This window comes from Eulemur rufifrons, chromosome 30, assembly GCF_041146395.1.
Source record: "Eulemur rufifrons isolate Redbay chromosome 30, OSU_ERuf_1, whole genome shotgun sequence".
Lineage (NCBI taxonomy): Eukaryota > Metazoa > Chordata > Mammalia > Primates > Lemuridae > Eulemur > Eulemur rufifrons.
Genome location: NC_091012.1, coordinates 40035260 through 40179438, shown reverse-complemented (window position 1 = coordinate 40179438; position 144179 = coordinate 40035260). Strand labels below are relative to the sequence as shown.

General features: G+C 42.4%; 1 protein-coding gene across 1 annotated transcript; it reads right to left on the bottom strand.

Annotated features, from left to right (window-relative positions):
• Positions 1–43238: 43238 nt before the first annotated feature.
• GPC4 (glypican 4) lies at positions 43239–143620 on the bottom strand. Its single transcript, XM_069464387.1, has 9 exons — positions 142948–143620; positions 75859–76017; positions 62697–63088; positions 51451–51616; positions 45738–45868; positions 45499–45645; positions 44380–44516; positions 43553–43728; positions 43239–43456 (listed from the first exon to the last, which is right to left on the bottom strand). Exons 1-9 carry the CDS (start codon positions 143105–143107, stop codon positions 43254–43256), a joined length of 1671 nt encoding a protein of 556 aa, XP_069320488.1. The 5' UTR covers positions 143108–143620; the 3' UTR covers positions 43239–43253.
• Between the last annotated feature and the right edge of the window lie 559 nt (positions 143621–144179).

Sequence of the window (144179 nt, the reverse complement as noted above, 5' to 3'; positions counted from 1 at the left end):
GGAAGACGAAGGACACTAAAAGAGCCAGGAGAGGTTGTTAGCTATCCTTACAGGCCAATGAAAATACTAAAAGCCCGAATTTTGGCATGCAAGCTGTGGATGGCCCATGCCTACTCTAGAGAAATGATGGTGGCACGGAAGATTAATTTGACTTCAGGGAAAATGGAGTAGAAGGAGAGGAAGGGCCACTGTGCACATGATGGCACCCGGTCATTCCTGGTAATCCAAGTCCCCAGGGCCCCAGAACACCCTTCATTTAGCCTGAGCCACAGGCACAGCACAGGATCGGGGCGGTTTGGCCTTGAGTTCACCGAGCCATGGCTACCAGTCCATCAGCAGAGCAACACTTCATGCTTTGACGGAGGCAGCACAAGCTCACCAGGGAAAAGGAAGTCTCTAGGTGGACACAGATTTTCTTTTAAGTAAGTAGGAAAAGAGTGAAAGCTTTGCAGGAGTCCCAGTGGATGGATATCATTTTGAGCAAGTTCCATAGGCCAAAATCCACATTTGTGGGTCCAGAAAATAAGATGGAATAGTGGATGCTAGATGGATGGATGGACCCATGGAAATGTGATAAAACAAGTATGGGCAGACACTGGTGGCAAAATCTAGGTGACAGGTACATGGATGTTCACTGTAAGAATATTTCAACTTTATTGTACATTTAAATTTTTTTATAAAGGCCAGGTGTGGTGGCTCATGCCTGTAATCCCAGCACTTTGGAAGGCAGAGACAGGAGAACCACTTTAGGCCAGGAGTTCAAGACCAGCCAGGACAATACAGTGACACCCTGTCTCTACAAAAAAATAGAAAAATCAGCAGGGCGTGGTGGTGCACACCTGTAGTCCCAGCTACTCGGGAGGCTGAGGCGGGAGGGACACTGGAGCCCAGGAGTTTGAGGCTACAGTGAGCTATGATCGTACCACTGCACTCCAGCCTGGGCAACAGAGCAAGAACCTATCTCTAAAACAATATAATAACATTCATAATAGAATGTTGGTGGGGGGAGGCAAGGAGATTCTCCTTCAGAAAAAAAAATCCACATTTGTAAAACTGATGTTTTAGGGCATGGTAATTCCTATAGAAAAGGATTTTCCTGATTAATTTTTAAACAAGTCCATCACTTCTGAGTACAGTACACTAATGAAGTGGATTTTTCATCCTTGCTGAAATTGTATTTGTGGACTCTTTATTTCCAGGGAAAAGGGGAACATGAAAGATATAGAGATGTCTAAAATTTCAGGGAAAAATGTAACCAGGTTATAATGGTTTTTAACACAATTTCCCAAAAACCCTCAAGAAAGAAAATATTCCCTCAGTTTTAAATGCCTGTTAAATTCTGCTTAAATGTCTCTCTCTCTCTCTCTCTCTCTCTCTCTCTTTGTGTGTGTGTGTGTGTGTGTGTTTTAAATTCTGTTCTGTGGACATTAACATGATTTCTTTAACAACAAGCGGGCTGTTACAAATCTGTTGAACAGAGATGTTGTGTGCAGATTTTCCTTTCATGAAGGAACAAGAGTCAGGGATCAAAAACAAACCCCCCAAAAATTATATGAAGAGACACCTTCTAAATATGGGCTGAGAGTGTGGTCGTTTAGGTTCACACTGCTAGGATCAGCCTGCATATTGCACTGCCTTGTTCTTGCTGATCTGGGGGAAAGTCAGGAGACAAGAGAAGTACAGTCTGGGTTCTCCCTCTCTTGCTTGGAATAATGACACTGTGGTGTGGCTTGTCCTAGAAAGCACTTTCCCATTTGGTTTGCTCCTGCATACAACCCTGAGAAGTTGGGTGCCTGTGATAATTCCCATTTCACAGATGGACACTCCGAGGCTCAAGAAGAGTCAGAGAGGTCACCCAGCCAGGAAAGGGTAGGGCTGAGAAACAGACTCGCATTGCCTGGCACCTGCTCACCGTCTCTATGGAGGCTGAACCTGAATGTGTTGGTGACTTATTTCAAGTACTCTGACTAGGCATAAGATTTTGAGCTGTTCCAACATAAGTTTCAGTTATGCCAAGACGGCATTCCTTTCAAAGTACTGACTTTTCTGTCTGACTCTTATTCCTAAAAATGACACCTGGAAGGCACTGCTTCCCATTACTCTAAGTGGCAACAACATTGCCTCTAGTAACTGCCTCTAGTAACCTGTCGCCTGTCTGGCAGGGGCAGGGCCGTGGTATTGCTACAGGCTGGGATCTTTGTGTGTTTTAGGACCGTCAACCACCAAAAGGCTAGAAGTGGCCCTTAAAGAGGCCTTGCTCTAATAATCAGTACCTGGTGGGTCAAGAATGTCTTTGTGTGACAGGGTTTTGATTTTTCCTACAGGATTTATTAAGCAAAGCAGAGGATACAGTATTGTCAGACAAGATCTAGTCATCGACCTGTGGCTAGGTCACCTGCTCCCTAGGTTTTCATACTTGGCATCATGGGAAAGATACTCGCTCATCTTTCTAGCCCTGAACACAGGGAGACAAACATGTTGGGAATGTCCAAATGGCAGGGAAGGTCCTGCCTTCTAATCCAAAGGGATGTTTGGAGAAGGGTGACCAGAGTCCCTTTTGTCCTCCCACCTTCCCCACTCCCACGGTCTTGGCTTTCATAAAAGCAAAAGAGGGAGGAGGAAGAGTCTGTCAGGATTTCTCAAATGAAAAACACGTCCACACTGACAGAAATAGACTGCTTTCTATTAAGGAATCTGGTCATGGTGACAATTATATATATATATATATATATTTTTTTTTTTTTTTTGAGACAGAGTCTCGCTTTGTTGCCCGGGCTAGAGTGAGTGCCGTGGCATCAGCCTAGCTCACAGCAACCTCAAACTCCTGGGCTTAAGCGATCCTACCGCCTCAGCCTCCCGAGTAGCTGGGACTACAGGCATGCGCCACCATGCCCGGCTAATTTTTTTTTTTCTATATATATTTTAGTTGGCCATATAATTTCTTTCTATTTTTAGTAGAGACGGGGTCTCGCTCTTGCTCAGGCTGGTCTTGAACTCCTGACCTTGAGCGATCCACCTGCCTCGGCCTCCCAGAGTGCTAGGATTACAGGCGTGAGCCACCGCGCCCGGCCGACAATTATATTTTTGAATTTAACATCATGTTTATGAGATGATACTCCAGGAAAGATTATAAAGGGAGATTTTGCGAACTAATCCCTGCAGCCCAGTTCTCTTTGTAAACGCCTCAATAAGCAGCATTAGCCATGTTTTCTGTTGACCTTTGACAGGGAGATTTTACAATTGCTGCAAATGAGCGGAGCGGGTCATCCTCTATGTTCCAATTTGTGATATTAGTGTTTTCTGTTTATTAAGTTCTCCATGCCACCTAGTGTTTGTCTGAAGAAATACCAGATTCTTAGGAAGTCCCCCAATCCTGTTCAGGACTTCAAGTTCATGCAGTGACTCAGTTAGATATGCTGTGGGTGACATCCCAATTGCATGAAAAGTTTGTGGTACTCTTCATCACTTCACAATTAAATGCTCACACATATGACTAAATTCTTCTCCCTGAAGAAAACATCGACTCCTTTCTTCTATAGAACACACTGGCATCAAAGAAGTCTGGAGTTGTCATGGCAGAAGGGACTTTCCAGACCTTTAGTCAACACCCCAACCCACTGTTGCGCCAGGAAGCCCTTGTCTACAATGCGGTGTTTCACAAGAGCCCCCCTGGAACATCAGCTTCGCTCTTTATTTGTTCTTTGAAACCATCTAAAGCACACGGCAAGAAATCCAGGAGGGGCCTGAAAGCCGCTCGGAATCTCTGTTTACCTCTGTGCGGCTGCAACGCGGACCGAAAAGCAGTAGACAGAGAAAGCGCAGCAAGGAAAGGGCCTGCTTTGTCTCTGGCGTTCTTGCAGCTCGCAGAGTTCTAGCTGGAAGGGCCTGATTGAATTCCTCCTCCTCCTTCCCATCTGCCTCCAACAACAACAAACCCTGACAAACAATGCCCGTGATGTTAGCAAGAACAGAGCTGTCCTTTTCAAAATCTGTCTTCTGTCATCTGCCTTCAGTAATTACCGAGGCCTTCTAAGTGCTACCAAAAGCTGAGTGAGGACTGGAGAGGGCATAGGGGGGTGGGGACCAGAGCTGTAGGAACGAAGTCCAGGTTTCCAAAGGGACCCTGGCAATCCTGCTGTGGCCCTTCTCTGGGTTTACAGAAAGTAGTGGTTGTCATAATTCTGGCAAACACATGCCCCATATTTTATACACCAGTTCCAGTTTCAAATACTTTCCCTAGCCTTTCATGGATGCACGCTTGGCCTGGTCACATCATGGGTCCTGAGTTTTTATTTGGCGGGGGTGGGGGGGGCGCTTGGAAAATATGCTCACTGTCTCATCAGGGGTGGGGTCTCATTAGGTGGAATCCTGCTCCTGCCACCCTTTGGCAAACTTACCTGTTCCCTGCTGTCACGTCCTGCACGTCCTGAAGGGCCACAGGTTGCTGACAGGGTAGGGGCTTGGGAAGTCATCTGGAGGCACGAAGAGCTGGCAACCTTGATCTACACATCTGGTGTCTATAAAGCACATTCATTTGGCCTAGTAAACATAGAGTGGATCTTATTTTATTTTATTTTATTTTATTTTTGTTTCCGTGTATGCCGATCTGGGCAATCTACAAATCTTACTGCAATAGACAAAATACCATTAGCATGACCTTATTGAAACCCATCTGTAGCGAGACAGGGAGCCAGTTGTCAGAAGTGTCTCCACGCAGAGCCCCAGAGTTATTACCAGGAGGTGAGAGCTACATTTGACAAATTGCACAGGCTCTGGATTGCCCGTCAGCTCTGCAGAGAAAGGCCGACCTTCCTGCTGACCACACAACGTACTCGATGTCTTTAACTGGAACTCTGTCGACTGAACATGGAGACTTCAGGTCCTCCCTAGCCCTCCGTTTTGCTGGAGTCATTAGAAATGAGGGACCTCAGACCTGCAGGAGGGGAGGTGGTGTTGGCAAAGTGGGGAGAAACGACAAAGAAAAAGAGCAAAGAAGAGGAGGAAGAGGGGAGGGAGCCAGGTGGGCAGAGGAAGGGCAGGCAGGGCACCAGAGCAAGAGGTCAGGGCTGAGAGAAACCTCCCACCGAGCCTCAGGGTCCGGGCAGGCCCAAGCAAGACAGGGAAGGAGGCCAGTATCTGGCAGGCCTCCCAGGGCTTCTAGCCACACCCCCAATCTAGTCTGCCCAGCACAATCTAAGGAAGAAGATAAATGAGTATGATCTTACTTCATTCTGATTTCTTTGAGCTGCATCGCCACCAACTTCTATCTCACACTCTCTTTCTCTCTTTGTGAATCTCTTTCTTGCCCTTCCTCCTGCTCTATCCTTCCATTGACATGCCACCTCCACGCATCTAGTCATTTCCTTTTTTCTTTCTTTTTTTCATCTGGCCGCTGCACAAGCACTTTCCGATCCATGGAGTTTTCAGTAGCCACTCCCTTACTGCCCTGTGACCAGCTGTGCCGGGGCCCCTGACACTCACAGCTGCTTCTTTTTGGACTGCCCACTTCCCTCCCCGTGGCTGCCCCTTTCCCGTGGTCACCCTGCCCCAGACAGCAGGGCCTCCCCTAGAGAGAGCTTGCTGTGGTGAGCTCAGGTGGCTTCGGCAGGACCCAATCTTCTGAGTCACGGTGCCGTCTGGGGAGTCCGGGCCTCCCACTTTGGCAAGAGCAAGTCTTGCAGCTCCACAACCCAAGGACCTTTGGCAATGTCACAGTGGAGGCTCCATGGCCATGTGGAATGCGGGTCCTGCTCGGGCCCCCACCACTAACTGCCTGCTCTGGACTAAGTGACATCAAAATAAAGAACAGAACATTCCAAACTTCTGTTTTTTTTTTTTAATATTGCAATAATTAAAAACCTCTAAAAAAATACCATTTCCCAACTTCTACTCCTTGTTCTTCCCTTCGAGGGCTGTGGAGGAGGTTCTAGATCCCTTTAGTGTCTCTGCTCCATTATGTTGGCAAAATGGTTCATCTAATGTTACCTTAGATTCATCCGGAGAGGAGAAAGTAGATTTGACTCCGCAGCCATCTCTTATTACAACACAACATTCACGGGAAATTTTCTCGCAGGTGAATTTTTCATACCTTTGGGAGCAAATGATTGAAATTTTGCAAACTTTGAATCAGAGTCGCTGATTTATTCTGTGGGATTTTGCCCAGAATCAAGGCTGGTTCTCTGAAGCCCAGAGCAAAGGAAAGGGAGCAACTGGATGAGGGGCTCGCTTGGGTCCAAGGGTTTGGCTGACTGCACCGGCAACGCTAAGGGGTGGGAAAGAGCCACTGACTAGAGCCCAGCTCTGTGGCCCATTCAGTCCTGTCTGCAGTGAGTGGGAAGGGGTGGGGGACGTCCCAACAGCTGCACTTTGCAATTTGGTAATAAAACTCTGAGGCTTTGATCTTTAATTCGTGTTCCTTCATATTTAATCTCCTGTTTCTAATTTCCTTCTTCACTGCATATTTGACAAACCCAACTACTTCTGAATCTACGGAATCTTGTAAATAATATACCGTGTTTCCTCTTCCAAACCCAAGAGGCTTGGGCCCATTTGACCTCTGTGGTTTGCACAAAATCACCATGGGCCCGAGAGGAAGATCTACATTTGCAGAAGTCATATGATCATTGATGTTCACGCTGAAAGGCGCAGTTGAGATCCTCTAGTCCAGCCTCATCATTTTACAGATGAAACTGCTGCCCAGAGAAGTGGGGAGGCATGTGAAATGTCACAGGCTGAGACCCAAGGCTTCCAGCTCCCAATCCCAAGTTATTTAATGGCACTATACTCAAGGTTAAGTGGTTTGAACCCATGCCTGATTGTGGGTGTGTTTAAGGGCCACAGTCATGCAGTGTACACACACACACACACACACACACAAATATGTAACCTCTACTTAGGATCAAAAGAGAAAACATCAGAACTCCCTGCCTTATTAGTGACTCATGGATACCCAACCAAATCCCCGTGGGTACTGTGACTTGCTTACATAAGACCTTGAGAAGTGAGAAGTTTCATCTCTGGTCAAAAGCTGCTGCTGTCACCCTTCTGGGAGTAAAGCCACAAGATATTCTCCAGGCCACCCAAATCCCACAGCCATCCTGTGTTTCCTGCCAAAAAGGCAACAGTGCTACCAGGGACAGTGTCTCTGACTCTGACGTCAGCTCTGTCTCCACTGGTCCCCCAGCTCTCCTACCTTCCTGACAGTGCTCTTCTCTCTCTCTCCCTCCCAGTGAGGGAGGAGGGGGAGGCTTAATGGGGGCTTTGGCACCCTTGTCAGCCTAAGACAGAGAGAGGAAGCTCACACTGTGGTCTCCAGCGGTGGCCCTGTTCTGAGAAGTTCTGGCGACACCCCAGCTCCTCACTTTTTCTTGTACCCTTCAACTCACCTGTCCTCCTCAGTTCAAACGTCCCCGCAGGTACACATCCTATAATTGCCTATACCAGGTGGTGGGGAGCAGGTGATTTTATCCACACTAAGCTCATGGCACCTCATTGCTCAAACCCTCCCCTTAGCAGAAGGGCATCTGCCTGTGAACTTCAAAGCCTCCAGTTACACAACAGCAAAAATGCTGGTCTTTAAAGTTGACTCAAGTAGCCTCCTTCTTGAGGTAGAGCAGTATCTAACTTTGAGACATCTGATCTTACCCACCCCGTGTCCTATACTTAGAGGGCAGTTACCCTTCTACAGACAGCTGCAGCCATAAAGAGCTATATACACTATGGAATCATAAACATATGTTCATACCACAAGTAAAGTGGTGGGAACCACTTTACTGCTTATATTTATTCATTCTGTCAATATTTTATTGACTCATTCATTCATTCAACAAACATTTATTTGTTTATTTTGCATTTGTATAAATTTATGGGGTACAAGCGTAGTTTTTTTACATGGATAGATGGCATAATGGTGAGGTCAGGACTTTTAGGGCAGCAGTCACCAAGCTTTTTGGCACAAGGGACCGGTTTCATGGAAGACAATTTTTCCACGGATGGGGGTGGTGGAGGGGAGAGTGGTGAAGCTCTGCAGCGCGGTTCCTAACAGGCCACAGACTGGTACCGGTCCATGGCCCAGGGGTTGGGGACTACAGTTTTAGGGTATTCATCACCCAAATAACATACATTGTACCCATTAACTGATTCCCCATCATCCACCCCCTCCTACCCCCCACACTTCTGAGTTTCCATTGTTTACCATTCCACACTCCATGTCCATGAGTACATATTATTTAGCTCCCACTTATGAGAACATGCAATATTTGCCTTTCTGTGTCTATGTTTTTTTCACTTAAAATAAGATAATGGCCTCCAGTTTTATCCATGTTGCTGCAAAGGACATGATTTTATTTTGAGGAGGTGAATAGTATTCCACTGTGTATGTGGCATATACACCACATTTTCTTTATCCAATCATCCATTGATGAATACTTAGGTTGATTTCAAATCTTTGCTATTGTGAGTAGTGCTGTGATAAACATTCGAATACAGATATCTTTCTGATATAATGACTTATTTTCCTTTGGGTAGATACCCAGTAGAGGGATTGCTAGATCGAATGGTAGATCTACTTTTAGTTCTTTGAGAAATCCCCATACTGTTTTCCACAGAGGTTGTACTGATTTACATTCCCACCAACAGTGTATGAGCATTCCCTTTTATTTGCATCCTCACCATCTGTTATTTTTTGTCTTTTTAATAATAGCCACTTTGATTGGTGTAAGATGATATCCCATGGTGGTTTTGATTTGCATTTCTCAGATGATTAGTGATGTTGAGCATTTTTTCATATGCCTGTTGGCCATTTGTATGTCTTCTTTTGAAAAAATGTCTATTCATGTCCTTTGCCCACTTTTTAATGGCAATTATTTGGTTTTTTGTTGAGTTGAGTTCCTTGTAAGTTCTGGATATTAGTCCCCTGCTGGATGCATATTTGTGAATACTTTCTCCCATTCTACAGGTTATCTTTTCACTCTTGATTATTTCTTTTCCTGTACAGAAGCGTTTTAGTTTGATATAGTCCCATGTATCTATTTTTGTTTTTGTTGCCTGTGCTTTTAAGGTCTTAGTCATGAATTGTTTGCCTCGACCAATGTCCAGAAGAGTTTTCCTAGATTTTCTTCTAGTATTTTTTGTAGTTTCAGGTCTAACATTTAAGTCTTAATCCATCTTGAGTTGATTTTTGTATATGGTGAGAAATAGGAGTCCAGTTTCATTCTTCTGTATATGGCAATCCAATTTTCCCAGCACCATTTGTTGAAAAGTTTGTAATTTCCCCAATGTAAGTTTTTGTCAACTTCATCAAAGATCAGTTGGCTGTAAATTTGTGGCTTTATTTATGGGTTCTCTATTGTGTTCCATTGGTCTATATGTCTTTTTTTATACCAGTACTATACTGTTTTGGTTTAGTAATTTGAGCTTTTTTTTTTTTTTGGTACCATATGAATTTTAGGATTGTTTTTTCCAATTTTGTGAAAAAAATATTATTGGTATTTTGATAGAGATTACATTGAATCTGTGGATTGATTTGGACAGTATGGTCATTTTAACAGTATTAATTCTTCTGACCCATGACCATTGGATATTTTTCTATTTGTTTGTGACACCTACAATTTCTTTCATAAATGTAGTTTTCTTTGCAGAGATCTTTCACCACTTTTGTCAAATATATTCCTAGGTATTTTATTTTTTTGGTAGCTATTGTAAATGGATTGTCTTCCACAACAAACATTTACACGTCACATTGATGGTCCCTTGAAGACTCAGCTCAAATGCCACCACTTCAGAGGGGCTGTCCCTAACCACCTAAAGAACCCACAAACCTCCAGACCTGCCATCATGTGACCTTTCTGTTTCCTTCAGAGCATTTACCATAATCAGAAATTATCTTAGGATCAAGTTACTTTCTCCTCCAGCTAGAATGTAAACTCCCTGAAGGCAGAGACCTTTCCTGTCTTACTCATGGCTATATCCCAGCACCCATGTTTTCCCTTCTGAAACCTAGAGGTTAGCACAGTGCCTGGGATAGAGAAAACAAGAAATATTGATTAAAGACTTTGCAGCAGCCTAAAAGAATGGGGGGAAGGTGCTCAACATGTACCACCATGGAAAGCTCTCTAAGCTAGACTGTTGCATGACAAAAGCATAAAAATCTACCTGGTCTGATATCTTAGGCTTTAAGAAAACACTCTAAACCAAATTACAGATCTATGTGCATACATATACCTCTGTAAACGCATCAGTAGGATCTGGATAAAGAGGAGGAAACACATCCAAACTCATGCTAGGAAGTCAGCCAGCATTACTCTGATACCAAAGCCAGTCACAGACAAGAAAACTACAAACCTGTGTCCCTGAGAATGATTTTAAAAACTCAATAAAAGACTAGCAAAGTGAAATTGACAGCACATTAAAAGGATTATACTTCATGAGCAAATTGGATTTATACCTAGAATGCAAGGATGATTCAACATCCAAAAATCAATCAGTGTAATACACCACATTAACAACATTAGGAACAAAAACTACACGGTCATCTCAATTGATGCAGAAAAAGCAATTGACAAAATTCAACACTCTGTCATGATAAAAATACTCAACAAACTAGGAATAGAAAGAAATATAGGCCATAGGTGAAAAGCCCACAACTAACATCATACTTGATAGTGAAAGACTGAAAGCTTTTCCTCTAAGATCAGGAATAAGAAAATGATGCCCACTCTTGGCCACTTCTATTCAACATAATACAGGATGTCCTATCCAGAGCAATTAGGCAAAAAAAGCAAATAAAAGACATCTGAATTGGAAAAGGAGAAGTAAAATTATCTGTGTTTGCAGATGACTGATCTTATATGAAAAAACTCCTAAAGATTCCACAAAAAAACTATTAACTAATAAATGATTTCAGCAAAATTGCCGGATACAAAATCAACATGCAAAACTTGGTTGTATTTCTTCCTGTCTTTCTTCTTCTTCTTTTTTTTTTTTTTTTTTGTTTGAGACAGGTTCTCACTCTTTCACCCAGGCTGGAGTGCAGTGGTGTGATCATAGCTCACTGCAACTTCAAACTCCTGGGCTCAAGTGATCCTCCTGTCTCACCCTCCCGAGTAGCTAGGAATACTATGCCCAGCTGATTTTTCTAGTTTTTGTAGAAAGAGGGGTCTCACTCTTGCCCAGGCTGGTCTAACTCCTGGCCTCAATCAATCCCTCGCCTCAGCCTCCCAATGTGCTAGGATGATAGGCATGAGCCACCGTACAAATTGAATATACTTAACACTACTCCACTGCACACTTAAAAAGGTTAAGATGGCAAATTTAATGTTGTGTGTTTGTAACCACAATGAAATATGAAATCAAAATTAAAAACAAAACAAAAAGACCTAGACAGGTAGGGAGGGAACTGGAATAAGGGAGGCAAAGAAAATGTTGTTTTTTCTCTTTTATTTTCCACATTGAAACTGTTCTCAGGTATTACTTGTGTGACTGTAATCATTGTTAGAAGTTTTAGGAAAAAATCAGAAAGGGCCCCGTCCTGGAGGTGCTAAGAGTCTAGGGAAGGACAGACATGTACACGAGGTGTGCCTGGGTGTGTGTGGGGGGGGGTTCTGTGACAGAGCCTGCACCAGGTGCAGTGGGCATGGGGGAGGGGCAGCCTGTTCCTGGGGGCCATTAGGAACAGGATTCATAGGAGGGTGGCCACTGGGCAGCAAACTCCAGAGCCAGGCAGGTGTCCGTCTGGGGGAAGTCCAGTCTAGGCCCTGGAGACCACATCATTCCAAAGCTTCCACTTTATTTTCAGGGGCTCAGCTGCAATATATTCAAAACACAGCCCAAATAATACCCTGAAATATGAGGGAGGAAGAAGTCTTTTAAAGACCCCCTTTGAAAATAGTTGATAAAATAACTAAACATCAAGGAATGCTAAAGCCCTAGAGCTTATGATATGCATACACAAAGTGATCTAAAGCAGAGTGGGCTGTGCCAGACCCCACAAGCAGGTTCCAAGGAGGTTCTTTTCAGAGAGTCATTAGCTTTAGCCTAACAAAATGACTGCATGGAACTCCCTAGAGGATCCGCTGAATGAGGAAGAATAATTTTTTTTTATCAGCATATTATTTTTTATGTCAGTTTATACGTCTGCAGTGCTTTAGTGGGGGTTGAGAAATTTGTTCTCTTTCATTATTCCAGGCATTTGGGTTTACACTATTAATTTGCTCAGCAAACCATTTATTCACAGCTAGAGCAAAAGAAGCTTTAACTCGGCCCTGTCTGAAATTCATATGGGTGGGGTGTAAGTGAGAGGGTCCCCCATACAGTCAAGATATTTATCCAGTCAATTCTTAGTTAACCCCCTAAATGGGGGAGAGGTGTTCACAGAGAGTGCCAGAAGCACTGTGGTTCCTTTCAGGGATACCATCAGTGAAGTTTTGTTCACATCCTCCCACTTGCCTTTCCTGTTTTGTTTTCTTTAGGTGAAACAAGAAAAGCAATTTGCAGTCCAGAGTTCCCCGGGGCCAGAAATAGCAGATGAAAATAGTCAACATTTTCATTTTCCCTAACATTCCCAAGGGACCACATTGCAGCTACAGTCACTCACAGGAACCCTGTGCGCTCCTTACTGCCTGCCACGTCTCCAGGGCTGGCAAGGGAATGCACTCTAACCCTAACCTCAACCCTAACCCCAACCCTAAACCTAACTGCTAACCCTAACCCCCCCCAACCCTAACCCTAAACCCAGCCCTAACCCTAACCCTTAACCCTAACCCAACAACAACCCATACCCTAAGCCTAACCCTACGTCTCACACACCCTGTGCTACACACGCAAACCACACACTTCGCACACCATGTGCTACAGGTGCCTACCCCGCGCTCCACGTGGCATGTGCTACAGGCGCCTATCGCATGCTCTGTGCCGCACGTGCCATACCCGCTTACCGCGTGCTCCACACACCACGTGCCACAAGTGCCCTCTGCACGCTCCGAGCGCCACGTGCTACACGTGCCTACCACGTGCTCCGCCCACCAGTTGCTACATGCGCATCCCGAGTGCTCCGTGCACCAACTGCTACATGCACCTACCGCGCGCTCCACACGCCACGTGATACACTTGCCTACAGCGGGCTCATGTGCCACGTATTATACACGCCTACCCTATGCTAAGCGTGCCATGTGCTACACATGCATCAGTCGTGCTTCACGCACCACATGTTACACACGCCTACCGCGCTCTGCCCACCAGGTGCTACACGCGCATCCCACGCGCTCCTCACAGCATGTGCTACACGCGCCTACCTAGCACTCCGAACGCCACGTGCTACACGTGCCTACCGCGCCCTCCGCGCACCACGTGTTACACTCTCCTACAGCGTGCTCCGCATACCATGTGCTACAAGCGCCTACTGCGTGCTCCGCACACCACGTGATACTCGCGCTTACCACGCACTCTACACAAGGCTACAGCACAAGGTCATTTCCGAGAACAAGTTGTTCAGAGACTCTGAAGTCAGCGCCAGCAGCTTCACTTTAGTCTGGAGCTCTGTCAACTGAGGTGTCAGCATCTTCATTTAGGAAGTGGTGTAACACTGTGGTCACAAGCATGGTCTTTGAAGCCAGTCAGCCTGGATTTGGATCCCAGCTCTGCCACTTGCCAGTTGCGTGACCTTGGACAAGTCACTTAACTTCTCTGTGCCTCAGTTTTCTCATCTGTAAAATGAGCATAATGATAGTCATAATTAAATGAGTTTACATGTGTAAAATGCATAGGTTAATTTCAAAGCTCACTATGTATGTTAGCTCTTTTATTGGTTCTTCCTTTCACTGGGCCAGCATAACACCTCCAGGCCTCCCCAAGGGCGTCAAGGGACTTCAACCTTCTGGCAGCTATGCAGCCATGGGCCATGGGGACATTTGTCACATGATACTGTCAATCTGTTGTATTGTTGATCTATCTGCCTTCCTCCAAAGATTGTGTGCATCTTGAGGGCAGAGCCAAATCATTCATGGTTAGAGCCCTACCATCTGGTACAGTTCTTGGCAAAAAATAGCAACTCAGTGAAAATCTTTAAATTAAGCTCCTTTGAGTTTCCCTTAATTCTGAGCTCAGCTGTGTCCCAGTCAGGGGCCCCAAATGGCTGATTTCTGAAATCAGTGTCAGGGTCCTCTGTGATTGGTAGGTGACGGTCATGGAGAGTACCACTACTGGCCCAAAGGATGTCTCCACCAGAGTTCCACCGAGTACCTACAGTTCCAGGAAGAAAACCTAAGCAGTTACAGCTGACGGATACCCATTTTTTCTGTAAGGCACTTGAGAAATGAGTGGTTTAAAGAAGCGTAGCACGGTAGGGTGAATGATACTCCCACAAAGGTACCCACGCCCTGATCCCCAGAACCTGTTACTTCACATGGCAAGAGGGACTTTGTAGATGTGATGAAATTAAAGACCCTGACTTGGGGAGATGATCCTAGGTTATCGGGTGGGCCCAATGTCATCACAGAAGTCCTTACAAGAGGGAGGCAGGAAAATCAGAGTCAGAGAAGGAGATGTGACGATGGAAGCAGAGGTCAGCGGGAGAGAGAGAGAGAGATTTGAAGATGGTCCGCTGCTGGCTTTGAAGGTGGAGGAAGGGACCTTTGACCAAGGCATGCAGGTGGCCTCTAGAAGCTGGAAAAGGGAAGGAAACAGATTCTCTGTGCAACTTCCAGAAGGGTCACCCGACGTTTTGATTTTAGTACTTGTGACTTCTAGAATTGTAAGATCATAAATCTGTGCTGCTTTAAGCCACTAACTTTGTAGTAATTTTTTACAGCAACAATAGGAAACTAATAAAGTAGGTATTGTTCAGGAGTAAATAGGAATGCCCTCTAACGGACCTTGTTCATTCCTTTAAAAAAAAAAAAAAAGTTAATAGATCACTTCCATGAATTTTCTCCTCCAAATTGGAATCTCAGAGGTGGTGGCTCCGAAGCACATATTGCATTTCATAGGAAATAGCTGATGTCTCTCACCCAGTATAGAACTCAGGACCATTTTTCAGCATTCCCAAAGAGGTTGCCTTCCTGTACTCTTTCTTAAAGAGCATGGCACATCACATCATTCTCTCATTGTCCTTCTCAAAGTCATTCAATGGTCCAATTGCCTACAGGATAAACATTAAACTCCATAGTATTCCATTGAAGCATCTGGTGCTAATTGCCTTACTATACTCACCTTTCACTGATTCAAGCCTCCCCACACCTTATGTTCCCATCACACGGGGCTCTGTGCTCCTGCCGGATCATGCTCTCTGTGATCACATCCCCCTCCGTGGCTGCTTAGGCTGTTCCCAAGGGGGAGGCTTCCCTCCCTCCCCTTCCTGCATTAACCTGGGGCACTGGATCCCCCAGTGGATTGCAAACACCTCCCTGAAGCCCTTTTAACATTCTGTTTCATTAGATGAGCCACACTTGTGTATTACCCTAGAATGTAAACACAATGAGGGCAGGAACAATATTGTAAATTTCTTGCAGATCTCTTTCGTTTCTCACCACCACCACCCCCTACACACACACACACACACACACAGACATACACACACAGACATACACATACAAATCACTCAATAAATGCTGAAAGAATTAATGTGTATTGGGGTGACAGAGCTGCAAGGGGACCAGTGTCCACGTTTCAAGATTGCTCTTTCCATTCTGCTGAGGAGAAAAAGTGTCAGGAGGCAGGATTAGGAGCGGGAGAGGTCTGGGTTCAATTACATGCTCTGACACACACTAGCTGTGTGACGTTAGGCAGGTACCGAATATCCCTGTGCTGCAGTTTCCTCCCTTATAAAAAAATGGGAATAATAATATCTTCTTTCATGACCTTGGTTAGTGCAATGAGATGATCTGTTCAAAGCCCTTAGCACAGAAAACTGGCACCAAGTGAGCATTATCCGTGTCAGCTATTACTATTAACATTATTTTGACTCTATAAGCCTTGTCAGCACGGGAAGTCCCTTCCCCTCTCGCTGGCTTTGGTTTTCTCTCCTCACTGTCATAACAACCCCAAATCCTCAAGATTATCTCCAACGTTACATTTTATTTTAAAGTGTCAAAAAAATGACTACTTAAAAATGTTTATCAACGATAAAGTATTAGGCAAATGTTTGGCGTTCCCAGTTCAGTTCCAGTTTGACCTTGCCACATATGCCTCCCACCAGCACACACCCTGCCCCGTCACCAGAATGGGATCTTCAGAAGTTAATGAAAATTAATAATCTCTAAATAAAAACACTAATCTTCTAAATCACGGTCATTTCTAAACCTTTTCCTTACACTCTGCATCACAGTGGGCTTCTCCTTTAACGGTGCCCGTTCTCCGAAGGGCCCAAGGGATTTGTTGTTGCTGCTGTTGTTTTACATCAGATTTGACATCAGACTCAAAATTGAGACAGGGTGGGAACTTTGTCAAGTTCAAGTCATCTCTGCAGCACCGCTGCTTTCCCGTGCTTTTAATGAGCTGGCGTCCTCCTTTTGAGACAGACTGAAGTGAACTTGGATCAGACCCTTAGTCCTGAAACAATGCGCCCTACCTTTGTTGAAGCCCAAAGAGCTTTTCTGTGCAAAGGCCAGTGTGTCTTAACAAATGGCATTCCGCACATTTTCTGCACGGAGGCTCCGGCCTCAGCGGGATTCCACTGCATTCTTGGCAGTCGGGCTCCTTTCCTCTGGCAGGGGGTCAGGCTGGGGCCACTGGGGTCAAGGAACCTCCACGGGCTGCCCCTGCCTCCAAGGCAGACAATGCGAGCCCCCAGCGCAGCGCTTCCTGCTTCATTGGCCTGGGCGTGTGTGCGTGTGTGTGTGTGTGTGTGTGTGCGCGTGTGTGTGTGTGTGTGTGTGTGTGAACACGCTGGCAACTACCCAGAGGGAGGGGCTCCCGGCCTGCAGAGGGGGGGACGGCCCAGGCTGCACTGGAGGTACCAAGAAGGAAGCAGAGTGGGACAGAGTCTCATTTTATTTCGTGTTTTTAAGGAGGGGGTTCCTGCGGGAAGGGGCCGGGCGGGTCACCCGTCCTTAGGAAGCTCCCGTAAGCAGCCGTGCTGCGGGACACGCACGGTGCGGCCCTGCGGTCCCAACCACAGCCGGTCCTCCTTGCAAGTATGTGACGGCCACGAAAAGGCCCGCAGCAGGAAGGAAATAGTATGAACGGCGCTCGTGTTTGGGCAGACACATTATGGGTGACTTTCTTTTTCATCCTTATATTTCCTATGTTTTCTCATTTCTCATCGCTCGTGTAATACCTTTTCGCAACCTCACCCTTAAAGGGTGCTTCTCATTGCCGCGGTCTTTGCGTAAAATTCCCCGCAGTCAAGAGCTGGGAAGGCCTCTTAAAATGCACAGATGTGTGTGGAGCGAGCTGGGGTGCAGACTGACAAGTGAGGGGAGGTTTCGTGCAGAGCCCATTGGCGCCCATGGGTCTCTGACCAGGACGCGTCGGTCTGGTGTGTCAGTCTGGGAGCCTGGGCCCTGGTGCGACAGCCCCAGGGGAGAGCACTCGGTTTGTGTGGGGCTGGGAGAGTGGCTCTGCAGAGGATGCGGCAGGAAAAATGCAAAGGGTACGAGCCAGTACTGTGTGCGCGTGCGCGTCTGCCTGGCTGCCTCTCAAAGCAGGGGAATGCTCACACCAGAAAGGAACGAAAGAGTAAAGGCCCGGGAGAAGAGTATGAAGTTCAGTGGGGGAAAGCTTGGGCAGGCAGACCAGAAACTGTAACCTCGGGACATGACCTGATCTCATTCGCAAAATGAGCCCATGCGGCCAGCACTGTCCAGTATAGTTGCCACCGGGCACTTGTGGCTACTGAGCACTCGCCATGTGGCCCGTCTGAATTGAGATGTGTGATGAGTGCAAAACACACGCTGGATTTCAGAGACTTAGTACCCACAACAAAACATTTTTAAATAGCTCATTAATAACTGTTAAGATATTGATTACATGTTGAAATTATAATATTTTGGATCTATTGGATTAAAGAAAACATATTACTAAAATTAAGTTCACCTGTTCCTTTTTTCCCTTTTTTTAATCTGGCTACTAGAAAATTTAAATTACACATGTGGCATGCATTGTGTTTCTATTGGACAGCACTTGGGTTGTACAATCATCTTAGAGCTTCTTGAATTTCCCCATTGAAATAGCACTGAAAGCTTATACAATTACCACTGAAGGGGGTGAGGGAGGCTGGTTCGGGACATGATCTGAAGCAGCCTGCCATAAGCATGACGTTTCTTTGAAATCTCATGTTTTCAGTTTTAAAATGCATATGTGCTTGTTTTAATATAAAAATAACAGGAAAAAAAAAAAAAAAACCAAACACACAGTTCTCTCCCTGCCTTCATTCTCCAACCAAAATCTTTAAGTAAAGAGCCGTTATGTTTCTCCTGTGATTCCAAGCCCCAGCCCAGCACACCATCTTGGAGTCCTGGGGCTCTGCGGACCCCAGTTTGGGAAGCCCAGGTGGTGATCTCTAAAAGGGCCCCTCCATTCTGCAGTTTCTATAGGAGGCTCCTGAGTGCCTAATTGCCACATGTCCCCTTTTGTTCTGAGGTTCTCACCTTTGCTCCCTCCTACCCCTTAAAGTTCCCAAGGCCCTGGGAGTGGAGTGGGCCAAGCAAAAAAGGACCGAGACAGCCTTTCTCTCTCTTTTGTAGCCCCACAGAGCTATGCACACAGGTGCCCCATAAATACTTGTCGTATTGAATAGTTCAGTAGCCAGAACTGGGGGCTCGGCCCTCCTCCTGCAGCCAGGCCGCCTCCTGCTGCTGCCAGCAGCGTGAAAAGGTCTTTCAAAATGGCCCTGCTTTGAAAATTAACTAGGGACGAAAGCTGCCTCCGATCCTCTGGGGGCAATGGATGGACAGGGTTGAAACTAAATGATGAATAGGCAAATGAGGTAAGAATTCAATTTGGAACCAGCACAATTCAGAAAATAATGTGACAGTCCATGATCAAGACTAGAGGGTGGCCCTTATTGAAGCACCCTAACCCGTGGGTCAGTCAGGATCAACCACTTGCTGAGCAAATTTCACATTCTCACCCCCGCTAATCCTGTATGAGCTTCCCAGTGAATTTGGCCAACTCATGTTGACACCTTTTCCCACTTTAAGATTCCTTTTTAGACTAACAACTAACCCCCCCGACTCTCAAAGATGCCAACAGCATCTAGCTCTGGGCCACTCGCCAGGCTGCAGCCACCCCAAGCCTTGGTGCAGAGCGACGCCACAGCACATTCTCGGACAGAACCCTTAGAGGTTACAAACATTTTTTTCTGGGTCACTTGATGATTGACTTTGACTAAACCTCCACATGGGGTGAGGTTAAACCACCATTACCAGTGTGTGGCCCTGCTCCCTGAAGGAGTCTGCTCAGGCTGCTGTGCCCTCCTCCTCTAGCTCCCAGCCCATGAAAAATCACGAGCTGGGAGGGGGTGCCCTGCTGGTGGGGTGGGATTGGGGACTTGGAGTTATTTATGCAAATGGCAAAAACAGGCCGCTGTGGTCCTTACTCTTCTTTGGGAATTCCTCTGATAGAGGGCCCAGGGGGCTGCTTCTGGGTACAGAGTCGGACTTACCTTGAGGTTTGGAAGCCATGAGCGTGCTCCCTGGGTCAGAATGAACCTGCTCAGCTGTGCAGCAGTTCAGGAAACTCGGAAGGGCTGCCCTTTGGTTTAATGAACTTCAGCCAGTAAACCTGGCACCCTGGCGGGTGGGAGTTCAATAGATACTCAGCCGGCTCCCTGGGGGGAAACAAACCGAAAAGCTTCTAGGTCAGCATTGCCCCTTTCCTGCTAACAGAAAGCAAACTTGAAATTCACAAGAAAACCCAAGTCCTATCGGTGCAGAACGACTGGACAAAGCCAGATGTCCTTCTCCTATGGCCAAGGGCGGGTGTTTAATGGTGTAACACAGGAAGTGTCATGGTGTTCGTGTTACTGCAATAATTCCCACGGAGCTGGGTGCAGTGGGCGTGACTATAGTCCCAGCTACTCGGGAGGCAGAGGCGGGAGGATCCTCTGAAACCAGGAGTTCAAGTCTAACCTGGCCAACACAGTGAGACCCCCATCTCCTAATAATAATAATGATAATTCCCATGGATCAATCTAGGTTTAAGCTTGGTCAAATTTCTGGACTATCAAGTGCTGCACTTTTCTAATCACAGAATATGCAAACTGGAAAGGGTTTTTGCTATTTTTGCTAGCATCAGGTCCAGACCATTCATTGACTATGTGAAGAAATGGAAGCCCAGAGACAGAGCAATCATTTGCCTGTCTCACAGCAAATTGGTGGCACAGAGTGAGAATCCAGCTCTCCCAGCTAAGCAAATATTTTGGAACATTTCCTTTGTGCCTCACACTGTTCCTTGGCACTGGGGATACAATAGCGAATAAGGCAGACATGGTGTCTGCTCTCTGGAAGCTTCCCGTCTATTTTTTGCAGCTTTAAAATGGAGCGTACGCTAGTTCTAATCAAGGCTGGCAGAATGTTTGGAGCCCAATTTCTACTAATAGGTGGGGACTAAAATTAGCCCCACTGTCCTGTGGCGTGGGCCAGTCCCTGAGCACACGCATGCTTGCCAAGCTGCACCCTTATTCAACTTCCTACATTCATTCATCAGCAAATATTTCTTAATATAAGCTCCTACTCTGTGTCAGGTATTGTTCTAGGCACTGGGGCCATAATGGTGAACTGGACAGATGTGGGCCCCTCCTTTAGTGCAGTTTGTGATCCGGGGCTCTCTCCTCTACGCACTCTCCTACTCTGCCTCTTAAACAGGCGCCATAGCACCCGATGCCAGCGTGTGGCCATCCATATGCAGAGCTCATCGCATAAGCCGAGAATGCCACTGTCACGGAGTTTTCCACGGGCCTGTCTCATCACGCTCCCCTGGCCCTGAAGGTTCACCTTTTGTAACATCCTCTCTCTCTCGGCTAATCTACCCTGGATGATCACTTTAAGCAGATTTTATGGAGGGAATTATTCAACAAGAGAAACCTACACAGTGTAATTTCCTCCCCTCTTCTGGATCTCCCAGGAATCAACTGTGTCACCAATATCTGTCCCACTCAAGCAACTAGACGATTGGGCTGTTTCTCCAATGCTTTGGCCCAGGCGGTCCTGACCAGTTCCCAGTCCCAGAGCCTGCACCGTTCCCAGAGACAATGGAGCCCTGCTGTAGACCTGTTGGAGCCCTGAGGCAGGGAGCAGTTGCGCTGAGGGGCAAAAACCGAAGCTGCAGGTAGTAAGACCCTCGGCACACCCAAAAGGCATTGACTAACTGCCACCCAGCAGACATTAGGAGAGGAGCTGTTCCTCTCTAGTACGCCTGACTTGGGCCCCAGCCACAGCTGAAATGAAATAGGTCAAAGAGGTTGCTGACTACAGTGAACAGGTGATGTTCTAATTATTTATTTTGGGTCCCCTGCATGCTTAGAACTTCACTGCAAGGTCAAAGCAACAGCCCACACGAAAGTTGGCTAAACATGTAAGAGATGGAAAATGTTGATGGTGGCAACTAAATATAAACGCGAATATGGGTGGATTCCGGAAACCGCAAAGCAGTGTGCCCGACACTGAGCCCCAGTAAAATTTGGACATGTTATCAGACAAGTGGCTTTTGCACATTTAGAAAAGAATGTGGAGCCCACACACTTTGGGCCTTGAAAAGGTTAAAGAGGAAACCTCTGAGCAGCTCCAGGCAAGGAGAGATGTTTGATGATGAGAAGCAGGAAGGGCAATAGTGTTCCTGCTTCTGTTACAGCACCTGGAGGAGGTTCTAAATTCAGAACATCATAAAGGCAATGAAAGCTCCAAGAATGACTGGACCTACAGCATGAATTATAGTTTGCAACAGCAAACTTGAACAAAAATGCAAAGGAGAGCCGGGCACAGTGGCTCACAACTAAAATCCCAGCTACTTAGGAGGCTGAGGAGGGAGGATCACCTGAGGCCAGGAGTTCAAGACCAGCCTGGGCAGCAAAGTGGGACCCCATCGCAAAAAAAAAAAAAAAAAAAATGCAAATGACAATCTAGAATACTTTACAGTAGGTTGCTGATACAGACCTCTGTTAAAGAAAATTAAAGTGGATACCAGGCCTGAAGAATCCCTGAGCAGACAAAGCCAGTTTGGCCTCAGAAGTGACTTTAACTTTGCTTAAATTGCAAACATAAATATATTAAAGAAAAACAGAATGTGTGATCAACCAGTCAGAAGCAGTCAACAAACTCATCATTATATAACTAGGACTTTTCAACAAGGCTGATCAAATAAGGCAACTGTATGACTGCAACCAATCGCATTTTTTCCTTGCTTTGCTTCTGTCACTGTCCTGTAAATGCCTTCCCCTAGCAATCCCTTGGTGGAGCTCCTGAACCACTTCTGGTTTGGAGCTGCCTGACTTATGAATTGTTTGCCCAAATAAATTCTTTAAAGTTTTATTGTGCCTCAGTTTATTTTTTAACATCTCTAATTCCTTCCTCATTTACAAAGCAGTGAAGCTCCTTCTCCAGATTGTCTGGTTCAAATAAGTACACTTCTTTTCTTGCATGTTCTAAGTTCTGCTTATCTTCTGTATGTTCTACATTGTGTTGTCTTTGATGGTACTTTCATAAACAACATGATGAAGCCTGGCTGGATGATAATGTTTCGGGAGATTTGCACCTGGCAGAGCAGCACTGTACCCGGGGAATTTATTAATGGCAACCTCCTCAGGCTGCAGCAAAGGGTGGAACACTCCAGAACTTCAGCTCCGTACTGACGAACATTCACAGTCAAGGAAAGATGCAAAGAATCTCTTGTTAAAATTTGCTCATGAGCCAAGTGGAGAGGGCTAGCTTGTCCAAACGTAAACACGTAAATACACACCAACTCCTAACCCAAAGCCTGAACCTGAGACATTGGGATATCAGGACCTGGAAGAATTGACCTGCTCGCATTCCTGCTCCGAAGGGGAGTCCTTGCTGGTGAAGATCCCTGGCTCTTATCTGCTTGATCTCTACTCCAAAGAAAGAGAGGAGCACGCACTTCTATAGCCCCTCTGTTCTCACGCCAGGTCAGCTCTGGGAGAAAACAATACCGTATAGGTATCCATTTCATTCGAAGATCCTGGGAAAGTGAAATTCTTCATAGAGCTCACTTCACGTTAAAGCTCTACATACCAGACTCACTTTGGGTCTAAAGGAAATCAATGTAACGAAATACAATTTGAACACAAATCTTAACATTCTTACTTTAATTATTTGTTCAATGACGAGGCGTTGCACTCAGGAGATTGTTTAGGTCAATCCTGCCATTGACCAACCGTGAACCTGCAATGCTGCCTTCTCTAAAATGGCTTCACCTTCAGCTGCCTTCCAGCCCAAATGCCCTAGGTTTGTAAAATTTGGATATAACATCTCTCCTTGGTTTTAGAAGCTACTCCAATGACTTGGATAAATTTTCTTGAAGTTGTGGCGTGCTCAGCACTTTTTAAAGAACATTCAAGCAACTCATTCACTTTGCTTTTGGAAAACAGTTCCTGAAGGATGCCCATCCAAACCAAGAAGCATTGCCCAATGCTGGGTTGCAAGCTCTTGCTAAGAAAGCAGCAAACTTTATGAATAATATATTCATAAATATACAGGACCGACCCACTTCTCCCTTAGTAACTTAGGTCATTTGGTCTAGGAAAGTCCTTGGGTTGAGGACACATGGGTACACACGTTCTCTCTTTTTCTCTCTGTCTGACTGACTCTGGCTCACCCTCTCCCTCTCTCTTTCTCTCCCTCTCTTTTTCCTGAAATTCCTTATTGAACAAGTGGTCATAGTTTTACTTCTACATCTTATCAGCAACTTGTTTCCCATGGCACAAGGAAGGCATTTGTTACATTTTTGTACATACTGACCAGTTACGGGGACAGTCATGTCTTAAAATACTCTGCCTGGAAAATACTTTCTATGTCCAGGAAGACAAGGTTGGCCTCAGTTTAAATTCTAACTTACAATTGGGAGGGAAAACCCACTTTATCCTGTTCTGAAATCAGAAAACCTACTAAACTTGTTAAATGCCCAACTTCATTTCTCTATTCAAAGTCTCAGGAAAAAAAAAACATTGAGACACATGCACTGTGCCTGTACCTGCTATTCTGCTACCCTTCCCTTTTACTTTTCCTTTCTCCAAGTTTTCACCTACAAATATGATAAATTTCTCCTGGATTTAAAATTTATTGGCTAATTATGTGGAGATTTTTTTTAATTTCAGCATATTATGGGGGTACAAAAGTTTAGGTTATGTATATTGCCCATGTCCCCCCACCCCCTGAGTCAGAGCTTCAAGCGTGTCCATTCCCCAGACGGTGCACATCGCACTCATTATGTAGGTATACACCCATCCCCCCCCACATGTGCCCGACACCCAATTGGTGTTATTCCCAAATGTGCACTTAGGAGATGATCAGGGAAACCAATTTGCTGGTGAGTACGTGTGGTGCTTATTTTTCCATTCTTGGGATACTTAGTAGAGTAGGTTCCAACTCTATCCAGGAGAACATAAGAGATTCTATATCACTGTTATTTCTTACAGCTGAGTAATACTCCATGGTATACATATACCACATTTTACTAATCCACTCATGTATTGATGGGCATTTGGGTTGTTTCCACATCTTTGTGATTGTGAATTGTGGTGCTATAAAGATTCGGGTGCAGATGTCTTTTTTATAGAATGTCTTTTGTTCTTTTGGGTAGGTGCCCAATAATGGGATTGCTGGATCAAATGGTAGGTCTACTTGTATCTGTTTAAGGTATCTTATAGGGAGATTTTTTAAAAAGCGTAAAGAAATCACAAAATGTCTCAAATGGTCTCTATTGAGTTTGTCACTTAGGTTACTTAGGTAGGTTCTTGCTAAAGAAGGCAAATCCACGATGTATATTTTTGCACACATGCATTGGCAGAGGGAAATCTTCCCAAAAGGTATGTGAAGCACTTCCCACCTCAGTTGTACTCCCTCCGGTCACACATCATACAGACTGTCCTCAGACCTCTGCTCCTCCCTTAACAGGCGGTGTTCTCTAAGAAGCAGTTTGGGTTAGCTGCACAGGAGAGTCAACTGCAAGATTCACGACAGTGATCAAAAGGGCCCTGCTCTCCAGTCACCCATGAGAAGCAGGACTTTTCAGTTGTTTACTAGGGTATCAGAGAACTCGGCCAAAGAATAGTCCCCTGGGGGAACACTGGGAAGAGAGCATCTTTGTAGAGCTCAAGTAAGAAAATCGAGTACCGTCCTCAAGAAACAAGAGCAAGAGCACAGTGGAGTCTCCAGCCACAGCAAAATGGAATTTAAGTCAATTATCCAACTAACTCAGCAACAAAATTAAAAAGACCCATTGAGTTTCATGAGCATGGAAGACCCCCAACTGGTCATAAACGAAATGGCCTCCAATCTCAGATCCCCTTTGGCCATCCAGCTCCGGGCTCAGACCCACATACTGCAGGGAGGCAGAAAGGCTGCAGGGCATTTGATGGGAACTAGAAAGCGACACTGAGTTTGGCCCTGTTTTGACGTGAAACAAAATGCTAGGGGGCCGGGCGCGGTGGCTCACGCCTGTAATCCTAGCACTCTGGGAGGCCGAGGTGGGCGGATCGTTTGAGCTCAGGAGTTCGAGACCAGCCTGAGCAAGAGCGAGACCCCATCTCTACTAAAAATAGAAAGAAATCATATGGACAGCTAAAAATATATATATCAAAAAAATTAGCCGGGCATGGTGGTGCATGCCTGTAGTCCCAACTACTCGGGAGGCTGAGACAGGAGGATCCCTTGAACTCAGGAGTTTGAGGTTGCTGTGAGCTAGGCTGACGCCACGGCACTCACTCTAGCCTGGGCAACAAAGTGAGACTCTGTCTCAAAAAAAAAAACAAAAAAAAAAAAAACAAAATGCTAGGGGTGAAGTGCTTAGCTCTGAATTCAGAGAATTGCCTAGCTCGCTGCTGGACACTCAGAAGATACCCGCCTGCAAATTCCTCAGGATTCGTACATGTCAATGATCGTGTATTCACTGCATTCCAGTAAGCATTTGAGACCCATTGCTATGAAAAATCTTGCAGGTAATTTCCCCAGTAATTCCATGAATCCCAACAGATAGCTATATGTGGCCCAACACAGTGGGAAAATCTCACCGCAAATTTATTCTCTGTATTCAAAGCCTTTTAAAATTAGCCACGATTAACTGAAATGTTCCTAACACAAAGCAATGATAAATGCCTGAGGTGATGGATACCTCGATTACCCTGATTTGATTAATTCACATTGTATGCCTGTATCAAAACATCACATGGTACCCTATAAAGATATACAACTATTAGGTACCCATAATAATTAAAAATAAAAAATTAATTAATTAAAATAAATGTAGCCACGATTAAAAGGGATGCTAACAATAAAGCCTACTCTTAAGCTTCCTGGATACTCCTCTCAACTGTGTAGAACTAATATAATGCATTGAGTCATCTTCAGATCACCGAAATTTCAATCAGGTGGGAACTTTAGTAATTCTATTCAAACACCCATGTGTTACCTAAACATTAGTGGTTCTTTTTTTTTTTTTTTTTTCTGAGAGAGAGTCTCACTCTGTTGCCTGGGCTAGAGTGCCATGGCGTCAGCCTAGCTCACAACAACCTCAAACTCCTGGGCTCAAGCGATCCTTCTGCCTCAGCCTCCTGGGTAGCTGGGACTACAGGTATGCGCCACCATGCCTGGCTAATTTTTCCTATATATATTTTTAGCTGTCCATATAATTTCTTTCTCTTTTTAGTAGAGACGGGGTCTCGCTCTTGCTCAAGCTGGTCTCGAACTCCTGAGCTCAAACAATCTGCCCGCCTCGGCCTCCCAGAGTGCTAGGATTGCAGGTGTGAGCCACCGTGCCTGGCCAACATTAGTGGTTCTTTCCATCCAAATGAGCCTTCCAGAGTGGGGTGTGGTGGCTGGTGGAGGGGGGCGGGAAATACAACCAGTCCCTCCTTTCAACCTGTCTGAGCTCTACCCCCACGTCCATGGAACCAACACACCAACTGCTTCATCCCACAAAAACTCCAATTAAGCCCTACATTGACCAGTTGTAAACAATACACCATGACGAGTGTTGGTTTTTCTTAAATAACAAGAATGACAAAATATTAAAAATTAGGTGACTTAGGCTGGCAGAGGGTGTTGTGGAGTATTGGGCATCCAAATGGAATAAATTTTCTGTTTACAGGTAGCAGCCGTGGAACAGATCACTTTCTACCTTAATTCTTGACTGTACTCGAAAATAAACTACGGGGTGAAAATGAAGAGTATAGTTGGCCGAGAAAAAAAATGCATTAAAAAAAAAATAGTGAGTCCTCACCTGAAAAAACAAACAAACCCATACTCTTATCTGATTGGCCTCTGTCTCCATGGAAGAAGAGTTTATGGAATGAATAAATGCCAGCACTAAGGAATGAACAAATGAATCGATTCTACGTATAACCTGCCCGCCATTGCACCATGGCAAGCTTTTAGAGGAGAGTCTGAAACACCCTACTCTATACCACTCGGTTGGAGTTGTGCTACCTTCTACTGTTACCATTTTTGTACATTTCTGTCTTGTGTTAGCACGTAAGCCCAGCTGTACCTCTCCCATATGCCTACATGGTACCTGGCACATGGTCGGGGTTCAAAGTAACTTTTGCAGCTACTTGGTAACTTACCCCCATTGAGCTCAGGGCACATATGTTGACAGACAGGACAGAACTTAAGCTTCCTGCTGCTCGTAAAGGCAGCCCGCATTCCTTTCCCTGCTCCCCATCACTAGGCATGTCTGCAACTCCACATTGACCTCATGTCCCTGTGACCGTCAGGGAGCCCTTGTCCAGAACAGAAGCTCAAGCAGGCCTTTTCCTTAGTGGAGATCCAAACCCACAGCAGGGCTGAGACTTCGGAGACAGAAAAGCGTTGCAGGCCTCGGATGCTCCGTTTTGGCGAGTAGGCAAAAGCCCAAACACCACCTGTTTTCAGTATGAGTTTCCCTTTTACCAAAAACGCACTGTTACTTAGGCCTCCAATTAGGCAGAATGCTGAGGCAGCCTCCAGTTCCCCAGCAGCCCAGCCTCCCCAGAGCAGGGACCCGCCTGTGGAACCAGCTTGCCTGGGCCGCGGTGGTCTGGCTGGCGTCCATTCACGGTGCCCTCAGCCCTGAGTGCTCACTCAGCTGATCTGCTATCCAAACAGCCACCGACAAGTCTGGCCACGTCACCAGACAGGCTCCTGCCTGCTATTAAAGCCGTGATTGGGATGAGCCGTATCTTCCCTTAGGGGAACAGCCAAGAGTATAGACGAAATGGAAACCATCTTCCTCTTGGCCAGTGATGACTTGGTGGCATGTTCTCTTGAGGGTGTGAAACAGCCCAGCAGCTGGTGTTCTGTGGAGCTAACGAGTGATTTGGGAAACCCGAAAACAGCTTCCCACACCCTTCTCTTTATCTCCACCCTTGCCCCAAATCCCAAAATGACAGCGCCATTGCTTCAGCTTTAAAGCTTTGCTCCCTGTCAAAATGCAGATCCTCCAGGAGGGAAAGCAGACCGCCAGGGCCTCTGGGGCTTGTGGGGTGGGAGGTAGGAAGGAGCTGATTTCTGGGAGGCTGAGGGGACTTGAGACAAACCCGGCTCTTTTCACATTTCTTCCTGGAATTAACCTTGGATTTCACAGAATTCACAGAATTCTGGACAAAGCAGGACTTCGACCGGCGACCCGATTATAATGTAGGGTGTATCATTGCTACTCAAGGTGGGGTCCTCAGACAAGCAGCGTTGGCTCCGCCTGCCATGTGAGAAATGAATTCTCAGGCCTCACTCCAGACCTACTGAATCAGAATCTGTATTTTAAAACAATTCTGAGACGATTGACATGCACATGAAAATTTGAGATTTATTAGTATGGGCGACGCAAAGAGACCTGGGTTCAAACCCTGTATCTACTACTTACTAACTGTGATCTTGGGAAAGATCATTAAATTCTATAAGCCTCAGTGTGCTCATGTGGAAAACAGAGATGACATTCCCTGCCTCGTGGGGGTGTTATAAGGATTAAATGATAGTGTTTATTATTACTTAGCACAGTGGCTGCTACTAAGAGGTAGTGATCAATTCATTATTACTTGCGCATCTGATGCTCAACTGCTGGTGTGTAGCCACATTTCCTTCCTTTTTCTTCCCCCCCCAGGACCAAAATGGCAGTGGAAGTCCGCCTCCAGTCAGATCTAAGTCCTTAATGGAAAAGGTACCCTCCGGGCACGAACATTAATTCAAAGAGCACTTCTCATCCTGTCCACTCTGTGCTAACTACAAAGAGGGTTTTATTTTTCAAACTCTGAGGTTCAGAATCTGTAGGTCTGAGATTGTGCAGATTTCATTGTGATTGGTCTGGTCACGCCCGTGGTAACTGCCAGAGAAGCATGTCACAGGTGACAAGATGACAGAGCCCAACCTTTAAGGAAGCTGGATAAAAGCTAATGATGCGGCTTGCCACCGAGCTGACAGGACTTCCTGTCACAGCCTTGTATCGGCGCCATGTGTCCATGCAGTCAGGACACTGATGACTTTTAACAAAAGAGCAGGACTGGCATCTCCAAGGAGTGCTGGCTCCTTCCAAGGACGGAGGTTCTTTGGGAAGCCATCGACTGGCTCCAGCCGTATTGCCACACTCGTGAGACTAGACTTGAAGCACTGCCTTAAGACCTGCCTTTAGACCAGGTGCGGTGGCTCATGCCTGTAATCCTACCACTCTGGGAGGCCGAGGCAGGAGGATTGTTTGAGCTCAGGAGTTCGAGACCAGCCTGAGCAAGAGCGAGACCCCATCTCTACTAAAAATAGAAAGAAATTATATGCACAGCTAAAATTATATAGAAAATATTAGCCAGGCATGGTGGCGCATGCCTGTAGTCCCAGCTACTCGGGAGGCTGAGGCAGGAGGATCACTTGAGCCCAGGAGTTTGAGGTTGCTGTGAGCTAGGCTGACGGCATGACACTGTAGCCCGGGCAACAGAGTGAGACTCTGTCTCAAAAAAAAAAAAAAAAAAGTATCTTTAGTGCCCTTTTCTGAGCCACATGAGAAAATCTCTTTCCTTTTGTAGTGACGTCTCACTTCTCAGCAAAACTGCTTATGTTGAGGCTGAGGGCACCCCGTGAGGACTTGGCTGCCCTGACACCTGTCCCACATACAAAAGGATCTGTTTGATGATAGAAACCTTTGGCCAGTGCTCTGGATTTGGCCTATGCTATGTTCCGGCTATTTTTAAAAAATTATATATCTATCAACAGAGGCTGAAGATAAAGCCCAAGGTAGGGGCTACTCCAAGTGTGCTGCAGGCTGGGAAGGCCTTCCCTGCTGGGGTGCAGGACAGTGGCTAACCTCTTGAGGACACAGCCTAAGCAGACACCGTGGCAAAAGTGAGGACCTACCTGTTAAAGGAGAAGAAAGGCCAAGTGCAACTTCTAGTAAGTGGGAGCAATTGTCTGAAGGAAGATTCTACGGCGATGTCAAGCTCTCCGTCACAATTAGAGAAGAGTGGATCTGCATTAACCATATTTCAACAAAACCAAAAGCAAATTCAGAGGCCACGTCTGAACAGCCAGGCCCAAGGAAGGGAAGTGGAGGGGAGGAGTAGGGCTTCTGCAAAGATAATGGCTTCAGGGTGGGGGGCTCGAGAAAGGGAACACACAGCAGGCCAGTGGTGAGAAGACAGGTGTCATCATAGATGGAATCCATCTTGAAATCAAAAGTAATGTCATGTCCTGTGAAAGACAGAAAATGCTCCGACGTTGCAGGTGTACTTAAGGTCACTCTTCGCAGCTGGAAATAGAACAGATCTTTCCACAGTGACATACTGAGATTCAAAAACAATTGACTAGAGTACATGAGTCTGGTGGATCTGGGCTCCTCCCTTTGATGTGGTCGGCCAGTGGTCACCCGTGTAGTCAGAGAACAGCATCACTGGGGCACAAACGGTCTCCTAATCTCTACCCTAAGCCCTCCCTGGGTTGCCACTGCCAAGCCCTAACCCACTGCATCACACAATAGTCAATGCTACCAAGCCCCCGAACGGTCTTGGCCAAGGTGGCAGTCACTGTTACTCTCCGTGCGTCTTGATTCATGTGACTGCACCAGACACACCCCCCAACACTCACTGTGTGTGGTGGCACCAAGGGAAGTGCTCCACTCCTCCCCCCGGGACATCCAGGAGTTCAGCTTGGCTTCTCGATCTAGTTAGGGACGGAGCAATGCAGGGCCCACACACAATGGCTACTTTCAAAGCTAATATACCACAAGGCATTTCCTTAAAACATTTTCTCCCCAAACAGTAGTTATTAGGTTATGCTATGGTCTAATCTCTTGTTAAAATTTAAAGCATTCAAACCAAAAATGGGTTTGGAGTATGAAAAATATCTACAGATCATAATGCAGAAAAGGCAGTTTTTCCCAGAATTATTTGGGTGTTTGTTTATTTTAAGTATCTATTGGCAACACATATGAATCTGCAAGGAACTTTTTGGTAGCAACTTCTGAAAACTTCCATTACCAGTGGAAATACTGACAGCACCTTCAAAGGCTCTGCCCCCTAATTACTGAGCAAACACTACATGTGTACACACTGCAGAGTCTGCAGAGAAACCTTTCCAATATGCAGAGCTGCCTAAAGATAGAGCATTGTAAGTAATGAGATCCCTGTCATTGGAAGTGTTCAAGCACTGGTTGGGCAATCCCCTGGCAGGACTATTGTAGAGGACAATTAATCATCGAGGATTCAAGATTGACCTGGACGACCGTTAAAGGATTGTGGGAGTTGAGTTAGGCTGGTTTATGCCTAGAAGGTCATTTATTGATTTCTGCGTAGCTCTCTATTGCATTTCAGAATCCCTGAAGTTCAGTGAAGTTTCCTATCCCCAGCAGAGTTGCTGGCGGCTTCTGCACTGGTATAGTGCTCCACTTCTCCATCCCAGATGGAGCAAGAGTGCCCTATGTCCCTATTAGTGTTCTCCTCTGCTAGCAAAAGAGTGTAGCCAATCCAATTATCCGCCTACCCAATAGCCATTCCTCCCTTATTCCTTATCAGTCACCCCCTAATTTGTTCAATGACCGTCCTCCTTCCTGCAGCCATGTCTTTTAGGTAGAACTGGCCTCAGCCCAGCCCATGAATCTTGGTTAGCCTTTATACTCTACAGTTTATGCATGTGAGCTGATTCTAGGCACCAAGAGGCGAGGGAACATTGCTGGGAGAAGGTAACTTCTGGGAAAGATGTCTTAGCTTTTCAAAAGAGATCGGAGAGAAATAGTCTCTTATTGCTACCCATGGAAAGTGGTGTGTGAAGATGTGTTACCATTAGGACTGTTACAGCCATCTTGGAGCCATAAGGAAAGCTATCCAACATGTTGAAGTTGGCAGAGTTGAAAGATGGAAAGAACCTTGATCTTTGATAATATCATAACATTGAGAATTAACCATCCCCAGAGCTCCTCTATATCATGGCTTTTTGTTGTAGTGCTATGTTGTAAACAATCCCTTATTGTTGAAATCATTTTGAGTTGGATCGATCATCACTTGCAGCCAACAGCATCTTAACTAATACCACGGTCTTTGGAGCAATCTTGTTGTGAAACCACTTTTTAAATCCATGCAGTCTGGGCCAGAAGATTATTTAATAGAAAGGATCAACACGGGGAGCCCTTAGATTTACCCTTTCCCTTCAACACTGGTCTATAAGCACCCCCATAGCCTGTATCCTCACTTGAGTTTCCCTTGTGGAATCATCATGCTTGGGTGACTCCTTGATCCTTATAAAATGAGACCTACACTTGCCTGACCTTTTCTGGATGCTGGGGTATGGTGGACATGGCTTAGGTATAATCACAGGACAGAGCTTAGGAATGCTCCTAAAGCCTAACCTGTCAGTGGGGCAGGATGATGGCAGTCCAAGGCAATTCAGCTGATTCCTTTCTTCCCAGTATTTCCCTGGAGGTGCCCAACTGACTGCACTGCAGGGCTGTGTGCCCTGCATCCAATGCCGGGCTCAAAATCCCTTTGCTTAGGCCAGTGATTCTCAAAGCGTGGTCTCTAGACCAGCAGCATCACATGGGAACTTGGTTGAAATGCACATTCTCAAGCCCCATCCGACCTACTGAATCAGAAATAGGGGGTGGGGCTTAGCCATCTGTGGCTTATCATGCCCTCCAAGATATTCTGAGGCACGCTCAAGTTGGAGGACCACTGCCCTAGACTTTGGATACGGCAATGACCGGTAACTGGGAGTGTGGAGGGTTCTTAAGGCTCTAACTGGATTATTTTGCACTGACAGGGACCCATTTGACTCTGTAATTACACTTCTATTGCTGTGATTATTTGATTGTCTATCTCTGTCCCTAGTGGTGAGCTCCACCAGAATGGGCACCAAGTCTATTTTTCTTCATTACTGCGTCTCCAGTACCTAGCACAGTGCCCGGCACACGGCACGTCCTCCACCAGTGTTTGTGGGATGGGTGAAGAAGGGCCCTCATGGGCCACATAAATTACTCAGTGGCATATTTTGCTCCATACTAAATTCAGCAAATTCCTAAGATAATTATCTAGTTGATATTCAAATTGTACAATATGTTTTCTCTCTCAGTCCATTTTCTGCTGCTATGACAGAATACCACAAACTGGCTAATTTACAAAGAAAAGAAATTTATTTCTCACAGTTCTAGAGGCTGAGAAGTCCAAAAGCCTGGCACCAGCATCTGGCAAGGGTCATCTCATGGCAGAAGAGTGGAAGGCAGAAGTGAGTATGTGAGACAGAGAGAGAAAGATGGGGGCCAAACTTACCCCCCCTTTTTTTTTAGCTAATTCCCTCAATAACTCACTCACTCCTGCAACAAAGGCATTAGTCACCTCTTAATGGATTCACCTGTCAACACTGTTACAATGGCAATTAAATTTCAACATGAGTTTTTGTGGGGACTTTCAAACCATAGCACTATCTAAGCTGGGTACAACTGATAAATTGACTTTCAGGTTTTCTTAACTTGAACTCACAATGATAACAACTTCAAATTATTCCAGAGAGTGACTTCCACTCAGACAAACGGCATGCTAAGAAGCCATGAGTATTGGCCGCTGCCCATTGTGGGATGTGTCCTGATGGAGATCCTTTCCTTTATTTGTTCTTGCCAAAGCCTTGGCTGCACAGAACACTAAAGACCCAAGGGCCAGTCTAAGAGGAAACATGCACAGCGCCTAATGGGTCCAAGAGGGTCTTTTGTTGGCAGCAGCCCACCTCTGCTCACGCCCTGCCCTTCCAACACCACTTTGGATTTTGGGGGAAAAGCAGATGGGAATTAGATACTGGGAAATACTTCTGCATTGCCTTCTCCCTTCTCCTGTCAAGCCCGGACTGAGAGGAGCTAGTGCAGCTTTGCTACATGACCAGGAGAGAAGAGATTTCATTGCAGAAGGGATGGCACTCCCCAAGGGATGGCAGGAAATTGGCAGGAGGGAGTGGGTTGGGGGATTAGGCAATAGAGAGGTGCTCATCTGAGTGCCCGGCCCGCCTCCTAGGAAAGAGGCTATAATGTGGAATTCTTTCCCCCCAGCTGCATTGATAAAACAGAGTAGAGAGAGGCATACATTAAGGAGAGAGGAAGGTGAAAAGGCAGGGTAAAGGGACCACGGGGAGCCTCCCCTGTGCAAAATCCCTAAATCAGAATGTGTCATCATTAGAGATTTAGATTCTTTTCCAGCCATGAAGAACAAGGCTTTACACTCCCAGCTGCTCATTTTCTACAAAACCTCAGCCATAAAGATTTTTATTTGAATGCAGCCTTCCTGCTATCACCTGCAATGGCGGGTGCACAGAGACACAGCACGGGCAGGCCAGCTGCAATGTAAATGCTTAGAGTACATTCTAAATGTTTGCAAAGAGGGCGACGAGAGTGCAGGTGGGGCCAGGGTCCGTCTCGGAGTCCGGGCAGCAGGAGCTGTTTCCCGCCCAGGCTCCCACCTGTGCCCACTGCAGGAGGTGGGACTCAGTGGCCAGATATCAGAAACGCAGCCAGCCCTCATCCAAGGGCCTCAGCGGTCACGGAGCCGGGCGAGCAAGGCGCTGTGCGATAGTCGCCACTGCTCTGGGCAAAGCCCTGTGATGGAGCACCCCGTCCCCTCTGGCACCCTGGCCCCTGTGAGGGTATTCCTTACCTTGGAATGCCAGCGTGCTTTCCAGCTCCCAAAGTGCTGGTGTGCGCATCTTCCCACTATGTCCTCATAAACATTCCGCACAGTAGACAGGGCAGGGATTGCCCCGTGTACGAGAAAAGCCCACCAGGAAGTCAAACAGCCGCTGTGCGGTTTTTGAGCTATGATCTAGGGTACCCAGTGGTAACCTGACGTAAATCACCTGCGGTTGGGAGGTGCCCAGGCAGGGCTCTGTCCCTCCCAGCCCCGTCAGAATGGCTCCTTAACCCGATTTATACTCGGTCCCCTCAACCCACTGGCTGGCTGCCTGATGCCTGACCAGGCTTCCTGGCACCCATGCAATCCCAGGTCCCTGCGGGATGGTGTCTGGGGAAGCAGACCCCAGGGATGCTTCTCCACGTTCCTCTTCAGAGTCCGGAGGCCACAGCCGCGCAGAGGGGCCTGCGATGTCTGAGATCTCTGGAGAGCCTCTGGGGGCAGGGCTGTGGGAGGGAGCTGGAAGCAAAGCTTAAAGCTTTGGGGAAGGTGTGTGCATGTGGCTGGCCAGAATTCAAAGGTGCAAGGGCTTGGGAGACTGGGAGGACCACTTTTAACACGTCTTACTGCATCCCAAACCTAGACGTCCCAAAAGCACCCCCTGTGCTGAACTGCATTGTCTTCCCTGGAAATCTCCAAACCCGATGGTTTGGGGAGGCTGGAGTTACGCGGCGTACAGGGGGCTGAGGCCCCTCATCTTGCACAGTACGGCGCTGAGCACCTAGCCAAGCCCAAGGACGGCTCCATAGAATCCATGCCACGTACTCTTACCGCGTTCATCTTTACGCACCCTGTGCGTCATGTCCCGTCCTCCTCAGGAATTGTCGTTGGAGCCCGCCCACTGGAATCTGAAGTTGCCTTGCCTCCCTCCTGAGGGCCTCGCACTCTGCTCGCATCCTTCCCCAGTCCTGTGCCGGGGAGCCCCGCACCTCCGCTTGGTGCACGCATTTCCCTCCTGCTTCCTCGCTCCCCGCACCCACCCCCCGCCGCCCTGCCCTTGCTCCTGCAATTGCAAACCAGCCAGCGCTTTACTGAGTGTGTGAGGCCGCCTGTAGCACCCAAGGAATCCTAAGAACTAATGGTGGGTCCCGCCCACGAGCTCCGTGCAATTCTGCCCTCCCATCCAGCCTGGTTTGAGCGCTGCCTCCCCCAGGAAGTCCCCTTGACCCACCCAGTGTGCACCGCGCTTCCTTGCCCCGCAGGATCGCTGAAGAGCTTCCGCATTCACTGGCATGTCTCCGGGCAGCCTTGTCTCCCCAGTAAAATCATGGGCTTCCTGAAGGCGGAGACGTCATCTCACATAGAGTTTTCCTCTTGCCCTACTATGCAGAGACCAGGGCCAGACCTGCCATGAATCATTTTAGTGCCTCCCATTCTAGGTGGCTTTGGAGGCCCGCCCATCCCGAGCCGCACACGCCTCTGCTAACCAAGGGCTGGCCTCGCTAGGCACTTCTTTGGAGTCTCTGTTTCACTATGACAAGGACCTTCAAATGCTTTGATTGGACATCAGTTATTTAATACAATTTCCCAAAAGGAACCTAGGATTCACAATGCAGGGCACACAGGGGTTTATCCAGCCCTGACTTATGCGTAGGCCGATGGCCCGAGGGGCAGGTTGAATGATAGCTGATACCAATCTCTGACAGCCAGCTCAGATGCCGCCTGCCTCCCCCTCTCCACCCCCATTCACCTTTTGGGTCCAGTGAGTGTGTTCACCATGCGCTGACCACCGTCCACCTCCGCTGCACCACTCACTGATTAACGCCAAAATTCTCTTTATCAAAATGAATCATTTACTCATTCTAAGGGGTAGTCTGCCTTTAGTTTTAGGAGTTCACCCTCCCACCGCCCCCTGATTCCCTAGGTTTGTGTGACGATGACATTGCCTGTCGGTCTCTCTGCAGACTAGTGAGGCACCACTTGTCTTTCCCTTGGACATGGAGCCCCCAGTCCCCGCTGACCTTGCTGTCCTCCCTGTACCTTGTGTCCAGGTGGAGGTCCGACACCAGAGTCCCGAGTGCTCCTGGATCAAGACCTTTCCCATTTTGCCCGATGGCCACGCTAGGATGTGTGTTCCGCAAACAACCAACAAAAGTTCTGGGTTTCATTCATGGGTAGGAAATGGCAAGTCAAAAATCTCTTCTTCTCGAAGCACAGATTTTGTTTTTAGATGTTGTGTTTTCTAATGTGCACTAAGACCAGTCCAACGGGAAAAACGTATTGTTACCTGCCCCATCTAGAGGCGTCCCTGTTTATCCCTGTTCTTTGTGTCCAATCTCTGACCCGGTGTAGATTTTAAGATGGAATTTTGTTGAGAACGCTTTACGAAGCCCAGATACGTTTACTGGAAGCCACCGTGTTCCACTGTATTTCCCTCCCCACAGAGCCCCAGCTGCTGAAGCAGGTATGGATTTTCCCTGTGAAAACCGTGGTCTTTTTCTTAGATGGGATTTGCTTGAGTGCTTAGCGACTAGAGCCTTCCCAGCTCTGCAGCTGCTGGGGCACCCCCAGAACCCTGTCACACGGGGTCTCATGAGCTGTCCTGGAGAGGGTGGACAGGGTCACACTTGAGTTAGCACCAGTTATTCAAGAACCAGCGCATCGGTGCTATGTGGTCCCCACAGACGATCACTCGAGCTCTTTCTGCTTTGAAGTCCACAGGGAAGGAGCCACTGTGTGAAGTTAGAAACCCTTTTCATCATCGAGATTTGTCTCCAGAAGACCCTTGACTCCTTCACCCATACTCAGGTCAGCCACTTCACCCAGTGCCTCCTACAGCCATTACCCTGACCCTTCCTCGGGGCCCGGGCAGCTCTACGTGTGGCAAGCTTGACAAGCCTTGTCCTTCCTGATGAATGACCTAGACAACGTGGAATAAGGGTAAAGGGAAATTGAAGAAGTAGCACTTGACATCCCTGATGGCAGACCAACATCTGCGCCAAATCTGGTTCTTGCATTTCTTACGTGGGTGTCACCCTTAGCCATGTTACCCAACTTCTTCATGCCCTGTGACTCACCTGCGACATGGAATGACTTCTGCTCTGCAGGACTGCGTGAGAGAATCGATGCAGTCTGGCCTCCGTGCCAGGCACACGGTTCTTCCTGCCTCCCTTCTCAGTCAGGATAGCACAGGGAAATAAACAGCAAATGCCTCGTTTCTTTTTTTTTTTTCCTTTTTACAATAAACGTGTCTAAATGAGTGTTCGTGGATGCTGTCAGAATTTGTTGCAAAGCATTCAAAACTGAAGTGGCCGTGTGAAAACCATTTTTCATTGCACTTTAAAAGAGAGGTGAGATCAGGGGCAGTAACGACCTCTAGAGACAAATGCACCGAAAGAGGGCTGGGAACACAACGCGTGCGCTCAGAAAATCACCCACTGGCCGTGATTACTTCTTTGTGGCCAACCTGGCATCAAAATGCCCTGTGCAGTGAGTCACCACAAACGGCGGGTTATAGGCAGCTTTAGGTTATCTGCGGTGATGCAAAAAGGCAAACCCAGGCAGTGGCAAATCTAAGAAATTCTATTTGGGTTCTGGAATGCATTTTATGTGTATTTTCTTTTTCTTGGCAGGAGACTTACCTTCCTAACTATGTTTCCCTTTGGCTATTAATAAAATTAGTCTGCATTCCCCAAGCACACAATACTGACGGCCCATAAGTAACAGGGTAAGGTCTACCTAGGATTGTTTGAAAATACACAATAAATCAATAAATCTGTGTGTATAGGTGTACACACACACACACACACACACACACAGGTCTTCTAATACTATCATGCAAGAAACACGAGAATTAAGAATAACATGGAGTCGCAAGGAAGTTATGGCCAAAGGCTTCCCTAAAGCCCAGAGAACAAGATCACAAAACCCTCCTTGGGTCATCACACACCTGCCCTCATCTGTACTCTTTAACCACACTTGTCATCTTTCATCTGCTTTTACCTGGTTGGATTGATGTACGAAGATCTTTTTCTTTCCAACAACCTTGTGCTTTTTTTCCCAGAATTCCTAACATTTAAGAAATGTCAAAAGTAGAGTGAAATGTACATTTAATTCTACACGTGGACACTCACGCTGAGACATGCATTTCTGTAGATTTTACTGATTAATGATGAAGTCGGAAGTCTCTTCAAACACTGATTCATAAAAATTCAACTTTACATAAAAACTGAAGTTGGGACAATTATTTGCATACTCTAATGACTCCTTGACCATTGGATGCAATAACCTAATACCCTCAATGGTGCTAGTGTGCTGTTTTCCTAGAGGATCTTCCCAGTTGCTTTGTTCTCCTTCACTGGTGATGACAGGAAAACACACTACCAAAAATAAACCTTAACACGGGAGCACCCTAACTGAGCACTCTGGGATTATAGCACTATAATGTCAAACTGCTCCTCTAATTCTATTTAATGTTTGTTTCTTGAAAAACAACCTAGACTAATCTGAGCCAAAATGCAGTAAAAATCAAAATGTGGTACCACTCCAAAGCCATTGCCTTTAGAATAGGAATCGCAAACTTAATTATAGATCTGTATCTTTGGAGTCCTCTACTCTCAGTACTTTTTAAATTAACCTAAAGAAATAGGGCATTATATGCATAAAATGCTACACTTCGTATTAAAAAAGAAAAATCTCTACTCCTATTTGCTTATAAATGCATAAGAAACTTTGGAAGAAGATAAACAAGCAACTGGGTAAGAGTTTCCTAGCAGTGTGGGTGCAATTGAGCAGATGGATACAAAAATGGGAGGGAAACTCACTCAATGCCTTTATATGTTTTGGTGTTTAAACCCTGTCAATATATTATCTAATTAAAAACTAAAGTAGACAAGTAATATTATAGGGCATTTGGCTCACTAATGGACTAGAATTCCTGCTACCGTGTCATCTTTCACAAATTTTTCACATATAAAAAGGAATTTGAGAAGAATTATAAAAGTAGACTGAATTTGTAAAATACATCATGGAATGCAGAGTTATATTTTTCCCACTAAGTTCTAAGTTGGGAGAATTTTCTGAGTACTTTTCTGTTATTTTAAAAAAGGTAGAAAGTTGTATTTGGTATTCGCTTAACAGTGAGATCACTCACATACACACACACACACACACACACACACACGCCTCTGCTAGTAGATAACTGTTATGAACTTATTACCTTTTAGCTGTGTAAACAGACATATTTTGCTCACACAAAAGGGGAAGTAGAATTTTGTGTAGCACCATCTACATCTATTTTTATTTTGGTTCTGTAATCACAAATGACAATTTCTACTTCATGTAAATTGTTAGGTTTCAAACACTCAGTAACTAAGCTTAACAATTTAAGTCAATTCTTTGCAGTGCCTTTTAATCAAAATAGGTGTTATTACTATTTCTGAAATAAAATATAAATCTAAAGTTGTAAATTTTTTAAGGTACAGAGTAGGTGAAGTGTTTGAAAGAAAAATACATGACTTTATAAAACACGACCCCTTCACATGCTATTAACTTTGGAAAAGTCAGGTCTTCTCCTAACAAGGCTTTTATTCTACCTCATATTCAAAACTCTTAAGGTTTTAAATATTCAACTTGCCTTTATTCTTTTTTAGGGGGGGTGAGAATGAGCCTGCCAACTGGTTAGAAGCCAAGAGTTATCCAGTCAGTCCTGAATGGAAACATCTATGATTTGTTTATTTCATAGTTCAAGTTCAAAAGCAAGAGACAATTTAAATAATAAAAGGGGAACAGGAAAAAAATGCAAAGAAAGAAAACAAATGAATAAGAGTCCAGAAGAACCTTCAAGAATATTTAATTCGGAAAATGGTATTGGTTTAGAGAACTTGACCGAAAGAAAACAGCTGGGTAGAGTTCAAGGTTTTAAATTAAAAACAATCTAACAAGGTCTATGGGGATAACTCTTTGAGCCATATTTTGGAGACCAGATTCGTTTCTACCAAGTAAAAGTAATGGCAGTCTAAGCTAAAAAGGAAATTCCTCACAACTGAGGTAGTTACTAAGTATCAGCACATTTTCCAAGTTCTCACAAGGCAGCTTAGCTATTTACAATCTATTTTTCCTCATACATAAATGGAGTCCCTTTTCAATTCTATGTCTTCTGTGATTTGTTTAAAAAAAACACTATACACACCAGCCAGAATATGCCTATTTTATTAACATCATGCTTTAATAAATAACTGGCCACTTCTAATAAAATTAAGCCTCTGTTTACAACAGCCCCCAATATTCCATTTTGACCATTCTGCAGAATTTGGTGTAAAAAGTTGAATGAAATGTAGACCCTGAGCTATCAAGTAATTATGATTCAATATAAAAATAGAGAATTACTCTTACAACTGAAGATTGAACAATAACACAAACAACCTCTTTGTGGGTTTTAGGTTCTGTGGAATTGGTTGGCATTAATGGCTGTCTAAAGCAGGAAGAGACTTGCAGAATTTTAGGCTCTCTGTGGACTTTTGGGAACTCCTTTTAAAGTGAATTGTTACATTCTCATAGTTTTATGAGCCATCATTTGGTAAGGATACAAGGAAAGGGTTCCCAAGGGGCCAAGGCAGTTGTTAGTCTTTGGCCTGGGACAACACATGTGGCCTTTGCTAGTTCACCCACGTGGCTATGGGTCACTGCTAAGATGTAGTCTTCTCAGCTTTACCTACTCCCACCCCTCCCCCCCAAAAAACAACAAATAAAAACTCTGGACACATAATTCTCCCCCAAGTGGGCTCCTTGGTCGATATGGGAAGCACACAGCTGTGAACCCCTCCAAGACCTTCGCTTTATTGGTAAGAGGGGACTGGGCAAGAAAAAGACGCCAAGACACCTTATACTCTCTTAAAACAAAAACTGGGATCCAAAAAGAAATGCAAATACACATGCACAAAAATTTGCTCGAGTGTTGACAACTATTCCCTGAGCCCAGGCTGTACCCCGATTTTGGCTAGCTCCCAGGCAGCTCCCTGTATGTGGTTGGGTTTGAAATCTGGACCACTGTAACAAGGGGGACCAAATGAGATTGTTGGTCACTTACTGCTGCCATTGGGATATTAATTCAAAGAAGGTCAGTGTGGACATGAAAACTAGCACACAGTGGCTTGCTAACTTAAAAAAATAAAAATACACCCCCAAACCCAAGTGTGAACATGTGATAACTGGGACATCCTGAATGTCTTGTATCTATCAAGAATCTTCTTCTAAATGAATTACAACTTTAAGTGCGTTCAAGAAATGGACCTATATCTTAGCTTATGTAATTCAACTCCAACCAAAATGGTAGTCTGCAGTCTCTTCCAATCCAGCTATAAATGAAGTACGTATGACCTTCTTGGATTTATGCTTGAATACAATCTGACAAGTGGCTCAGAAGGCCACTTGTACCTTCACATACTGTCCTAACTTAATAATAATTAAAAAACCAAAATCACCTCCACTTCTCTCCACATAAGGCAACTAAAATAACAGGGACAGATGGACATTTTACCACTTGTTGGGCTTTTTCTTTCAATAAGATAACATGATAAATAAAACCTGCTTCTGTACAGCTATTTAATATTTCAGAAGTACGTACAGTTACATGCCAAGAAAAAGGACCCTGGTTTTCTTGTAAGAAACAAGGTGAGATCATAATTGGAAAAAAAAAACCCACAAACAAAATGAGCAAAAAAACAAACAAACGTACAATAGAGTGAGTGATAAAATCACAAATGCACAACTAACTACAGTTCTGTACCTACACTGTTAGCCACATTTAACACGACTCTAGGGGAGCAGGAACCAACTTAACGCACAAGTCCCTCTTCCTCCCCCAAAACTGAGGGAAAAAAACAAAGTCAGCATTTTTTTAAACCAGTGGCCACATAGTAAAAACTGTACATTGTTGTCCATTCATTGAAAAAGCAAAGTCACTAGAATGATATAAAAGTGATAACCGGTGCGCCTTCTAACTTTTTGATGATGAATACTTTTTCTCAGAGTTTGAGAATTATCTCCACTCTCTCTGCATAACCAGGAACAAGATGCAGAAGACAGCGAGGAGGTAGGGCTGTGCCCCAGGATGGGCACCGGCACTGTCGGCTTTGTCGCTGGCACTCTTCCCGGCGTGGTCCGTGGCGTTGTACTCCAACTTCGGGACGCACCGCAGATTCTCACATCCACTTCCACTTCCTTCTCCACTGTTTTCATCACCTAGTTTTAAAAAAGTGGAATACCGCTTTCATTCCCCTTGTTTTCATGAGGAGGCATGCAAGAACAATTTGCGCTTTTAAAACTGCAAAGCCTTACTGATGTCAAAGAAGTCCACGTCGTTCCCATTGTAAGCATTCTTAATTTTATTGCTCATAACCCGCAGGGCCATGATTTGACGGAGGATCAGTATGTCCTGTTTGCTACTGTCAACCTCGACCTCTGGGTTGTCGATCTGGTTGCTTACTCCATTTCCTGTCACTGCAAACAGGTACCTGGAATGAGAAATGACCCCAGGAAGATGATTAGGAGAGCAAAGAGAATGAGATCATCAAATATATCTGCTAGACGCTAGTAAATTTCCACAGAGCACAATTAAATGGAAGCTCTTCGATTCCTAACGAACACTAATCTGTCCTTTTCCTGGGTGTGTCTTGTTTCTCCAGTTCGCCCATAACCTTTTGGAAAGCTGTCCCCACTGTGGAGGCTGGGGCGGCAAAGTAAAGTACCCTCGGAACGGTAAGTTGTCCACGTTAGTGAGTGCCTTAGGGAGGGACACAGGGCATCGACAGGTCAGAGAATGAGACCTTTTAAGAACTGGTGCTTTATGAGGCCAGGCCATTAAGCAAAGGGCCACAGACATTAAACATTTTTAAAACAATGACACTGTTGGAACAGCCCTGATATGAGAACATAACTACCGTCAATCCTTTGACCCAGTACTCTTGGCAAGTAGCTGGGGACCTTTTCAACATTTCCACTGCAAAGCCCATCCCTGAGAACATCTAGAAGCCTTCCCTCTCGTTGCTGCCTACTGGGTGCGAACTGCTTCCCAGTGCCTCCTCTGAGGACCCAGAGAACCCCCTCTGAAGGTCACCCAGGCATCGAGGAAGGGAGAGACTGCAAATCCACTCGACAGAGCTAACCTGCTTTTGGCTTTTCCGTTCCAGCAGTCATCCTCGTTGCCGTTTCCTGCAGCCATCCTCTCATCGTTGCAAACGCTGCTCGGAAGAGAGGACCAGAACTTCTTGGCCTGTTTTAGTTTCTCCTTGACATCAGTAACCTAATTAAGAAAAAACAAAGACCTCTGTAAAACAACGCAAAACTACCTATGTGAGTGCCTTTTGACCATTTCTAAAGTATCTCCAGAGTGACATGCAATTCGCTGTCAACTTTGGTTGGGAGAGAAAGACACAGATTCTATTTATACTTAGAAGTACAGAACCACTAGAATAAGTTCATAGTTGACATGCAAGCTCTGAAGGAGTTGCCTAGATCCACTGTCCATTCTACCTCCTAATTATGACCACTGTCCGAGGCCCACCAGGTTCTGTCCCCTGGAGACACACTAAGACACAGTCTCTTCTGCTAAGGCTTTTACAGTCAGAATCAAGCTCATATATTATCCACTCTGAAACATACCTGTTATGGCTCTTCTCGTGTCCTCGGGCTCTGTGTTCCCTCCTACTACTGTATTAATACTCTCCTACGCTCTGGTAGCATGTTGCTGTGCATAAAGAAATTTGCCTATATGTATATTTTTGCTCTTCTTTCATCCTAGCATTTACTATATGAGGCCTGTCCGGAAAGTTTCCATTCTTATAATATGAAAATTACATGTTAACAATGGCTGGATACTTTCCGGACAGCCCTTGTCTATCACCTGACGTGAATAAGCCTGGAATGTCTGCTTCTCTGTCATTGCCTCCATATTGTGGCCCTTTGAGAACAAGGACCTGCCTTATTCCTCTGAGCCTCCCTATGCCTAGCACAGTGCTGGGCACATAGTAGATGCTCAGTAAATACACAGTGAAACTAAAGGAAGGCTTTGAGACAAGACTTGTCGCATCACATCCCTTGACTACGTAGGAACTTCCTGAGCTAGAAGGCGAGAGAGGCAGATTTACTGATATCCACATACAATCTGCCTGAAAAGTGACACCTGAAAGACCCAAATTCGTAAGCTTTCCAACGAAAAATTCCTTTTGAGCAAATGTTTTCAGTTCCTTGTAATTGAACACGGCCATTCCTGCCCAAGTGCTCACCAGTCGGTCCAAACTAGTGCCTGCCGCTGTGGTTGGGCGTTCCTCGGGGTGATGCGGTCTGAAGCGAGCATTGAAGGCAATTTCAGAGACGTCACGAGACATTCGTCCGGCTGGGGCGGGCTTGGGGGGTCCACATCCCTGGAAAACCTGCATTGGAGTAAGTGAGGTCACATGAGGGAAGCCAGGCTGCAAGCCAGAGGGCGCCTCCAGCTCTCCTTCCAGCAGCCTGCCTTCATTACCTTCTGGGATACTTGCACACTGTTATCCTGCATGTTCATGATAGCATCAGAAATCTTCACATCGATGGGATCCATGACCGATTCGATGTTGAAAGGACCCTCTAGCCTCTCTGCCACCATCAGCATGGCATCTAATCCGAGGTTTGGGGAAGAACAATACAGCATATAAAGTAAATCATCAGTTTGGCCTTGGGTAATCAGTCATTAGTGTACTATGTTACCCCATATTTCCCGTATGGGGTGGGGAGAAAGCACACATCATAATTACTTCATATTTTTCTATCTATTGCCACTACACCAAACTGTATTTAGTCATCATGTATCAGCAGCTCTCTAAAGTGTGAAATGGCCAGATGAATGCTTTGTTCGACAGCAAGGAAGCCCATCAGCAATCTTCCATCACACTGATCATCCACTCCTTCGTGCGTCAGTGGCTGTCCCTGTAAGGCTCTGAGCTGGCTCCCAGATGCCAAATCCAAGGCTGGAAGCAGAATAACATGCCAGTTCTCCCAGACACTTCCCTAGGACCTTTGCATTTCAGGTTCCATTGACAAGAGTTAAAAACATAAATCAGTTAAAATCCTGGCATACCAATTCTATTCCTTCATTTTTTAAGATAAAACCCCTCAGATCCTTGAGTACACAGTTGGAAAATGCAAATGAAAGCATTCCTGGGAATTCTAATGACTTTTCACGTAATGAAACTCTGAATGATGCAATTTTTGCATTAAGATAAACATCCCATTTCAAATATAAAGGCCTCAATTCATTCGAAACAAAGCATGTACCTCCTTTTTGTCAAGTGAAAAGACAACACAAGACACAGTGCACAAAATTCATGTGCTCACAGTATGTATCTTCACTGATTAGCCTGCAAGTCACTTTCAGACTTTGAGGAATCTAGCATTTTCCAGGAAGCACCGAATCTCTTCAACAAAAGACGCTCTACTTGTTTTCTTGTCATACATGTTCATTGGGATTATGAGGTTTAATATTTTTGCCTAATACCTACTGTACAAAATTAAAAGATCTCGGAAATGAAATCCCCAAATGACAGAAAGGATGCTTCGTTAATGACAAGCAGCGGACTTGTAAGCTTGTGTTTCCCCTTTACATCGCAGTGCTTAATGAATGGCAACAGAAGTTAGACCCACATTATCCACTGCCTTCAGGTAGTGGGCTGGTCTCCACAAGACTGTGTGTTCTTCCCCAAAGAACACCCAGGCCAACTGCAGCCCCAGCTGAGCTTCCACCCGAGCTCTCTAGTGGAAAGGAGTACAGTCATCAGCCTATCAATGAAGCCAAATCTGGTCATCGGCCTTTCACGTTCAACCTAGAACAAATGCTACACAACATTAATGCATGGGGTCATTTCTCTAAACTGTTGTACAATTCTGATGTCACAGACAACAAATAGATTTCCACGAAATTTAATTTTTTTTAAAGTAATAACAAAGTGTCAGATTGCATTGTGGTAAGTGCCAATAAAGTAATGCTTCTGACCTCTAAGTAAAGGCTGACCATTGTAGTAGAGGAGAGAAAAAATGCTTTTGATGAGGTAGCAGAAGGAGACTTTTGTAAACAAGTGGAGCACAATTTAAATGTGTTCATCATTGTCAAATCATCAGGGCTGCCACGTACAGAAAGCACATTCTTTCGTAAGCTGAGAAGAAATCGCTTGTTCCAAATAAAAATATTATGAATAGACAGATAATAAACATCCAAAATGTAGAGGTTTAAACAACAACAACAAAACCCAGCACATTTTGTAACTACGTATTCCCCTAGCGGTGAGGAAAGGCCAGATCACTAGCGTGTTTGTGAAAGACTGAAAGGAAACGTAAACCCCAATTCTTCTGGCTGTTTGGCGTCTTTGTAAGCTCTGAGCCGGCCGGCCATACACAAGGGCCTGGGAATGGAGAGAGAAGCTGGGTCTTTGTTGGGGCCGGTGCCGTGGCGTTGTGTGTTGCACGGCTGAAGAATGTGACTGGAAGAATGTGACTGAGGAGCATTCTGCCTGCAGCCCAGAGCCAAAGCTGCCGCTCACCCCTGGGGGAAGTCATGTTGGCTCTCAATCGGCTCCCCCGTAGCAGCAGCCAACCCTGATAAGAAGCTCCCAGAGAAATCCAAAGCTGGTTGGTTTGGTGTCTTGGTTTTCTTTTGGTTGACGTGAGCCACGGGGCTCTTGTTTGTGGGATAACCCACTGGCTCCTGCCTCCTGCCAGGAACTGGCTGGTGTCCCCGCCAGCAATCCCCATGCTAAATTCCCACTGGCAGCAACATGTGACATTAATAGGGTTGGCTATGAGTCAAATGAGCGCTCACATAGCTACAGTATGTGGCAGAGAACAAGTTGCACCTTAGCATAATTTATGATTCTCTAGAAACTGACTTTTCTGGTGGGGAGGTGGGAGGGGGGGTAAAGAGGTATTTGGTTTATTTCTCAAACTGAACGTTTCATATGATCAGCCCCTTATAAAACTGACTTCCAAGGTGCTTTAGCTATTTGGATCCATCCTGATAAAGAGTGACAAGACTTGGACATTTACTGAAGGGTCACATTTCATGGCAATAGGCAGATGCGGTTAAGAGAGGAAAGGGAGGGCGTGACAACAAGGTGGCAGATTTGGAAAACCCATCCTTAGTCTCTTAAAGGGTCTAGTCCAACTGCATGATTTCAGCGCTCAGGATACTGGCGTTAAGTTGCGCCCCGACCTCCCCCCAGCAACAAAGCATCCCCTTCTGAATAGGGAAAGCGATTCCTTTGCATTGGGCCGCCAATAATCAGAAACCCACATCTTCTGCCTCACGACCTGACTGAAAGAACAAAAGGCAGTTTCCTGACTTAACCCCAAGATCTGGTTTAAAGAAAGGGGGGAAAGCCCTTGACCATTCATTGACTGCAGTCATTTAAAGGGGAAAGAAAAATTCCTTGCAAAGAGAGAGGGAAAAAAAGACAAGGAAAAAAAAAAGAATTTACAGCAGAGGCATGTAAATTGGGACTGAATTCTACAACCACAGTGCAGATTAATTAAACCCTTGTGAAAAATTCATGAAAAAGCACTGGAGATTAACAATGTCTATTACTCTTGGCCGTTTATATCTGCTTATTAGAAATAAAGAATAGTATGCCCATTAAAAATGAAGTTTAGATACAATTATATGCCTCATCCCTCCAAAAAGTATCATTTAAAATAACTGGGGAAAACGGATTTAGAAATCCGATCAATTTCCACTTGGGTTCAATTTTGTTTCTTCAAAGATAACAAATGTAATTTAAAAAATACACAACAACAGCAGCAGCAACGTAAGCCCTCCTTGTTTTAGAGTAAATGATTAAAAACATTAATTAAGCAAGCCAGAGTATGGTTTTGATTTGATATGGACCTACAAACTCTTGGCAAAATATGTAGAAGAATTTGTATTTTAATATAAGGATATGAAGACTTTAGTTCTAGTTTCTGCCAGACATGTTAGAATAACAGAATAGTGCGAGGGACATGGCCCTCTACCCTTCATTCTTCATATGTCTACAGAAAAGTCAGCAAAACTCCATCACTGTCACCATACCTTTGTGTGTGTGTGTGTGTGTGCTGTATGGCAAATTCTACTCCCTTGCATGGAGAAATAGTACATTATAAGGGAAAGTGAAAAGGCTCACCAACTTTCTTTAAAACCCAACTTCGCAAAAGTGAATCGCAAACTTGACATCAGGGTGTGGGCACGAGGTTGGGATTAAAGAGGAAGAGAGAGAAAGGAAAAACAGCAACTTTAGATCTGGAAATGCCCCGGGCTTGCACTTTCATGAGAAATATTTTGAAGCAAGACTTTCTCCTGTGGCTTCATTCTAGGCATGACGCGCCATTTGTGCCCGTGTGTCTTCGCTGGTCTTTTGCCTTCCCTTTCATGGGATTCTGCTTTTCTGGGTGTCGAAGATTTTTTCAGGTCTTCTAGCTTTGAGCTATTTAGGCTACAATTGTGCTGAAGTGCTTAATATTCACATCTTTTTTTTTTCTCTGTGTCAGTGTTCTCAAGAATCTGTTGGAGCCAATTTATTGATGCACTTGCAAACGGAGTTAATATGCTAATTTGCTCTCCTGCAGACTAAAAAGCATTTCCCAACTCTACTCCCCCCAACAAAAAAAAAAACAAAAAACCAACCACACCAGCAAATTGCACGCATGTTCCCATAATGTGGAGAAATAAGTGAAAAATAGGTGCTTATAAAGACACTCAAATTCTGCAATTACGCAAATGTTACTGGGGGATGGGAAAAATGTGAGTTGGTTTTGGTCAGCTGTTAGTATGTGTGTGAGGTCCCATTCACACTTAGCATTAGGAGCCTCAACACTGGTCACTGTTGTTTGGGGACTAATATTTGCACCAAATAGGCATCAAGGTAGCTGATGACTGGACATTGAAATTACCCCTAATTTGTCCTTTCTTCCAAATCATAATTAACCCTCTCAGAAACTGGCCCCTTTACTAACATTGCTGTCTGGGTCCCCGTAATGGTCTCCTACATGGTAATTATCAGGGTAAAAGTCCTCTCCTTTTCACCAGAGCAGTCCAGTGTTGCTAAATCCTCTATGGAAACAGAACCCATAGAGGCCAAGGCGGGAGGATCGCTTGAGGCCAGGAGTTTGAGACCCAGCTTGGGCAATAGCCAGAACCCATCTCTATGAAACAAAACAAAGCAAAACAAAACCAGCTGGGTATGGTGGCACATGCCTCTAGTCCCAGCCACTCGCCTGTAGCCCCGGCTACTCAGGAGGCTGAGGCTGCAGTCAGCTATGATGATGTCACATCACTCTAGCCTGGGCAACAGAGTGAGACTCTGTCTCAAAAAAAATAAATAAATAATAAAAATAAAAAAGGAGCAGAGCCCCTAAATTTCTACAGTCAGACTTCACCTGATCCAAATAACATATGGGTATCTTTCCAGTTTGTAGATGATTTGGTTGCAGGGTAACAGACATAACATTTTAATAGCTACTTTCACAGCTCCATGAGGGCTGTACTATAGCATTTACATGGATACAAGCCTATGACCATAACCAAAATTAACTTGTAGGGGGAAATATCAAAAAGGCACTTTCTTATTATTAAAACTTGGTAGTCGGCCGGGCATGGTGCCTCACGCCTGTAATCCTAGCTCTCTGGGAGGCCGAGGCAGGTGGATCCTTTGAGCTCGGGAGTTCAAGACCAGCCTGAGCAAGAGCAAGACCCCGTCTCTACTGAAAAATAGAAAGAAATTAGATGGACAACTAAAAATATATATATAGAAAAAATTAGCTGGGCATAGTGGCGCATGCCTGTAGTCCCAGCTACTTGGGAGGCTGAGGCAGGAGGATCTCTTGAGCCCAGGAGTTTGAGGTTGCTGTGAGCTAGGCTGATGCCATGGCACTCTAGCCCAGGCAACAGAGTGAGACTCTGTCTAACAAAAAAAAAAAAAAAAAAACACAAAACCACCCCACAACAAAAAAAAAATTTGGTAGTCACTTGTATCTAATGTCTTCAGAAATGGTACCATTAGTTGAAGGGAACACTGGCTTGTAGTGACTTTTTTTTTTTTACTACGCTCAAAGTCTGGCAAACACGAAATAACTAACACTAAAATGAACATAAATTTCATAGCTGTCAATCCCGACATTATTTGTGGTTGCAAGTGGAGCTACCTCCAGCACCACAAATGTATTAATTGCTTGCTCACCTATGAAACTGTTCCACTCCGAATCGACATCCCCTTGGTAGGCCAAACAGCCTCTCATGACGTTCGAGCAGTAGTTGTAACATGGCTTCACAGTCACGAGACCCTGGCAATGGGAGCAGTAGATCATCTTCAACAGGGCGTCGGCACACTGGGCTGTCGGATTTACCTAATGAGTGAGAAGAAAAAAAAAAAAAGCCAGTAGTGGTGGGGCTTAAATAGACACAGAAATTGCAAGTGTACAGGTTGACAGTGAAGGCTTGGCCATGAACGTAATTTAAGAATGAGCTGTGATGGATCACAAGTGGCCAGCCTGGCCTGCCTCCTGAACAGATGAATTAGATCAAGATTAGGTGAAGGGAAGGTGTGTGCTGGGAAGGAGGAGATGGAGGTGGAGATGAACATCGCATGACCTTAAACAGCCAAGGTGTATGTATCTCCCACCCCATAAACTCTCATTCTTCCTCCACCCCATTCCTTCCCAGTCTCTCACTTGCACATATAAATTGATCAATTACTTCAGTCTTTTTACAAATAACTTTCCAGAATGGGCCGTGAGACACAGTAGTGGAGGCTACCCTCATCTGCCCACCATGTTTGCCCTGCTACGGCCTCTACCACCACTGTCTTTGCCAGACTGGAACACAAGCACATCTTCTTCTCAAACACATTGACTAAAAGGCTTCCCTTTGAACCTTAACCCTCTATTCAAGGTTTAGAACAGTATCCAGTGTGTACTCTGTTCTGTGTGTGCCAAGAGCTGAGCAGAAGGCAAAATTAATGTCTTCTACAGGGCAGAATATGAGTAACTTTAAAGGAGGCTTGGGAGCAGTAAAGCATGGAGCGCTCGTGGAACACCTGCTGGAAGAGGTGGGCCTTCAGTTAAATGTTGAAGAAAGGGGTTGGATTTAAGTGATCCAATGAAGGGGGAGCATCCCAAGTAGGGACAACGAAATGAACAAAAGCTGTGAAAACTGTAATGGGCATATCATGGCAGCTCAGAATGGGGTTGGCGGATTGTGGGAAACAAGGTTGGATACAGAGAGGTGTGTGTTGGGCCAGAATTTAGAGGGGCTTGCACACCAGGCAGAAACTGAGACACCATATGGCAGGCCACAGGGGGCCACTAGAAGTTCCTGAGGAAGGGGAGCAGCAAGGATAGAAGCAATGTCAAAGTCAGATTGGGCTGGCTGTCCTCTGCAGAGAAATGGGACTCGGTTTCAGCTGGCTAGTTCTAAAAGGTGGAAGTATCTGGGGCATAGACGAGCTGATTCCATCCTGTCACTCATTTCCATCAAGGCTTAGAAAGGATCACGGCTAGGCATCACATGCTGGCAGCTAACTAAAGCTCCTGTCTTCTCATTCTCTCTGTCCCACCCTCCTCTTTCAGAGTCAACATCAGGATTAGTGCACTCCTCTCTATCAGTACCAACCAGTTCTGCAAACACATACTTCTGGAAGCAGACACCACTGCAGGGAAAAGATGCCGGGATGCAGGGCAGCCCGGCAGTGCCCGTCACCTGCTCTGAAGTGTTCCTTTGGATACCACTTATCAACAGTGCCCTTAGGAACAGGGGATTAGTACTGTCAGGAGAAAAACTTCACACTGCCAGGCTCCTATCTGATATATGCGCATTCCCCGCCCCACACCCCTCAAACAGAATTCTAGCCTAAAAGGGGGGAAAACATGCAACAACAAATGGTAACTGTATACACTGAAATCACCGTTCCCTACAAAGAATTAGGATGTTTCCACAGTTTTAACCAGTCCCAAATGTTTTCCTAGGCACTAAGTTAGTCCTTTAAACTATGTATTAACGCACAGTAAAATCTTGGCTAACCAATATCCTGGGGGAATGGTCCTTCTGGACAGCTAGATTTTCTGGATAGCGTAAAGTCAGATTGTTAGGACTTTAATACTTGTCCACCTTTCATTTCACAGACGAGCAAACAGGACTGGAGGGGGGAAGTGCCCCAAGAATCCCAGGATCACAGAAGACTTAGAATTGGAAGGGGCCTTAGAGATCACTGAGTGCTGCTTTCACATTTAAGAGATAAGAAAACTGAAGCCAAAGAGATTAAGCAACTTGCTGACAGTCACCTCGTGACATTTGATTCCAGTACTGCACCTTATCAAACATTTGTGACAAAAAGGTTTCCCAGATGTATCACGTTTCCCTGCCTTTTTAAACAGACGATAGGAAACTCTAAACTTAGGCATCTGTTATTTTCTTCTTTATTTTTAGTTGGGTTTCACAATGATGAGACTGCTAAATGGCTGGATTTTAGAGAGGTAAAGAGTTACGCAAATGACTGAAAAACCACAGAACAGCCACTTGGCATTTGTTGAATATTTTGCTTAAGAGGAGACAATGCCCTAGTAATAAGAAATATAGAAAGCTAAAGTGTCAGCAAATAGTTATTGAGCACCTACTATGTGCCACGGATTATTCTGGAATGTGTTTGGGTTTAGGTAACAAGGCAAGTAAGAATTTCTGTTAGAATGAGAAATTTGTTCTACAAAACACAAAGAAATTCCAAGGTGGTAGGGGCCTTTGGGAAATGAGCAAAATTGTAAACCCAAGATAGTTGTATTCAAAAAAAATTTTTTTTCAAAAGAGTCCTTTCTCATTCTTTTTTTGAATAGCTCTAGGAAGTAGTTCGTAGTATTCTTAGCTCAACTGCAAGTCAAATCATTTATGCAGTAGACCTCGTAGTGCCCTCCCCTAAAACAGGCTGATGGAAGATCAAGTTTTAAAAAGAGAACAAACTAAATGACACAGTGGAGTTTTAGTAAAGGAAAATTATGAAGCTGGGTTTGGCAGAGCTTTTCCATTTCATTCTTTGGCTAAGTACTAGCTCATGCTCTGCACATGATTTATTGTGTAACTACTAAAAATGATTGCAAGGAACCCGGCTATAACATGCTACAGAAACACTAAATAATACCAGAACTGAAAAGAGAGATGAGGAAGTTATATAAGAAAACTGGGGGCCGGGTGCAGTGGCTCACGCCTGTAATCCTAGCACTCTGGGAGGCCGAGGCGGGTGGATCGCTCGAGGTCAGGAGTTCAAGACCAGCCTGAGCAAGAGCGAGACCCTGTCTCTACTAAAAATAGAAAGAAATTATATGGACAGCTAAAAAATATATATATAGAAAAATTAGCCGGGCATGGTGGTGCATGCCTGTAGTCCCAGCTACCAGGGAGGCTGTGAGGCAGAAGGATTGCTTGAGCCCAGGAGTTTGAGGTTGCTGTGAGCTAGGCTGATGCCATGGCACTCACTCTAGCCAGGGCAACAAAGCGACACTCTGTCTACAAAAAAAAAAAAAGAAAAAGAAAAAAAAAAAAGAAAAAAAAACTGGGATGAGAAAGGACATATGAGATACCAAAAGTTAGAGAAAATCTATCTTTTGTCTCATAACCACTAATCAGACCACCATGCAATATTTTACATGAAGGGATTTCAGAACCTGAAAAGCAGATCTGTTAGAGTGGGATAAGGCCCTACTATAAAAGGGAAGGGTTTTAAAACAGTTGTGAGACCTAAAGAAACAGGAGTCTCCTGCAACCCCTCATCCCCCTAGAGGAAGCATCAATAATGCTAGCACTCCCCAGGACTTGGTGCCCCACCCTTGCCTACCTGACCAAACTCAGAATGGTGGATCCAGAGTGCCACGAGTAAACAAGATGGCTGCCTCTCTTGTGGGATCTTCAAGATGTCTTAGTAGGTTGGTGAAAGAGGTAAAGGTGTGCCACGACCACAGGGTAGAAAAAGCAACACAGTATATGGTACAGGTTGAGTGGCCCTATTTGAATGCTTGGGACCACGAGTGTTTTAGATTTTGGGTATTTTTCAGATTTGGGAATATTTGCATTATACTCACCAGTTGAGCATCCCTAATCCAAACATCTGAAATGTTCCAATGAGCATTTCCTTTGAGTATCGTTCTGGACCTCAAAAAAGCTTCAGATTTTGGATTTTTGGATTTGGGATGTTCAACCTGCACTTCAATTTAAGTTCTCTCATGGAGTTTCTGGTGAAACTCCAAGATGTCCTTGACTGAGTGGTGGCTCCTGCTGTCACATGGTGATATACCAGGCACTGCTGGGTGCTCCTTCACAAGCTCTCAATGGTCTCCATACTACCAGGGGCAAACCTTTCGCCCTTAAGCAAATCTAACAGTGGACTAAGTCATACTGTGTTACGAGGCTTTCTTCATTTTGAATAGAAATTCAAGTTCATCTACATTCTACTCCCTGGTAACCCTTGAAATCAATTACTTCTTTTGAGTACCCCAAAACTTATTTACTCAAGTAGATTTACTCCAGAAGACTCAAGAACAAGTGGTAGATCATGCCACATAGGCATTAACAAAAAGAGTAACTATACTCCAAGGTCTTCCTTCAATCCTCAGTTATGTATTTATTCTTGATGCCATGACATGCCCCTTAAAATGATTTGATTGTTACTTTGGGCACAGCTCTTGACTAACACTTGATACGATTTTCTTTATTTAGAAGGGTTGGTTGAGCCCAGATGTCAATGACTTCCCGAATCCCTGGGACTGGGGGTTATGACTGCTTTTTATAAAAGTCACATTTTTAAGACGTCTCTTAGTGATTTAATAGTAATTTCTCAAAATCATATGAAGGAACAGGAAAAGGGAAACTGTACACTCCCTTCTCCCTTTGAACAAAAAGAATGGTTTAATTGTCTCAGAGAGAAAATGTTTATTTAGCTTTTATAGTTTCATGGTCCTGAGGGTCTTGATGTCAAGATGCAAGAGAAAAATATTCTGTCCTATTACAGACTTACAACTGATGGCTTCTATTGGATTTTCCTGATTTATGAGTACTTGGTATGTGCCAGGCTCTGTTCTAAGAACTTTATACGTATTAATTCATTTAAGCTCAACGTAGTCATACAGGGCAAGTCTCATCATCTCATTTCACAAACGAGGGAGTGGAGACTCAAAGAGATTAAGGGACTCACACAAGGTTTTCCAATAAATGACAGAGGCAAGATTTGAGCCCAGGCAGTTTGGTTCCAGACATGTGTACTTGACTTCCTTGATGTGTATTGAAATGGCTTCTTTATAGAAAGCTTGAGGGAAGCACAAGGGTCTGATCCTTTCTCTATAGCTCCTAAATCTAGTACAGCATCTCCACACACAGTGTACACTCGGCTATGGGGCTGGATGTTTGCTAGTGACAATTTGCAGTTATCAAAGTTTACTGACCAAATGAATCAATTTTTATGTTGGAGGGTAATTTAGGATGCAGTTGTTCTACATAGGTGAGATGACATTGCTTAATAAAACAATAGTGACTTACTGAGCTTGTGCTATTGTCTTATTTTTGGGGGGGGGGTGATAGAAAGGGAACATCGTCTGATATTAACTCAAATATCAAAATCAATCTGAGTTATTGACCCATAATGACAAATACCTGATACTCAATTTCCAAGCCTTGTAAAATCCTTCAAGACTGACCAAGGTCTTTCTAAATGTTAAGGTAACTTTTAGGAGGTGCCTAAAAGTTTAAGATTTTAGGAGCCAGTCTATGTTTCGTGGTAAAAGTCAGCAGGGAGAAGACTCCTCATTTCCTTTTTAACTTATTAAGACTAAAATACTCATTCCTGCCTTCCTCGGGATATACATCTATCATGACATCTGCATGCCATGTCTGCTATAAAAGGCCTTTACAGAAAAGTCGTCTTTTCTGTGAAGACTCTTTTAATATAAATTGAGACTTTCTACCAAATAACCTGCATTTTCCAAACACCACATTAAAAACTACTGCAAGCAGCCCGAAAACAGAAAAATGCTGGAGCAGAACTCTTCACGCAGCCTGGATTTCATTTCAGTAATTCAGAACGAGCCACATTACACAGTGATGGCAGTCAACATGCTGCACTGAAGTTAGAAACACATTTCCTTTTAGTTTATTCCAGCTCCTAACATACATTCATTGTAGCATTTTTTTTTATATAGCCAATAGTACCAAACAAACAGGAAAGGTCTAGATTTTATCTGTTTCTTGGTAACATAAGTACCCAATAAAAATAACAGAACTATTTCCCAAAATTGTGGTAAGAGAGATAGGGAACCCACACTTGCCATGGAATGTGATGAGTTTATTCAATAATTTCCTAACTAGTTTTTACTTCAATGCATGCACACAAAGGAGGTTGAGAAGTTCCTGACTATTTCTCTGATAATTTAAAAAGCATAACAAAATATATAGAATAAACTAGGATTCATTTGGGAATATTTATGGACACGCTGCAGATAAAATAGAAGCTGCATAAATATTTGAAAGTATGTCTTGTCTTTGTTTTAATGATTAGATTCAGTTATGGCCTATAAGTCAAAGCATCATTCTATTAAATGCCCTGAAGAGGGCTCTATTTTTGTTTTGAGAGTATGTGATTTCAATTTATTCAACTACTGACACCTGCTACACTCCTACCATCTCCATCCCCACCCCCACCATAGCTTGAGTCAATCCCACTTTCTTCTTCTTTGTAAATCTAGTCTTTAAGAATGTCAGTGAAAAAGAATATTATGGGTTGAATAAATGTCTACACTTTGCTTAAAAGCTTTGAGTATTGATCATTTTTAAACGTACGTTTAGAATGATTTTGGGAAATGGCATAATGACTTGTTTAGTGCTCTTGTAGGTGTCACAGTATTGCGAATAGACTGAAATGAACAGGGAGCAATGGAAATTGTTTTCAAGGCAGGACAGTCATTTAGACACTGCAATGGTAAAGTACTGATTTCTAATTATAGCCCCTGTAGTTTGGGGTGGGGTGTAGACATAGTCCCATTATGTCAGTGTTAATTGAAACCATGAAAATGCAACTCTCTTTGGCACAGGAGCTATTAATTTTCATGGTGCATGTAACCACTTGTGCATTTCTGAAAGACCACAACAGACTTCACCCTTCCAGGCAAAACTGCAGCTATAAGCAGGTAAATAAGAAATGTATCACGAACCATGACAAGTAAAGATGGAATAAGTAATACATGTGTAGCACGAGGGTATTCTTGAACCATCTGTTAGTAATTAAGGGGGCTTTTGTGAAGTTTGAATTGTAAAGCTCAACGGAGTGAACTGAAATCACTGGATGTCTGGTCCCGGCAAAACTGAAAGTAAGGCAAGTATACTTCAACTACGAGGTGCCTCTCTCTTGAAGCAAGCCAAGCTTGCTGGTGCTAATGGCCTTTCAAAGGGTTAGTAATAACCAAATCATTGCTCAACTTATAACTGCAACCCTTTTGTTGCAAAAGTAAACTAAAAAAGCAAGATATCCACTCGTAAAGAGAAAGTGGGGAAGTCTCTGAGTTAAGCATGCAATCAGTAGCCCCAAGACCAGGATGCTTTTCATATTTGACTTTAAAGACCTCTTTGTAGATGAAGGTGGCTCTGTTCAATTAGGAAATATGTGCCCCACTTGGAAAGGTCTCTTTGCAGGCCCAAGGTGATTTATTTTGTTGGGCACCAAAAGAAGGAATGTTCATTTCTTGGATTGCTCCAGTTCCACCTGCAAATGATGCTTGGGCAGGAGTTAGCAGGGAAGGGAACCCATATATATGAGAAAACATTACCTGGGTACCCAAACTGGTAGAGAATCTTATTTATAAATTAATCAAATGGATTTTTCAACATACTCAATTTGAAATGTTTTTGGTAGTCATATTTTTTGTCTTCCCCATACCGCTATATGTTAAATTCTTTTTTTTTTTTTTTTTTTTGAGATAGAGTGTCACTCTGTTGCCCGGGCTAGAGTGCCATGGCGTCAGCCAAGCTCACAGCAACCTCAAACTCCTGAGCTCAAGCAGTCCTCCTGCCTCAGCCTCTCGAGTAGCTGGGACTACAGGCATGCGCCACCATGCCCGGCTAATTTTTCTATATATATTTTTAGCTGTCCATATAATTTCTTTCTATTTTTTTAGTAGAGACGGGGGTCTCGCTCTTGCTCAGGCTGGTCCGAACTCCTGAGCTCAAACGATCCACCCGCCTCAGCCTCCCAGAGTGCTAGGATTACAGGCGTGAGCCACCTCGCCTGGCCTTTAAATTCTTTTTAACTGGTAGTCATTCTATAAAACTTAAAAATGTAATAAATATTTTCTCAAGTATGCAAGTGTACTTTGCATGTTCTATGCAGAAACATTCCATAAATTATAGATTTTTTACATAATTGTTTCAGCACATTTAGAAACTGAATTGATGCCTAAGTGTCATGTTATTATGTAATTTAGGTAACATAACTCAACTTAGTTGAAGGGTTTGATTTCAAGTCAGTCCTTAACCAGTAGTGAAGCAAAAACATAATTTTTAAAAATTTCCAATTACAAACATACTTATAGCCTACATAAAAGTTTATTTTTAACTGAACAACTGGCAAGTAATGTTTACTCTATGTATATTAAGACACATAGCTTGTAGTGATTATATTCTCATGAAACTATGCAAATATCTCTGCAAATTTGCAAAAAATCTTTGCAAATATGCAAAAAAATTTCCAATGACAAACATACAGCCTACATACAACTTCATTTTTAACTGAACAACTGGCAAGTAATGTTTACTCTATGTATATTAAGCCACATAGCTTGTAGTGATTATATTCTCATGAAACTATGCAAATATCTCTTGGGCAGACATGAGAGTACAATGAATGAACAATAGAGATCAATCCTAAAAAAAGTATCTTTAAGGTTCTCTTTAGAAAGTAACTTTCTCAAAGAACTTAACAATACTAAGGTAGACAGGAAATCTCTTTCTTGCTTAAGCAGAATTCATACCTTTTAAAACATCAGAAAGTGATGCAACAGAGTATGTGACCCAATGTGAAATAATCACAACCACTTTCTATTTCATGTTAGGTCACATACTCTTTATTGCATACGTAAGGGTATCTGAATCTTAAATATCAAATCCAAGTTTATTGATTTCCCGCAGTTAATTCTGGGAACCATGTCCAGAAGAATGCACCACAGGAAAGCCACAACTTCTTATTCTCCCTATCCTGGGAAATGGGGTGATATGAACAAAGGGATGTCTCTTCTAGCCCCCAATCTTTTAGCCTGCAATGAACCACCTCTGAACCTCTTTCTTGTTTTGGCCACCTCCCCCCACCCTAGGTTGGTAGGTTCCAGAATCTCAGCTCCCTATGGTGGCTCCAACCTTGCAAGGTGAGGCTGAGATTAACACCAAGACAGGCTTGCATCACCTGCCTGGTCCTCCTTCTCCAAGAATTAACACTGGAACTCAAAGGAAAGGGGGAGGATTAATGTAAAGAAAGCACTTTTCAAACACTAGGCAGAGGGTCCTCCACTCTTTGCCTTTCTGTACCCGCACGTGCACAGGTACACGCAGACATTCAAACCCCACAGTGGTGCCTTTCTGACTTTTCAGCTGAGGATGAACCCAAGGAGGGCAAGTGTGTTAGGTGAACTACAGTGTAAATAACTTTGATCTGGATTAACTATGTATTGTTTTAGGGACTCTGACATACATATCTCCAAGATTACTAATGGTTGCTGGGGTTGGCAGAAGTTCAGGTATCAGATTATTCCTTTCATTATAACAATCATCTTCCTACTTACCCTCACTCTACCTTCATGTACCCCAACACATATCTGCAATTTATAATGAAAATATCAGGAGGAGAAGGAGTGAACAAAAACATACTAGAAAGAATTGTTTCCTGCCAGTTTATGGCCTGGTCATGAGCCAGAGAGCAAACATTATCATAATGAATGCAAACAATCAACTAATCCTTATGAGCACCGAATTCTAACAGGAAAAATCCTATGCACACCTATTTTTCATAACGCACCCTTCCTTAGAGTCTTTATCTTTACTCTGGTGAATGTAAGTTTCCTCTCTAACTAGCATAACTGTGTACGCTGGTTGGCCCAGGACAGTCAAGGTTGCTTATTAATGGTTAGTGACACCTGCTGGCTGTGTATAATCATTAATAAGCATGTCCCGGTTTAGACAATAAGTGTCCCGGTTTGTACAATAAATTAGACGGTCACCCTAACTATAAATGAACTCTCTGATAGGCAATCAGGTGGCCATTTTAGTGTTTGCAGTGCTGTCCCATTTGTATGTTGACCATGCCCAGTCCTCTACACGACCAAACGGTCTAAGCAGAAGCTGCTGTCATGCATGCAGGCTTTTTAGCAATGGCCTACAACTTGGCTTTTCCTTTGAGGGCCTAAAGGTAACAGCACTAAGATCAGTCTTGGAAAGAGAACTTTGCCCAAGTATATTCTGTTTCTTCCCTGGTGTCGAGTCATGGAAGGGTAGAGGTGGAAGGCCCTTCAAGAAGTTTTCAGTTTTAATTTGGGGGAAGGGAGCGGGTGGTGAAGAACAGTAGAACCTTTTCCCCTTGAAATCTTGTTTAAGACCCCACTGCATAAAATCAAGGAAAGCAAAGCTTCCCTGGTGGAACCAGGAGGTAAAGGGCCAGATGCACAGTCTTACCCACCAGAAGACTTCCTTCTCCCCTGCCCCTCCTCAAGGAGGCCCCTGAAGTAGCCCCTAAGCTGGTTTCAAGGAACATAGCCTGAAAAATACTGATTAAGTCCAATTCCCTTAATTTACAAATGAGGAGACTGAGGTTTGTTTCTTCCACTCCAGGTCACATATTACAATTTCTTTTTCTATACTGGTAATCCTATAAACACAGTTATAAGTCGAAAGCAGTCTGGTCCACATTAATTGTCATAGAAAGCTCTGTCTTCTAAACAGCTCTGAGTAGACCTTATAACAAGGAAACATTTGTTCATGGGTATTAAATGCTTTTCCAGACTGTTAACTAGGCTCAAACATAGTCACTCAAAACAATCAAATGTGGATGGAACCTGTGTGTTCATATTTCTTTCTTTAGAGAGGAAGTAAAATGAGAACTAAAAAGAGTGTGGTGGTATTATACCCACTTTTAAAATTAAGATCCCAGAGTGAAAACACATCCCACTTCTGAGAATAGCTACCAAAGAAACCAGTAAAAAGAATAATAATGATATATGACGATGTTCATCATAGTATCGTTTAGTAACTCTGAAATGTACACGTATAAGGACAAAGAATGGGAGAGAAGAGGCAAGAGAGAAGCAAAAGACTTACTGAGCCAATGGAATTCTGATGATTCATTTTTCTACCTTTCCCACGTTTTCTTTTACAATGAAACAGAAAAAACCAAAAACACAGAATACAAATAGTGCTTACCCCTGAGACTTTGCTCACTACATCTCTTGCAACCGCTAAGCCTTGAACAAAAGTACGGGCTGCTACAAATGCACGAGTAACCTGCAGCTTCAGTTTCCGAGGGACATCTCCAAAGGGCTTCAGCTGCTCGGTATATTTGCTCACACACTCCAGATACTCATCTGTAAAGGAGTACTGGGAGTTCACCAGGCGGAACATCCGCTCCAGCAGGTGAGCCCAGAAGTCATTGAGCATTTCTTCCAGGTTCACGTTGCCCGCCATGTAGTAGCGCTTCAACTCTACGAAGAGATCTTTAAATAGCTCAGAATTTTCCATGTATAAATGGCCATATGTCTTCACAAACATATCATTCAGGGATTTCTCTGCATTTTCAAGTAGTTCTTTGAAGAATTCTAAGAAAGAAAAATGAAAGAAAGGGTTTTAGTAATTAAATAACGTGCTGCTTTTCGGGTAAATCCAAAAACTAAAGAAAGTGACAACTACATTGGAAAACATGCCTGTATATAGGATTAATTTCTCTTGGGGAATTTGGCATCTTAGATAATGTGTCAATGAAAGGAAACCTATATCCCAAAGTCACTTATATAGGTATCTAAGTCTGAGAAAGGGGAGAAAATGAATTTTTAAACCAACAACTTCTCAGGAATCAGTACAACACACACACATTCTCTCTCCCTCCCTCTCACTGTATCATTAGGTGAATAAAGAAGAACTAGACAAAAATGGGCACGTGAAGTCTAAAACATGAGGTTTCTTAGAACTTTTTAGTGTAAGAATGTAAGTCCAAGTTAATCATGCCCCCTAATTGTAACCTAAGACAAGGACAGGTATTTTCAAAAGTTGCTATTTTACTTGGGCATGATTTTTTTCTTTTGTTGTTGTTGTAAATTTAATTAAACGTATTCTCTTTGTTTGTTTATTTCATTTCATTTCAGCGTATTTCTTTTCTCCTTTTTACTTATCTACACGACATGCGTGATAACTACCTAGAAAATGACTGAAGCCAAGAAACATAATGAAACACCACTAGAAGCAAGTACGTAAGTTTTTTGAAAATAAATTCCTGGGTTTTCCCTGTGACATTAGCACAAATTGGGGGTATCCAAGTTGACCTTAGGTTCATAAAGGATTCATACAGTAACACCATAAGACTCTTTTTAGCGTCCCTTCTCTGTGTGTATCTGTGTGTGTGTGTATGTGAGAGAGAGAGAGAGAGAGAGAGAGAGAATATGCATAATGGACTCATCCATAAATGTGGCGTATTTTTAAGACAACATGGAAAAATAACTGAAAAATACGAATGAGAATACCTTGTCATTTCAGACTTACTTTTTGGCCACCACGCAGCCACAGCCAAAGTGTGAAAGATTTTAATCTCTTAAGTACAAATGAAAATTAGTTTTCTCCTGAAGCTTTTCTCAGGAACTTCAATGAAAAGAGGAGCTAACAGTGTATCTGTAACATTAATCATTCTTAAAGAATCTCTTGCCTAGTACAAAAATAAACACCTCATGATATCATGTTTATAAGCAGGAAATATAATAAATACCAAAGCAAAATATAAGGACCACATCAAATAAGAAACTGCCTCTATGTAAATATGGAACAGAAAAGAAAATATGATGCCTGCTTCAAAGCCAGAACATTGGCGAGCTTATCAAAACGCAATAGTGCTACAAAATCATTCTCTTCTCGTGTTGGGTGGGCAAATCAGAGGCTGACAATTAATTCCAAATAGTTTTTCAAAACCTAGACTGAGTAAACTGAAGCCTTTTGGAGGGAGATGGCTGTTTGTGGCTTTCCTTACATGCCAAGAGTTTCTATACCTATCTATACCTATGCCTCTCGGCCCCTAACTTGTCACTATGTGGTTCCTTGAGGCTTAGGGCTAAAATCCATAGTCCTGCCTGGTTCCAGCTTTTCAAACACTGTGTGTGTGTCTGTGTCTGTGTGTGTGTTTGTTTCTCTTTCTCCTTTTATTCTTCCTGCTACTGCTTGCCTTTTATTTACTGGGCTTTCTTCAGAGAAAGAAAGGGAAATAGATTCCCTCTGCAGAGTAAATGAACAGGCAGGTCAACTCATTCCCATTACAAGGGCATAGCCTGGCATTTTTACCGAAGTTCTCTCCCTGAAAGAGAGAGGGCAAAAAAGGCACAAAGAGCTAGGGGAACAACATGAGAAGCACTCAAATCAGCTACCTTGGCCTTTTATTCTCCCCCAAATCCTCTGAGTGGTTCTCAAAGTGCCAGCCAGGACCAGCATGTATTAGCATCACCTGGGCACTGGTTAGACATGCAAATTCTCCATCCTACCCCAGACTTACAGAATCAAACCCCCCCGGGGAATGGCCCAGCCATCTGTGATTCTGCTGCACCCTAAAGTTTGGCAACAACTATTCTATAGCTGCTGAAACTTCTCCCATTTCACCTGTCAGTAGCAATCAGCAACAGGTCAGGGGCTGTGTTGAGTGGGAAGCAGTCAGGGTAAGCATTAATGTTTTAATTAGGGAAAAATGTCTTTCCAATGAATTGCCTTTTTGAAAAAATGTGCTGCGTTCCTAGGAGTGATTTTTTTATTATGTCTTGGGGACACATTTTCTTGTGTGGAACCCTCTCAACTAAGTGTTAACATAGATAATTAAGTGCATGCAGCACTGTTCCAGAATTTAAAGTTGAGAAGGGACCTTAGATGTCATCTGGTCCACATCCCATACCATGCTTGAATCACTAGCATCCTTGCTAGGTTGTGCTTGCTGGTTGAGGGCATAAAAGAAGCAAACATGGGTTGTAGTATTACACGAGCAGTGTGTGGCACACATTCAGGATCATAGACTAAAAAATAAAGCCTGGTCATCATGAGAACAACAGGAAAGGCTTGTGCCAATCCAGTGCTATTAATATTTCATGACCTAAAAGAGAACATTCTAACAGCAACCACAGGTCCTTCCCTATATTGGATTTTTATCATATTACTCATAAAACTGGATGTTGAGAATTATTTGACTTGTACTTTAGTACTCATTTAAGAAGTAATCTTCATTCCTCACTTACTTACATTTTTAATGAATGTCACCTACAGTCATGTTGGTTTTTGGGGGGTGGGTAGAATGGCATGTCAAGCTTAGTTTTAATTTAAAACTTCTAAAACTGTCAAGGTTCATCCTTTAAGCCTCAAAGTATTGCAGGTCAAACAAATGCTAAGACGCTGAACATTTCGTGGAAAAAGTAAATTCTCTTAGAGCTCCTCATCCAGGTTAAGAGCTTATGGGTTGATATAGCTATATATGTTAATAACATAGCTACTTCGGAGTACAAGAGGAATGATCTAATGGAGAGAAGACTGATTTGAAGCTTACATGTCCCCTGTCCAACACCATAATGGACCTTACTTTGGTTCCCAGGCCTCAAATCCTGTCTAGGAAAGTTTGTGTATGTGTGTGTGTTAATTTGTATTTTAAGAGCTTAGTGTGGTGCTATATACATACTAAATCCTAATTCATTTAATCATTTAGAGAATGTATTTTCTTTTCTTCACATTTTAAAAGACTCTTTAATGTGACCATATAAGTTGCAAATATAAAGACCATTTGAGTGGGCATGTGGTTAATAAATGCTTGAGAAATTCTATAAAATTGATATAACAAGTTAAAACCTCACAATTTAATTTCTCCAAATGGCTATGCAATTTGACAAGTATGTACTGAGTGGCTATACTGAGCTCAAATCAAAGCACACAGTGTTTTTACCATGCATCTTAACCTTCTTCCTGCCCAATCAGACAGTAATGAAAATTTCTAGAAAGACAAATTTCCCCCATCTAATTCACCTTTACTATACACCGCTACTCTCCACACATGGTTTTATGAGTGTACCAGAGATTTAAAAAACATCTATAAAGTTCTTAATCCTTCATTTCATATAGCAACTTCCTAAATATTCATCTATTCAATCTATGGGAGTCAACAGAACAAAAATTGAGGGATCCAAAAGACCAAACTAATTTCTCCCTAGACTAATTCTTACTGACCCTGTTAAATGGGACTATTCTACTTACGCTTTTTGCCTCAAAGGGACCTCAATAGGGATGGCAGACATAATTTAAGTTCTAAAATCCATACAAACTAGGTACAACACCAACCGAAGAAGAATAATCTGCTATTAGGAAAAAAGGGGGGAAAACCCTTTTGCATCTGTTCCTTCTATTAAATTAGCAGCTGTCATATGTTCTTGCATAATTCTTTCCCATTCCCACTCCCCCTTCTCTTCCCATGACATTTCCTTCTACAATGAGGAATGGAGCACAAATTACCCATTCAGGTCCCAGTCCACAGCCATCCCTAGCAACTTCAGTAATCGCTGTGGTGCTCATCTCCATTTTTTTTTTCAATTATTCTCACAACCCAGAAGCAGCGTCAGATATTGACTGCTGAAGAAGAATTTATAGGCCTGAGACACCTAGCAATCATCCCTCATAATCATTATGCCGAAAACCAATTATAATACATTTGGTGGCTAAGAGAGGACCAGCCAAGAACAGTGTAAACCAGAGTTCACAATGGTCAGAAGCCAAGTTAATTGGAAGTTAGATCTCCCTTGCAGACATTGCTTGTTCATGAAAAATGTTGCTCAGGGAGTCTGTTTTGTTGGTTTTGTTTTTGAGATAGGGTCTCACTGTTGCCCAGGCTAGAGTGCAGTGGCCCAATCATAGCTCACTGCAACCTCAACTCCTATGCTCAAGCGATCCTCCTGCCACAGCCTCCCAAGTAGCTGGGACTACATGCACAACCCACCATGCCAAGCTGATTTTGTGTGTGTGTGTGTAGAGACAGGTTCTCTTACTCAGGCTGGTCTCGAACTCCTGACCTCAAGCAATCCTCCTGCATCTGCCTCCCAACGTGCTAGGATTATAGGCAATCCTAGCATACTCCCCGCATCTGGCAGGGAGTCCATTTTAAGTTAAGTTATTGGCATCTGAAAGAAAGTCAGAGAGGAGGTGGTCTGCAAGCATTTGAAATATGGTGTTTCAGGGTTTATTTCCCCCTCAATTTATCAGTTGGGGGGCTTAAGAGTATATGTTTTCTAAGGATCAAGCAGCTGCTACTCCTTCAGCTCATGGATGGTCATTTAACACAGGGATAGAAATAAACATGTAACATGCTAGGAATCTAAAGCAGCATAACACAGTGGGAAAAGCATGAGCTCTCTCCCTCAGGGGCTGTTATGACCTTGACTAGACAAAAGGCCTAACCTCTCTGAGCCTCTGCTGCCCATCCATAAAATGGGGCCATTATCACTCACCTCATATGGATAGTGCCTGGTACAAAGCAGATGGTCAATAAATAGACATTATTAGGAATACATGAGGCATCATTATTGTCACCCTTAGAGTTTCTTTATATCTACATCATTTTTGAAGTCTTTTAAGACTGGTTTTTATCTTTCCTAGTGGAGTCAAGCATTGTCCATCTAGGGGAACAGAAATGAAGCTGAAGCTGAAGTTGAAGCTGCTGGAGGTCTGCTAAGACCCAAGGCCTTATAAAACTGGAAGCTGTTTATCCAAAGGAAAATGCTTAATGGCTCTATCTTCCAAGGTTGTGAAATGTCCCAGATATCTATGAGGGCGGGAGTGACTGCTGAGTGAAAAACAGGGAACAAAGAAACCTCAAGCTTGGGAAGAGAGTTGACACTATATTAAAAGAAAGAACGCCATACATATCACACACATATGAAAACTGGGAATTAATCAGCAGGTCAACCCTCCCCCCACGTATTTCATTTGCATACTAGCTTTGTTGCTGGAAGTCCACCCAGTAAGTACAGAGACTGAGCTAGGGGATTTAAGTATTTTCCAGCTCTAAAATTTAATTATTCTTAATGTAAGTAGTACCAACTTAACATGGGAAAAACTAGAGTGAAAAGGCAAAACTTTTCCATATAAAAGTTTTCTATGTAAATATCCTGTCTTTTAAAAAGGAGAAGAACATAATGTACTTCTAAAACTTCTGTCCCCAGCTACTTGTCTTGCATCAAATAAACATTTAAAATGCTTGAAACAGGTCAAAGGGCCTACAGTTCTGCTATTAAATGCCATTAGTTACTCCTTTATAAACAATCAGCTGGCTATTGATTAATGAGCTAGAATGCATTCTAGAATTAACCCATGACCCTAAGAGATTGGAATCCCTTTCTATTCAATCCATTTGCTCGGTGCTATAAATTACCACATTGTATTTACGTTATTAGGAAGCTGCCTTTTACATATAAGGATTAATTTCCTCTTTACTATAAATGGTGTATTTCACAGCCCTGGTGTGGCATGCAAACATAAACTATCACATCAACAAAATTCTTGAAGAAAGAAGCCTCTTTGTAGATGCTACAAATCATACTTTTCAAACTGTAAAGAAAACTAAGAGTTATGACCATCTATTCTTTCACCTGAGATCAAGTATTAAGTATTTAGTGAAGAATAGCACCTACAAATGTATGGGGAAAAACGCAGAAAGCATTTTACTGACAACCTGAGGTTTATGACTATCTCCTCTGCCTTGCTGTTTTGATAAAGTTTGTGAACGTGTTTTAATGGGCACTTGGCTCTATCACGGCACAATCTCGTTCCTCAAGAGTGCCTGCTAAGGCATGGTCATATACTCAACTATGACTGATACGATTTGCTATTCAAAACTTCTAACACACTGCCAAATCAACCTCCAGAAAAGGTATGCCAGGTACCACCCTTGCTATTGGAGTCACATTTATTATAAGAGTTCCCATTGCTCTGTTAATTCTTTCAAGAGAGATGGTGATGCAGATGGGTGTAGTCGATGGATAAGAAAGGGCTGAAATGAAGCCTGCCCAGCTTGGGAACTCTCTCAGCCAATCAGCTAGAGTCAGTGCTACATCAAATAAGCACTTTCCTTTGCCTGGACAGACAGACACATAGAAGTGGGACGGGCAGTGACGAACAACAACATTCCAAACTCCCAGACCCAAAGTGCAATGAACCAACACAGTCAATAGCAGCAGTTCAGCTGAAGTTCTATGTATTTACTTGTCTCCAAACAAATCACTGCTTCTTGCTGATTGTCACGCCTTCTGAAGTCAAAGCTAATATTAGAGGCCCAAAGTAAAAGTGCTTTGGGCTCTGTAGAAGCCGCACAAGCATTTTCAATCCAACGAGATAGCCAATGCTAGAGCTGCAATTGGTCACACTTCAGATAACAACTCAAAAAGGCAGAAAACCTTTGTCAATAGAGAAATGTAGGCATTTTGTCTGAGCTCTTGATTTGATTACAGTAAGCTGGCAGTCAAGTTTCACAGAGGGATTTATAAGAGAATTAGCAAAAGTACCCAGCTTTTTAGTCTCTTTCACATGGAAGGGAAATAAAATAGAATTGTAAAGGCAAGGAGTAGCAGTGCTTTCTAACTAAATCAAAGACATGATCTGGAAGGAACACTGCATTTGCAGGAAGGCTAGAAGGCCTCATGTCTTTCTCTGTACTTCTGTGGCTACTCAGCCTGTGAAATGTTGCCCACTACACTGTAGCAGATGTTTTAAATTTTTTAAAAAATATTTAAAGAAGTCTTAATGAATGAAATCTAAGGCAAGGATTAAAAACTAATAAATGTTGTACATTGTGCTATACATACCTATGACACACTTACTTTGAGGATGTTTCAGACTTATTTCAACCTAAAAACCTCCCAGGAAATCTTTAGTACATAACTATGATTGTACAAAGGACAATAATAAATGCATGTAGTTAAAAATTATTTAAGGTCAGAGGTCAGGAAAATTCCAGCTTAGCTGATGGCTGTGAAGCTCAGTTAGATATATTTGTCTTTTAAGGTGAGCTCACTTCCACTGAGTTCATTACTTTCATGGGCCTATGAATTCTAATGCCTTTGAAGGAGCTCAGGAAATTTCACCCCAAAATATGACTCCTTGGTATAAGGAGTATTTTGAATTAAAGGCCCTTAGAGATCAACAGGCCCTTGGAAGGGACTTTCCCTCTCTCTGCATAACCAGAAGAACCCACCAAAAGAACAATTGACTTCCCTTCCCATACTTTCCCTTCCCTGTTGATCTCACTACATTGCAAGAAAGAAAATAATCAAGAATGCAACCAGACCTGGCCCAAATCATTTTAAATATGATACCTCTCAGGTTAATTTAATTTGCAAAGAGAATCATTTACAAGTCAACCTGTTTCCCCCGTCCTTTCATCCACACTAGCAACGATTTATTGCCCCTAAACAGAATTGCCTATATTCCTCAGCTCCCCCTCACTCTAAAAGGAGTGTGTGAAAATACCTGGATCCCATTGGGATATTGGGTAATCACTCTGTGATTGTCCCCATGAGCATGGTAAGTAAACCTCTTCCTCTTATTAATCTGCCTTAATTGTGAGTTGATCTTTCAGTGAACTTTTGGGGGAACGGGGAAGTTTCCTCTCCCCCCTACACCTTCAACTCACTGAACCTCCAAACTGTTTTTTCTACTGACTTAATGCACTAATGGCCAATATGAATGACAGACAATTTTCAGTCAGTGATTAAAACACAGATCCGGCTACGTCTGAAGAGCGCTTCATGCCCTGCCTCTGGGAAATGACAGAAAACAAGGGGGCTTGAGGGCTGAAGGGAAGAGTGGCCGCTCTGATTTACACTTGGCCCATGCAGATAGATGGGACAGACAATTATTTCTTTTATGGGCGTTTTAAGCTAATTCAGAAAATTTCTACTATTATTCAAGTTAACAAGCTTCAGGCTCCTGGGAGGGTTTTCAAAGACCTGGGGAAAGTAGCTGAGAGTTAAGAAATGATAGGGGAAAAATAGAGGGTACCATACAGATGGCTAATTAACATCTTGTAAGACCTTTCACTAAAGCAGCTGCTCTAGTCACATGCTGAAAAGATTCTCGCAGAATTTTTAGAATTGAAAGGGTTTTTAGAGAGCATCTAGCTCAACCCCCTCATTTTATGGATGGTAAAACTGAGACCCAGTTAATTGCCCCAGGTCACAGGGGGTTCGCTGCAGAACCAGGATGGCAATTCAGTGTGTTCTGCTTCCCGTTCAAAGTTACTAAATTTGCTCCTAAAAATCACAAATTTAGGAAGTTTTCCCAATAGACTAGCATCAGACAACATCTCTATTTCCTTAAGATTTCTTTAAACATGCAAAATATCTAGCAAACAGTTTGCTACAGCAAGTTGTTTAGCAATAATATTACTTCATAACTGTTATATTGTTTTTACTATGTAATTCAGAAATATATTTGACATGGCATCTCTAATCACCTTAACCCATCTGGGTTCTTAACTGTGCTTCTTTTAAAAACAACTAGTCTCTCATAAAATGCTAGACATTTGTGGGTGGGTCTTTATGTCGTGGTCCCAAAACACAGATTATGCCCCACTTCTACTATTTCTATTTGCTTTGCCAAACAATTTTTCCTGACCCCTCTGAACTGAGAATGTGATTAGCATATTCATGAGACAACTGATTCAGCTATGTTAATTAGCAGTTCTACTACCAAAAACAATTCCCAGAACTGGCCAAGAGGGGGAGCAGCTAGCTCTGTCACTATCATACTCTGGCTCTGTCTCCAGCCTACGATGGTAGATTTCTGGTACTAAACATCCTAAGATAAGCAGTGGATTAAAAAAATTACAATATAGAAAAATACAGAGGTGAATCCTTAAACTCAGAGGTACACATTTAAAATATGGGAAACTTGAGCATTTCGTTGGGGCCGGGGGAGGGGGGGGGTCTGTGTTTTCAGACCTTGTATTTCACCCAGGTCTGAAACACACACACACACACACACATATACACACACACAAACACACACACACACACACACACACACACGCACACACAGAGTTTATAACTTAAAAACTGTGCTGAGCGAGGGTGGGGCACACCTGTAATCCTAACACCCTAACATTTGGGAGGCCAAGGCAGGAGGATTGCTCAAGGCCAAGAATTCAAGACCAGCTTGGGCAATACAGCAAGATCCTATCTCTACAAAAAATTATAAAAATTAGCTAGGCATGGTGGCATGGGCCTGTACTCCCAGCTACTTGGGGAGCTGAGGCAAGGAGTTGGAGGTTGCAGTGAACTATGATGATGCCACTGCAGTCTAGCCCAAGCAACACAGCTAGACCATGTCCCCCCCCCAAAATAAAAAAAAGATAAAAACTGATTTATACACTGCATAGTCTCTTGAGATATGCAAACAGTAGAAAATTAAAAGTACCTAACAAAAAAGGACCTAACTAGAGAAAGGATGCATCCCTCAAATCTGATGAGTCCAAAAATGCCAGAGCTAGCACTAGAACCCTGACAATCAAGGTAGAATGATGGAAAACTGGGATAATAGGATAATTTCTGATAATAGGAGGCTAACTCCCTACAAGCTCCCAAACTTTATTGAAAAGTATATTTTTAAAAAAGTAATTGTTCCTGCCTTAGAAAGGAGCAGTATCTCATAGACATAGGCAAGTTTTGATGATACAGGCAGTTGCCTGGGGTCAGGGTAACCACTCTGAATTTGCTCTGAAAGTTGGAGATGACAAAAGGTGCTCCTCTAAAGTTGCTTGACCCAGAATATTTTTATGAGTCCTTTGCTATTTTCTCATTTCATGTCCCCGGTTGTCTTTGTATAACCTCATCTTGGTTCCCCAGTCACCATCTCGTTACTCTACCCAACTTTCTCTCTTCCATTCACATCAAAGACCCAGGGTTTGGCTTTTATAGTAGTTTGGACAATTCTTTGACCAAATCACCCACCCTTGGATTTCTTAGAGTCAAGATACCCCCTTACAGCACTTTATTCAACATCCCTGGATTATTAGGCATTGACAAGTGTAGGAAGATCCTAATTGACCACCTTAAAAATCAATCAATGCAGCACCCACTAGAAGATTATAGTTTGCTGGGTACTAGTCAACTGAGATTTTGCCATATAAAATTATTTCATCATGTCAGACAACCTAATTTGGAGAAAATGTACACAAAGTATTCTAACTCTGTTCTGATCTCCAGACCAAATCCATTTCAGCTACTTCTTCAAAAAATAATTAATCTAGGCTAACTATTGTCTATGCCACATTTTAATTAGAAGTCATAGGAAACAAACTGGAGTTTAATAATCATTTTTCTTGATACATTTTGAAACTGAAAAAGGCAGAGAGTCACATATTTATTGAATGTGAAGCCAGGTAGGGAAGGGCAAGAGAAACTGTCCTTCTGTCCTTTTTAAAAAACATATGTTAACACTTGCTGATAAAGTTTCTCTGTATGGTTTAAAAAAAAAACTACACATTGGAATCATAGGGGTACTGCTATAAAACCATGGGGAGCGAGAAGGGGAAGAATAGCTAAACCAGCAGGCCTGTAGGCAATGATTATGGGCTCCATGCCAGGAAGAGACAAGTCTAACAAGAAATGGGGTGACTTGAAGGAGACAGCCTTAGAACTTATAAACAGCTTTATCTCCACTGCATCGTGCTGCCAACAGGACAGCCACTTCTAAAGAGCAGGATTTTTTTCCTTCTAAATTCCATTATGAAGCCCCTAAGTGGTAATTTTTAAATATCCACGTCTTAAAGTTTTCAAAGATGACCATCTAATTATCTTTCTAAGTTTTCTCCCGAAAGTCAAAGAAAATGCTTAGGTTATTATCATGAATGAGAAATGCCACAGTCAAGGAGATATCATTCTTTTCAATAATAATAATTTAGTGATCAAGATAGACAGGTGGTCTAATGATATATTCTGCCAGTAACACTCATTTTCACGTGGTGTCAACATACTGTTAAATACTCTTAACAGTTATGGCATTTGTGTAGGGGATATGGGGTAATAAGGAGGATACAGAGATATATAAATTATTCCCATCCATCCAAAGAAAGGAGCTAGAATTAAGACACAATTTTGCATGCAATGTGTTTGAAAGATGGGTAGGATCAATGGCATATGACATAGACAGTGTTTTAGTTCAACTACATTACAGAGTAAATATAATTCATGATCTAGCCTGAAAACCTAACTAACACTTATTAAATTGGTTATAAGTTTGAAATAATACATCTCAAAGCCAACATTTGAAATACAACCTGTTCTTTAGCTGGGGACTGCCTTATCAGCCACATCAAATCTAATTTAGTCTAACTTCTCACCATGGTAACAAGCCCTTTGCAGAAATAGTCAAAGACATTTCATATCTAGAAAATTTGCCTGTACTTCTTCACCACACATAATGTCAAGAAAAGCATCCTTCAAAGGTGCTATGTAATTAGAATGGCCTTTAAAACAGGCACAAAGGAAATCATTCCTATTAAAACTAAATCTACTTCATAACGATCTTCAAACTGAGTGAACAGCAACCGAGAAAAGAATCCTGAGGTGTTTTGGACCCCACATTCTGTTTTTGTTAAGTCTGTTATCTGTAACATTGCATCAGATAGGATTGAAGTGTCTCTCTCTCATTGGGCTTATATTGGCTATTTCTTCACGATTAAAAGAAAGTGTGCATGTGAGAAACCATGTCTGGCACAGGGGATTAGATTGGGTCATGGCTTTTACATGAAAAGACTATGCCAGAGCCCAAGTTCCAATGAGGCTGAGGATGGAGCCCAGCATAATGAAGACTACAGCATAGTGGCCACTTCTGGGTCACTGCAGCATGGACGCTCAAGACTTGAGCTTTAATTCTGTCTGTGTTCTAGGAATTCTAGTTGTCTTGGGGGATCCATTTTGAAATTTAATTTGAAGTCCTGCATCTGTAAAATCTCTCTTGCTGTTTTGACTAAGACAGTTTTCAGATGCCTGCTTTTTATTAGGAAGCCTTTTTTTTTAAGGAACTTGCGTCAACAACACTATTCTGTGTTCACCCAAGAAAATAAATGAAAGCATTTAAATTAAACTAATCTATTTTTTTTTGGCTTCTTGAGACCATATTTCCATAATCCCTACCATATAGATTCCAGTGCATCGGAAGGATTCTAGCACTAAAGTTGCAGGGTGAACTTGCCCCCGGGATCCAACAAGGAGAACATCTTGAGAGAAAACTCAAGCACTAAGGGAACCGAGAAGCCCTGAAAAAGCTATTGTATGAACTTAACTGTCAGCTCTTAAATGTGACTTGAATAACATACCATCAAACTTCGTGTACTGGGAAGCAAAGACAGCTTCCAATTGATCGCACTGTTCGCCGACCACACTTTTGAAATCCTCTGTACTTTGCAGGCTGTACTTTTCCTCCATCTCTTGAGAGCAGCAGGTATAACCCTGGGGACAGATCTTCAAATGGTCACCTGGAAGATAAAAAGTAGAATGGTCAATCTCTATTATCATTCATCAAGTCTAAGAGGGCAGTGTTTGATTTAGGTGCACACACTCTGCTTCATTTCAGTCTTCCGAGGCTCCTGCAAAAGGCCCAGGCATCATGTGTATAACAAGTTTCTTGAAGCCAAAACAAAATTGTATTCCCTTCTTGGAAAAATAAAATAATAAAGCCTCCTCCAAAAGGCAAAACAACTTTCTAATCAGGGAAATGGATAAACCACAGGAAAATTGGTGGGACCAACAAATGAAGTAGCATTCAGTATCAAGTAGTCTCTTTTATAAATTCCCTCAGATACGATTGCTAAATACTGTACAAGTCATGCGAACAAGACATACTTTTTCCAGATTAGGGAGTTTATGTTCCAAGAGAGACTATCCTTAATGAAGAATGATTTATAAAACATGTGCCAACAACCAAAAACTGAGCAAATATATGTGCAATAGTTACACTGTGGGGAAGCCAAGGATTCCTGCATTTTCAAGGGGTTGTCAGCAAAGAGAGAACTATGGGAGTTCATGCCGGATAATCTGAGTCTATGATAAATCACAAAGAGCTGATGGTGAACAATCCTCGATTTCTATCCAGTTGTCTTCTGTGTAGATGTCAAGGACTATATGTACCTTATGATGCTGTATGGTGTAGCCACTCATCCCAGCATAGACTCACAGTTTCCGATGAATGGAATCTTTAATGGTGATGCAGCCCTAAGAATCAAGGGAAATGTCAAAGATACACCACTCTACAGCAGCCCAACCTACAAAGTATCTCCCCTCCCTGACAGTAACTGCATTGTGCTTGCAGTTTGGAGATGAGGGTTTAGCGGGGTTCTTTCTATACGCCCTATAGTTCCCCCACCTTATTCCTCCTCTGTCACAGAACAAAAATTGTGCTTTGAGGAGACAATTCCCCTTCCCTCATAATGACCAAGAGATGTGGTACCACTCAAAAATAAATCCCACTAGGTACTGACACTTTAGTTGCTCCGGTATTAGTGTGGTATAATGTGGTATACATGTTTACAAGGATTGCACTGTGTCTTCTGCTATTGCTGTTCATGTTCCGTGTAAGACAGAAGGGGGCTGAAAAGAATCAAGATCTCAGGAATTCAGGAATGAATATGTTGAAGACATATGAATCTGTCAATGTTGAGTGTGTCCAATAGACAAAGTGCTGGGGGGTGAAAAGCAAATCTTTCTAACAACACTAATCATGGGTTAAGAAAAGGGCCATAAGCTGGCCATTGACAGGAAATAGGCCTTTACCTGACATAGATATCAAGGTAGCTTTGGGGCATGGCAGTAGTTCAGATGAAACTGAGTCGGCAATTTATTTGATTGACTTATTTGACTCACACTAGATTGTCAACTGCACATATGCAAATAATTACACAACCATATATGTTCTCGATCATCCTTGCTTCCTGGCAATTAAAAAGTAGGGAGAGTGTTATTATCAGGAAAACGGGGGTATGCATCATTAAAAGACCATGTAAGGAGGGGAGAAAGGGCAACAATCCTCAAATAACTTCCTCATCCAGAAACTGCTAAAAGTTTCCTTAGACATGTCTGAAAGCTTTGGTCAACAGATAATTCTACCAACAGAAAAAAAAGGAAATAAAAAAGATTGTGTAGTAGAGTTGGAGCCGTGAAATTGCAGAATATCTTAGATCTCATTAGTGAAAAAGAAGGGTTGCTAAGGCTGTTTTATGGAAACACCTTTGTTACAACCAAAAACAAAACTCCCTCTTCACTGGCTTCACAAGTTCACAGCAGGCCTTTGGTACTGGGACATATAATTAACAGAGAGAGATTCAATTGTCTCCTGGTTTCAGGGTTGAGGGTTTCCTCCATTATGGTCTTAACACAATATGAAGGACCCCAAATGGTATAGTGCCATAGCTCTATTAAATACTACACATCACACTCGCACCCCCTACAGAAAATGAATTGGAATGTTCAGAATGAGAACACATGAAGCTATTTAAGCGAATTGCTTCACAATAAGGGGGCTGATACTTTTAAAAAGTTTGTCACAGGCTAAAATTCATAGGATAGGCTGTTTTTCAAGCCCCCGCAAAGATTCCATTGTGGTATGTGTGAATTTCCAAGGCAAAACAATTCATGAGTTTGGAAAATAAATTATGTTCACCTAAACTTTACAGGGTCCATATATTATTAATAAAGGGTCACTTACTGGATCCTCTCAAAATGGGCATCTAAGTTCAAGGAAAAGCACCCTTTTCCCCCACCCCCAATGCACGTGTGTGTGAGCACACACGCACACACACACACTCACACACACTGAAGCAAGAAAATACTAAGAGACAGCAGGAAAGAATAATTTTCTCCATTGAAGAAGGTGCTAGACTTTGAGAGGTTTAAATTTACCCACAGGAAATTTACAATAACTAAGGATACACTCTTCAAAAATGTGTAGCAGCAAGAAAAGTTTTACTGGTAACCTGCTGAAAGTCGACAGCACCACTTACCCTGGCACACGTAAAAGGCCCAGCACAGCCCATGCACTCCAGTCATCTCACACCCACCAAGGGCCCTCGGCAGGACCCATGGAGACCTGCTTACACTTGACTGAACACGGGAGGACATCTTTGTTTTGGTGATATCGAATACAAAAGACAAAAAATAGTACACTTTCATCTTAGACAGGAGATCTTTCCAGGAAGACTTTTCTGATGGTGAAAGGCTTGCCTTGTGTCAAGGGTGACAACAGGAGAGACACCTGGCTAACGTTTCTGCTGGCAAAGTGGATTTCCTCTCAGTGCAAAGTTCCCACCCCAACATGCTACTGCTTTCGGCCATAGAGTCCTGAATGCACCGCTTATCCTGTTTGCATTTCTTAAAACCATTACTTGAAAATGTAATTTGACATTCTTGCCAAAAGCCCTGAGACACATGCAGTCCAAGACACACTTGTGAATTAAACCCCAAGACATACTTGGGCTACTGGGGATTCAGTGCCATAACCAGTTAGTGCTGAGAATAGGGAGGAAAAGGGGACAGTCTTGGCATATGTGAAAATGGAATTATAGCTCTCTGTTCTGGTAAGAATCTCTGAGAATTCAAGCAACTCATTTGGTTTTTTAAAAAATTTGAATAATTCGACTTTAAGTACCAAAAATGGTTTCTTTTGAAACCCAGGGCATATATATTCTTTGAAAGCCATTCTGTTTTATGTGTTTGAGGCTGTTTCCAAAATGCTGTGCCTGAATGAGAAATACCTTTTCTTTCTGGAGATCTCCTTTCTAAACCTGGTGATCCTATATACATCTCATTTAAGAAAGTTGCCACAATGTTTCCTTTAGGCTGAGAGCTGAACACAGGGACAACTGAATCGATATGGGACAGGTAGACAGCAACTGTGGGGGTAGCATTGGATATGTGCACTTTTTAAAAGGGGCTCTAGGTGATTCTGATACATACCCTTCCTTAGGAATTATTGCTAGAAAGTCTTCAGGATTCCAGCTGCAGAAGATTTGGGATTAGCAGTTGATCAGTTAATCCACTAGCTCAGTGAAGAGTATGTTATGATCTATAAATTGTCGTTTGTCTCTTGTTTCCCTAAATCAATCTCCTGCTTTTGTGACCCTTGACATATATAGCTTCTTCTCCACTTATCTTCTGTAGGCCCTTAAAACTCTCCTGTCTGCTTTCCACTCTTTTTTTACTCTACCCATATAGTTCTTTCTTACCCCACCCCACCTCTTTAACTGTGCATACATGAAACTGAAGGGTTTTTTTTTTTTATTTGTTGTACTTATTGAGAGTTCCTTGTTCTTAATTTAAAAAGCAGGTGAATTGAATGCTTTATGGTTTTCTAAGGAAGCACCTAAATTAAGTTGCTTTTCGTACAAGGCCCTTGATTAGTTTTTTTCTTTGTGGGTCAGTGGCCCTCAATAGAAAAAAGGTCCCCCGGCCCTGTCCTAGGGGGCTTGGACGGGATTCAATGAAGCGTGCTTTTAAAGCTTAACTCTATGGCATTAAAAACAAAAAAATCACTCGAAAGAGCCAAACTTTTTTCAATCACACAGCTCTATGTAATTTCTCTTTACTCTTAATATCAATGCCTTAGTTTTCAAAGCTGAACAAAGACAATCACAATAAATTACTCTCAATCCTGCCAAGTGTGTATTGGTTCTTTTTTTTTTTTTTTTTTTTTTTTTTGAAGCACTTCAAATCAATGGTTAAAGAGGTAGGCACTGAATATGGGGAATCTATTCCATCATTTAACAACGCTCTGGGGTGAACAATCTGTAGAACTGTGCTTTCTCACTTTATCTCAGATATTCTTCTCACCAAATGCTGGCTCTGATGTACAAATGGGAGTACAGCTAATATTCGTTTATTTTCAGTTGCTCAAAACTCAGCTTCCCATAAAAAATGTTAGAAATGGTAGTTAGGTTCTCGGGCCAGCCCTCAGCTTTTTTCCTACTAACTTGACTATTTTCAACTATATCTAACAATCATTTTCTACATCTGTCTCAGAAAATTCATTTTGAAATCCAACTAGCTCCCAAGAAAATGTCTCTCTGATTCTTACACTTTTTGGGGAGTGCGGTGGTCATAGAGGAATATTTGTAGTTACCACTAAGGTGTTAGCTTTCTTTCTGTACCTGCAGGAGACCAAGTAAATCTCGAGTGATTACTCCCCCAGTGTCCTAAATGGAGGAAAATGGGCCAGAAACAATTGTCAGACACTGGCAGAGAACCCAGGCTTGCCTACACCAGTGTGATTTTTAAGGCAGACATTCTCTGTACCTGAACTGATTTGGCCAGTAAAGCAACCAAATGCCTTTGGTAAATAAAAGAGACACAAACTGTATCCTAAGGGTAAGGACTGCAGTGAGGAATATTTGAGAAGGACAGAGTGGAAAGCACTAAGCAAACTGCAAATATAAGAGACAATTTTGCATTGGCCTTTCTTGAAGAAACTGAGTGCCTCACTTGGGTTATGAAGAAAACTTAGCTCTGGAGGAAGGGTCTTTAAGGAGTGGATTTAAAAGGTCCCAAATACTTAACACGAGTTGGATCTTTTATTCCGCAGGGCTAATGGTAGTCTAGGGGGAAGAAGTCTGATCTGGGAGCCAGGGATATGGGTTTGAGGCCCAGCTTTACATGATTCACGGGAGGCTCTTGGGAAAGTCACTTACTCACTAAAAAAGCCCTTTGTAAACAAGGAAGCATTATGTAACTATAAAACAGTGCAATTACAAAACAAACAAAGAAAGAAAGAACATCTATTATACTCTGAGATAAGCTACTGAAGTTTTGGATGAAGAGACATTTCTGACAACTTGTCCTAGGTAAGGGAGAGGGGTCAAGGAGAGCAGCTAGTTCAGGAAGATGTGGAAGCAGAGCACACCAAGTAGGAGCTGAATGGCATGCATAGGTAATGGTGAACTCAGGGCAACCAAGCCATCAACCAGGACATTTAAAGGGCCATCAAAAGCAAAGCCTCGGGAGCTTAAGGGGACATAATGATGAAAATATAATGCGGTATTTCTCCTGGATAGGATCCTAGAACAGAATAAGGATATTAGGGGAAAAACCTAAGGAGATCACACAAAAACTTGTATGCCAATGTTCATAGCAGCATTATTCATAATTGTCAAATTTCTATCAACAGATGAATGGACATGCAAAATATTGTATACTGTAGCTACATAATAAAATATTATTCAGCTATGAGAAATAATGAAGTTCTGATATATGTTACAACATGGCTGAATCTTAAAAAGATGGCTAAGTAAAAAGAGCCAGTCACAAAAGTCCATGTGGTACAATTCCATTTATATAGAATATCCAACATAAGCACATCTGGAGATACAAAGTAGGTTAGTGGCTGCCCATGGCTGGGGGTTGGGGGGGATGGATGGGAGGAAAAGTGGGAGTGATAGCTAAAAGGTAAAGGGTTTCTTTCTGGGGAGACGAAAAATTGATTTTAGTGATGGAGGCACAACTTTGTGAATATTTAAAGTATGCTTTACATGGGTTAATTATTTGTTACATGAGCTATATTTTGATAAAACTGTTACCAAAAAAAAAAAAACCCTAAGGAAATTAAAATAAACTACGGACTTTAGTTAATAATAATGCATCAATATTGGTTCATCAAATTGTAACAAATGTGCCACCCTAACATAAGATGTTAATAATAGGGGATTCTTGGGGCAGGATATAGGAAACCCTCTATGCTATCTTCCCAACTTCTATAAAGCTAAAATTCTTCTAGTAAGATAAAATGTTTACTTTTTTAAAAAAAGCAAGTCTTGGCTATCAAAGTAAAAGGGATAAATACATGTGGCCAGGGAGGGAAAAACTTTCATCATGCTTTCAAAAAATATAAATACTTGATGTAATTCTAATATTGGGGACCTAAATTAAGCTATTATTTGCTGGGGCAATTTTCTTAATCCCTCAATTGCGACTTTGTCCTTTCTCTAATTTTTATTGTTCTGAAAGTAAAACAATTCTTTGCTGTTGGTCCAAAGCATTACCAAAATAGTTTCTGTTCATTTCTTAGATCTAAATTCACATAGCCACGGAGTGAGCTAAAATGCAGGTTGCTGTATAACTCCAGCCCTCCATGCTACCTAAGAACCCCACGAGGAACATACATGCTCTGCTTCATGGGAACAAAGAAAGAAAATCTCCAAAGGTTTTTAATAATCCCAGGGGGGTGGGGGAACGTATATATTAATCCATCCTCCCCCCTTTCCAAAAAGGAGTGAAATTACTGCATATAATGTGCTATACACATTGAAAGCCTGAAGTCATTTGACCTAAACCTTAATAATAAAGCACATAAATTACAGTCATTATGCAGATGTATGATTTGAGATCACCTACCAATCAGTAGGAGAAATGCAGCTAGTTAGCATTTTGCAAAACCTTGCCAAAATATAGCTCTGGAGGGCTTAAGACTGCCAATTATTTTTAGGTCCACTAATCCTCCAAGGTAGGATAGGGAAGGCCAGTCAGGAACACAGACATTTCAAAAATCAGTTTTATTATATTTTTCTAAGAATAACTTTGTGTAAGTGTAGTTGGAAGAGTCAGAGTTGCTACTTTAAAATTCCACACTTCATTTCAGGGAGCTTGCAATAGCTTTAAACTGCACTCCAGATAGAAATCAAGCAGGGCTTCTTGTTGGTTTTTAAATGATAAGCATATACTGAATGGAGGCTAATATCTGACAATCTTAGACTCCCATTTTAACTGTACCAAGGTGTATTAAGTAAGGCATACCGAATCAAACGGAATGGCCTGAAATACACACTTTAACCTTGTGTTACCATCAACTTGGGCAGCAGAGCAACAGCATCTATTTTGCAAATTCACAGCCACTGCCTCCAAGACTCAATAGGCACAGTAATATTAGCGATAAACCCAAAATTCCTCAAGAATTCTGAGGCTCTTGTAAATACTTCCTAGGCAGTCAGTGCTAATAAAAGGCTCACAGAAGTGTGTTGGGGGCCCTTGGGGGATAGTGAAGGGAAGGCAGGCAAAGATGGAGCGCTCTTACTTGTTTTACAACTAACAAAGAAGATCTTTTCTGTCAATGATTCAAGTGCACATACCTTGGTAGCATCATTTGAGAATTTCTCTCAAATACTAACTTATGATTTTCACTGGGCCCGAAATTTAACAAAACACCCAGAGATAAATAAATGATTCCAAATGCCTCCACGGATTTGAGACTCATACGAGTCATGCAAGTGATGTGAAGGAGCCACATCTGAATTTCAAGCTTTTTAAAAGGAAAAAAAAAATAGAGAGACTGAGGATGTTTGTTACACAGTGCCTATGAAATTAAGACTTCTGCAACTCTCCTCTTGTTTTTCTGGTAAATTTTTCTCACGCTCCACCTCCCACCTCCCTCCAACTCCACCTCCCACCTCCCTCCAACTCCACCTCCCACCTCCCTCCAACTCCACCTCCCACCTCCCTCCAACTCTGAGGTTTTCTTTGTAGAGAAAGAGATGAGAGAGAGAGAGAGAGAGAGATGAGGGGGGAGGGACAGATGAGAGAAGGGGGGGAGAAAGAGAGAGGCTGACAGACAGACACATAGATATGAGAGACTGTATAAAGACTGAGATCCCCTCCAGAATGGATCATGTCTGTTACAGCCTCAGTTAGACATTCAGCTATGGATAAAAAGCAGCCTAGACAGGAAACCTCCCTGGCAAGGACATTTTTTTCTCTGGAACCTGCATCCCCAAGCCGTGCATCATAATCCCAGACAGATCGAGGCCTTGGCAGGGCCATCTGCCGCCTGCAACTTGCCCTTTCTCTGCATCCCCAGGGATGTCCCCTGGGGGCAGTCTCCTGTGCACAATGATCCCAAGCCCTCAGAGGAAGCAAAAGGCAGAAAGTATCCTCAGGAAGACAGGGGACACACTCCTTTCCTCCTGCCCCAAGGGGCCTGACTAAACACCAACTTCCATCAGCAGGTGATTTTCCTTATTATTTCCAAATAAGCTCTAAAGAAGCCCCCAGAACCACATTCTCAGCTAGCCTACCACAGCCATTTAGGTTTCACAGCAAGATCAGAAAGAGTCAGCAGCTGAGTTGGCCACAAGTGTAGAAGAAAAGGCAGGCGGTGGGTGGGGAGGCTCACAGATACCAGGCACTTGCTCTAATAGAATGATTAAAGCCTTTCTTTAAAAACGTACATTTCATGAGTTGTGTGGGTTATGACCATTTTTAACATTAAATTCTTTTCATTTTGAGTAATTGCTTTCAGCTTGGGTGGAAAGGAGGCTGAAAGCCCTCTTTAACTTCTCTTAGCCCTCCCTTTCACAGTATACCTACAATGCTTCCCCCCAAAATACAGTGTGAGAAGAGGTTTTCAGTAAATCTACTGTCTAGAAAACACTTGTCAACGTTTGTGCTTCATTACATCCTTTAAAGCCCACTGCCACAAAATCCTTGTTAAAGGTCATGGTAAGTTGCAACTTACTCTAATACAGATCTGCACTGAAGGACGCTCAATTAGTCCCAGTTGCCATGGACATGGACATGAGCCACAACTGAACAAGGGTTAATTTTATAATACGAGAGAAAAATTCTTCTGAACCTTAGCATGGGCAGATAGGGGAGGGGCAGAGCCCTCCTCACACTCCCCCTCGTTTTGCAAGGCTGACTTTCCCCAACCCTCCCAGTCGGCCGTGAAAAGTCTTTAAGCAGCATGTTATACGGTATGAATCATGCCACTTTCAGTGAAAATAAAAAAAAACTCCTCCTCCCCACTGTCTAGTACCCTAGCAGCTGGGCCTGCCACCGTTGGGGCATACACTCTAGAAATTGAGCCCATTTAATGGACTCTTGGCTATTTAGAAAAGTTTTGTTCACAAAGATTTCAACATACACATACATCCTCTCTGGTCAATTCCTGGAGCTGTAAGTCAAACCTATCTCAGTCCTAATCTTGGTGAGAATGCCACTGTTGATGTCACTATCCAGAGAATCACCTATTTATTCTTTACCCTTTGCTTCCAGCCTCAAAGTCCCACAATTCTGTGGTGATACCAGTTATTTTCAGTTTCCTTGGCTTGGTGGGAAAGCTCAAATGGGTCACATGCACTGGTTTCCCTTTGTCTACACAGGCATTAGCCCCTTGAAATGCACAAGGTCACTAGCAAAGCACAGATTCTCCTCATTACAGAAATGAGGCTGCCTTTCCTAGAAGATTGAGTTTTCTTAATTTTTCAGTGTTCTCACCCTTTAGTTTAGATTCTACCAGCCTGCCCTTATTAGTGAGACACCACAGGTCTGACTGGGACTTACCCTAGTGGCCATCTACTAGTTCCTTGACACCAATCCATCCCCCAACCTCACCTTTCAGAACCTTTCCTTTAGGATCAGACCTGTTAATTACATTTGATTTGTTCATTAGGATTAGAAGGTCCCGTATATTTACCATTTCTTGACCTAGCTGCTTTGACTAGTCTACCTCAAGAGATTATCTACGAATGGAAGGAACTCTGTCCTAACATTTTCCCCAAGTCTAAGTCAAAGAATTCATTCACTTCTCCCAAACCAACCTTTGACCCAATTTGACAACACGAAAACATCGTTGGTGCTTAATGTAGTATCTATCAAGTGCCTCTTATGTGCCAGATGCCATCCGTCAGTGCGGAAAATACAAAAGCCTTGGTCTCCGCCCTCTTGAAAATTACAAGATGAACAGACGTGGATTTTACTGTTGTTCTATAGGCTTTTTCTCTTTCCTTCTTACTCTATAATCTGGTTCTTCCACCCACCCATCTCCAAAAGATCTCTGAGGTCCTGGGTTCTTATCTTGGAACACCCCAAGCCCAAGAAACAAATTCACTTAACCCCTGCTTCTTCTTACTTTGGGACTTCAACAGATGTGCCATAAGAGGTGCCTTGGGACAAAATAGGAGAAGAGTCACACACTCAAATATAACCTATACATTGCCAGACAGGCTGTGTCCATTTTTTGAGTCATCCAAAACTACACAAGACAGTAGCATGGACTCAGCAGAATCTCATGATGGGTGGGGGTGGGAAGATAAGCAAACTTCTTACGACCTAGTTCTGCCACCTTTCTTGGTCAACAAAGCAAGATCTCTACAGGACAAAGACTTCTCACACCAATGCTGTTTCATTTATTTAACTTGACAAATTAGAAGTCACTAAACATTCAAATCAATAAAAAAATCTCAGATGTCAATGCTTTGATTTTTAAAGGCTCTAAATCTAGTCACTTGATGGCGAGCTACCCTACACTTTTACCTGGATAGTCAATAAATCACTGGCATGGCTCCATTCAATTTTTGTAGCAGAGGAGCATCTATGCCCTCAAGTGACTGATCCACTAAACAGTGAAGGAATTGAGATACTACACGGTCCCTCCCCACCACACTGGGAATAATCCCTGGGCTCTGTAAAACTCCGATAAAAAGGTGCCTGAAGTCAAATGCAAGGACTCGACTGGCCGATTCTTCAGCCCGGCTGTCATGCCAGCCACAAACCATTTTCCTTGGTTTGTTAAGGATCACAAGGAAGGAAAAACAAAGGCAGATCTTGGGCACTAAATTAAAGTATTAATGTGCTCACTTAATTTACTTCCTTAGAGAAAATGGAAAAGTGATGCCTCTTTGCCAGCAAATGACAAAGAAAAGAGAGAAACCAGTCATTTGCTATGTATTCCAAGTCCCTGTGTAGACCTATTCATTTCCTGGCCATCTTCAGATACAGGCCTGCCAGACCAGAGGCCTCTTAGTCACCACTGGGCCACAGACCTAGATGTGAATGCTCCAAAAAGTGCATTGAAGGTGGCCTGGCCCGATCCTGCAGAACTGTCGGATAACCAAAAATGAAAGAGCTGCCTATTACCACTTTTGCTTTGGGCAGCGATGAAAGGACAGGAGCCACTCTAATTTGAACTTCTAAGAAGAACTGATGGTTGCTTCCATGGGGCTGACATTGGGGTCACTATATTATGGAATGGTGTTGTCTGTCACAGGACCTAAGAGAGGCACCAGCACTTCAGAAATCTGGCCAATAGACAAGGTTGAGATGTGATGCTCACAAATTGAAAGTATCAGACAGCTTTCTATGGCCTGGTCCAAGTGGGTGAGCGGGTGCTTGTTCAATTATTTCAACATCCAGCTTGCCCTCCATAACTCTTTTGGGCGATGGGCCAACTACCCACTCATAAAGCAACTAATCTGGTCAAACATATGATCGCAAAGAAGTTCCAATTACTCTTCTACTCCCAAAATGTGGCCCATCGGCTACTTTCGGATGGGCAACAACCATGGAGGATGAGGAGGTTCAGGCCTGCAGCCACTAAGGGGCAGGAGTGACAGAGAAAGAACTGGAAAGAAATGAGCCAAAAGAGGGAGGAAGAAAGGGAAGATGGTGTACGACCCAGGGCCCAGTAGTGGGAGGGTCACCTGCAACTAATGCGAGTGGTGATCTGGCACCAGGGCCTTAGGTTCCATGGCAACTCCCGTCAAGCAGAGGGACATGTTTTCCTCCCTAGTTTCCATTACACAGAGCCTGCAGATGGCACAGCATTGCTACTGCAACTATTGACTACAATTATTATGAAAAGTCTTTGATGTGATAGGAAAAATTATTAAAATGGCCCTTCTTAGAGAAGGGCAATAAATACAGCCTCATCTGAAAAATTCAAGGACCCAATTTTGTACCAGAACCTTCTGCCAGAAAAGAGTAAGTCACTTTAATATACTTGTTTTCGGCTCTTCTCCTTGAGGATGCTTTATCCTATGTGGAAAACGAATAATAGTACGTGGTTCAGGATATATTTTATATTTTAAGAGTGCACTTAAAGGTACTTCGAAGGAAAATGAAACATAAAGTAACCTTCTCCTTGCAGACACACGCATGTTTACACAAGCTCCTAGTTTTTCCTGATCCCATAGTAACCAACAAGAGGCAATTTGTTAAAGTACCTTTAAGAGTGGGAACAAATGACAACTGAATTAAATGTTGGTCTTGTTTTAAAGATAATACTTGGCAGTTCAGTGCTTATCTGTTTGAATTAGTAAACACTGTAGTACACTTTAAAAAGTACCAGTGACTAGAAGTACGAAAGAACAGAATAGCTCACTTTGTTCTCCTTATCTTCCACAGGATCATAAACCGTGCAGGGTCACATTTTATTTTTTTAATCTACCTAATCCTATGTTTTAATGTTGAGTCAAGACAGCATAATCCCAAATTGTATGTGACGTTATAGCAGCACATACTTTAAATCATATTCTGAAATCAGTTTCAGTGTAGAAATAAAGGCCATTTCGAAAGCTGAAATGAAAATCAATGTCCAGCATGATAAGCCCTGGTTTTTGCAAATGAATTACCTAAATTAGACTGAGTTCAACCAGGCTATCTAGAAAATATGCTTATGTTTTTGTCCATAAGTCATATTTTTAACATAGGACAATTAACACTGCCTAACACAAAGCCTAACTAGCCTAACTCAAACTTACTCTATTAGAGTAAACGTACTCTACTAAGTTCAATCATACGGAATGACTATACTAGAATTGAATGAGCTTGGAAAAGAATCATAGTTCAGTCTCAAGTTTCATAAACATGTACTGGCGGAGCTACTCAGTGACACCAAGTATGAGCTTCCGTTTGGCCTAATGATTGGGTGGGTATGGGTAAGCGGGAGAGATGGACCTTCATGAATCCACGACTTGGGGCTGCATAACGGAAATTATGTCAGCGACTATTACAAAATCACCCTATGTTAAGTAACAATCATGATGCATTTTGTTTACTGGTGAAAACTCTTCTAACAGCACTGACATATTTGGTAGCCTTGGGACAGCATGCAGAACTCAAAGTTAAAGAACAGGAAGGGTTAGGCTCTTCGAGAACCAAGAGCTTTAGCTTCCTCTGCATCGCCAAGGACCCTCAAGCAGAGCAGTTCAGTATAAAACATGAATAAAGGCCGGACGTGGTGGCTCATGCCTACAATCCTAGCACTTTGGGAGGCCAAAGCAGGAAGATCCCTTGAGGCCAGGAGTTCGAGACCAGCCTGAGCAAGACTGAGACTCCATTTCTACAAAAAATAGAAAAACTTAGACAGGCGTGGTGGCTCATGCCTGCACTCCCAGCTACTCGGGAGGCTGAGGCAGGAGGATCGCTTGATCCCAGGAGCTTCAGGTTGCAGTGAGCTATGATAATGCCACTGCACTCTAGCTCTGGGGACAAAGCAAGACCCTGTCTCAAAAACAAAAATCACGAATAAAATCACAACAAGCACGAAACTCAAGAAAGAACAGAAAAGCTTGTCTGGAGTGCAATTTGCTATCTAACTACATGCTGTGTAGTGTATGTGTTAGAACAATGTAAGAAATGAGCTATAATTGTTCTGATTGAACTCTTTCTATTCTGAGTCTTTGAGGCAGGTAGGCATCATGTTATATGGAAAGCACAGGCCTTCAGAGTTAAACAGGCCTGAGTTTAGGCTGAGTTCTGTTGCTTACCAGCTGTGCAACTTTGGGCTAGTCGCTTAACTTCCCTGACACTACTTCATCTGTAAAATGGGAGTAAGAACAGGACTCACCTCAGAGCGTTGTTGCAGCATTAAATGCGTACAGTCCCTCCATCAATAGTAGCTATTGTTATGAACACTGACATGAAGATGCTGTACGTTTCTTGGAAAGGGGATCCTTTCTATGTTTCAGGGTTCAGCTATGTTAAACTAAGGGAAGAGTGTGCTGTTTGATTTTTTTATTATTGTGGCTATTATTATTATTAGTCTTAGGAAACATTTATTTCTAAAAATTACCCATCAAATGGCAATTTAGCTTTATTTAGCAGAAATGCAAGACGGTCCCTTGATAAAAATTCAGGCTACAGCCTATAACAGTGCTCCGGGATCACAGGCTAGAGACTTTTTTCTTTGGTTTTGAAATGGTTCTGTTATAAGGTTTGAGATAAATTAAAAACAAAATATTAAAGGTTGATTCATATGAGATTGCCATTATTTTAGGTCAAACAGGTCAGGGATTAGCAATTTCACATAGTCTGACCTAATTTTTTGGGGAATTAACTTTGTAACTATATCCAATGTTTCTACATATAAATTATGATTCATTTGCACCTACACTTATGAATAAAATTAAGATTAAAATAACAAGACTTCTTTATTTGCTTACATATGCATCTGACCTTTTTTTAAAAAAAAAAATCTGTGTCCCCAGAGTATATACTATACTCTACTGTCCTGATGATCAATTACTTCCTAATAGCCAATCATTTTGTTGAAAGAACTCTCTCCTTTATGAAATAAAGGCAGGTAATTCTGAAATTTAGACTGTCTAAGGGTAAATGTATGTCAAATTAAAAAAAAAAAAAGAAAACAAAATCCGCCCTGAGATGAAGGGAGTCTGTTCCCCATCACATCAAAGAAAGGGAGAACAAAGATGGAAATGACAGCTCTCTGCACAACTGTGATGCATTTAAGTGCCAATTTTTTGATGTTGCTGATGAGAGTATATCTACCTCAGAGCGTCTGTCAGTTTATCACCTGATAGCCTCCTATTCTCTCTTTATGTCTTAAATATTTCTGTCAAATAGGTCTCCCCCTACTTGGCTTTAGACTGGTACCATAGATTTCGCCCCTGTTATCCTCTTACGTGTGTGCGTAAGAGTCACAGGCATGAACAAGAAAAATATTCATCAGCATAATGCTTACCTGCCGAGACGTACAGGCAAAGTTTGGAGAGATGAGAAATGACTGTTTCCTGAACAAGTGTTTCTAGAACGTGGGCTGGGGGTGGAGGGAGGAAGGGAAGAAGGGACAGGTTCCCCAGGAGATACCCTGGCCTTGGTCCTGAGTAGTATATAGGGCAACCAAGGGCAACTTAGAGCAACCAAGTAACTGTGGATAAACAAGTATATAATTGGTGATCACAGCACTTATAAATTCAACAACATCATGGGAGAGGAAAATAAAAGTACAAAATCCATTACATGGTTTTTCTCATATTACAGTAAGAAGCTATGACAAAACCAGGGCATTATTGAGGGGAAAAGAAAGAGTTCCAAAAAGTAAACACTCAAGATGCCTACAGACTAGTTTAAAAAGAGGGAAAAAATACCTTGCCTATTGTTATCCCAGAATAATTGTTCCTAAGTACTTACATTTTGAGGGAGGGGGCTGGAGAGACAAGAGAACCTTTAACGTGGTTAAAAGGCAGAGTAAAAAGAAGTGAAGTTATCTTTGATAAAATAAAAAGCTAGTGCAGACTGGGAAGAGAGAAAATCCCATAAGGCATAGCAGGTTAAACATAAAATAAAACCTAGGAAAGAGCAACTTGTAAGAGATCGCAAAGCCAATAGTAAGACTCTTTTGCTCTATCAAAGAGAGGAAGCCATTTAGAGGAACCACTTAATCACATAGGGCTAAAAGGGAGATGGTGGAGAGACTGAATGAATGCTTTGTCTTGTAACGAGATTCGCATTCCCAAACCAGAACACTGAACTCGGCAGGTCAGAGGTACTAGATCAAATAGTGGTAAACATGATGCTCTGCATCTAATCAACAAACCAGGAGTAGATAAATCACTGGGACCAGATGGTATCCACCAGCTAGTTCTGAAGTAACTCAAGGGTGAAATTGTTTTGGCCAACATGTGTAGGCTGTCTTTACAGACAGCCACTGTGCCCCAAAGACTGGTGCTTGTCAATGCAATTCCTATTCATAAAAAGTGTTCCAGAAGGGACTCTGGGAAGTAAAAACCAGTAAGACTCATTTTCATATCAAGTAGTCTGGCCAACTTCACAATAAAGGTGAAATCACTGCACATTTACGAAGATAAAGCCTATGTGGGGGAGAGAAAATCAAATATTTTGGCAAAGGAGAAAAATCACGTTCATCTAATAAACCAGAGCTCTTGGGGTAGGCAGTGCAAAGAGAATATACAAATAAAGGGGACCCTGAGGATACAAAAAAATACAACAGAAAGTATTATCAGGTATCTATGCTCTTGTGTGTTGTCATTGAATCTTAAAAGATACGAAGCAGATAAGGAAAATTCAGAAGTTACATAAAAAGATCAGAGCAATTATTTACCTTAAGAGGAAGGGAAAACAAGACAAACAAAAACAGATTAAGGTTCAGTGCGGAAAGATGGGAATATTATTTCTTTTAATCAAGCATATGGGGAGGGCTTAGAACTGCTCTTTTTATCACCTCCTAATATACTAAACTTATTCAAATAAACAACATTAGAAGTATAGCAATGGCTCACTTGCACATTGCTTCAAATTGTGTGACAACCAATAAGCAAGGGAAGCCTTGCTCTGGAGGAGGAGGCGGCATAGGATGAAGAAGAAGAAGAAGAAGAGGAAAAAGCTGAAAAAAAAAAAAGCATTCAAAGTCTGTGAAATTTACTGTAAAAGATCGAAGCCTCCCTCTGTGACACAGCCTTTATTTTGCACACAAATACTCCAGTTGCATATTTAACCAACTCTGCTGTCTGATTTCTAGACATTCAGTTCTGCCCTGGGTTAAAAAGGGACAAAGAGTGAACCCAAATCAATGACAGCAGAAGTGACAGCTGAAAAGGAAGGCAGAAGCAACAGCAGTGGCCATTTAGCTCAGGGGCAAATAGTTCCTCATACTTCAAAGAGCCCTAAGGCCATTGCTGCATTAGAGAGCCATTTATTAAATGATTTTCATAATGATGACCCTGGGTCTTCTTTAACTGATTGCGGTTTTTATCCTTCTGTTTAATAAGGCAGGGGAATAAATATTTTGGAAATATTTTCATCGAAATGCTTAGAATATTTTAAAAAGACAGTTCGATGTGTAAAAGGGCAATTATCTGCAAAAATCTCTTACTGAAAATATTTTCTTTTCAGATAAGGCAAGATAACTAGGTCATTATTTTAAAACCTCAAGCAAAAGGTCAACAGTTGATAGCGGTTGCAACTCCAGAGCTTGACAAAAGTTCTAGATGAGAGAAAAGACCTATGGGGTGATTTATTAAGGAAACTGATTTGTTTGGTGTACATTTATAACCTTTCAAGTGTTTCAAAACAGAACATTCATTTTCCTTCCACCTGAGTGCGATGTCTTTCCTGGAGACACACCACTAGAAGACTGACCCAAGCAGCAGCAAGGCTGTTACTCCTTTCAAAGGGCATCAAACAGCTGCTTCGCATTTCCAAAAATATTAATCCCAGAAGATTTAGAAGAAAAGAGTTAAATAAACATGAAAATAGCATGTATTTCTTAGAAAGGGCTTATTTATTTCTTCAAACACATAGTTCTCCATTTGGGAAGAAAGACTGCTAAATACACTTCACACCATTCTTTATTTCTCTCAAGACAACTTGGACTCCAAGAGAATAGATACAAAACATCCAAGAAGGAAATAAAAATAAGATGCTTAACTAAAGCCAACTCTCAAACCACATGCCTGAGAACAAGCGCTTACACACAGCAGAAAAGCACCATTGCTGGTCTTTGTCATAAAATGTATTAAGTGCTCCAGGGAAATGAAATGGAACAAAACCTGGGTTTCACTGAAGGCCAAAATAACAAAGTTTTCTGGAAAATAAAACTGCGTAAATTATATCATTCATTTCCCTGTAAATTAGAGTGCCCAAAAGGAAAAGGTGCTCTTCTCTCGCAAAAGAGAAAATGTGATAAGGCAGGATTCTTAGTAAGGACAAGACTCCAAAATAAATTAAATACAATAATGGAGACAAACACATTGAAGAGTACGGACAGAGAAAGGAACAGAAGCAGCAGGAAAAAACTGTAGGCCACACTTTCATTTTAAAAATGCCAATGTACCAAATGTCACGTGCCATATCTATGCCCTACATGTAACACAAACAATACAAACATGCTACATTTGAAAGAACAAGTTAAGAATGGCTTTATAATTTTCAATGACCATGCTTTGGAGATTGAACTTTGATATAAACCTAGCACTGCTCCCAGTCTCATAAGGCATTTTAGATTAATAAATGAACAAGTGTGTGGTCATAGACGGCACTTAGCATTGATATTTGGAGATCATTTCTTTAGAACAATGCCCTCTTAACATTTCCTACTTCTTAGCAGGATCAGACACTAAAAGCACCAGAGTAAAGCCTTGCTAAAGAAGGGATGAAAAGCTTACAATATTGCTAGCATTTCTGGAAGGAACAAATGTCCTCTGTGAGGGCTGTCCTAAAAACAGCCCTGTGTGATGGCTCACAGAATCTTTATTTCATGAAAACCTACACAATGATGACTTGTCAGTGAAAGCTTGTAAACTCCTTGTTTCCTCTCTGAGTGAGGAATGAGTGCTGCTGTGGCCCTAGAAAGGGTTGTGGACCCCCTCAAGCTCCCAGCCATTGTACTGCTGTCTCTCACTACAAAGAACAGGTAAGTCAGGTCAAAAAAGCCAGGCTAACGGTTGAATGGGGACAAATAGTATTCCTTTTGGAAAAACAAATGTCAGCCATGGTTTGCTATTCTGACAGAGAGCTGGGAATGCCATGGCAGAGAGGCCAAGGGACACCTGGCTAAATTGTAATCAATACCTTTCCTGGTTCAGTAATAGGAATTAACCACACGTGCACATCCGTACCCAGTGGTCTGAGGAATAATGTTTATTTCTGTTGTTAAACATATAGCTTTTTCTTTCACACTTCCACAAACACTCTCAATCATTTTATTATGAAAAAGATACACAGTTTTTCCTACTCCTCACCTCCCATTATCACCTTTCGTTTTCTGGGAGTGGAAAACAGGGAAACAGTCTGCATGTCAGGAAATGAGGAAATGATCACTTTGCTATCAAGAGGCTCACAACCACTGAGAACTGGAAGGAATTTAAGATCTTGGGATCTAATTTTCTCAGCTTATGGAAGAGGAGACGAAGGCCCTGCAAGTATAGGTGAACTTGTCCAATACTGCACAGAAGTGCACTTGGTCACGAAGAGACCCCTGGTCTCCTATGGTCCAGCTTGTGATTTTTCATCAGCACTCATCAGCCAAATCCTGATGTTAACCATTAGAGTACTGCAAATCAGAAATTCATGAGAGTAATATGCTGCTAGACATGTTGCTTGCTCCCCACCACAGGCATTTCTCCAACTTTTTTTTTTTTTAATTTTTAATTTTTTCAAGAGATGGGGTCTCACTATGTTGGCCAGGCTGGTCTTGAACTCCTGGACTCAAGCAGTCCTCCCAGCTCAGCCTCCAGAGTAGCTGGGACTATAGGTTTGTGCCACCACATTTAGCCCCAACTTTTAAAAATTAAAATATATTCCACATACCACATAATTCTCCTATTTAAAGTATACAATTCAGTGAGTTTTAGTATATTCACAGGGCTATGCAACTATCACTACCTAATCCCAGAACATTTCCATGACCTTAAAAAAAATCCTGTACCTATTAGCAGTCACCCACCCTCTCTCTCTCTCTCTCTCTCTCTCACACACACACACACACACACACGTATTAGCCCTAGGCAAGCACTAATCTATTTTCTGTCTCTATGGACTTGCCTACTCTGGACATTTCATATAAAAGAAATTACGCATATTGTAGTCTTTCTGAACATAAAGCATAATGTTTCCAATGCTCACCTATGTTACAGCATGTATGAGGTACTTCGTTCCTTTTTATAGCTGTGTAATATTCCCTTGCCTGATTATACCACTTTTTTTTTTTTAGACAGAGTCTTGCTTTGTTGCCTGGGCTAGAGTGAGTGCTGTGGCATCAGCCTAGCTCACAGTAACCTCAAACTCCTGGGCTCAAGCGATCCTACTGCCTCAGCCTCCCGAGTAGCTGGGACTACAGGCATGCGCCACCATGCCCGGCTAATTTTTTTTCTATATATATTTTTGGTGGCCAGATAATTTCTTTCTGTATTTAGTACAGACGGGGGTCTCGCTCTCGCTCAGGCTGGTCTCAAACTCCTGACCTTGAGCGATCCACCCGCCTCAGCCTCCCAGAGTGCTAGGATTACAGACGTGAGCCACCACACCCGGCCCTACCACATTTTGTTTATCCATTCAACAGTTGATATAGATATTGAGGTTGTTCCTATCTTTTGGCTACCGTGAATAATGCTGCTATGAACATGCTTACATTATTTATTATATTATTTTTATTTTTATTGTGATGCTAGATACAAATATTGATATGGAAACCTCTTTAGAACACTGAAGTCTTAAGAATCTCCAAAGTTAGAATGAACCCCCTACCCCCACAGGAAGGGTTTCGATTCTCTGGGGTATATACCTAGAAATGGAATTTCTGGGTCATATGGCCACCCACAGACATTTTGGAGTGAAGAATTCCATCTAGACTAGCCTTGGATATAAGCTTAACCCAAGTTATTGGTCTCTACAAGCTGACGTTTTATACTGCTCAGGCCACCAGAAACAATAACATTTAAATTGGGAGTGATGACCAAAACAAAACAAAACAAACTCTAAAACAAGGGTTTTAATCCCTCAAATAAGAAAACACACTTAAATTTAGTCACTACTTCCTGTTTTCAACCTAAAATTTAGACAGGGCATTCTGAACTTCAATACACACATAATTGTAAAAGTGGAATGAAATAGTAAATAAGAATCAGATAACCCCCCCTTCTTTAATAACTTTCATGTGAATTACATCTTTCAGAAATGGTAAAGGGAACACATAATCAACTCTCAGGATCAGAACACAACAAATTATCCCAAAGATATCTAGACACAAATGCTGCTGAAAATCTAAGAATACCCACTGTTCTGAACACAGCTAAAAAACGTGCTTCCTAGGAACTAAGAAATTTAAGACAGTCTCATTTTATATCAAGACATTCTACTAATACAGTGAGTGTAAACATTATCAACTTATTTTAGGAGCCTGGCATGGGTGGGTAAAATGTCATTCTTGTCAAAAGATGGTGGGAGGCAGCAATTGGCCTTTCTGGGGAGAGTTACAGAGCTTGTTGATTTCTTTTCACTCTGAAATTTTTTTTTATTCATTACTCAGGCTGCTGGGCAGAGCCTTTTCCCTGATTACAGCTGTGGAATTTTAGCCCCAAAGCCAAGTACGTAAATTTTTTTTTACAACTTCCCAAATTTCTTCTTTTCTTAATGTTTTATTTCAACTACAGTTTGGTAGCTGCCTGTAGACACACTTGGTGGTTTCCACCTACTTTTTAAAACTTCATCTTTTTTTATCACAACTTCATCAACCTTTCACTACTACCATGTTTTCTCTACCTATATCTTTACCAGCTTTCTTTTCTTCCTCTAGTTACTGAAAAAACATTTATTAGGTAACTAGAATATCCACAGTGCCAAATGCTGAGGATAAAAATGAGCACATCCCCTGCCCTCGAGGAGCTCAGAGTCCAGTGTGTATCATTCAACCGGTCCACCACCTCTTCTCACTCCCATTTCCATTCCAGTTATGACAATATCTTACCCAGCTTCCAAGTCAAAACTACCTAATGGAGAGGCTGCTGAGTTTCAGATCTGGTTCTCTTTACCCTCCCAACTCCGAGCAGGCCCTTCGGACTAACAGCTCTATCATACTCAAATTACTTGATTTTTATGCTGATGCTGGACACAAACAATGATAGAGAAGAGTCTTCAGAATGCTAACATCTTAGTCTTAGGGATCTCCACCCCCATTAAGTAAATGAAAGTTAGAATGAGTTTGTTTTCAAAGATCTTCCAAACCTACAGACTGATTTTTTTTTTCTTTAGTTTCTGGTAGAAAAGGAAACAAGCCTGTCAAAACCTGCAAATATGCACTATTTTCTGCATTACTCATCTCTCCTAAATAGTTACAGCTGTTTCTCTGTAAAAAGATGGAGCAACGTCCTACACTGGATGTTAGGTTAGAGGGCATACTTTTTAGTCAGTAAGATCAAAAATGGCAAATTACTGGATAATGAAATGTTAATAAGCAATCCCTCAAGAGCTGGACAGAAAGGATATAATACTACAGCAGAACATTCATCAGCCCTCCAAGTGTTTACATGCTATGAGAGCAGCCTTTTCAAGTCCTTATCAGCTTCACGAATTTCAGAGGTCAAAAGTAGGTAATGAAGGCATGAATCAGGTACGCACTGAAATGATGCAAGTATAAAAAGCATTTCAGATCATAATATCCAGTTCCAAGGCCAAAGCTCTACATGTTATCATTACATAAAAGGACAGACATATGTTTTCAATGGTTCAGTTCAGTGGTTCCCAGCCTGTGGATCCTAGAGATATTTCCAAAAGTCTATGCATTTATAGGTCTGCCAAGTACTTTCTGCACACTGAATACTGTCTCACAGAGCACAGTATCAGTTTTCTCAGACTACAAAAGGCTGGGATCCACTATAGCCAGCACTAAGCACTACAGTGCCCAGGATCTTCAAGGAATAGAACACAGGCCAGTTCATGAGACTGTGTGGGCAGAAAAAGTAGCAGGTAAACCTCAGTGAGCTGGTGCATTTAAGGAAAATTATCAAAATGATTTATATTAGGATGGTGAACCCCTGTCACATACTCAGCAAATGGTCACCATTTATGACACCATACCAAATACACTGCCGGGGCCAAGAAGAGGGAGTGCAATATTGCACAATATCATTTAAAGAACAATAATACAGTTAGACAGAATAAGTTCAAATGTTCCACAACACAGTAGGGTGACTACAGTTAATGATCATTTATTGGATTTTTCAAAATAGCTAGAAGGTTTGAAATGTTCCCAACACAAAAAAATGATTAACGTCTGAAGGGATGAATACCTTAATTACTGTGATTTGATCACTGCACATTGTATGCAGGTCTCAAAATATCACATGTACCCAGAAATACGTGTATGTATCAATTTTTTTTGAAAGACTAATTGAATTTCTGAAAAAAAGCAATGAGAAAGAGGGATCAGAAATCCTGGTCCTCAAACTGACTCTGCCAACAAGTGTCTGAGTTACTTTGGGCAAGTCATATTTCTCCCTCTGGGTCTCAGTGACCTCATCTGTAAAATGACTTCTGAGCTCCCCTCTGGCTCCAACATTCATAGGAGTTCCATGATTCTGCGTGTCCAGGGTACCCAGGAGCCTCTCATGGGAGGACAGAGCTGACTGACATCAGCCACTAAACAAGCTCCTAGACTGAGTGCTCCTCCAGTAGCCAAGGGTTTTATTTTACTCAGCTGAGCTCCTCAAAGCCACAGTAGCTGACTGAGTTGCTTTCAATAAGTACTTGTCGAATGAATGAATGTGAGGGCTGGAAAGGAATGTCAGAGCAACAGTTGACTCATTTCTTAGTCAACTGAGGTCCTTAGAAAGATCTTGTGATCATTTCTGATTCCTTCTGCAGTGTACTTTTTCTTCCCTAACTCTGCCTTTCCAAGTTTATTGGTAATTCCTATGTTCTGCATTTAGTAGCAGACCAAATAAGTTAGTTGTATTTTTCTAAATTATGCAACTATATGTCTACCTTTGCGGGGTGGTTCAGTCTGTACGTTGCAATCTACAGATGCCTAAAGCTGGCAACCAGCAAGGTTTTCAGTCTGTAATGTCTGCAGGGCTGGGGGCCTGTCAAGGCTAATAATGGAGGGGATTTCAAGAGATAATAAAGGGCTCCTTTGCAGACTACTTTTGCTCTGGAAGCCGATTTAAATTTACACCACTGGCAAGCAGAATGATTCCTATTCTATCAAAGGGTAAAGGACCGAACAATAATAATGAATTAAAGCAAAACATTCTCCCCATGGTCACTGCTAGGCTAGCCCTCAGCACAGTGTTGGCAGGACAGAAATAAGTTCATAGGACCAACTTCGTAATTGTATCTAAACAAAGAACTTACCTTTTGGGGTCTCAGTTGCACCAAACTGAATGTCTTCTAGGCTACTCCCAGCTCTAATGTGCTGCAGTCTTTCTCTACTTAATTTTTCATTAAACAAATCCAGTGCTCCAGAGGAAATCACTTGCAATTGGTTAATTAAGGAAATGAAATCCTAACAAATAAGTGTCTGAAATCACTACTGAAAGGGAAAGTCAGAAAGGCTAGCATAACCTGTTCACATTACTGCGAAGGTTCATACCTGGAGCCCTTGGACCATGAACTGTAAGGGCACAGGCCTCTATGGTAAACACACTTGGATGGTCCAGAAACTTCTAGGCACCAAATCTGCTCTTTATAAGCTAAGGTACTTTCTGACCCTGAAGATCCATGGTTCCATCCTTGCTACTTGCTGTGTTCTTTTCTCTATTATTGGATCTCTGAACCAGATTGCTTGAGAAGCATTTACCAACTGCTACAAGGTAATCCAGTTATCTCGACTACTGGTATTCTACTCTTAAGTGAGTAACTTAACCGCCTCAACCACTAGTGCCCAAATAACTAAGTTTTACTATATTCAGCCAGGGCTAGACTGGAACCCTATCCTAACCTGCCTTAAAGCTTTATCGGAGGGCCCTGGCCCTCCAGGCTCCAGTTTAAAATACTGCCCTGGAAAGGGAGCTGACCCACCCTAGTGCCCCTGGAACTAAAAATAAGCCTGCACACCTGCGGGCTGCCCAGCTCCAGCAGGGAGGAGCAAGTGTTCAGTCCTTCTTACCTCCCACACTTCCCACTAGACTTAGCTTGCACATTCTTGCCAAAGAACTCTCCACATTCTGAGTTTCATTATGCTCAGGGCAAGGGTTGGAGCCGAGGCACTTACAAAGCCCTCCATGACCTGTCCTATTTTATCAAGTGAGACACAAGGGTGAGTGAGTGAATACATCTCCAGGAAGCAAGCAATTCACTTCTTTGACCCCAGGAGAGGATTTCCGTGGCTATGTTAAGCCCCAGAAAGTAGAAAAGGGACCTAAGGCACAGAGGGATTAAGTGACTTAGCCAAGGTCATCCATTACAGCCCAGGAATCAGTCCACTAAACCATATGCCGTAGTAATAAACATATAAATCTGATTCCAAAACCCATATTCTACACTGTTTAGACATTTCTGTATAACCCAAATATTACGGTGTTCCCTAGGCTGACGATCTTTGATCACTGGGCACAAAACCATAATTCATACTTCAGCTTATAACACCATAACCAGTTTAAGAAAATGCACCAATAAAATAGAAAACAGTGCTTCTTTGCTGCTTTTGTGGCTCCCTAGGAAGAGATTCACAAAGAATGAAAGATTCACTTTACTTTATTGGTCATATCAGAAACAAAAACATCAACAGGCCTGGGAAACATGCAGTTGCATATTCTACATTCAACTTTCACACACAAGCAAGATATGGAGGGAGGTAGACATCTGGGAATTCGTCTACAAAATTTTTTCTAGGATAAGAGCCCTGCCTCTTATTGTCCACAGTGATGGCCCTGAGTTGCCATCAGAGTAAGACTCAATTCTATTCTTTTTAGACATCAGGGTATATGGTTTTCTTGCCTCTTTACAAAGTGCTCTCCCAACATATATGCAACCTGCTTAGCTAGAACAACTTGATCGTGCCTCGCTCCTCAACCTTAGGTTAAGGTATGTCTAGCAAAGAATGTAAAGTTCCTTTAACCTGTTTTTTTCTAAGCAAAACTATTTTAAATCATTTTTAATTATCAAGCTCTTTTTGTGAATATACTGTTTCCTGTCCTTAGGGTGACCATAAATTATAGTCCAAACCAGGACACATTGGAGAGGGAAAGGAGGCACTATTCACAATTATGCTGGGACAACAGGTGTGAACCTGGACTGCGCTCAGGAGACTGGAACAACAGCCCCTCCCTTACCTATAAGCTTTCAAGAAAAGTCTCTATTTGTTGAAATTCTCTGAATAGAAGGATTTTAAAAATGGCATACCTATTAAACTCCATGTTATCTGCCTTCCAACTGTGAATCATCTTGAAATAGTATTGGAGAAGAGCTGGATGTATTATAGTTTTTTTCTTGGCAGCATATGAAGTCTTAATTTAATCTCAATTATCTGGGTAGCCAATCTAGGCCCTTCAATAAGGATGCCGGACTTCCAGAACAAGACACCCTGGAGGCTGCGGCACACTTCATTTACACAGCGCTGCAGCGTTTTTCACACTACGCCAAATGTTCACACTGACTGTAGAACTCATTCTATCCGCCACATCCAAATCTAAGGGAATGTTTTCAATTCATAAAAGCACTGTTAATAAAATTAACTGCGTTTCCATGTGTTTTGTACTCTCGGGACATATCGTCTAAAAACTTTTGTTGATTCATTTGGAACTTCGCTCTTAAGATTTTTAGGAGTGTAGTAATTCTATCTAAAAAATAGGGACAAATTGTTTCAACATAATATTGACTGAGTGGCATTATTTTTATGCTTTAACATGGCTTCTTAATGTTTGCATATTCAAGTGTGCATCCTCCTTTAAACACAGTAATTACGGTAGATGCCATAAATTACAATACCTTATGATATGCAAAACCAGGAAACTAATTTTATTCTATTTACAATTAAATGATTTTATATAAAACTACCTCCTTTAATCCACCCCCAAAGCAGGGCACACAATTAATTTAATCCTTGTTAGTGCTGTATGTTTGCTTTAAATCCTGTTACTGCATTCCTTCGTGCAATCAAGTGCCCTTTAAAAACTAGTATATCAGTTACGTTTGCCTCCTCTGAGAGAAGTTATGACCCTTTTATACCCTGTGGGGCTTTTGACCCTAGTTCCTGTTCGTCTTATATTTCTGTTAAGTTACAGTTCTCACAGAATCATTGTCTCTTAAATGAGATAACTAGAGTCTATCTTAAATGATATTGAACATTTCTCCATTAGACAACATGAGCTAAGCAAAGAAACCTAATATAGTATTATGATGCATTTGATCAAGAGTGACATGAAAACCTCATCAAGAAAGTCAAAATATTTTTAAAATACTTTGTTCTTATGGTGAATTATAATGCAGCCATTCAATCCATGGTAAAATGAATTTAAATTGAATTAAACACTGCAGTCTTTACAAAGCTTTCTCTGCAGGATAAATGATTCTTTCTGCATATAATATGATAGCTTAAATGTGGATCTTGAACAGCAAGTAACTAGTTACGGGTACAGTACTGGGCATTTAATTATCCTAAGGGATGGGGGAAGCAAGAGTTTGAGAATTGGGGTTTTAATAAATCATTTTCATCAGAGAATTGTTTAATGATCTATGAAACACTGAACCAAGGAATCTGGATTGAGCACTCACAGACCAGCTGTGACTAATATTACTATTAACAACCCACCATTCAAGAGAGCAGATCAAAATAATTAACACTCAACTTGATAAAAAAAAAAGAAGGCTAAATCACTCCCATATGATTGTTTTTAAAATAAGCAAGTTATGTCAACTGGTTGATTATTTCGTTAAAAATGAAGGTTGACAAGGTAGATTGAATGGAGGTGGGAGGTCAGCTCTCTGAAGCCAGTACATATGAGAATAAAATTTCAAAGTCAAGTGTCTTCTTATCAAATACTTAAAAAAAAAAAACTGAAGAGCACTCCTCAAAACCCACCCACAGCACTTCAAAAATAGGTTTTTGCCCTGAGAACAGAAGATATGCAATCTGAGGTTTTTGTTAACATCAGAAGCAACAGGAGCGAAATCTGTCCCCAATCTGTTTTGTCTTTTACTGTTAACCCAAAACAAAACATGGCTGGAGGGAAGGGAAAAGGGAGCTATTTTGCAAGAATGGGTTTCTAGGGTTATTTTATTTGATGGAGAAAAGCAATTTTCTAGAGAACCACTTGAAATAAAGAAGAAAATAACGAGACAAGCAGCACTGGAAAACCTCATCGTTTTGGATAATCTGTATCAAGTGACAGTTCCTGTACCTGTAAAGTTCTTCGGGGTTTTTGTTTGTTTGTTTTTGAGGTTGGAGCTTATTTTTTCATACCTTCATTGTTCCAGTGGGACAGTTCCATCATCTCTACCTTTCAACCTGGATCACATTTCTAGGCTTATACAAGAGATGCTTGAAATGTTCCAGTTGTAATAAGCTTTTTTTCTCCTTGGATGTTCTTTGGCCTCCAGAAGCCACTTACAGATTTAACTAATTTCCCTTCCAAGGATTGAATGACCACTAGCTCAGTAACTATTTGAGGATCTAGTTCTACATTCAGAAAAAATCCACAGAATTGCTAACCAAAAGAGATGTTCTTTTAAGACTGTAGCTCTTAGGGGCGGGGGCTTGAAGCAAAAAGGAAGTTTCAATTACTTTGTGAAGTGAAGCAGAAAAATTAAGTGAGATCCAAGCAAACTTTATTAGCTATGACAAGCAATCCTTAATGCTTTTGTTTCATGAGTGCTCTGAAAACTTTGCTAAAATATTTGAAAAATCCACCCAACTATGGCATCCCAATTTAGTTGCTGTGTGTCTGAGTGTGTGTGAGTGTGTGCACGCCCATACACACCCACACCCACGAAATTAGTCTTTAACACATTGACTGCCACACTAGAAAAAAAATCTTTTTCCTTGGGGCCATGGTGTTTTATTACGAAAATAGAATAAAAACTTTGAAAACAAAATGATCCTTTCTAATTTAACGAAAAATTTTTTATTTTTATTGTTTTCTGTGTGTGAGTTATAGTCAAATTGAGAAACAGTTTTCATGGCTCCCAAGGTGAGGAGATGTGTGAGTTACAAATGCTTCATGAGGCCCTGGGCTCAAAATTAGCATGAGTTAAATACAACTCACACAGCAGTTAATGTGTTAAGCAAATTCCCATTAGGTATGTTTTATGATCACCATTAGGAAATTAAGAAAAGTCCTAGGCTGTCTTCCTGTTTAAATATAAGTGTAATTGGAAACTATGGCAAAGTTTAAAACCATTAACTAGAAGCCTGTTTTAATTCCTAGCCTCAATAGCCCTTCTCTCAGAATTTGCCATGACCAGTGGAACAAACAAGACAGGGTATAACTATAAATTGTCAAGCAGCAATTCTTTCTCTGTTATATTCTTAAGGCAAATAAATGCACAGTCCCTTGAGTCCTGGTGTTCATTATTTTAAATGACTTTCAGTTTCACAACTAAAAAAACTCCCATATATTACCACAAATTCTTTTGCTTTACTCAAATCAACTGTTGTCTTTTTGGAGAAATCAGCAGTCCCCCTGCCCTGATGCTGAAATATGCTCAGGTTTTGTAATCTAAACCAATTCGTCAAATAAAAGCCTGCAGCCATCGTTTCTAAATATAAATAAAGCCATCTTTATACACAAAATTTGTCCTTAATGGGTATACCATTTATTTGACAGGAAAAAATATATGCTTGAGTTGATTGCTCTTTTTCCAAATTGGTTAATATAAATATAACAAACCTTAGGCCATTATACCAGTTACAATATTTCTTTCTCATAGGGAGAAGCAATTAACTCACCCAACAGAAACTGAGGCCCTAAGATAAGCAATTTACTTCCCAGGACATTCTAAAACTCATTCTAAAATGGAGCCAAAGTCTGCAGGTGATTTCATAGAAATGAGTGCGGCTCCTATCCCAAATGAGCACATTCCTTCCTTCAACACCCGACCCAAACCCCAAGCTGCTCCACCCAGACCCTGGGACAACAGCTTGAAAGAGGTTATGGGAAACACAAATTTTTCTTTGAAATTTCAAAAAGTCTTTTTGTTTTATTATGAGCCCCCAATGGTATAAATTAAGGGTAATCATACATGCTGGTGTTGTTTTCTAGAAAGATAAATCTCCTGACCCACTTTCAAGCTTCACATTTGGATGCCTTTTTCTCCATAGTCATCTACACCTACTCATGACCAAGGACCCCCAGGGCCAACCAGCTTCAAGGTTACTCCCAACAACCACAACTCTCAGATGTTCAGAGCAAACACAGAGAAAATGCAGTCTCTGGTTCAATAAGAACATCTACTTATACTCGCTCCTTCAGAATTTTTCCAGTGTCTTACATTTTCTGGGAATGATTAAAAATCCATTGAAACACAGGCATAAAGGGGAATGTGTTTTCTCCCCCCCCCCAAAAAAAGTAAATTGTAACAGTTTTCCTAAATACTAAAATATAGTAAAAGATTTTTACTCCATTGCCACATTTTAGAGAAAAATAGCTGTGGTCTCCACTTACTGATAAAGAAACCATTATCCCTTCATCTTCCCTGAGGAAGATTTAAAAATTCTGGTTGAGGAGTTGTATTTATTAATACAAAGACAGATACTTTCCATCTCCTAAAACATTCCTCTGAACCTACCTTTTATAATCTCCTTAAATGCTTCTCCTCAAGAAACACAGATACTATTTCTATGAAAATGAGTTTATACTTAAAGGTCAGAGACACCCAGGTATGTGTTACTTATGTTCCTAACAAGGAATTTCTTTTCTGTATCATTAAAACTCTTTAGTAAAAATAATGAAAGCAACTTTTTAAAAAGGCCAGATTCCTAGTTGTTTCATAGCTAGGTGGGGTCTGAGGGTAGGAGCAGCAAAAAGCCAAAGCCTGACCTGAAGCCAGGTGTCACTGATGGGGTTACCATTTTTATTACATATGAGCTCTAGTAGGAACAGTGCTGTAGGAGGGACAGTTGTGCCAGCTCTGAAAAGAGGAGCCTCTTCTAACTCCCTCCCTTTTCTACTTACCCACCCTCTGCTCTTAGAAAGGTCCACCTGCCTTGATAGCTGAAAGCAGAATGAAATGACAATTCTCCACTCCCCACCCTATGACTCAGAGGTTAAGCTCAACTAATACTCATAATTGCCAAACTGGAAGTTTTGCAAAGCCCTTTGATAAGGTCTCTGGTACAAATTAGGAGCATTTGAGGCGTTTGCTTAAGAGCAAGCACATGTCTTACGAACTGCTGCACTTCCTGCTTATCACTTTTTGAAAGCTGCCAGGATAGTTTAGACAGCAAGTTTTGAAAGTTCAAAGCAATTTTCAATATTCTTCTCCTTGGTGTGTGGCTTTTAATGTTCTATTGTTGGACAACATTAAAGCTAAATGACCCTACAGGTTTCACTTTTGAATTTGTACTGATACCAGAGGGATGTGAACATGTGCTATGCCTCAAAATGCCCTGAACTCCTTGAGTATCTCCATTAACACTTTATTGACACTTTCTCAACTTCTACACCAGACCCGCTGTCGCTGTCGCAGCCATCAGAGGGATTTGAGATAGAATCTCTTTACTTACACTTATTTGCTGACTGACAACAGGAGTGTACTGGATTGCAAGTCAAACCATTCCCTACCAAATGCTCATCCTCAGATAAAGAAGAACTAAAAAGAATAAAAGCAACTATGTGTAGTACTGCTTCTATAGCATTTTCAGAAAAGAGTAAATAAAAATAAGTCCTCTATACCTTCTATTTTTTCCCCTGAAAATATAAACAACTCATCATGTTGTTTTCTCCTGGATAGGAATTGGACTGACAACGCACAAAAGTAGAGAGAAGTGCATCCATCTCTGCTAAGTACACAACATGGGATACACCAAGAATTTATTCTGAGAGCAGCTTTACTTACTATTTTTAAAATGATTCCACAGTTGGATTGTTGAACACATGTGTGCGCGCGCGCGCACACACACACACACACACACACACGCACACACACCCCGCATAAATAAGTTCAATTAGTTCACAGGGACTGGTGTACCGAAAAGGTAGGGTAATTTAATTGACAGTATTGCATAAGTTCACTCACTCAGTGAACACTGAGTATCTATGTGGCAGGCAGGCACTGGGGTTGGTGTTGGGGTTCCAAAATTCCTGCCTTGAGGAAGTCTCTAGTCTTGGGTTTTCCAATGCCAGGGGGCTTAGGAGCAAAGGGTAGGTGATCATCTGACAAAAATGGGGCTGCAGAAAGTCAGATATAAAAAAGGGAGTTCACTTAGAAGTTGTCCAAGGTCCCTTTCTGGAGTCTCTAGACTGGGAATGACAGTGCAGAGTGTACCCCTCTCCAAGTTTATTTGACGCTAAAAGTAGTTAGTGACTTGTCAACCTAATGGAGGAAAATGAGCAAAGCTCAGGCCAAGGTGGGCAAGTGATATGCTTCCTCATATCATAGGAAAGCGATTACAGACTGGGCCCCCAAAACACCAATCCACAGACAGAAAGCAGATTAGTGGTTGCCTAGGGCAAAGGGGGAGAGAGAGGGATGCGGAGTGACTACCAAATGGTACAGGGTTAATTCTGGGAGTGATAAAAATGTTCCAAAATGGATTGTGGTAATGGTTGCACAACTCTGAATATACTAAAAGCCACTGAATAGCACACTTTAACAAGGTGAGTTTTATAGTATATGAATTATATCTCAATAAAGCCGGGGGAAAAGACAGCAATCCATGATGCTGCTGTGGCTGCAAGTGTTTGGCATCATGGGGGCACATTTGAGAAACCAAGACAAAAATCCCACCATAGCCATCAAACGAGTAAAACAAGCCCTACTGTTTATATAAAAGGGTAATTTGCTTGTGCCTCGAGTACCAAATACTATTCTAAAACTCGTGGATACTGTGAAGCAAAGTTTTAGAAAAGGGCAACAGAAATCAAAAAAGCAGGAAGGGAGAAGCCCAGTGGGAGAAACAGACTAAAGGTGGAAGGTAGGTAGGGGAAGAAAAAGAAAATGTGCAAAGTCACAAAGAGTATGGCCAGGGTGAAACAAGAACTCCTTTAATTAGAGAAACCTTTCAAAACTTAAAAGTGTTCAACTGAGAGAGTGGGGGAAAGGGCAAAAACAACCTACAGTCTGTTACACATGTTGAGAGGAAACAAGGCCTAGTGAGTCAATCTGACTCCATGACCTTGAGAACAAATCAGTGACCCTTCTTGGGCTTCCACTTCCCAGTCTTCAAAAGCAATGTGTTTCTTAATTATGCTCAAATCTTCTCTGATTAATCAAGTGGAGCCCTTAAAGAATGAGGAGCTCCTCATAGCAGGGCTATCACATTCCACTCTGAGTACACAATACAGAAATTTACTAAGAAAGTCATTCAGCAGGTATGTGGATGGCATTTAAATGGACTAGCATTTCACATGAGCTATCCAAACCTTCCAAGTATCCATAGGGTTTTAAGACCTTGGCAAAACCTTTGATAAACCTTGTTGGTTTAGGCTGGAAAAACTCCCCGGGAACCTTCAGGTTTGTTATAAAATTGATGCAGTCTACTATGAGACTGTATATTTTTTGCTGCCTGCTTGGCCAATATAGTCTAAAACAAGTAACATAAACATTTCCACTTCCACATACTGCATAATAAAGCATCTTCAAAGCTTCTGACCATTTCAGACCTCAATTTGTAAATATCATCTATCATGCATGACAAAGTATCTCACAGGATTAATAGAGTCACTGAAATTCCGCCAACATTTGTGTATTGTGGGATTACAGAAACTGAACTATGCACCCCTGGTATGTGTATATGTAGTAGTCTACAGCTTTTTGATTTGTTAATGTGTCCTCAGGGAAATAATGCTAATGGAAGCAGTTCACAGTGAAGTTCTCCCCAAGTACCAAAAGAAACATAGTAACAAGATGGATAAAGGCATTTTTGTAGATTTACACTAAAAGGTAGTTTATGCAAAATGCAAATACCTGTCCATTTGTTGTAATATAATCAGATTCTCAAAAACAATTTATTCATAAACATGGAATAAATAGTATTTTTAAAAAGGTAAAAACCATTGACACTTAAGAAAAGAAACTTTAATAGAAAAAGCACTTTACAACTGAGGCAATTTCCATTTCTTAACAGTATTAAACTGGAGGAACCACTTGTAGTTACATATTCTTGAAAATGGACCTCTTGTACTTGGGAATACCATAGCCTTTGGCTGTTTAGCACTCCAATTCTCCGGCTCTGCTCAAAAGAGCAAAGCCTCCTTCTTTCCTTTTCTTTCTAGCCACTGAAAAGCAGATTTTTTTCCTTTCTTTTTTTAAGAATGAGAAATGCTAACCCAGGAAGCAAGTAGTGGCTCTAACTGGCGCAACTGTTAAAAATGAGCGTCTAGATTTGAACTTTCCTTCATATTGTCTATTTCAGCGCTCCTTAAAATATTTTATTGGTTCAGATACTGGTCTAATCCCCTTCATAGCTGCAGAATCACAAAAGTACACTAGGGGATTATGCCGTAGGGTTTGCAACAGTAAAATCTCGTTTAGGAAGGGAGAGAAGAATGTAACTTGAAATAAGACAGAGAGAAACGGGCCCTCTTCAAATTTCCCAGCACAGCTTTGAGAGCTGTCCTATAGCCAAGTCTCCCCAGGGTTCTCCTAATCCTCGGCAGCCACTGAAGAGAGCCAGGATGAAACTTTCTTCTGAACAAAGAAAACTGAAAAGGGCCAAGTCTCAAAGTCACAGGCTCCCAGCTCGCCACTGGCTCGAAGCCAAGAAGAGCCCGTGTGCTCAGACCAGCAGCGCTGCAGCTGATGGACAGACAGCAGGCTGGGAAGGGCCATATGTGTGGGAAGGAAAGCCACACAACCCACCCCAGGCTCTCTCCTGCCGCCCAGAGTAACCTCCCCAGGCCCACAGTGCTGCTCCGTCCATGTCCCAGTCCTTGCCAAGGGCATTTCACACTTGCTTCTGGCAATTAAGTCCCCATATCTGACATGATTGTCCAGGCATGTGTGCACATGTGTGTGCTCCTGTGTGCATGTAAAGCTTTGCCTGACATAAGCATTCCTACCTCCATGACGGAACCCAACACAAATTTCCTTGCAGATGCAGACATTAATGTTGAGGCTTCTCTCAATGACAAATGACTTAACATGTTGGTAGCTCAGGGTTTCCGCAGCTATGAAACAGAATCTGTCCATGCACCACACTGGGTTATTTAAAGGAGGCACAGAAACGGTAGTAAAGCACTCTGTGAAATTAAACCCCAAACCATACTGCCTCGCCACTTTACACACTTGGTTTACAGCCCCGTCCATTTGCACTTGTGAGCTTCTCTGAAGAGTTCTTCTGTGCCTTCATGTGGTGGCTTTGGGTTCCAGGGGGAAGAAGGCTGGCTGTCTTTGCTTTTGTCTCTCCCTCACATAGGACATTGACTAAGAGACACTGGGCAGATACTCAATGCCTGCAACCCACACGTATGGACACAGACAACAGTGGAGATGCTTTTTTGTGGAGGCCCTTCAACCTGAGAGCAACTGGACAAGCAGAGAAGCTTGGTGTTCTGTTCTTCCTTTTCCACTCATAGATCCATGTCTCTCAGATTTCTGCCTTCCATCCCATCCAGCTTTTTCTGCCATTTCCCTTGAAAAGCTGCTGTTTTTTTTTACTAGCATAAGCACCTACCTCTAGTTCCTGGAGACCCTGGGAATCAGAGGCATTAGGGAAAGAGAGAAGAAAATATACCCAAGAAAGCTAATCTACACCAGGCCTCTGCCAACTGTGGGATCATGACCTCCAAAGGAACCAAAGAGAATTTCAAGGGGGTCAGAGGCCCCAGAGCCCAGAGCCCAAGACCTCCCAACATCTGTTGTCAGTGAGGGCAGAGCAGCCTTTTTAATACAATTTCCTCTCCCACATCAGGACCAATATTCTTTTTCTATCCCTTAGATGTACCCAACACCCCCTCCCATATGACATCATCTCCCATTACTACCCAAATTATTGCCCTATTACATTGTCCTGTATTGCTTATTTCCCCTAGCAGCAGGGTTGAACTAAGAATTTACATTTTAAGAGGAATTCTATCAATTTCCCATCTTCACTGCCATATCATGAGCATCATCTACCAGTTGGAACTTCAAAAAATATTTTATGATGCTAATATTAATAGTTAGCAATATGCATTGAGCATTTGTTATGTGCTAGGCACGATGCCAAGCACTATATGATCTACATTAGCTCCTTTGATCTTTAAGACTCTATGAGGTACATAAAGCACTATTATCTTACCCTCCTTTACACATATGAACCCTGAAGCAGAGTCACTAAGGAACTTGTCCAAGTTCAAAGCTAATAAGTGGTAGTGAGGCTAGAGCCTAAACTTTTGTTTTTGTGAAATATAATTCACATACCATACAATTCATATATTTAAAGTGTACCACACAATGGTTTTTAGTGTATTCACAAAGTTGAACCATCTCTTCAACCATCACCACAGCTGATATTAGAACATATTCATTACCCCAAAAAGAAATCCCACACCTTAACTGTCACTCCCTAAATCCTAGGCAGCCACTGATCCTACTTTCTATCTCTATGGATTTGCCTATTTCAGACACCTCGTAAAATTGAACTCATACAAAATGTGGTTCCTTAACCATTCACTACCTGACAAAGAAGAGGAGGTTGTCCATTGACAAATCTCTAACACCTGTTCTTTCCCCAAGCCAAAAAATCCCATTATTAATACCAACAACATCCCCCTCGCAACGTGAGGCACCCTGCAACATGCTTCTGTTGTTGGCTGGAGGTTAGGCTTGGCAGGGGGGTTGCTGGAGCCCCTAGAGAGTTATTAGGAGACAGTATGGCCTAAGAAAATGAGCACAGCCTCTGGAGTCAGAAAGTCCTGGGTTCACCTCATACACTGCTTGTGGGAATGTAAAATGGGGCAGCCACTGTGGAAAACAATTTGGCATTTCCTCAAAAGGTTAAACACAGGATTACCATATGGCCCAACAATTCCAATGCTAGGTATATAGCCAAGGAAAGTGAAAACAGGTGTTCACACACAAACTTGTATACAAATGTTCACAGTGGCATTATTCACAATAGCCAAAAGGTGGAAACAATCCAAATGTCCATCAACTGACGAGTGGATGATCAAATTGTGGTATGCCCATACAATGCAATATTATTTAGCATGAAAAGAATAAAGTGCCGATACATGCAACAGCAGGAAAAACTTCAAAAAAATTACGCTAAGTGAAAGAAGCCAGACACAAAAGGTCATATGCTATAATGATTCCATTTATATGAAATGTCCAGAATAGGCAAATTCAGAGATACAGAAAGCAGATTAGTGGTTGCCAGGGGCAGAGGGAGAGAGGAATGATGGGTACAGGATTTTACTTTTGAGGTGATAAAGATGTTCTAGAACTAGATAGTGCTTGTGGTTGTGCAACACTGTGAATTTCCTAAATGCCACTGAATTGTGTACCTTAAGCTGGTTAAAATGGTGAATTTTATGTCATGTGAATTTTACCTCAATAAAAATATAAAGGCCTGCAATCCTAGCACTCTGGGAGGCCGAGGCGGGTGGATCGCTCAAGGTCAGGAGTTTGAGACCAGCCTGAGAAAGAGCGAGACTCTGTCTCTACTAAAAATAGAAAAAATTAGCCAGTCAACTAAAAATAGAAATAATAAATTAGCTGGCCACGGTGGCTTGTGCCTGTAGTCCCAGCTACTCGGGAGGCTGAGGCAGGAGGATCGCTTGAGCCCAGGAGTTTGAGGTTGCTGTGAGCTAGGCTGAAGCCACAGCACTCACTCTAGCCCAGGCAACAGAGTGAGACTCTGCCTCAAAAATAAATAAATAAATAAATAAAAATAAAAAATAAAAAAATAAAATTATTAAAAAGAAAGATCTTGGTTCAAATCCCATGCTGACTGACCCTGTGCAAGTGACTTAGACAAGTCTCAGTTCCCCTATGTGGAAAGTGGCAGAGACAAGGGTGAGTCATTTTACAAGGTTTTGTGAGGATTAAGGAGATAACCCATGAAAATCACAGTGCTGGCACGTAGAAAGTGCTCAAGAAAGAGAAACAATCAGCAAGCCAAGAATCAAAACCACTGCCTGTGCTCTCTGAGCACAGATATCATATGTGCTATTCTCCACCCAAAACAGTGATGTTGCTGTAGACTAGAATGGTCCTAAATAGCAAGTAATAACAGAGAAATCTAGGGCTCCACGAAAGCTGAACTGCTTTGACCTGGAGATCTAGGAGTTCTGAATTTTATTGACAAAAACCTTTTAAAGTGCCAGATCCTAAATCCAAGGTCCAATTCCTAATTAAGCAGGGCAGTTTCATTAATGTGATGCAGCCCCTGGATGGCAAGAAGTTGTAAGAGTAAGGTTCTATCTCAGCCAATCTATAGAAAACCTCAAAGCTTTCCAAGAATAATAGAGCCAATCTGAATCCAAAGCATCTTTAGTGAGGGGGATTATATAGGAAATGATATACACAGAGCAGAGCATTTTTATTTTGAGAAGAATCCCTCCTTCCAAACTGAAAATAAGGGCAGTATTTTGTTGTTGTTGTTGTTGTTGTTGTTGTTGCAACATTTGTCTATATATTTATGTGCAATGTGAATGTCTATTTTTGAAAATAAATTTCTTTCTAAGGTGTTGTTTTTCCCTTTGAAAACAAGTCTTTAACATGACTGAAAGCTTCCCCAGCAGGAGATGGTTTCCATAATCCAGAAGGAGCGAAGTGTATAGAAAAGAGATGCAGACACAACTGAATACAATCCTGCTAAGATGCATGCCAGAGATTGGAAAGAAGACCTGCTTTCAATATGCTTTTAATTACTTTATGAAGACAGTCCATTTAAGAGCTCAAATATGCAGTCAGCCCTAGTTAGACTGGCTCCAGATAAGCTTTCTGCAGTATTGGCATCCACACCAACAATTTTAAGTAAGCAATAGCTCTTAACAACCCAGTACTCCTCCCTCAATGTAGAAACAGAAGTCTGCTCTTTGCATGCTAACTGGCCCTCCCAAGCAACACAAGAGGCCTGTGGTGGAGGGACGGACTGGTGATAAAAGAACCCGTGGTCAGTGGGCCCTCAATACCAACACTTCCGGGCAGCACATACATAGTGTGCAGCTACTATGAGGATGAAAGGAACAACTGCTCAAGGATGCAACAAAGGATATTAATGACAGTCCATTATGTTATAATATTTATTTTGAAAATGAGAATTTGCTTCAGTGCGATTGATATATTAAGGAACAATTTGAACATAATGCAAATTTCACATTCCCTTATGTGTGATTTTGTCTTCGAGAAACATGAGGTGAACGCAGAAAACTGCAACCAGCTGTACTGAGCCATGTAGGAACATACAAAATACACACATCAAACATCACAGCTGCCTCAGTCTACTGTATGGTATGAGCCACCCCCATCGACAGTGCTACAACTTTCTATCTGATTTCAGATAACCCTCTGTCCATCACTTTATAATAATCACAAGCTGCAACCCTTCTGACACCCACGTCCACAGGAAAATTTCAGATGTCTTCGAGGTAAAGTGCCATATTTATTGTAGTAGTTATGTATTTCTTAACCATTTAGCATGTGTGAAATTATACTCTTGAGTTTCTTAGGTTCCTTACTTTTTTACGTGTCAACAGTGAAGTATTTTAGTGTTGTGCCCTAACCCCAATTTTCTCACAAGCCCTACTGTTTTACTGCATGACTTTGCATAGCATGGTGATTTTTAGGAATGAATATGTTGTGTTATAACAGAACTGAGTACACTTTCCTGCAAGGTTTGCACATTCAGTAGGTTAATTAGCAGCTGCACACTTAGTTGATCATTCTTTTTACATGTCCTTTCACCAGAATCATGTTAATAAAAGTGAATCCTTCAGCAAGCCTAAGGGAACATATACCAGGCATAATCTGACTTAAGCCCTACATATCTAAGTGGAGTCTGTAATCAAAATCAAAATGTCCAGCTACCTGTTAGAAGAGATCAAATTAATACTCGTCATAGGATGAAAAAGGATTTAAAACCAATAAGAAAATGAACAATCAGATTACAAAACAGGCAAAAGGTCTAAGCAGATACCTCACTAAAGATTTACAGATGGCAAATAAGCATATGAAAAGATGTTCAACATCATATGTCATTAGGGAACTGCAAATTAAAACAACGAGATACCACTATATACCTATTAAGATGGCCAAAATCTAAAACATGACAACACCAAATGCTGGCAAGGATGTAGGGCAACAGAAACTCTCATTGTTGGTGGGAATGCAAAATGGCACAGGCATTTTAGAAGGCAGTTTGGCAATTTCTTTAAAAACTAAATATACTCTTACCATAGAATCTAGCAATCGTGCTCCTTGGTATTTATCCAAATGAGTTGAAAACATATCCATGTAAAATCTTGCACACAGTTGTTTATAGTAGTTGATGCAAAATTGCCAAACCTTTGAAGCAACAAAGATGTCCTTCAATAGGTGAATGGATAACTAACTTGTGGCACATCCAGACGACGGAATATTATTTGGCACTAAAAAGAAATGAGCTATCCAGCCATGGAAAGACATGGAGGAACCTTAAATGCACAGTACTGAGTGAAAGATGTTAATCTGAAAAGGCTACATGCTGTATGATTCCAACTATATGATATTTTGGAAAAAACAAAACTATGGAGACAGTAAAAAAATCAGTGGTTGCCAGAGGTTGGGGAGAGGGAAGGATGAATAGGTAGAGCACAGAGGATTTTTAGGGCTGTGAAACTACTCTGTGACACAACAATGATGGATACGTGTCATTATACATTGGTCCAAACCCATAGAGTGTACCACACCAAGAATGAACCCTAATACAAACTACGAACTTTGGGTGATAATGATGTGTCAGTGTAGGTTCATCGATTGTAACAAATGTACCAGTCTGGTGTGGGATGTTGATGGTAGAGAAGTCTCCATATGGGTGGGGGAGGGCGTAATGGGAACTCTCTGTTCTTTCTGCTCAATTTTGCTGTGAACTGCTCTAAAATTTGCTTTAAAAAATAAAAGCTATTAAAAATATTTAGCATAGCTCTTAAATCAAAGTTAAAAAGGCTTTTCAAAATCATTTATGCTTATTATTGGAACAGTGCAACATGAGAATTCTCTTCAGAGAGCTGAAAATGCTCAGAGAAATGCACTTTAATATGTCCAAATGAACTAGACAATCCCCACTACCTAGAGCAAATGGCCATGCACAAGATAAAAATGTAAAAGGCCTAACAAATCCTGACAATTTTGACTCTTTGTAAAAAGAAGCCATCCAATCTTTTCTTTTTTCTTTTTTCCTGGAAGGAATAGTGCTATTGATTTTTCAAAAGTTAATAAGTTGCAAGGATCTCTGTCAAAGCAGGCCATGTCCTTCAGCTAAAGACAGAAGAGGGGCCATACCCAATTGTTAAAAACTGCAGTGAATTAAAGTCATTTCTTTAAAAAAAAGTTTTTTTCCCCTGAGGATCTCAAAGTTCAAACTTTGAAAGAGGAAAGAGACAGGAGATGAGAGGAACTTTAGGGTTGCTATAAATGTCTCAGTCTTCAGTTTGAAAGGTTACATAAGGATGCACAATTACCTGAGTAGGAGTGAGAGCCCAAGCCAAAAGCAGACTCTGGGCATTGTCCTGGTACATGCGAAGCATTTCTGGGAGACTTCACAAGGCTCAGGCCCTAGACTACAGAACTGCAGGTACTAGCAGGGAGACCCTGAAAGGTCCCAGGTCAGACATCACTCCTCAGTGGTGTCATCAAAGACCTCAAGAGTAAAAAGGAGTGCTGAGAAGAAGCTATCAGCACAGATGTCAGGTCTCAGGCACACCCATTTCTCCCCCTCCTGCAAATCTCTTACCAACCAGCATTCCCCTTTCTGACCCACCACCGGCTCCCAACAAAACAGGAAGAATATCATCTGTGCTAGCTGGTGAGCTGCACTTAGCTTGAAAACTAAGGCCCTCTGCATAGTATCTAACCTGGTTGGGAAGCACTGTCCTTCAGGATGCCCCCAGAAGCCCTTTGGAACTCCCACAGGCGTCAGGTCAGAGCCACAGAACCCTAAGCCGGGACTCAAAATGAACTCAAATCTGTTTGTACAAAAATATTAAAATGCATCTTAATACAGGTAATGGATACCTCAAGAGAGTGTAGGATTGCCTCCTTTACCATTTCCTTATACCTTTCCAGCTATAGGCGAATAACAAAGTAACCGTGTTTATGTGTGACACAGCCTCTGTCTCACAGGAAGGTGTCCTTTTTGACTTGCAGTAGAGCATTTAGTTCAAGGACTCAGTATTGCTCAGGGTTGCAAAGACGGTGACCTGCAGTGACATTTGCAAGCCATATACTCTTCAAGGCAATTTTTATGGGTTGTTAAGTGGGGAAAGATGGGGAAAGGAGCATAAAAGTGTTTGTAATCTAGATGGTCTTAGGAGAAATGTCACAAACACCAAAGAATCCAGGTGTTAAACATCAGGAACAGTCAAAAGGTCTGGCTAATTTGGTTTTCATTTTTACTTGAAAGCATTTATAATCAGAATGGAAGTAACTGTCATAATAATGGCAATGCCTCCCATTCATAAGGTGCTTAAAGCCTCTTCACATATATTGTGATTTTTTTTGTCCTCACTACAACCCTTGAAGGCATCATCCTATTTTACAGTTACGGAAACTGAAGCTCAGTTTTCTGATCAGAAAAATGAAGATAGAAATACCTCACTCCGAGATGCTTGTGAAGTTGTGAGAAAATTCATCAGAATTAATTAATTAAAGTTCCCGGCTCCAAGTTTAACCCAGAACAGGCATTCTAGTACTAGTTAAAATGCTGAGCTCTTTCTGCTTCCCCACATCACCAACCCCAAGAGTGAGGCAGCCAAAACTAACGTTTGATTTGTGGGTGTATTATATATGTGTACATATTACTAGGCTAATGCTAAAACGAAAGGACATTCCCAAAATACCAGTTTGACAGGGGGATAGGACTGGGATTTAGGCTTCACTGAGGGCACTGATACTTGGTTTTTGTGCAGTAGCTTTCCTATGTGGCAGCCTTAGAGGGAGTGGGGCTCTGAAATAGCTGTAACAGCAAGCACTGCAGTCCATTTTAACTCTCATTTTTAAAACTCTAAGCAGCTCTTTCAGATGATTCTACCGGGGACACAAATGGAATAGAAAAGTGTTTAAACAAAGAATACATATTTGCTTGTTCAAATTAAAATTACTCTAGGCACATTATCAGGAAACTTTATCTGGAAAGTAATTGGGCAAAGCACAAGGGCTCTTAATTTTAACATGTAATGTTTCAGAAAGAATGAAAGGGACATGATTTTATTCCCTTTCAAAGAACAGCAATAAAGACCCTGATGATCCTGTATTACATACGATATGCAGCTCCTAATGACATTAATGGAAATGGGAGGCAGGTGCATATCCTCAGAGACTAAAGAACAACCTGAGAGGTGGCTATTAAGTCAGAGATCTGTCTATTCAGATCCCCCTCGCCTCCCTTGTTTTAAGGGCCAGCTCAATAAGTAGCAGTGTTGTTAAAGCATTAATAGGCCTAATTCGCTCTGACACACTTGAAGTAAAAGTACCTCTTCTCTGAGTACAAAGGACTACCACCCCACCCCCGGTTTCTAGTCCGTTTACTTTATGTTTTCGAGACTAGAGCCAATTTTATGCAGAATTAGATTTTAGAAAAAATAACCCACATGTTAATCCACTCGATGCTTTTGGACACCAAGCTAATTCTTATGGCCATTAGAGGCAAGATTCTAGCTTAATACTTGAAGGAGGCGGCAGCCAGAAGCCTCTAGTCCCTCCCGCTGAGGGTTAGATTGGAGAATTTCATGCGACCTGGCACACTGGTGTTAGCAGAAGTTGGAATCTTCACTATTACTATAAAGGAGGAATGCATGCACCACTACTGAGCAGACTTTTAAAATCTGCACCGACTTAGGATCAGCTGTACCCTGACAGGATCCTGTTTTCACATACATCCACTAAATCTTACTTGGCCATAACACGTCAGCCTGGGTTCACAAGAGCAAAGTGGCTTTATGGACGAAAGCCTACAGTTATCCTTGGGGTGGGCTGAGAGGCTCTACTTTGGTCTCCCAGTATTTCCTGTTATTGTAGTAATGCGGCATGAAAGACAGCAGTGGGTTTCAATTATACGCTGCAAATAATTGTTCCAAAGCACTTTGCAGGGATATTAATTCCTTCTTATTTATAGTTGTCTGCCAGAATGGAAACAGTAGAGAACTGGAAGCAGTTCTGGTGAGTAAAGGTTAATTTTTGAACATCAAAAAAAGAAAAAAGAAAGAAAGAAAAGTGCACAGAAGACTAAATGAGATTTCCACCTTGTTAGTGAATTATAGCTTATGGGTTTAAAATATTATTCTCAAATTCTTTCCTGAAAGGTTTAGGAATAATTATATAGCACTTAAAGGACAAGCATTGCCAGATAAACCTAATAAGTCTATAATTTGTACTAGAGGCAGGGTTTCCTGTAAATGAGAGCTGGATTTAATTTTATAATCATACTTCGAAAATGTTTGTTGATTGTTCATCACATGGTACATCTGACTTGTGAGGTCATAGCTTTTTATTTTTCTAACTCGAGTGCAGCACTGATATAACATAGGGCTCAAATGCTTGAATTGAGTTACCCAGTTACTTCTTCAGTTTCTAACATTGAACATCCATTTACACCCACTATAATTCAACCCCAGCTATATTATTTTCATGTTAAGACTTAAGCTCAAGAACTAGATGATCAGGAACTGTTTTCTCCACATCTGTGTGGTCTAAAAGCCTTATTCTTCCTGAGACAAGTCTTCTGCTAGGCTCTTCTAAGACAACATCAAATCTTTTCAACAGACCCACAGGTTTGTTGCGCTAAAGGCACTTTAGCAACTCTGGCTGCAAGGTAGGCGACAAACCGGAAATGTACACTTACCTGGGAGCACAAATGGGCAGAAGTCCTTCCTTTTAAAGCTTCAGAGTGAAAAGACCCTTCATGCATCTGCCAGTGGCCAGTCTTAACCCTCTGTGATTTTAGTCCACTTGATGTCGAGGGAAGAATGGTGCTTCAAAGCCTAATATCCCCACTGTTGTTAGATCAAAGCGCTACACCAGAGATGATGCTTTGGAGGAGGCTTCTGGAAATGTATGCGCTTTTTTTTTAAATGGGAAAGAAACTGGGCGTTTTCTAAATCAAGTTAATAAACATTTATTGAGCCCCTCTACTATATGTAAGGCATGGCAGGGGGTTATAAAGCTGAGCAAGACATGATACCTGACTTCAAGGAACTTACATCCCTGTAGAGGTAATAAACCAATAGCCTTTTTTTTTTTTTTTTAAGAGACCCGGTCTCCCTATGTCACCCAGGCTGGAGAGCAGTGGCTATTCACAGGTGCCATCATAGCTCACTGCAGCCCCAAACTCCTGGGCTCAAGCAATCCTTGTGCTTCAGCCTCCCAAGTAACTGAGACCACAGGCACATGTCACCTCACCCTGCTACCATAGCCAATTTTAATATAGGGTAGAGTATTTCCTTGAGGACTGGAACTGTGTTCATCTTATTCATTTTTATATCCCTAGTAACTGACCCTTAGCTGGGCACACAGAAGACTCTTAACAAATGCTTAAAGAATAAATGGATGAAAAATTCACTATTTTAATGTCTATTCATTCATCCATTTATTCATTCATAGCAAAATGCTATGGAACATAAGATTTCCAACCACGGGTATCTGAGAAAATGGATGCAAAGGTCTGAGAGATGAGCAAGATTTTTTATCAACAGAAGTAGGGAGGGGCAAATTTAGGCTGAAGCAAGAACACCAGTATAAATGTGGGGGTGAGAAGAGGGAAGACAGTCCTAGCTGTTCTCGTGGAATGATTAGTTTGATTTGGCTACATGGAGTACAGGGTGTGGGAAGAAGGAGACATAAAATTGGAAAGGAAAAAAAAGTGGAAAGAAATAACCCAGGGTCTCTACCCAAGATAACTCTGTGGTGATCACAAAATACACATGTGGCTAGCACCACGGATTGTGGGTACATACTGCTATTGGCCTGACAGCCTAAAAGACTGTTCTGAACATAATGATTGCTCACTGGAGTTATATTTAAGGTGGGAGCAACCTAAAGCAAATCTGGAGCAAGAAAGCATATCTGGAATGTTAATGCCTTGACATTTAACTTTCTGAAGGAAGAACAGCTGGCTTCAAATTCATTCTGCGACTATGCACTGAGACAAGGGGAGCAGGGTCTCCGTGGGCTTTCAGAAGTTCATGTACAACATTCTAGGCACCAGCCAGATAAGCAGACCATAAACATACACACAGTGATCGAGGCAGCTTGTATAAAAACTCCCCAGTGCTCAACCTCAAGCAGAGAGGCACACCCAAGCCAGCTTTCTCATTAGAGTCCAAGCTACAGGTCTGACTCCAGCTGTCTCAAAAAGCTGCACAGCCTAGCTCTTCCCCTCAAACTGCTTTTTTTGATCTTTTACGAAATGAGGCCTCTTCTGATGTACACATACTGCCTCTCTTGCCTCCTCTCATCCACCTACTCGTCTTTCTTACTGAATTAGCATATTAACTACACTAATGTCTAGACTAAGACAAACAGGGACATAGTAACACATTAACTATCTGGAACCCCCAAATAAGCCCCAAAAGGCTCTGATCAGCCAAAATCCATGGGCTGGCGTCATAGAAGAGACCCTCCCTTCACAACTTATATAACTTGACTTGACACAGAGTTTTGATGAGCTTAATGCTACGGTTCCAAAGACCACAAGGGAAGTAGCCAAGAAGGAGGCATGGGAGTTGCTACGTGCGCATGCTAACAGCAGCACAGAATGACAGCTGACCTCAAGGAAGGAGACAAAAACCATTCAGAAAGCTCAGTTACCCAGAACTGCTCATTTCAAGGTTTTATTGTATTCAAGAATACATATGCAATGAGGAAAGGGCCTTCCTCATATTCCCCTTATTTTTCCAGATCATCTCATCAGCACTCAACACATTTGCAGTGAAACACAGAATGTCACAGCTGGAGAGAATCTTAGTAATATAATCGAGTTGTGTCCCCATTTCATAAACACCAGGAACAAGGCCTTGATATGATGACTTGTTGAATACCCAGCCCCCAGCCGGCCAGTGGCAGGGCAGAGAGTAGCATTCAGGCTTCCTGACTCCCAAAGGCTCTTTCTCCTGCCTGGCAGTGATGTGTTTATGTGCTCATGTTATAGCTTGTGTCCACTTAGAACAGAAAAAAGAAAATCAGCCTGGACTCTAATGTAAATATTGAAATTTGATAACATCAAACTAGAAAGAAAGTTATCTTGGAACTTCTGAAAAGGTCAGTAAAAGGAATTGAAAGCTACGTATATTGCTAAGTTTCTAGAAACCTACCCCTAATCAAATTTCTATTGTTATTATCATCTGCCTTCACCTATGAGCTTGAGACACCTTCCCTAATACAAGGGCTCTATAAGTTAGAGTGAATTCCTAAAACACCATGCAACAAACATCCCTTCAGGACAGAAAGCTTTCTCTGCCTGGGCAGATGGCCCTCTTTCCAAGCAGTCTTTGTTACAACAGTTCTAGTACAAAAAGGCAATGTGAACTGCGTTCTGCTCCCTGATTCTACCCTTACTGATCACTTCCTTTCCTCCCAAGAGGCCACTTGTAAACGAGGACTGGGATAGAACAAGAAAAAGGGGTCTGGAAAAGAATTGCCCAGATCCAAAATTCTTTCAGTTCTGTGTTGTTGCAGCTTCAGTGGTTTCTGCTGGTTAATTTTTTAAATCGATTTGAACCTTGCATATTGCTCTTAATTATTAACAGGCTTTAATCTGTTAAATGTACTATAGTCAACGATACCCCCCACCAAACTGCTTCATGAACAACAGAGAAAGGGCATGGGAATCAGAAAAGAAAAAAAAAACTAGTCTCCTACCTTTCTGCAAACCACCTGGAACATTACTGTGTAATTCTGGGTTGTGCACATCAAGCAAGACATCAACTGACCTGAGGGCTCAGCAGAGAAGAGCTGAAATTCTGGAGAGTCCAGGGGTAGGGTGGGATGAGGAGTGAGGTGAGTATGGTACAGAACAGAAGACTTAAATGGATACATCCAGAGTTCTAACTCTAGTGGCATCATACAGGCCCATTAACCCTAGAAGTGATAATATAGGGAAGCTACCAACAACCAAATGTTAAAAGAGGTGGGGAGTTATATTCAGTTACAATAAAGAGAAGCACTAGCTTATATCCTGTAGGCAGTCAATAGTCAATGTTCTACCCCAGAGGTGGGAATAAACTAAAGTAAGCACTGCTAAAGTAAATCAGCACTACAAGGAGATATCCCTGAACACCACAGTCCCTGGGATGACCCTGAGACATCACACTGGTTTTGATTCTGTGGCTGATCCAATGGGACTGCTCCTACTGATAGGGACACCTAGCTTTTGAATGATTTATCACTCTTGTCCATTACAGGAAATTAATCTACACAGTTGCATCTTGTATGTTCCAATTCTACTTCCACAGGTGGTGCCCCAGCCTAAAAAGGAAAGACCCAGAAATGGTCCTAAAAAGGGTACAGCTGTCTTCCAACTGCATGCTTTATTGGCAACCTCCTTTTCAAAAAAGAAAAAAAAGAGAGAGAGCATAATAATCATTCGCCATTTGTCAGACAGCCCCAAAAGAAGCAGCTAAACTGTTTCCTCTCCTTCCACTTAGATGCCCCTCCTCCTTTACCCCACCCTTTAAGCACCTCTTTCACCAGCCACCTGTCAAAATAAAGCAAGCCACGGATCTTTCAAAAACTGACACTGGAAAGAAGCCGTTGGATGATTTCTTTCCAGGACTTGTTGAAAGATAAAAGATGAGGCAGATAATTTAAAAAGCGAGACTGTACCCTCCCTATCACAAAGCTGAAAGCAGACAAACCGTGGAAGCCAATGACACAGGAAACGCCCTTTGACCAGAGACAGACACTAGGCATAGCAAAAGTTATTTTCAATAAAGAATAAGAAGCTGAATTAAGCCATTTCACAACTAACAGTCATAGAATCATTTCATTGTAAAAAAAAAAGTGGGAGAGGAGGGAGAATGGAGGGTTATTAGGAGCTCCTCCTTTTAGAAACAATGATACTGCTCTCTAGGAAGTTCTGTTCAGATGACAAATGTTTTAGGAAGGGTTTTGTTTGGGTTTTTTTTTCCTTTGTTTTGTTTTTAAAAGTGAGACACATGGACATGTGGGGAAACCCTTCTTCAATCAAAGGACAGAATAACCACAAGAAAAGGCACTACCCTTCAAACAACTAATTTGTACTTGCCTTCAGGTTTAATTAATCCTCCCCCACCAGCCAATGATTTAGCTGTTTCTGGAAATATTGCTGAATTAGGTTTTTATAAACCAAAGTAGATGCAGGTTCCTGGCAAGAGCTCAGAGACGGTGAATCTTGGAAGTGCTGGGGAAAAAAAAAACTGAACTCTTAGAGCTGACTACCTCCCCTGGGTTAAACTTCAAATTACCTTCCCTTTCCCTTCCCTGCACACCTGTAACAGAGGAGTTTGGCATGTGCTGCAGTTAAACCAGGCTTTAGGCATAAACGGAAATTTTCCTTCTTTTAAACCTTCTGAAAGTAAAAAAATTAAAAAAAAAATTTACCATGAAATTGAACTTAAGGAAGTTATTCAACAGAAGCCAAACACATAGGAATGAAGAGGATCATTGCTGTGTTCCAATGTAAAACCAGACACACATTTAAAAACACCATAATAACCTAAATGTCCATATGTGGCACATATAATAGATTATGGTACATTAACTTAAGAACTGCTCATTTCAAAGTTTTATTGCATTAAGGGAATATTATTCAGCCATTTAGATTTTTTAACTGTATAGAACCGTAGAAGCATTTTTGTAATTGTTATATTAAAAATTGCAGATATACCAAATAGTACGTACTACAATTTAAACCATATAAAAACATACATCTGTGAATAAGGATTGGATTGTGACAATGCAAAGGATATAGAGGTTACTCTTTACTATTGTTGTTATGTCATCTTTTCAATTGGAAAACATTCAACCTACCATAAACCATAATCTCTGGAGGCCGAATGACACTGTAACAACTCTCAGTGCCAGGTACAAAGTCCTGAGAGCAGAGTTAATCAAGGCAGTGAGAAAAAAAAAGGGTGAAGAAGAAGAAGCATCTTCTGATGGTGTCTGGATCCCCCAAATTATTTCACTTCCAAGATGTAAAGGGACTTCAGCACATAGGCCCTCACTGCCCCGGTGTGCAACTCTTTCCGGGTTTCTGGCCACTGCAGGTGGCTGTATTTGCTGTTATCATGGTGTTGGTAGCTACTTATCAGGAGAACTGTGACTCAGAGACCAAAAGATATAAACTCATACACAAAAAGGAAGTAGTTACCATTAAAGATAGGAAGAGTTTGATTCTTTAGCCTAAAGACCAAGACAACCCCATGGACCTGAAAGCCCGACTGATTTCTTGAATGTTGTTTCTTTGGTTTAATCTTCTACTGTTGGAAGATCAGTAGAAGAAATGGCCATGTGAAATCATGTTGACTGATTATTAAGCTGTCTACTGTCTTTTACATTAGAACCTACATAATAAATTCTTCCTAGATTTAGCAAACAATAAGAAAATATCTTGCCTGAAGAATTGTTATGTTTCTTTTCATCAGATAAACTAGAAATGCATAACCAGTTGGGCATCCTGTTTTACCTCAGCTACCTGGAATCCCATGGTTCCTTCACTGTAATAGCCTTGGTTTTAAAATTCTTTACTCCATTTAAAATTCTCTACTCCATCCTCCCTCTTTTTATTTTCTGGTTCCATTAAACGGATTAATACACATAATGGGTTCAAAATAGGCCCATAGTGAGTGCTGAGTAATTGTTACCTATGGTTATTAAGATAATAATTAATAAAAATTATCACTATGATTGTAGGAATCCTATTGAATATGGATTAAATAATTTTAAGTAGGTAGGGTTTATATTATAATTAAAAATTTAAAACCTTGGGAAGAAATGGAATGATTTTTTAAAGTTTCAGGCCCTGCTGAGTTTTTAAAAATTAAAGACATATGGTTCAAGAATCAGTTAGCAGTTCCTTTTAAAACTGCACCCCTGATGTTTGAGGGACCAACAGATTTCCATTAGTAAAGCAATTAGAGGGCTAATGAAATCATGTTAGTCTCGTCTTGTTTTTTTTTAAATGGAAAAAAATTATCAATATCAACCGATTAAAAGAAAACAAATATTGGGAAAGGGAAGAAAGAGATGAGATGAGAAAGGCCAGCTCAAGGTTACAATAAATTGTTTTTTTTTTTTTTTGTTTTTTTTTTTTTTTTGTTGAGACAGAGTCTCACTTTGTTGCCCAGGCTAGAGTGAGTGCCGTGGCGTCAGCTTAGCTCACAGCAACCTCAGACTCCTGGGCTTAAGCGATCCTACTGCCTCAGCCTCCCAAGTAGCTGGGACTACAGGCATGCGCCACTATGCCCGGCTAATTTTTTCTATATAGATTTTTAGTTGTCCATATAATGTCTTTCTATTTTTAGTAGAGACGGGGTCTCGCTCAGGCTGGTCTCGAACTCCTGACCTTGAGCAATCCACCCGCCTCGGCCTCCCAGAGTGCTAGGATTACAGGCGTGAGCCACCGCGCCCGGCCAATAAATTGTTTAAAAAGGAACATAGGCACAAAGTCAACTGCTTCAGCACATAGAATTCAATGCAACTAAGAAACCTAAGTTATGCAGTATTTGAAGAAATCTCTAACACTTTTTACATTTACTAAGAGGAAAATGCCTGCTATTCTTTCTTAATGATCAAAATTTTCCTTCATTTCAAAAAAATGACTATCATAATTGAAATACTTTAAGTATAAATTAATGATCCCTAGGAAACTGTCTGTAGTTGGGGTTATACTTTCTTCAGAACAGCATACATTCCTAAATATACCAGATTATAAAAAATTCAAGGTTTGGCATAACTCTCTGATCACACATGTAATAACTGTTGAAAATGGTGAAAAATTCCTTTATGATCAATCTTTGTTAAGAAAAGTACTTAATACCTGAAGCAATTTGTATTTGGCAAAATGTAGGATCTAAATCTACATTTCCTAAATGTCACCCCAGGAAGCCACAATGCATTGGCATAACACTGAAGCATATTACACAGATTCAAAGACATTTCTGAAATTAATAACTGTGCCAAATTCAATCATTTCCCTTTATTCTTAGCGATCAGCTTGCATGCCCCTCACATTAAAAACAAATCTCAATTTTTTTAGTTGTTTTTTCTTTCTGCAAAATATGATGATACAACAGCTGCTGGGACTTCAAGAAGGAAAACAAATATCCTGTCCTAACAGCAGAGCTGCTATTAGTCTCTCATGTTAATATGGTCAATTACAGAAATGCCTTCTATAAATTTGACTAATTGGAGACAATATGGGCTGAATTATACAGTATTTTTTTAAAAAACAACTTATCACTTTCAAAGTGACCCCAGGAAGTAATGACAACTAAAGCAACTTAGAGACCTACTTTAATAAACAGAGATATTTTTGTAATTAACACAATGGTTTCAATTTAAATCGTTGTTCCTGAGGTGTTTGGGAATAGTCTCTTTCCCTATGTAGGTGTTAAACATCTCCTAATATTGTATTTACACCATCCATTTGCTTAGCAAACCCTTTCATTACTGACCCAGAAGAGATAAGAACGACTATGCCAAGAATCTCATTGTATTTTACTTCATTCTTGAGCTTAGAAACAACCAAGAAAATCTCTGGAGTCCAGGACAAACACTAAGAGATTACTGGTGGAAATGGTAAATATTGCATCTGTTTGAAAAATAAAAGAACAGATAATCACTTCCCCGAAACTTAAAGCTAAGTTTAGAGAGGTAAGGATTGGCTTGCCCTATCATGAACTCAGGCAGCTCAGCCCACACCATGAGAGTGCTTCACAGCATATGGACAATTTGAGAGATTAGATGATGAGAAACAAAACGCTTACTTCTATTCTCCACCAGGCAACGTAACCTTATGATAACAGCAAGCCTATATTATTTAAAATAGGGTATGTACCATAATTTTCATATTTAAATTCATATTTAAAGTAGGGCCCACCTTAGTCTTCATATTTAAGCAAGACTTGGCCCTTGCCTACAAATTTATGTGCTCAATTTACAACAATGTAGACAGTTCATTGCATTAAATGGAGAGCTTGAGGTTTCAGCCTTTGTCGCTGCTATGTAGTATGCCCTTCAAAAGACGGATCTGGATTAGATGATGGCTAAAAAAAACTTGGTTATAAGCAGGAAACACTTGGGATCTCAAGGCTACTCATGTAGCTCTAGGTAAAAGTGCCAGGCATGCAAACTAGTATCTGTACATACCCCAGCCTCCGTGTTCCTCATCAGGACTTTGAATTTCTGAACTAACGAATAGGGCCCTATTTTGTCCACAGTATTCACCTAAAATTCTAAAAAACAATTTTTCTTGAAATGGGAAAAACCCTGTTCTCAGAGCAGCAGTATGTGGCAGGGAATGCTCCTTCCCATCCTGTTAATGATAACTGCAAACACTTATCACTAAGGTTGCATTTCCTTACAATCCTAATCTCCCTGGCCAGCCTCTGCACTTGCACCCCACAGCCAGGGTCCTCCTCACATTGAGGCAACCCTGCACTTGGTCACCACTAATAAAGGCTTGGGGAGGGAAGGAATCCTGTTCCCACTTGACAGGTACATTCCATCCATATTTCGCTGGACCAGAGTTCTACTGTAACAGTCATTGCCAGGCCAGAGGGCTTCACTCTGAGCCACTCACCGTTCAAATGACCAGTATTTCTCTATGAGAATGAGAGTGGATGCTGATATTACACAAAAACTGAAAGCTTTAGTATTCATAGTCTGGTCCCTCTGCAGACCACCTTGAGAAAAGAGAACAACAGTATAAAGTGGCACAAGAGTTAACTTTGCATTTTCCGGTGCCCATGTAAACCCAGTCCCAAAAATGCTAACCAGGGTAGGCAACCAGAAAAAGTACTCCATGTTAAGTCTCAATAACTTAGATAACTTAGGCCTATCTCCCCTGCACTGCTCCAACAAGTACTCTAGAATTGGCCTCAGATCCCACTGCCAGAAACACAAACTCTGGCCAAACATTGGGGTTTGTGATGGTGTAAAAAGCACTACTCCTAGAAAATGAGAAAAGCCTCATAGGCCTAAACGGTCAAGAAAACTATGCTTCTTTCCTGATTGCCATTCCCCCACCCCACACCCAAGACCAAGGGCTCTCCTTAGAAGTAGTTATCACTACTGCAATTAAATACTGATTTGCAGAATTACTGAGCCAGTATCTGTTTCTTGGCTGGTCTGAGTGCAGTGGTGTTTACCACTAATTGATCACAACCAGTTACAGATTTCTTTGTTCCTTCTCCACTCCCACTGCTTCGCATGACTGGCCTTAAAAATATTTTTTAAATAAAAATAATCTGTCTCTTCATTTCGATTGTGAGCTCCAGGAGTGTGATGCGTGGCCAATGTCATTTTTGTTCACTGCTTTATCCCCCAGTGCCTAGCAATTAACAGTCAGTAAATATTTGCTGAATGAATGAATCTTCAGCCCGGGCACCCCCTTTCTACAGATGGAGAGTCAAATGTGTAGTCTTATGCTCGTAAGTCCCAAAGAGTCAACTACGCCCTCTGAAAGCTTGTCATAACTAACAACATTCTATTTACAAGCACTCATTCATGCATTCATTCAACAAACATTTCTGAGTGTCAGGCAATGTGCTAGACACCAAGTAAAGAGCAGTGAATAAAAGAGGCAAAGCCCCTACCCTCAGGTCAGTTGGTGATAACTGAAGAAGACAGCAGAGAGGGAGAGGGGCAAAGTGTATGTGTGTGTGGGGGTGGGGAAGGGGGAGTATCCTATGTTATACACAGTCAGGAAAGGCTTCTCTATTAATGTGAAGGTGATAGGTAATCAAAGCTCTGAAACAGGCCGGGTGTGGTGGCTCACGCCTGTAATCCTAGCTCTCAGGGAGGCAGAGGCAGGTGGATCATTTGAGCTCAGGGGTTCAAGACCAGCCTGAGCAAGAGCAAGACCCCCGTCTCTACTAAAAATAGAAAGAAATGATCTGGACAGCTAAAAATATATAGAAAAAATTAGCCAGGCATAGTGGCGCATGCCTGTAGTCCCAGCTACTCGGGAGGCTGAGGCAGAAGGATTGCTTGAGCCCAGGAGTGTGAGGTTGCTGTGAGCTAGGCTGACACCACGGCACTCTAACCCGGGCAACAGAGTGAGACTCCGTCTCAAAAATAAATAAATAAATAAATAAATAATAAAGCTCTGAAACATATGAGGGAGTGAGCCATGTTGCGATCTGGCAGCAGGGTGTTCTAGGCACTGAGAATAAGAAGTGCAAAAGCCCCCAAGTGTGCCTGATGTGCTTGAAGAAAAACAGAGACCAACATGGGTGGGGTGGGGAGAGAAACAGGAGGTGAAGCTTGAGAAGAAGGGACTGGCACAGTAGAGGGCTGATGGGCAGATCCTAAGACTTGGTTTTCATTCTGGGTAGCATGGGGAGCCACTGGAGCATTTTGAGCATAGTAGTGATATTCTCTTAAGTTTAAGAGAGTGTATCATTGCACTGGCTACTGTGCTGAGAGCATGGGCTGGAGAGAGCCAGAGTGCTAGAGCAGGGAGACTAGTTACAGGTAACTGCAATAATCCAGGCAAGAGGTGATGGGGGCCGATACTAGGATGGTAGTTGTTGTGATGGTAAGAAGACAGGTTTTAGATGCATCTTTAAAGCAGAGCCCACGGTAGATATTATGAAAGACTGACTACGCTGAAACATATCCAGTCACCTAAATCTTTGTTCAGATCACAAGAAAACTGATGCATGCAGTCCCTTATTTTTGAAGGCTGCTATTTCATCATTTGCCCTCCAATTTGAAGAATACAAGAACATCTTCTAAGATCACAACACTGCTTAATGATCAATTGACCTCCCACCAAAAGAGTCTCCCCAGAATGTATCCAGGCCCATCGGACCTGAAGGGGCAGGAAAAAAAAAGTTAATTCCAAACTGGGGCTAAACAACAAGGCAGAACATTACCCAACCATCAGGCTGGGGGCATTTAGTTCAAATTCAGTTTAAAATGAACTCATTTCACTCTTCAAAATAATCTCCCCATAAACACAAAGAACTAATCCTCACCATAGCCTCCCGATGTCCTGGTGAGGGGGCGATTTTTAAGGACTGTTTCTAAAGTACATTGGTGAAAATTTATCTTATTTTGCTTTTTAAAATCTTAGCATGGGGAAATATTCTATAATTAAGGCAATTTTAACAATAGTAGATAATAATTTGACTATAAATTGTAAGGAATGTAATGACTGCTTATTCTGGCACCAAAAAAACAGGGCTTTCTGTGAAGTGACTGCCAAGAAAAATGATACTCCCACTCAGACTGGACCATTGCAAGTAGTAACTGCTAACCACATGCTTTACACTGCAGTTTGCAAGGACACAGTGCTTTGTTTTCATCTCTAACCAAACACAAGACTGAAAACTCAATGGAGACAAATGTGTGATGAAATAGAAACAATAACTGAAGGAAAAAAAATACTCCAGTGGCTTGATGCTTGCTGGGATGCAGAGTTTGGGGAACTAAGGAAACCTCTACAGTCCAAAAGAAATCACTTCCAGCCTGCCCTGGAAGACAGAAGCCAAACACATAAGAAAGATGACTGGCTTTAAGAGGCTTGCAAAAGCCCATCTGACAAAGTAGCTGTGGGAAGAAAGGACTAGCATGAAAAGAATGGCTGAGATGAAGCAGAGATAAGAGCCCGACCCAAGCCTCCGGGGGAAGAAGAGGAAAGCAAGTACCTGGTAGAAAGGATGAAGAAATGCAAAAGGAGCAAAGGTAGCCTCTTTTCTAAAAGCACCTCTGCAGGCACAGCCAAGTTCATAGCCAAGTTCGTGCTAACATCTGGAACAAACAATATAAGAAGAAGCAACCATTTGTCTACCAGGATTAAAACAAACCACATGAAATACTAAGCTCCCACCTCCAAGCACACCAAGAAAGAGCACCAAATTCTAAGTTAAGGGGGAAAAAAAAGGTTACTTTCCTTTTCCCTTTCTTACTTAGGTATCTAAGGAATGAATGTATTAGAAAGTTAGAAGTAAATTAAACAGCTTGAAATAAATTTAAAAAAGGGATAGTCTTAGTCTGTTTGGGCTGTTATAACAAAATATCATAGACTGGGTGACTCATAAATAACAGAAATTTATTGCTCACAGTTCTGGAGGCTGAGCAGTCCAAGATCAAGATGCTGGCAGATTTTGTGTATGGTGAGGGCCTGTTTCCTCACAGAGAGACATCTTTTCACCATAACTTCACATGCCTTAAGTGGCAAGAGATCTTTCTGGGGCCTCTTTCATAAGACCACTAATCCCATTCATAAAGGCTCACATCCCAGAGGCCCCACCTTCTAATACCATCACCTTGGGGATTAGGATTTCAACTTATGAATTTGGGGAGGACACAAACAATTAGACCATACCAGGATGAATAGAAATATCTATTCCTGGAATAAATACAAAAGTGAAAAATCATGCTTGAACTTATTTTTGAACCACTAAACACTTCTCGAGCACCTAGCACATGCCATGCAATGTGACAGGAATTGGGGATACGTGGTCTCTCAAATCATTAATAATAGGGCAAGAAAGGCTTCTTTTTTTTAAGGTTTAAATAGCTACAGGGTCAGAAACTATCCTTAATTTCTCGTGTTTCTTTTCTTATGATTATACATTTAGTTTGGTAAATGTTTAAAAGGGAAACCAATATTCAATTATTTAAACCTGTCACCTCTAACTAGGAACCAACACTCTCCTGCTTCTTGGGACTTCAGGTCAGAATGTCAGTTTTCTAAACTGACCACAGCAGGCAATTCAGTATTAGTAACTAAATTTAACTTGGATGTTCTAGTGGGCTCGGAAGAGGAGGCACAGAGGAACAAAATCACGAACCAAAAGCTCAAAAGTGAAAAAGCCACTGAATTCATAACATACAGCCTTAAACTTATTTTTTTTAATAAAGACAAAGCAACACATAAAATAAAATGACTCCTTATTGATCCAGTACTGGGTGCTCTAAATAGGTAAATGTCTAAGTTAACTGAACTTTCCCTACTTTTAAGAGCAGTTTTCATATTTCCAAATGAACTCTTTCTAAAATATACTTTCTGAATTTTTAAATCAGAATATACCAAACACACTTACTTAATACTGTCCTGAAATATACTAGTGCCCTGGGAGGTTATGGTTACAAAGGTGCCTTTGAGCATTCATCCCATCTTAAAAGGTCTCAAACTGCCAAGATAAACAAGTTCTGGGTCCACTGTTCAGCTTCTGGCTGCCCCCCCCACCCCGTTTCACACCAACCTCTCTTACTTCTCCCAGATGTTAAGTCTTACCTGCATTTAAAACTACCCCTTCCCTTTGACCCCTCCACCACCCTCAACCAGTACCACTTGCTACTTCTAATCAGCCATGGACTAGGAAACTGGATAACCAAAGCATTTTATCTTGTCATGTATAAACCCTATCTACCTAATTTGAATATAATCTCCTCCAAAGCTTGATTCCTGTTTGACACCTCCTGGAATCCCCAGCACCTAGCATACTGCTCTGCATACAGGAGCTATTCAATGATTGCTGATGATAAATTCTGAAGGTCTTTTCTCCAAGTAGAATGCATGGGCTTTATGACAGCTGTTTCCATCATTTAGTTTTTCTGCTTACTTCCACATTCCCAGCTGTGTTCTAGATGGTGGTGCCAGCCAGAAGCCTGGGGATTTACTGTACTTCTATTTCTTGATAAGATACTTGAAGAGAATAAACACATGGCAAAGAGGACATTAAAGTAAGGGATAAAGAGATTGTTTTATGTTATCAATAAAGAGAAAGGGAAGAAATATCACCTAGCACACTGACACTTAATCAATAAATGACTGAAACACTGGATTCCTTTCTAATTCTCTCCAAAGTACTCTCAATGTCCTTGTCTTACGTCTCTACCTACAGCAAAGCATCACTAGTTGGGGCTCATATTTGTATTTTGATTTAAAAATATTCTCCCAAGTTTGGCAGCTCTTTCTCTTAAATTCAAGTTAACCAAAATTAAAACAAGCATGCATTTAGTCTAAATCAGAGCTCTCATCTGAGACAACACTTTGTGATGAATTTCACTGGAAAATTTAGAATCATAGAACTCAGAGATGGAAGGGACCTCAGTGATCATTTAGGGCAGTGATTCTCAACTGTGGCTGCTCATTAGAAACACTGGGGAGCTTTTGAAAAAACACCATGACCTAGCCCCGCCTCCAGAAAATGTGATTTAATTGGTCTGGGGTGGTGCCCACGCATTAGTGTATTTTAAAAGTTCCCCAGGTGGTTCAATGTGTAGCCAGGGCTGAGAACCACTGATCTAATCTAGCATTCTAACACCCTCACCCCCATTTTTTAAAGGAAGAACCTTACCAAAGGGAGCTAGGCTAGAAATACTCATTCCAAGAAACCATGCCCTCTCCATGTAAAATACTCCATCTAGGTCAATGGAGTTTCTTCTCTCTCTCCTCCCCCAATATTCCCACCTATCCCAAAGTAAATGTATTTTCTGAATTTTCTTTGCCTTGGAATCCCATTGCATAATTTTTGAAAACCTAAACTATACATGTCTGTTCCCCTGTATCTACATGCTTCTTTACTAGAAAAGAACTATGGGAAATTGAACAGGCATGGTTTCTCCTTAAAGAAGCCATATTGTTTCTTCTCTGATAGGTTGGATTCAGGCTACCTTTTCACTGTTACTATCACATGGAACTTCTTTCAAATCCCTTACAAGGTTTACCTCCAATTCTGTCAGTCCACTTAATTTCTAGTTTGTACCTGCCTTGCCATACCTAGTGGACTTCCCTCTTCTGGCTTAAACTCTTTCCATTTTGTGAAAGATGCCTTTTCCCCTGAAGCAGCCTCTTTTACTCTGCCAGTTAGTCATGCCGGGTTCTTTTTTTCTTCCCCCAAGCAGCTGGTCTTTTTGATGTCTGGCACACATTTATCTGGGCTTCCAATAAGATGTTTTTACATAGTTTCCAGGCTTCCTGGAGGTTATTGACTTTTTTAACTCTTCAATTTTTTTTCCTAATTTCTAACATTTGTTAGAGTTTCTTTTTCAAAAGTTGAATACCTGGCTGATGGATCTCTTTGATTTTTCTCTTCCACCAGATTGCTGAATTAAATGCATCAAAACTTAAATATAATATTTCAAATTACCTCCAGGATGGAATCGCTTCGTGAATTTTCTGCACTTTCATGTTCTCTATACTAAGCAACAGATGTTTAACCAAGTGGAATTGAAAATGCTAGTTCTTACCTGTTCGTATTTTAGTGTGTCTGCTTATTTATATTATACAAAATATTCTGACACCCTTAAGCCTGTGTTCTTCTCCTCAGCAAAGACAATAAACTGAAGATATTTTGTTTGTTAAAAGATAACTCATGTGTACTGAACAAGCTCTATGTTCTGAATCTAATGTGGTAAATTTGCTGTAAATTTGCTCTAAATTGCCTAATCACAAGAGTGTCAACTATTCTTTAAAGAAGTATGTGTCAAAAAGCATAAAGGAAAATAAAATGCTCAATCTTTCTGAAAAATTCCTATAAGCACTTGGATATTAATGAAGTGGTAAAGACAAGTACTCCCCAAAATGAATAAAAATGCTCTCCAAGTTATACCAACATATCATGGAGATTTACTTTAAATTTATCTCACTTCAAAGTGTTTAGATCCAGAAGATTCCTGGGAGATCAACAGACCATGGGAATGACAATCTATCATCAAGGCAGTATAATCCCATTATAGCACCAGTGTCCTGAAAGAGAATGTGATACAATTGTCTATGTTATCCCCCCACTTGTTTGACAAATATTGCGCTGAGCTACCACATGTGGTAATGTTAGGCACAGAAAATGCCAGGAATTGCCATATCTGCCCTCAGGTTGCTTACATTTGAGGAGAGAAGACAAACATGTACCTGTACACACAGTTAACTATAATACAAGGCCGTTAGTTATGTATAAAGACCATGGATCTGGTTCAAGCAGGGAATCAGGAAGATGGCACATAACCCTGCAGAGTTCAGAAGTAACCTAATGGAAGAAGTACCATTTGAGATACTTGGAGACACTAAAGCTCAAAGAAAAGACTCTAATCAAAGCAGTAATGTGAGGAAATTCAGCTGGCATGATTCAGGATGGAACAGGAGGGCAACAAACAAGAAGCAAGTAGGCCAGTTAAGCACTATTTAAAACACCTCCTAAAAGATCTCCCTGACTTTATCTCTTGCCTCACTAACCCTTAACTCGAAGTGCCACTAGTTATCTTCCTAAAACAGCTTGACTGATGACATTCCCCTCCTCAGAAACCCTCACTGGCTCCCCATTGCCCAGGAAATACAATTCATATTCCTTCCACTGTTAACTATATTGTCTATGTCTGGGTTTGACATTTTGCCTGCCAAATATGTGATTGGATCCTCTCTACTACAGTGTGAAAATAGGGCCATTGTGATGGTCTCTTACTAGTTAATGAAGGTCCTCTCATAGCTTATATCTTTACAACTTCTATGTGAGTAGAGAAAGCACTTTTTTGTCTTAATGTGTACAACATAACATAAACTATACTCTGGGTGAGATAAAACCTAAGTTCCTCCAAGTTGCTGCAAAAGACATTATTTCATTTATTTTTATGGCTGAGTAGTACTCCATGGTATATATGCATGCGTGTGTGCACATATATATGTGCACACACACACAAGCACATTTTTTTGTACTTATGAATTGATGGGCACTTAGGTTGATTCCACATCTTTACAATTATGAATTGTGCTGAGATAAACATTCACACACAGGTGTCTTTTTGATAAAATGACTTATTTTCCTTTGGGGAGATACCCAGTAGTGGGATTGCTGGATCAAATGATAGGTCTACATTTACACTCCCTTAATATTTTGAAATTAAAAACAAAGAAATGGGGCTGTGTTTAGCCATGTGATTAAACATAATGATGAGTGAAGGAGAAAAAACCCTAGGTTCAAATCCCACCTCTTGTCACAGCTGTAAGACTGTGACTATATTTCTTAATTCCTTTGAATCTCAGTTTCTTTGTCTGTAAAATGAAGATGGTGATGATAATTCTGACCTCATATGGTTGCTGTGGGCTTTAAATGAGACAATCATGTGAAGTCCTTAGCATAGGGCCAGCCCCAGGCAAAGTACTCAATGGCTACTAGCTCTTATCATGAGACCAAAATGCATTTTTTAATCCAAATGGGAACAAACCTCAGTGCTAAAAACAGTTAATGTTATTGGGGAGCCAGAAAGACTAACTTCCAGCTGACTCAGATTAATACCAATGCCGTGTCCCTTGCATAGATAACAAAAAACTTCCTTTCTCATTCCTCAGTCTAGTCTCCAGTTAATCCTGAAATTGCATGCAACTCAATGTGAACCAAACAAAAAAGGAAAACAGTAGTTACGCTGAATCAAACATTTTATATCTGTATGTTCTAACTGGAGATTGAGCCACATAATCCAGAATTTTTACTAAGCTCTTTTTGGAACATGTCCAGGGGATAGTTCCTGTAACTTCTTGGGGCAATTTCTACAGTGATGGGCCCTGTGGCTTAATCAGACTCTCTCCTCAAGTGAAACACATAGCCAAACTGATGATTCCAACAGAACAGAGAAAAGTTCATTGCAAAATCCAACCCATTTACTTAAGGTGGAGAAGGGAGAATACAAATCTTGAAGACACATGCTGTCTTATATATAATCAGCTCAGTATTAGAAAGTACTGCTACCTCTCCTACACACACACACACACACACACACACACACGTTTTTCCATGTAATCCTAACATAGTTTATGTGATTCCCAGAATCCTCTGTGCATGTGCCTTTGTGGGTGTGGGTGCAAGCTCACAGGTGCATTGCTCATGAACATAAATGAGAACAAGAAACAAAAACTCCAAAACCACAACTCTCCATTACTTGAAAAGTACAGGGGTCAAGTAAAGTTCTCCTGGTTATTGGTCAATATCACTGTGAAAGGGACAAGCTCAAGAACTTTTCTCATCAACTGCCACACTCTTAAAAACAATTTCAGCAGAGATCAGATTAGTAATAAAATGCCATTTGTTGCATATACTTTTATCCTCTGTCTTTATGGAGGGAGGTACAATGAAAATGATAAGATCTTTAAACTTATCGTTAGTATTTTTGCTTTTGCTAGTGAACTAGCATTACCTAGTTAATAGTCTATAATATTAGAGTCCCAAATCCCTTCCCACTTGGAACTGCCTGGGCACTCCCTTCTTTTCATCTGTGTCACTCTTATGGTACTCATCACACACTGTGTTGTATTCCAATTATGTGTGTGCCTGGCTTATCTCCCTACTACTAGGAAAGGTCCTGGTGGCAGAGGCCCCTCCTGCCCTTCTTGCTGCCTCCACCATGTTGCCAAGCACAGGACACTGCAAATAGTAGGGGCTCCAAAAATATATGGCCATTGAAAGCTGAACAAAAACGTGTCCTTTGTGTTAAAGATTTTTTTTTTTATCATGGCATCTGGGCTCCCCATTATTTGAAAAGTACAGGGGTCAAGCAGATAGACAGGCAATGCAGGACCTCAGTGGGAAGCCCTAGCAGCATGATGTACTTACTCCCTGACACCATTGAGAGCATATCAGATCATCTTAATTATGATCTACAAAGACTGAGACTCTTTCAGAACATGGAGTACTCTTAAAGCCTGTTCAAATCTCTAGAAGGCAAGTGCAAGGCTATTGGGAATAAAACCTTAAACTTGGGCTAAGCCAATGGACTAGGCACCCAGAATTTGCGACTCTTTGCCTGGAAAACAATCCCGGATGTTTTGCACCAAAAAAAAAAAATATACCCTCCCCACCAAGAGAAAGTGCCTGGCAATTAATTCATTCAGACCTAGGCTGAATACAAATCATTATATTGACTATCTCCCCTAAAATGACCAAAAATCATCTGAGTGTAACCCAGAGAAGACCAGACTAATGTATGCATCTGGAGAGGCCAGGGTGATGGTAAAGATTACGCCTGTTTCTATACTGGCCGTCTAAAGGTATTTACTTGGGTCTGTCTGTGTTGTGACAGTGTCCTAGACTCAAATGAATGCCTCTAACACTCCACATTTTTGAGCCATTCAGTCATGCATTTTTGTTATTGTTGAAAGTGGTGCGAAATTGCACTGCATGAGCTAAAGTCCTTGGTGGTCTTCCAAGGATTCCAGCTAAAAAGGCACTTCCTTTGTTCCTCAGGAGAATGCAGTCCAGTAGGTCATTCAAAAGGGGAAATAAAAGCAGCAGCCCTGGGAGGGAGATGAAGGACAAGACAAAAAGAATAAAATGTCTTGGGTGTGAGCACATTAGCTTCCATTTCCTGCTGCTGGTCACTAATAACTCTCCCATCTTTCCAGGGGTGAAATGTCCAGATAGACATTTATGCAAAAATATATCTCAGGTGTTTTCTGGGAATGATGACAATCAAAGGAAACACCTAGCACTGAGTCCCTGAGCACCCTCCAAGCTTCCTTTTCTCTGAGATGCTGGCTGAGGAAGGTGCCCTGCCACCGTGAGACTACACAGCTAAGTTGGAGAAAGTGGGGAGGGCGATTTCACAACCCACTCCCTGAATGCCTCCAGTCCATCTCAAAGGCACATATTGTCTGCATGAGCAGAAGATGAAACCTTGTCACATTCCCATTAAGCGCATAGCTGCATCTAGCCCTTCAAAATGTGGGAATGACAACTGTAACCTTCACGCCAATCATCTCCGCTGTGCCCAGGCCCAAACTGTGCAGGGTACAAAGACACCAGGTCTGACCTGTGGAGCCCCCAAGCCTCAGTGGCTGCTGGTTCACTTCACTTTTTCTGGCGGGGCGGGAGGAAGTGGGGGAAGAAAGAGGGCTTTTCAGGACTCTACAACCAATAAAATCGTGCCACTGTGAGGACATACTTGAGTTCCCAAAAAGACAGGCAGCTGAAGGGCAAACAGTCTCTAATCAGTAGTGTGCAAGTTATTTGATAACTGCCAAGGTGCAGTGGGCGACTGGACTGCTCCAGCAATTTCTTCGATTCTATTTCTAGACAGATGCCGGTTACTCTCCGAAAGTGCCCAGCAACTTCCCTCAACTACCTTAGTAATTTATATGTAATTGATGACTACACTTAATCTCCAAGGTTATTAATAGCCCTTCCAAAAAATGACCCCCCCAAGTCTTCCTAAGCCGTTGGAAGCGCCTAGTTGAAATTACAGTATTTCCTTTGCTGGCTACCAGCCCCCTGTCCGCCCCACGCGGCGACCAGCAGCACCGCGAGGCAAAGGCGCGCTCTGCTCACTTCCATGAAAGGTTCGGAATGGAGGCTCAGCCCCTGGGACTTGAATCTCCTAGTCCTCCTTTACGTTAAGCTGGCCCCCAATCAACCAGATTGGTGGTTCTTTCTGAATCCCCGGGGTGAAAGGGCTACCTGCGCCGTCGCCGACCCCAGCGCGGCCCGCGGGGCTGAGCGCAACAGTTGGCCCGCTGTGAATTAGTGAATGCGACTCACAGAGGACCCGCCCGGGCATCGCCGCGGGCCTCGTGAGGAGGGACGGAGGGCGCCCCCTGGGACGCCGCCTCCTCAGCGCTCCCAGAAGAGTTTTCACAAATACCCCAACGCACCCCTAGGCGCCCAAATCCGGTGAACTTTGTCACTGGCTAAGCCTTCTCTATTTGCATAACCATCTCCAAACTGAGATTCAGGTTTCCTGTAATCAGTCCGTTCAAAGGTCTGTAATTGAATGTGCAATTAACCCTTAAAATGAGGCGAGAAAAAAGAAAGGGGGAAAAATTCCCTTCTAGTCCAATACCTTCCGGAAAGCAGGAGAGTTTCCAAAAGTCAGGATTTGGAGGGGTGGAGAGTGGGGGAGTCGCTTGCTTTTTAAAGGCGACTTCTAAAGCCTTTGCAGCTACTAAAACTCCTAATCTGTGTCAGCGGTAGAAGGAGGGGGGCTTAAAAGAACATCAATGAAACATCAAGTTCCACGTTTTGAGACCCCCAAAATCTGGCAAGCTCTAGGAGGCTCCCCCTCACCCCGACCCGGCCTCTCGTCACCCACACAACAAAGCGGGGAGCCCAGTAAGGAGTTCAACCCGGAAAAGGCAAGGGAACCGGTGATACGCACTTCTCAGGGCCAGAGTCCTCAGGGGCTTCCCGGGACCGCGAAGACTGCAAAAGGGCGGGGGGATGGAGGGATGGAAGCAGAACTCGAGAGTGGCACCAGGCAACTCCGCGGCGCCCCTCCACTCACAGTGCCGGGGGTGGAGAGGCCGCCCCGGGCGCGCCCGCGGGGAACGCTCTGCGCTGGGGCTGGTTCACTCTGCTCACTTTCTCCACTGCCCATTGCTCCCTCTCGGCTACCTGCGTCCGGCACAGGGGGCGGCGGGGCAGGGGGTCCGCGGCCCCTTTTCCGGGATGCCTGTCTCTACACCCGCCTCCCGGGTGGTTCCCACCTACCGTTGATCTCGTGGAGGGGAGCATCGTCCTTGTTGAAGCCTTTGGACACGTAGAGACGTCGCACTTCCGAGCAACTTTTCGACTTGAGCTCGGCAGCCAGCAGTTCGGCGCTGAGCACGGCCAGGGTGCAGAGAAGCGCGGGCAAGCCGAACCGTGCCATGGTGCGGGCCGGGGCAGACGCGCTCCCACCTTTGGGACAGCACAGGACGGGATGGGAGCCGAAGCGGCGCTGCGGGAGCGGGCCGAGGGGCACGGAGTCGGGGGCTCGCAAGTGGAGCTAGAGGGCGAAGGAGTTGGAATTGGTGGAGGAGGAGAGCAGGAGGAGGAGACGCGGGGCGAAAAGTGGAGCTGGGCCTCGCGTCAGGCAACGGTCCCCGGTGCCAGGCGCCTGGCCGGGGTAGAAGGAGGAGGAGGGTGTGGAGGCGGCGCGCGGCCCAGAGGAGCAGAGGCGCGGGCCGGTGACCTCGGGGCACCGCGGGGCAGCGAACAGGGCAAGTTGGCCGGGCGGCCGGCGAGGCAGGGGCGCGAGGGAAGGAGGGGAAGGTGGCGGGGGCCGCGGAGGGTGTGGGCGGCGGTGGCGGCCGGCGCTCGCTGCGGGCTGCTCGGGCTGCCCGGCGCTGGTCCGCTCGCCTGGCTTGACTCGGCTCGGTTCACTCTGCCCTCGGCCGCGCGGCTGTGCCCTTCTCAGCTCTGCCGCTGACTGACTGGCCGGCGTGCGCGGCGACGCTCAGCAAACTTGGCCAAGGGGGCGGCACTAGGGGGAAGGGGGCGGGCGGCGGGGGGGCGGGCGACAGGCGGGAGCACGCTGGGCCGGGCCGGGAGAAAACCTGGAAACGAGGTTGGATTCGGAGCTGCCAAATCCACTTCCTAGGGGGCCACGCTGGGCGCGCAGCGCTCCCTCGCGAGACGCACCCCGCCGGGCTCCTCCTTTCTCCCCTCCTCCTCAGAGGCGGGGAGCCTGCCCGCCACCCCCCACCTATAGAGGAAAGGCCAGCTACTACTGGCTGAAGGGGCCAAGTCTCTGGGAACCGGGCGGCGCGGGACTTGTCCCAAAGCCCAGGTCGGAACCATAGGCCTTCTGCACGTGGCCACCTGACCTGCCGCCCGCGGGCCAAAGCCGTGCGGAGCCCTCCCGCCGTGATACCCGCCTCCCCTCAGCCTTCCGGCACCCAAGGATGCCCCTAACTGCCCTGTGGGAATGGCCCCATGTTAGTCGTATTGTTTCTCTGCAT

Excerpts from the sequence above, each read along its gene's own strand:
- GPC4 (XM_069464387.1), bottom strand. The coding sequence starts at position 143,107 with ATGGCACGGTTCGGCTTGCCCGCGCTTCTCTGCACCCTGGCCGTGCTC. Across the intron at positions 51,617-62,696 it reads TAGTGAGCAAAGTCTCAGGG|GTAAATCCGACAGCCCAGTG; the intron begins GTAAGCACTATT and ends CTCACTCATTAG. Across the intron at positions 45,869-51,450 it reads GGAGTGGAACAGTTTCATAG|ATGCCATGCTGATGGTGGCA; the intron begins GTGAGCAAGCAA and ends ACCTCGGATTAG.